General features: G+C 44.8%; 1 protein-coding gene across 2 annotated transcripts; it reads left to right on the forward strand.

The window, feature by feature from the left end:
* Positions 1 to 46,065: 46,065 nt before the first annotated feature.
* On the forward strand, positions 46,066 to 121,027 carry LOC147633227 (pantothenate kinase CAB1-like). 2 transcript variants are annotated; one of them, XM_086806242.1, is made up of 12 exons: positions 46,066 to 47,829; positions 47,940 to 48,021; positions 48,208 to 48,285; positions 48,433 to 48,497; positions 48,603 to 48,862; positions 84,357 to 84,442; positions 84,601 to 84,642; positions 119,462 to 119,535; positions 119,627 to 119,685; positions 119,806 to 119,973; positions 120,346 to 120,402; positions 120,524 to 121,027. In XM_086806242.1, exons 1-12 carry the CDS (start codon positions 47,043 to 47,045, stop codon positions 120,617 to 120,619), a joined length of 1,854 nt encoding a protein of 617 aa, XP_086662368.1. In that variant the 5' UTR covers positions 46,066 to 47,042; the 3' UTR covers positions 120,620 to 121,027. The 2 variants fall into 2 exon arrangements, with proteins under 2 accessions (XP_086662368.1, XP_086662367.1); XM_086806241.1 differs by having other exon boundaries at positions 46,072 to 47,829; positions 48,600 to 48,862.
* The last annotated feature ends 869 nt before the right edge of the window (positions 121,028 to 121,896 follow it).

Raw genomic sequence — 121,896 nt, forward strand, 5'->3', positions numbered from 1 at the left:
TGTGTACGATGGCACAATGTGACATGGGGATTTTCAACAAACAAGATGATAGCCAAAGTGTTAAAAAATCCAAAAACCATGAACATCAATTGAAATTCAATGATCCTCAATAATTAAAAAACTCATAATGATATAATCATCAACTAAGTACATCAAAATGTGAGCTAACCCAGCTACTCTGGGTTTAGCCACTAACTCAATAGATCAAGGCATAATGAAAATAAGCTACCCCAGCTAATCCAAGGTCAGAGTCACTCTGCCAATAAATCTAAGTACAATGTAAGTGAGCTAAGCCAACTAGTATGAGTTTAGTCACTATCAAGATAGAGATCTAGTCAATAACCCCCTCTCTAGCTCTCAAATGCTCTAGAATGGTCTCATGGTCATCCACTCGAAGCCTAAAACGGGAGCAAGATCTCTGTTTTTGGCTCTATACTCGATCAAGAGTGAACCTGGTAGCAACCACTAGATAATAGAACTAAAATGCCTCTAACTCCCACTTCCACTGTTGGAACTCAAGACTCCCCCCACGAAGTCCAATCTGCTAGTAGAACCGGCCTACCACAATCATGCTATGGGCATCAAAAGAAAATCCATAATCATCCACTGTATCCTGGTCAAGGATGCACTTTGGCCTAGTGTAACTCATCAGATAGGAATCTATTCCCTCGTTATTACCCTCACCGGAAATAACGGCAACCCTCCTGTTCTATCACGTCAACATAGTTGGCCATAACACAGGATTTGTGTGCTCATCGGACAACACTGGGGATGTGAAGGATTCTCGGGGGAGAGGACTATCTATATCCATACATGTGCCCATCCTCTCAGGGCACAATGTGACCAATCGCCATCCATACATGCTCCACAAAAGCATGCAAACCATGGTGTGTAAATCATGGGGACCGCCATGCACGTGCTCCTGATGGAATGTAAACCCAAGGTGCCAGGTACTATGTCACAATCATGGGGGCCTCTACGGTCAATCATGCCACCATCCACATGCAAAAAAAATCTCCTAACAATCCAAGCATCACGTTTGGGATAGGATGATGCTGCACTCCCACACAAATGTTGGGAGCACCACTCGACCATGTGGCATGCATCTTTGAACTGCTCAACATCCTGTCGCAATTGATGATGTCTTAGATCATGTTTCACACACATGCCCACACCATCATGCTCTCCCTTCTCGTGACTAGTCTCAAAGAATGACCAAATTACTAGGATACTAGACTACACATGCCACCTATAAACCCATAAAAACAAGTCTTAGTTATTGTTTTCTTTAAGATGTTTTGGATCATCCATTGTATCCTAGTCAAGGATGCACTTTGGCCTAGTGCAACTCATCAGATAGTAATCTATTCCCTTGCTATTACCCTCACCGGTAATAACGGTGAATACATCACCCTCCTGTAGCAGATCTACCAGGTCATTATAGTTGGCCATGCCACAAGATCTATGTGCTCATCGGACAACACTGGTGGGTGTGAAGGATGCTCGGGGGAGAGGACTGTCTATATCCATGCATCTTCCCATCCTCGACGCACAATGTGACCAATCGCCATCAATACATGCTCCACAAAAGCATGCAATCCGTGGTGTGTAAATCGTGGGGGCCGCCATGCACGTGCTCCTGATGGAATGTAAAACCAAGGTGCCAGGTATTGTGTCACAAGCATGGGGGCATCTATGGTCAATCATGCCACCATCCACATGCCAAAAAAACATTCTAACAATCTGAGCATCACGTTTGGGATAGGATGATGCTGCACTCCCACACAAATGTTGGGAGTACCACTCGACCACGTGGCACGCATCTCTAAACCGCTCAACATCCTATCACAATTGATGACGTCTCAAAGCACGTTTCACACACGCGCCCACACCATCATGCTCTCCCTTCTCGTGACCAGTCTCAAAGAATGACCAAATCACTAGGATACTAGACTGCACATGCCACCTATAAACCCATAAAAATAAGTCTTAGTTATTGTTTTCTTTAAGATATTCTAGTGAATTTAGATTAATTTTACGAATCTAAGAGAATATAAGTACTACATGTAGAGCTAATAGAACTGTCATGATGACTTGAACTGTGCACCACAGCCATCCGACTAAATCCATCGCTGGCCACATGTGACCCCACAATCTTGTAAAAAATCATCATGGAGTCAAAAACAATGTTGCACAAAATGTGCATCATGTGAACGATCATCACTGTTGGAATTAGGGTTGCAGGAATGCACACACAACTTCAAGAAGATAAGGAAGCTTGAGCACAACACAGTAGTGTATTATGAGTGCCAAAAATGAAAGATAACAAGCCCTAGAAGATAATGGGCGTATATACAATGCACGGGGGAAAAAACCTCCTAGTGAGGGAAAAAGTGCCCCGGCGGTCCTAAGTGTGTTCACACACATCACTACTATAATATGGTAACAAATCCCCCCTGGAGTGATGCGGTGAACAAGAGCTAGCACTCATGTATAGGGAAGTGTCTAGCTATGTGGACGAATCCACAAAAGGGAGTAAGCCCAAAGCTTTGCGAAAAGCTTCGAACTTCTCACGAGGCAGAGCCTTTGTGAAAAGGTCTGCAAGGTTATCCTGTGTTGGCACATAAGCCAAACTGATCTCTCCTGCAGAGAGTCTCTCCCTGACATAATGGTAGTGCACCTCAATGTGCTTCGTACGAGCATGGAACACTGGGTTCCGCGCAACTGCCAATGCGCTCTGACTGTCAGTGAAGATGGTGGTGGCAGATGGCTGCCCAACACCCAAATCAGCCATAAGGCGTCTGAGCCACACACACTCAACCGTAGCTGTGAAAGCTGCCCTGTACTCAGCTTCACAACTAGAAGTGGCCACAGTAGGCTGCTTCTTGCTCAACCATGATATGCATGAGCTTCCAAGCATGAAGCAAAAACCACTCGTGGACACGCGTGTGTCATAACAACCAGCCCAGTCAGAATCTGAAAAAACATGTAAATCTGGCGGCAATGATCCCCCCTTGGGATAAAACAACCCAAGATGCCGAGTATCACTCAAATAGCGAAAGATACGCTTCACTGCCTGCCAATGCTTAATGCCTGGGCTATGCATAAATCTGCTCACCTGTGAGACTGCAAACTGAATGTCTGGCCTCGTAATGCATACATAAATGAGGCAACCAACAGCTGTCTGATAGAGTGTGACATCAAAGTGATCTCCAGCATCATGAAGACTCAACTTCAAACCTGTCTCCATTGGAGTAGCAATAGGCTTGCAGTCTTCAAGGCCAAATCTCCGCAACAATGTTTCAATATACTTTGTCTGACACAAAGCAATACCTCCATCACACTGCTTAAATTGTATCCCCAAATAATGATGCAAATGCCCCAAATCTGACATCTCAAAAGAGGCATTCAAATCAGCCTTAAAATCAGCAATATGACTCTCATTTGGTCCTGTGAGCAGCATGTCATCGACATAGAGAGCAATGATTAGATGTACACCATCCACACGTTTAACATACAAAGTGCTTTCTGTTGGACTATTCTGAAACCCATGTGCAGTCAAATATGCATGTATTTTTTCATACCAAGCTCGTGGAGCTTGCTTTAAACCATATAAAGCCTTTTTTAACCTGCACACTTTGTTTTCCTGCCCTCTTTGAACAAAACCACGAGGCTGCGATACATACACCTCCTCATGCAAATCTCCATTTAAGAACGCAGTCTTTATGTCCAGCTGATGTACATTCCAACCATTATGAGCTGCTAATGCACAGATGCTACGAACAGTGGTCATACGACATGTGGGAGCAAAAGTCTCATCAAAATCAATGCCCTTCTCTTGAGCATAACCTTTTGCAACAAGCCTAGCCTTATGGCGATCCACTGTGCCATCAGGCTTACGCTTCAATTTGTATACCCACTTAGTGCCAATGGCCTTCTTGCCAGGGGGCAAGTCACATAAAGACCATGTACTATTCTTCATAATAGCATCGTATTCTGCTTGCATAGCAGCCATCCAATTTTCTGAACTTTGTGCCTCATCAAATGAAACAGGCTCACTTTCATCGCACATACTAGAAACAGCCAATGCATAACAATCTGACGCATAAGAGGCACCATGAGAGCCAGAACGAGTGCGACTAGACAAAGGGGCATCCAACTTGCTATCACGCAAAGTCTGCACCAGCCATCTAGGCATATTCCTAGAGCCCTCAATCTCTTGTCTCTCATCCTCAAGTGCATCATGCACATCTGCATCAGATATAGGCTGATCTGTGCCATCATTTAAAACCTGCATAGGCTGAAAAACTGCCTCATGAGGTATTGCACTTGACTGTGCACCACTGAAAAGAGGCAACAATGTATCATAGACATCACGTGAGCTGATATCTGTCTCCTTAGTACATGAAACCAAGGGCTGAACTGCATCTTCCACAAATACAACATCACGGCTAACCAAAATGCGCTTTGTCTGTGGATGATACAAACGATAGCCTTTGCTCTCAGCACTATATCCAACAAAAATACATTTGACAGCTTTGTCATCCAATTTTCTGCGATGTTGCACAGGCACTAATGCATATGCCAGGCAACCAAAAACACGTAAATGGCCAACAGATGGCTTGCGGCTATGCCAAGCCTCATATGGAGTGACAACCTGTAATGCTTTGGTGGGACACCTGTTTAGTACATAAGTGGCACACATGACAGCCTCAAGCCAAAAACCATGTGGTAGACTTTGACTCTTAACCATACATCTTGCCATTTCCATGAGAGACCTGTTTTTTCTCTCAGCCACACCATTTTGCTGTGGTGTATACGGCACTGTACATTGGTGTTTTATCCCACGCTCAGCCAGGAATGCATTAAATTCTGAAGACATATACTCCCCCCCTCGATCTGAACGAAGGGTGCCCATCTTACTTTCTGACACATTTTCAGCCATAACCAAAAACCGTTTGAAGCACAAAAACACTTCGGACTTTGCCTTCAAAGGATATACCCATGCATGCCTGGTAAAATCATCAATGAAAGTCACGAAGTAAAGGTAATTTCCAAATGATGGAGTTTGCATGGGACCACAAACATCACTGTGAACAAGCTGCAATCTGCGTTCAGCTCTCACTGATCCATCTTTGGGAAAGGAAGCACGCTGCATTTTACCCAATATGCAGCCCTCACAAACATGCTTGACAGGTGCCTCAAGCTTAGGCAAAGAAGACACCATTTCAGATTTCTGCAGGCGCAGCAAACTTGCAAAATTCAGATGACCAAAACGTGCATGCCACAGTTTTGCATTTGAAATAGCCTGCGTATCCATAATAGCACATGCTGAATCCTCTACACATTTGCCATCCATATTGAGCTTATACAGCCCTCGACATAGTGAACCAGATGCTACAATGATGTCACCACAAGAGAGATCATGAACAGTACATCTGTCATCCACAAATTTTACAACCAAACCTGTTTTGGCAAATGCGGAAACTGACAGCAGATTCTTTTTGATCCCTGGCACATACAATGCATCAAAAAGTGTAAAGGTGTTGCCATTTGCAACATTCAGCACAATCTGTCCAACTCCTTTAACGGGATAAGAGGAGTTATTGGCACAAGTGACAGTATTCCCTGTGGGAGCAGACTCAAGGAAAGTGAATAAACTGCGCTGCGAGGTAATATGCTTAGTGGCACCACTGTCAAAGTACCATACATCTGAATCTACTGCAGACATACATGTGTCATGCAAAGATGGGTCATAACTGCACTGCGCATTGAATGCCCATTCTGTATCTAGCACAACATTAGCAGATTCATTGTTAGAAGGAGAGGCATCTGCAACAGCCATACCAGCCTCTTTCTTCTTAGCCTCTTTCGCAGCCAGCTTAGGACACGCTTTGATGACATGATCATTTCCCTTACAGTACTTGCAAAATGTTTTCTGTTTGTCACCCTTCTTCTCATCTTTGTCTTCCTTCTTTGGTTGCGCAACATTTGCAGATTTCTGCTTACTAGAAGAAAAGCCAGCTTTACCTTTCCCGCTTCTCTGACCAGCAACGAAAGCTTGATCTGCGACACGCATAATATTCCTGTTTTGCCTTGACTGGTCTTCTTGCAGCAAAACAGAAACTAACTCCTCAAATGATAAGGCATTGGGATTGCCTTTCATCATCAAGCGAAGAGTGGAAGCAAAACCCTGATAAGAATCTGGTAGACCATTCAAAACAGTCTGCACAAGTGAACTGTCTGACAGGATTTCATCTGCAGAAATGAGCTGCTCTTTGAAATCCTTGATCTTTGTCAAAAAGCTATCCATAGAATCACCTTCGTTCATATGCTCACTCTCCAACTGTTTTTGGAGATAAGCAACACGAGCCTCATTTCTTGCCTGATACAATGTGGCAAGTACATCCCAAGCATCCTTAGAAGTCCTGCAGGAGCGAATATGTGGGATAATGGTACGTTTGACAGACAGCGCAATCAAGGCATGAGCCTGCGCATCTCTACCATCCCAACGAATCTGCTCTGCTGAAAGTGGTGGTTCTCGAACAGCTGCTACAGCACTTGTGCCTGCACCATCATCAACAGTACCTGTTTCTGATGTGTTTGCAGCATTCCCAGCCACAATAGGACGTGCATCAATACCCTGCACAATGTTCCATAACCCCTTTGCTACCAATACATGTCGCATCATATATGCCCACAATGGATAGTTGGTGCCATCCAACTTATCCTCAGCAGCCAACATGCGGAATACATCATTGTTGTCAGCCATGGCCAATGACTGTACTACTAGATGTAAATGCTGTCTGTAAGAGGTAAACCTGTATAAAACTGACCTGTGCTATGTAGCACAGCCCAAAACAGACGAATGGGCACCTGTCCCGCAGATTTTAATCTTGACAGAAAATCTGCACAGTAGGACGATTTTGCCTGCGCAGTACTTGGAATGCAAAAATGGAGGGCGAAATGACCTCAGATCAAAATTCTGAAATGATCGAGCCCTACGGGCTCACCCACGGCATATACTAACCTGCAGTCGCTCGTGAAACCTCGTCGCAATCGGAGGAGATGAAGCGGCAGGTGCTGGTGATGCTGCCCGGGAGGAGGAAGCCTGCTCTGATACCAATTGTTGGAATTAGGGTTGCAGGAATGCACACACAACTTCAAGAAGATAAGGAAGCTTGAGCACAACACAGTAGTGTATTATGAGTGCCAAAAATGAAAGATAACAAGCCCTAGAAGATAATGGGCGTATATACAATGCACGGGGGAAAAAACCTCCTAGTGAGGGAAAAAGTGCCCCGGCGGTCCTAAGTGTGTTCACACACATCACTACTATAATATGGTAACAATCACACTGATATAGAAATGATACTCTCTAATAATGACACGGGCCTTGGGGGTACTTGCTATCCCATCTACATGTGCCTCTACATGTCCATAGCTAATTTGTACCATAATAACTACCCATGAGGTAAGGAAGAGAGACGATTACGACACAATATAATAAATTAAGTAATATAGCTCAAACACGAAACAAATATTATGAAATATAACCATTACCTACTCCGAGAAGTAATACTCAAATTGTATCTCTTGAAAAGGTGTGAAGGTGTAATTCTCTGCAAAATCAACCGCAAAATCAACCACAAAGATGACCACACCAATAGGAAACTCTACTAGGTATGCTCGGAACTGACAATCCTGCCACTTGGCACAATGATTGTGCCATATATAGGGGTAGATCTACTCCTGTGAAGTGACAACGTGGTGTATGTTTGTCCACGAGCTGCAACTTCCTGGACTGCCCCACCACTCTAGAGCTGGTGTGTCACATACTCATAACATCGCCATAGGACTATCTCTTGGTCACTTGCATCAAGATCTACCATTTGTAGATGTGCAAGTGAACCACATGATGTGCTCTCCACACAAGAATTTATATGGAAATGGGCATCCTCCGTGCATGCACACAAAAGAGAGTGGATATAATCATGTGAGGACTATGAAGGCAACTCTCTATGCCCACTAAGAGAATGGAACACATCATAAAAAATTTGAAACTCAACATGGTAGTGAAACAACATGTGTCACGCTGTCGTGAGTACCTCACAAACCTAGGCTTACACTCCTCAAATGACTTTTGCCCAATTTTAAGGTCTAGATATAATGCCACAAACTAAGAATACAACTCTGTTTGGGTCATTTCAAGAAAGCAAGCACCATGCTCAATGTCATTCTCTTACGCAAAGATTTCTTGAAAACTGCTGAGACACTATAATTTTCCTCCCAAAAACTTTCTATCAAGGCTCTAGTGGTTTCATCTAGTAGGCAATCATGCCTAGCTACACGACCCCTACTCGCTTACAAAGCACCAACCTCATTGGTATCTTAACTTTTCCCTCTAATAGACCCAACTATAAGTGTGTGTGGTGATATGGAAAAGATGCGAGATGTGGCACTCACCTTACCCTTCATTTGGGAGCTACTATGGCTGCCACAATAGCCCATTGAGCAGCCAAAACATCCCAGAGTTTCTCTTCTTGTTAATTGTAGCACCAACATGCTAGCTCTCCTCTCTCTTCGACCTCTAATGTCAAAAAGTATAGCATTATATGGTAGTGATGTGTGTGAACATACTTAGGACTGTCGGGGCATTTTTTCCCTCACTAGGAGGTTTTTTCCCCCGTACGTATGTACACCCTCTTATCTACTCATTTTGGGGTGGTGTACTTATTTTTTTGTATCTAGCACACATTTGTTCATTCTGTTCTAGTGAGTTTGTGTGCTCTCAAGCTTCTCTATCTTGTGTGTGTGGATTGTTGAAACCCTAACCCTAATTCCAAGAATTGGTATCAGAGCTAGCTTCCTTCACTCTTGATCTAGTAGTCTGCCTCCCTCACGACCCTATTTTTCTGTCTTCGATTGAGATACCCTCTTGGGAGAAGAAGGTGTATACTGTAGTGTTCTGTATATGAAGTATACTACATTTTCGGGGTCCGCAGGTGGCATGATTCGGGCATGTTTTGGGCACCGCAAGGTTTCTGCAGACATTCTGGAAAGGTGTCATTTTGGATTGGTTCTGCTCGATTTTGGGTGTTTGGGCTGTGTAGCAGCAAAGATTTGGTGTGCAACAGCATCTACAATGTCTTTAACAACATCGACCATCATACTTTTGCCAGTAACACTCTATTCTCTACTCTGTGTTATTTTTCATACACTTTGCATGTGATTCAATAGTCAGTTAGCAGCCATCTAGGGTTGCATCCACTTGCAGTGTGTTGAAAGATTTTGCATTTGGTAGAAAATCATGACTGGCAATAGCCATCTAGGGTTGCATCCACCAGTGAATACTGAGTACTTGCAGTGTGTTGAAAGATTTTGCATTTGGTAGAAAATCATGACTGGCAATAGTGATATATTCAACATGTTGTCTACTCAGGATAAACTTGATGGGACTAACTACCCATTGTGGTCCTATATGATGAGGCATGTACTGGTTGCTAAAGGCCTTTGGAATGTGGTCAGTGGTGAAACTCATCCTGTTTCACAACTACCAATGCAACCAGGTGCTACAAGTACATCTGAAGTAGAATCTGATACAGATGTGGCTCCTCCACATACACCACCAGTACCTCCCACTGCTGGTCAAAGGAGATGGGATGGAAGAGATACGCAGGCACATGCATTGCCTGCACTTTCTGTGAAGCGAAGCATTATTCCTCATATTCATTCATGTAAGACTTCAAAACAGACATGGGATGCACTTGCTACATTATACCAAGTGCGCAATGAAGCACGTGTTACATATCTACGCAAACAATTGGAGTCTAAGCACATGAATGAGAGAGACTCAATGGATAGCTTCTTGACCAAGATCAAAGATTTTAAGGAGCAGCTTGCTAGTGTGGATGAGATATATCTTATAGTACATTGGTGCCCACAGTTCTCAATGCATTGCCAGATTCTTATCAGAGTTTTGTCTCTACCCTTAGACTCATGTGATGAAGGGAAATCCAAATGCCCTTACATTTGATGAGCTGGTTTCAGTACTCTTGCAAGAAGAGCAGTCTAGGCAAAACAGATCGAATATGCGAGTCGATGACCAAGATTTTGTTTTGCCAATCAGAAAGACAAAGGTAAAGCTTCTTTGCATGGTGGCTATAAGCCAAAATCAGAATCCTTAGGTGTAAGGATGCAGAGAAAGAAGGTGATAAGCCCAAAAAGAAGGGTAAGTGTCACCATTGCAGGAAACTAGGGCACTACATACATGAGTGCAAGAAAAGGCTAGAGAAGGAGAAAAAGAAAGAATCGAGCATGGCTGCGTGGCTGATGCATCTGCACCAAGTGCAGAGAAGAAGGAATCTGTAAGTTTTGCTCAAGATGATTGGGCATGAACTATACATTGCAGTTATGACCCTTCTATTCATGATGTATGCATGTCAGTGGGCAGAATCGGATGCTTGGTACTTTGACAGCGGTGCTACTAAGCACATTACTTCACAAAAAGGTTTGTTCTCATCTCTAGAATATGTCCCAAAGGCAGGAACTACCACATGTGCAAATGGTTCCTCATATCCTATCAAAGGAGTTGGTAGAGTTGTGCTCACTGCTGCAAATGGGGACGCATTTACTCTTTCAAAAGTTTTATATGTGCCAAGCATTAAGAAGAACTTGCTGTCAACCAATTTCAGCCTTAGCTGGTCAGGCTTGACAGTGAAATTTGTGGATGACAGATGTACAGTTCATGATATGAATGATAGTTATTCTATCATTGCCTTAGGTACCTTGTTTCATGGCCTATATAAGATGGATGTATTTGAGAAGTTGCAACATGATGCTTGCTCAGTCTCTCTACGACTAGTGCTATGAGTGATGCAAAATTATGGCATGCACGATTTGGCCATTTGAATTATGGCAGTTTGTTACGCCTTCAAAGGCATGATATGGTGTTTGAGTTGCCAACTCTTGAGACCCCTACTAGACATGTATGTGAGGGGTGTATTCTTGGTAAAATGCATCGGGCATCATTTCCAAAGGATGGACCTGTGAGAGTTGTTAAGAAATTATAGCTTATACATAGTGATGTATGTGGTCCTATAAGGACACCATCTATTGGGGGATATCCTACTTCGTCACTTTTATTGATGATTACTCCAGATATAGCTGGGTGTATCCATTAAAAAAGAAGTCAAAGGTTTTTATGTGCTTTAAGCACTTCATATCCATGGCTGAAAATGCATGTGAATGTAAAGTTGGCACCCTTCATTCAGATCGAGGGGGGGAGTATATGTCCAAGGAATTTCATGCATATATGACTGAAAAAGACATAAGGCATCAATGTACAATGCCATACACACCTCAGCAAAATGGTGTGGCTGAGAGGAAGAATAGGTCTCTCATGGAGATGGCACGATGTATGGTGAAAGCCTAAGATTTACCTCATGGTTTTTGGTTAGAGGCAACTATGTGCGCAAACTATGTGTTGAACAAACCCCCTACCAAGGCCTTGTAGTCTAAAACTCCTTATGAAGCTTGGCATGGCAAGAAGCCTTCTGTGGCTCATTTGCATATTTTTGGTTGTCTTGCTTATGCTCTTGTGCCTGAACAACAATGCAGTAAGCTTGATGATAAGGCAGTTAAATGCATATTTGTGGGATACAGTTCAAAAAGCAAGGGATATAGACTCTACCATCGGGCCTCAAAGCGGATTTTAGTAAGTAGAGATGTTGTTTTTGTCGGAAACTCAATTCAACCCATGCTTTTATGCAAAAAATAGCAAAATGTATGCTCACATGACATGTTTGCTTCGCTCCTACCTTTGTTTAATGGAGGGCAGCCATATGTATAGCAATTGAATGCTCAACCAAGTGCTGAAATTCAGCCTTTGCAGGTGCAAAATCAGCCTTTTAATTAGGCAATTATTGAGGATGTAGTGGATGAGGAGAGAGCAGCCATAGAAGATTCTAGGCGTATGCCAAAATGGCTTCTATGCAGACATTGAGGGATAGCAAGTTGGCAGCTCCTTTATCTAGCAGAACTCGTGCAGGTTCTCATCATGCAGAGATTCTTCTCATGTGGATCATGTTCTCATTTCAACTTTATGTAATGAGCCTGTTTCCTTTGAGGAAGCACAAGATGATGATCATTGGATGCATGCTATCCAGGATGAGTATAGCTCTATACTCAAAAATGACACCTGGTATTTGACAGATCTACCTCATGGCAAGAGGGCCATTGGTACTAAGTGGGTTTACAAGTTAAAACGCAAAGCAGATGGTAGCATTGATCGCTACAAGGCCAGACTTGTTTGCAAAGGGGTATGCCCAGCAAAAGGGCATTGATTATAATGAGACCTTTGCACCCACATCTCGTACGACTACTATTAGGTGTATTTGCAGTCATCATTTGAGATGTCAGATTTGGGGCCCTTGCATTATTATTTGGGGATTTAGTTTATGCACCACAATGATGGCATTGTTATGCTACAGCCTAAATATATACAGAAGCTATTGAAGAGGTTTAATCTTGAAAACTGTAAACCTGTGGCTACACCTATGGAGACAGGTACTCGACTTAAGTCTTCAAGATGCAGGAGACTCTTTTGATGCTAGTTTGTATCAGCAGGCTATTGGATCCCTTCTTTATGTATGTAACACGAGGTCAAATATATAGTATGCGGTCTCACAGTTGAGCAAATTTATGCATAGCCCAGGTACAAAGCATTGCTAGGCTTGTTAACAATCCAAAAATGGGATTGATCATGGTGAAAGACATAGATTAAGCAACATAATTAAGGTGGATTAAACCACACTAAGAACTCCATAAGAGAGAGAGAGAGAGAGAGAGAGAGAGAGAGAGAGATTGCACACTCAACAATAGCTCTATTGCACTCACACAATGAACCATACAATGATATAGGCTTTCTAGCCTTATCCCACTTTACACATCATCATCCATGTGGCACTCCCTTTTCCACTCTTTTGGTCAACACTCACACACCATACAATATTACATGTGGCATTCTTATCTTGCCACAATATCTTGCACCTTTAGGGTGCTTTCCCACATACACACAACACCACGATTACATCTTTCAACACCCTCTCTTAATCGAGGTGTTCCACAACTCACCCATCACCCATCAATGTAGCATTTCACAACCGCAATCGTTACCTCTCAACACTCCCCCTCAATGATACATTGGAGTGTCCATCAAACAAACATGTGTGCGTGTGTCTATCATCGTAACTCTCCTCGTTACGTTTGATTCCACAAGACCCTTTTTCTCAAAATCCAGACTTTCTTAATGAAAATCACGAATCTCGTATCTCGTAATCCACCCACAATGAATTTCTAACTTATTTTTTGGCGATTTCGGGTCTTAAGGAAAACTTCTCTAAATCAGCCCAATAGTCCATTCTGAAGAAATGGGAATGGTCACAAGGTTTTGCTTAATTTCTGATTCGAGAGATGGGCAAGCATCTTACTGGCCCACCATTCTCACGTGGTCATGGTCGTGGTCGTGGTCTAAACCATAAATTACTCGGATTTAATCCTAGCTTTGATTCCTAAGGATTTTTCTTCTATTTATCTGATAAATTAATGGTAATTTTCAATCGTAAAAGAAAAAAATTATGAAAATTTATTCTTTCGTGGTCACAATAGAATTATAAATAGTTCTATTCGAGAATGATGGAATTTTATAAAGATAACTCTTTTTTTAATAATCCATTTGTGAATATGCTTACATCATTTTATTGATTTATTCACATAGAAATATCTTGAAATATTATTTTCTCCATTTTGATCCTCAACATTAATATACCATAATTTTCTACATGAAATTATGGTGAAACCTTCTCTTTTAACATCGAAATTAATTTATGCATTTTCTAATTAAAGTACGATGAAAATTCCTCTTTTAAATAAATAAAAATACCCATATTTGAAATATGCCAAATTTTCCTCTTTTAATATTAAAAATGTTTATACCTAGAATATCGTGGGAATTCCTCTTTTTGCATCTAAATTTTTATGCATGTAAAAATAAATATAACAAAAATTCTTCTTTTCTCTATCTCTCCTATCTTGTCTAACCATGCTCTAACTGCATGTTTCAAGCCATACAAGGTTGTACACAACCTATAAATAAACTCTGGGTGTGCATGGTCCTCATATCTTAGTAGATGTACCATGTAGACCTCCTCCTGTAAATCACTATGTTAAAAAAATTAAATTAAATTCATTTGGTGTCACCATGTAAAAATTCATTTATGTTTCAAGCCATACAAGGCTTGACATGACACACAAACAAACTCCAAGTGTGCATGATCCTTATAACCTAATTCATTTGGTGTCACCATGTAAAAATTCATTTATGTTTCAAGCCATACAAGGCTTGACATGACACACAAACAAACTCCAAGTGTGCATGATCCTTATAACCTAATGGTGACACCATGTAGACCTCCTCTTGTAAATAACAATCATGTTAAAAACATTCTTTAAAGTAAAGGCCATCCCTTAGCTGGAGTCATAATAATGACTACTCTCACAGTCACCTCATAGTGAATTCCATAGGTCTGTGCATATATTCCATGTACCTGCTCATAGACCTATCTGAGTTCTACTTTACTTTATAGACCCACTTGTATCCAATTTCCCTCTTCTCCCCTTACACAAAGGCACCAACTCCCATGTCCTATTTGCATCCAAAGAAACTATCTCTTCATCCATGGCATCTTCACAGTGCTTATATCCTAATGTCTTCTCAAAATATTTGGGCTCTCTTATATTGATTTAATCATATAATGATGGGTTGTATACCCATCATATCTCAACTTGTCCATTGGATATCTAACCCTTGTAGATATGTGTATACATGGATCATGATGAGTTGTAAACCCATCATATCTCAACTTGTCCACTGGATATCTAACCCTCGTAAACCTGTGTACACATGGATCACTAAACATAAACACCAATAACACTAGCATGGCCCCAAATGATACACTAACTGGTTAGTATTTAATATGGAATTACCCATGACAACAACTATCAACATGGTGTAATGGTATTTAAGGCATTCCCAATCTACCATAGAAGGGTCTAGCTAACATCCCTCTTACTTAAGCTGGCAATTGTCCTCCATTGCATGTTTTCTTATATGAGAAGATGAGGTGTGGAAAAGTATCAAAACGTCGCTCAGTCATCCACTGAGTAACTTCTATAGGATGGTTCTTGAAGGTCAAAGGATACTTAGTGTAAGTGTTTCCTATACGTGTGGTAGTGTGTTGATGATCAATGATTGTGCAAGTTCAAGTGTTTCCTCTTGATCAACAATTAGAGGTGTCTCTTTATAAGTAGGATATGAAGGAAGTGGTCCTCTAAATGGTGAATGTGCCAGGTGTGTTGGCAGATCTTTTTGGTGATCCTAAATGGTCCATAGGACCTTGGTGCTAATTTCACTACTCGATTCTTCTCAACACTCTTGAGATGCCTCCTTTAGATTCTTAAGAGAACATAATCACCTTCTTTAAAAGATATGGCTTCATGTTTCTTGTTTATTTAAGATTTGTGTATAGCTTAGTGTACTTGCTGAAACATGCTCTCAAAATCTCAAGTAAACTCCTATCACAGCCTCTACTTTATGAGAAAGGTAAAAGGAAGGAATGGGTTTTCTATAAATAATCTTAAGTGGTGCATGGCCCATAGCTAAATGAGGTGTATTGTTGTAAGCAAATTGAAGAAGGTGATCTAGGTTGGGATTAAACATAGGCTCTAAAGTCTTACTATTCATAACTTTTGTTTTTCCATTAGACTCTAGATAAAATACCATCGTGAAATCCAACTTAGTGCCTACGTTCTCAAAGAGTGTACTCCAAAACTGACTACAAAAAAACTTGAAATAACGATAAGACACAATGACCTAGGGTAAGCCATGATGCACAAAGAGTTTCTTAATAATCAAGTGTGTGGCTTGTTGAGACGTCAATGTCTTTTTGCATAGAATAAAATAGACTTGTGTCATTATTATGAAGCCTATATGAAGTCCATTGATATATGCTCCCATTGTTCATTAGAAATGGGTAATGGCATCAATAGGCCTTAAATCTTGCCTTTGTAGCTCTTGATCTTTTGATAAGTCCTACACTTTTGGTAACAAATCTAGCTCCGCATGCTACTGCAAACGATACATATGCACACCCATACAATGTCTTAGTCAGCTCCATCATAATGCTCATTGCTTCTTATACATGTGCACTTTTTATCTTCTTGATGGGAAAGGTTTTTTTCCCAGGTGATCCCCTCTTAGGTGATGGTACTTGAGTATGCTAGAGCATTGTACTATCACTTCTCACATTTGATTATCCAGAAGAATTATTCTAGCTCTCTTGCTTTCATGTGTTTGTTAATCCCATTTTGGATTAACAAGCATGCTCCTCTAATTAAGAACATTAAGAAGTATCATGAAACAGCACTATAAAATTTGTACATTATGAGATATTGGCCACCCAAGGACATGAGAATTGAGCTTAAGGAAACAAGAGCTCAATACTCAAAGGATGAGAGATGAACTAAAGAAGATGGGAGGTTTAAACTTACTCCAATCACGGGGTAAGGAGCCGAAATTAGTCATGGGAAGAAGTGAGGGAGAAATTCCAAACTTAGAACCCATAAACGAAGAGCCCAAAGTTGAGGAAGGGTTTGTAACCCTAGAAGAAGAGGATAATCTACCAAGAATAGCAGTTAAAGTGGAGGACCATGTGTACACCAAAAAAGATATTGAGGAAATGATTAATCATCCTACGTTCCTACATGACATGGAACTCTTGATTCTGCAAAGGCGCACAAAGGCAACTATTGAGATGAACCACTCCAAGGTACAGTGGTGGGGAAGGGCCACCCCATGGACCAGAGATACCTAGAAGAGCCAACACACGAAGAGGACGAGGACTAGGAAGGGGGGGAGAAATTCCTCAAAGACCAAGGGTGGATCCAACCATTGATCTTAATGTAGCCACAAGGACAGATCTGTTAAATATGGGTGCAGAGATGGGTCGAGGAATGGTCAGGGAACTAGGCACTGCTCTAGAATCCCAACCCTCCTAGATAGATAAAGCCACATATCATTTCCAAACTCATCTAGAAATTCTCTAGGGATGGAGACCCTATCCAACATGTAGAGATTTTTGAATCCACATGCGAAACCTATGGACCTATCATTAGTGACATGACAATGATTCATGCTTTCTCACTGACCTTGAAAAGAAAAGCGCATGAGTGGTTCTAAACCCTCAAACCCGAGGATAAGGTTAACTTCACATGACTCAAGAATGTGTTTGTACCCAGCTTTGCCAGAAGTGCGAACGATGGAGCCCACCAGTGGCACAGCTACACAATATCAAACAAAAGGAAATTGAGTCAATGAGAGGCTATGTGTCTCGACTTAAGCACTTAAATTCAAGGTGCAAACTACGAGAGAGGTTAACTGACAGTTATTGCCTTGCTTCCAGAGAGGGGTTAGAGACCACAAGATGCACGATTATTTGGTACTAGCTTGACCAACCACTCTAGATGCATGTTGCAAACTGGCAATTGAATATGAAGATATTATGCAGGAATTGCCGCAATCGGAAGATGTCAGAATATCTTCGGCAACTATGACTTCTCATGTCTCGAGTCACCAAGAAATTGGAACTCAGAGTAAGCAAGTCGGAAACATGACTGTGGACAAGCTCAGTAATGCAATACTAGAGAAATAAAAGATAAAGGAGGGAAGAGAAACATCTGGGCATGGGCATAACCATCTTTACCCCCACAGGGAATTTGTGTGGTGTTCTATGTGCAGATTGAATCACACTACCACCGAATGTCCACAATTATGAGCAAGGCCAATACTCTATTGTGCACACTATGTAAAATTAGAAAATCATGACACTTCAATGTGTAGATATCCAAGATTCCAAAATGTTGCACAGCTACCAGCACCTAGAGCTCCATTGGCTTTACTAGCACCACCTAGATAGATATCTACTGCTACTACAGGACAACCCAACTCTTCTTATTTACCTAGGGGGATGTTTCGGTTACAAGACGCTTCACCTCTGCCACCACCAGTTCTACCACCACAGGCTAAAATCAACCAAGTATTGATTAAAGAGCCGTTAGAAGATGTTGATGTGGTACGTGAAGTAGAACTTAGCGGAGAGTAATATGAGGAAACTGCGGAGGTCATGCCTGAATTCTACATCCTACAGAATAACACGCAAGTACCTGTGTTTCAAACCACGGTACAGTGGAAGGGCAAGGACATGAACTCGAACATGAGGAGAGGATCGCTATGTTTTGGCTGCTCTGCGGAGAGCCGTATCGAATTGTATAGTGCCCAAACAAGAATATGGCTCATACGCACCAACCCCAACAAGTGACTGCTACACCCAATGACATGCCAGTACTACTCACTTGTACTAAATGTGGTATTGATCATTTGATCAAGGATTGTCCATACCACCGCGCAAGTGGTTCGACTTCCACTGCTAATCAGGCCACCATCCAAACCATTAGTGTGCAGCCTAGAAATATCACACCACTCAATGTCCTGACACGAGGCCAAGCCCAATTAGGGATCAAGGGGAAGAACCAAGCAGATTCGACCATTTCCAAAACTGGCCACCGCAGGAGAAGAGTGAAAAAAGTGGATAAGGGTGACACAAGGGTCACAATCCAAGATGGGTCCGAAGAAGATATGACTGACACCGGATCCACCCATTTGAGAGAAGAAGGGGATCAAAGGATCAACCAAAAAGAGCTGTACCTAGAGAAGCAAAAGGAGCAACCTTCAACTTTGAAAGGAGTCAGTGATGAGTATCCCAATGCCGATGAGGAGATAAGAAAGCTTGAAGACGCCAAGGCCTTAGTAGAAGAATGTCAACAGCTTCATAAAGCTAAGCTAAGGGCTAACCGAGTCAGGGATACAATGTATCCAAGAAACAAGACAACAAGGGAAAGGGAATTGGACGTACCTACTCCTATTCCAGAAGTAACAGATGAGGGATCTCAAGAAAACACGATGTCTAGAATTTTTGAGCAAAATGCGCTAGGTGAGTCTATCCATTCCTTCCCTATGGATGAATACAAGACACACACTTGGGAGGAACCCTCAATCACTAGAGAACCCAGAGATATCGGAAGTCTCACAGTTGTACTGTCCATGCCTGTACAAATGCCATTGGGGCAACTATTACACAATTCACCAACCCTATGGCAGACATAAAGGAATGGGTAGAAGGTGAACTAAATCCAGCTGAGACTATAGAGAAGGTTCTGCCACCTCTGGCGGTGACAGAAAGAACCTTAAGACACACAAGGAAAACCCGAGTCATAAATATACCAGTTAATCAATTGGGACGTTATTACGAAAGCGACGACACAAATGCTACAATCCCAATTCATCATGGCAGATACCAGGCAATGGCTATCTTGGATAGTGGGGCGGGGGTTAACATCATCACAAAGCATTGCTGAGAACTGGGGAAAACTCGATCTAAAAAGGGAAAAATCTAATCATTAAAATGGCTGACGTTACATCTTCACTCAAGACCCATTGGACTTTTGGAGAATGTGAAACTCAAACTCTTTACGTTTTGCTACCATCATACATTTGTGGTAATGGACTTCTTGCACCAACCTAACTCATATGACATAATGTTGGGGAGACCCTTCATGAGGGAATCCAAATTGGTGCATGATTAGGCATTAGATCATGTGTATGTGCATAGGGATTCACAAATTTTAAAAATAGATCTGAGAACATGGAAAGCACATCCCATGGAAGGGCAATTGTTTGGTAATGATTCAGTCACTCACCAACAGAGCGGACCGCATCTATACAAATATGCCAAACTATAGTGGAAAATTCCAAGGGAGAAGAAGAAATGGAAATGTATGCATCACTTCCTCCTTCGGACTTCAGTGAGAACTAGCAGTGAGAACTAGATGCATGTGCTAGCTACCATAGATGTGATGCAATCCAGGGGAACCCAATATGTGGAATTTGGAAATATCCCTACGATCTGTATGGTTAAGTGGCAAACCATTGATGAAGAATCAAAAGAGGAAGCCTCTAACATAGAAGGGACCATAACACAAGGCCGTAAAAACGCTCAATGCCTTAAAAGATAGAGAAAACAGAAACGATATATCGCCCGAAGAAATGCCCTATTATGAAGAAAACCCACGAACGCCCAGTGGCAAAGATACCTTGAAGTCCACTAAGATACATGATGAGCTTCTAAGGACTGGGCTGAGGAGTTGAGTAAGGTATCGCTGGAAGGAAGACACAAAGAGGTAGTCACCCTTCAAAAGCTAGAAACACCTAAGCTTACAAAAGTTGGGCGTCGAAAACACCATAAAGCTTTGGCAAAAGTTGAACGTGAGGCTAGAAAAATCATGGCTAAAATAAAAAGTGAGAATGAGGATAAACCAAACTTGCTCTCAGTGCCAGACTACTTCAAAACCTACACTGTTGAGACAAACGAAAAGTGGTCCCCGAGGACTGACGGCAACAAGGGTTAAGGAGGATGGACTATCCACATCATACGATGGCCTAGCGAAAGTCAAGGAAGATGTGGGACTAGGGGAGGAAGCCAGACCCGTATACATTGCTAAGAACTTGACTTCGGTTGGAGAAGATGAGCTTGTTGCCCTCCTTAAGGAATTTAAGGACTGTTTTGCCTAGAATTACAAGGAGATAAAGGGGGTACCACCTGAGGTAGTGTAGCATACGATTTCAATCATGGAAGGGTCAAGACCAACCAGGCAGACACCATACCAGATGAATCCTAAGTATGTGGCAATTATAAAGGAAGAAATAGACAAGCTCATTGCTATAGATTTCATCTATGAGATAGAACACATGGATTGGTTGTCACCAATCGTAATAGTGCCAAAAAAGAATGAAAAACTTAGGGTATGTGCTGATCTTAAACAGGTCAACGCAGCTAGTAGGAAAGACCATTATCCATTACCCTATACAGAACATGTTTTAGAGAGAGTGGTCGGTGAAGAAGCTTACAGCTTCTTGGATGGATTCTCCAGCTACAATCAGGTGTCCATAGCACCAGAAGACCAGCATAAGATAGCTTTCAATACAATGTGCGGGGGGACATTTGCATACAAGGTTATGCTCTTTGGTCTCACCAATGCCCTAGCAACATTCCAACGATTGATGTGCACAGTCTTTACTACCCTGCAGAAGTGGTTGGAGGTATTCGTTGATGATCTGTGTGCACACTCTCAATGGGTGAACCATCTAGCTTGCTTAAGGAAAGTGTTCGAGCGATGTCAATTATATCGTATATCCCTGAACCCTTTAAAGTGTCAATTTTGGGTCAAACATGGTGTGATATTAGGACACATTGTCTCAAAGAACGGAATATCCATGGATGATAGCAAGGTCAAGTTGATATTGGAGCTGCCACCTCCCACTAACTACAAAGGCGTGCAAAGATTTATGGGCCACGTAGGGTATTACCGCCGCTTCATAATTTTCTATGCTGAAATCGCCAGACCATTGTACAAGCTACTTATTATCTTTGAATGGACTGAGGAATGCCAGAAAGCATATGATCGACTGAAGCAAGCATTGGCTAGTGCACCAATTCTACAACCCCCCAATTGGGACCTCATATTTCATGTGCATATTGATGCATCAAACTTTGCTATTGGATGCATACTAGCCCAGCCTAGTGAGTTCAAATTGGACTATCCAGTCTACTTCACTAGTCATCAATTAAATGATGCAAAGGTAAACTACACCACCACATAGAGAGAAGGATTGGCCATGGTTTACGCTGTTAAGTAGTATCGACATTACCTATTGGCCAATGAATTCATATTCTTCGTGGATCATCAAGCCTTATTGTACTTAGTGAATAAGCATTGCACCATGGGAAGAATCACACGATGGTTGCTATTAAATGATGCAAAGGTAAACTACACCACCACAGAGAGAGAAGGATTAGCCATGGTTTACGCTGTCAAGTAGTATCGACATTACCTATTGGCCAATGAATTCATATTCTTCGTGGATAAGCATTGCACCATGGGAAGAATCACACGATGGTTGCTATTATTCTTCGTGGATCATCAAGCCTTATTGTACTTAGTGAATAAGCATTGCACCATGGGAAGAATCACACGATGGTTGTTTGCTATTATTGTTAGAATTTGACTTTAGAGTCATGGTACAAAAAGGAACACAGCATGTGTATGTCAAGAATTCCAAATGGGGAACCAGCCAACTGGTGTCAAAGATGATCACCCTGAAGCTTGTTTGTTCAAAGTGGACATAGTACCCGAATGGAACAAGGAGATATCGGATTATCTAGCTCATCGTTTTTCGCAGGAAATACCTTTGAACAAAGATAAAATGCGGTGGCTTATCAAGCTTGCTACACCTTATCAACTGATTGCGGGAGAACTATATAAGCTAGGTAAAGATAATGTGCTAAGAAGATGTGTGAGAGAAGATGAGTTCGTCAACATGATATTGGATGAAGCTCATTTAGGGATAGCAGGCAGGCATTTTGCTAGCAAGATCACGGCTCACAAGGTACTTCAAGCAAGATTATGATGGCCTACGTTTTTCGGAGATGCCATAGAATTTGTCAAAAGGTGCAAAGAATGTTAGTGTTTCGCTATCCCACAAAAAAGGGACAAGATGCCGCTCACCCCTATTATTGTAATTTGTAAGAAAACCCTTTGAAAAATGGGGAGTAGATTTTTTTGGACCTATTAGTGCCACTGCACACCCATCACAAGCCTAATATGTGATCGTGGCCACGAACTATTTCACCAAATGGGCAGAAGCCAGAGCCTCGAGCTGATGCATGAACAACAGCAAAATTCTTATATGAGCAGATTATCTCGAGGTTTGGCTACCCATTAGAATTAGTTAGTGATAGTGGCTCACATTTTATTATCATTTACTTATGGGATTCTTAGTGATCCATCGAAAATCATCACCTTATTATCAACAGGCTAATGTGGTCAAGCAGAGAGTACAAACAAAATTTTGTGTACTATCTTGACAAAAACCTTGGAAGCAAGTCGGATTGGGAACATAAGCTGACAGCAACCCTATGGGCATATCAAACATCCTTTCCATCTAACTTATGGTGTTGAGGCAGTAATGCCTATGGAATACCTAGTTTCAAGCCTAAGGATTGCAGTGCAAGAACATCTGACACAGAGAATGCATTAGCTGAAAGGCTAATTGACTTAGAGAAGCTTGATGAGACCAGGCTAATAGCATCGCATGGACTCATGGTCGAGAAACTACGCAGGAAGCATTGGTTCGACAAAATTTTGAAACAAAAAGAACTGAAATGGGAGACCTTGTCCTCATGTATGGTGTAGGAAGCACAAGGAAAAAGAAACTCAAATACAGAGGCCTAGGACCCTTTCAGGTGTCTGAGATCACACCTCAGGGGTCGGTTAGAATTGAGACAATTGATGGCATATAGATGGAGGGTTACGTCAATGGAAGCAAACTCAAAAAATATTATGGACCACTAACCCAAGAGATGCTCTCACAAGAACATCTGTTAAAACAACAAAAAAATCTTGCAAAGGAAAAAATCGAGCAAGCCTAAGAAGAGGCTAAGGCAAGGGAGGCCAAAGCTAAACAATTACTCCAGAAGAGGATGTTACACGTCAACATGGCTTCCTTAACTCTCTCAGACGAAGAGGAACTGAACATTGAGCCAGCACGACTCAAGGTGGAACTCTCTACAGCTGAAGACCATGCAATAAGCATTGCACCAATAGATACGGGATCAATTCATAATTTGATTTCATCTGAGACATGGGAAGCCTTAGAAAGACCACACCTTGAACCCACTGAGGCACAAGTACACAGTGTACACTTGATAACTACGAAAGCTAAGGAGTTTTTAAGTGTTAACATTTCCATCAAAAATAATTCCTCGATTGGGACAATGTTTGTCATGCCTGCAAGTTCCATGGAAGAGGAAATGATTCTAGGGAGATCCTGGATCTATGCCAGCAAATACAATATCCAATGAGAGAAGAGGACAACGTTGTTGAACGAGGGCGACAAGGTCATATCCATACCCTTATGTAGCCTGGCAAATAGAGGGAAACAGATCATGATTGACGAAAAAATGACACCAAATACAGTAACATCAACTCATAAAAGAGAACAAGCATCAGTCCTACAAAGCCTACACAAACGATACCCAAAGTCGCAGGGTACACAGAAGTGGGTGCCCAAGGTTCAACTCAAAAACCAACCCCACAAGAAGGAGAAGAAGAAGAATATGGGGACAATAAGAAAAATCCACAAAGAAGTCAAAATTCAGACCTGGCTTACACAAACAGATTGGCAAGACTCCAAGCATACCAATAGCCCACAAGGTTTCCATAACCAATGGGTTGGAAAAGACTTACTATGAGCACCAAGGCAATATGGCAATATGGGTACCCAAACCCCACTTAGTGGCCACCATCACAAGCAATTCCGATAACAAAGAAAAGAGTAGTAAAAGCATACAGCATCAACTCCCAACCAATTGGGGAACTACACCAACCTTGAGGAAGAAGATAACTCAAAAAAATGGGTTGGGAATTGCCAAAGCAATGTCAGTAACCACTTCGGTCACAAAACTGAACAGAGACCCTAAAGGTAGAAACAAAGAAGTTCAGCAAAGGGACACAGATAAGAGCCCCCAACCATAGGTTCCAGTAATAACATTGTTTAGTTAGGTGGAATGAAGAATCAAAAACTCGTACACGAAGCTAAAACACCTACAGTAACACTTACCCAAAACTGCCAAGGTGTCACCTTGGTTTTCATGGCAATAAAAAATGAAGGTATCCATTTGTTGCACAATGGGTACAAGGTAAACTGGGTATCATTCACTCATTACGTGCATGTTTGAATGACTGAGTATGAAGCAAAAAATGAAGGTATCATTTGTTGCACAATGGGTACAAGGTAAATTTTGTATCATTCACTTATTAGTAGGTGCATGTTTGAATGACTGAGCATGAAGGACTTATTAGGTGCATGTTTGAATGACTCAGCATGAAGGAAAAAATAGAAGGCATCAATCTTCCACATTCATAATCTAAAAAAGTTCATGCCATGAACTGATCAAAAAAATTTCACACCATGAAATGGTTCAAAACATTTCACACCATGAGCCAACCTTAAAAGTTCACGTCGTGAAATGGTCATTTCTCAAGGGCCAATCGAAAGATGCCACATGGCTTTCTTCATTAAGGCAGCCGCCCTATCCGATGGCTGTTTATAAAACCAAATTTTATCTCCTTTCTTGTCATTTCGCTTTGTGTGTCCATCACTCTCGCTTGAGCTCCCGCTATCGATCATCATGCATCGTCCTTCCCGAATTTTCCAGCTATAATCGACTGTCATCTATTAAGGTGGGAGCTTGGTCCATTTCTCATTTCCTTTTTTGTATTCTTTTTCCTTTTTTATTTTGATTTTGATGTTTAGAGATCAATATCTTCTCGATAAAAATTTTGTACATAAATAACACCCGATTCGATGGTTATTCTTCTGACCATTTCTTTGTGGTATCATCACTTGCATGCATCACAGTCTTTAATAACAAAAAAAAAATGGAAAGCTGATACAATAACAAAAATCTGCACTTTCACACTTGAGTGAAGTTTCACGGGACTACCATACCTGTACTTTCACGAAACCACTGTAGTCTCACAAAACCTCAGTTCACGTAACTATAGTCTCACGTAACTGTAGTCTCACGGAACCTCAACTCATGTAGCTATAGTCTCACACAAATCCACTTTTCATGAAACTACCTTTCACAAAACCACAGTTCACGTAATCGTAGTCTCACAGAACCTCAGTTCACGTAACTATAGTCTCACGAAACGTGATCTCACATAACCACATTTCACGGGACTTCAGTTCACGAAACCACTGTAGTCTCATGGAACCTGTAGTCTCACGAAACCACTGTAGTCTCACGGAACCTGGGTTCACGAAACCACTTTTCACGAAATCTCATCTCACAAAACCACCTTTCACGGGACAACTTCTCACGACCTGCATGTTCATGGAACTACTCAGACCCTGCACCTTCACGCCACAGCTTTCACCTATCAATTAACGCACCTCGTGATTACTCCTACACTAACACACTTCTCATTTCAACTAATCGGTTAACCATTAACCAAATTTTATTTTTTATTTTTAAAGAGAAAAGAGAAATGGTACCTACCCCACCAGTTGGGAGACTGATGTACTTTTCATGTACAGATGTCGGCCTCGAAATCAGAAACTGTAGAAACCCCAACTGCCCACTCAAGCTAACGCTACTACAAGCTCCCCACCCCAGTGCACACCACAGCCCAGAGTGCCTCCAAATTCTGGAAGAGGAAGAGATCAAGGTGAAGCTAGAGAAGGTAGCTTGGGGAGAATGGTGCAAATACTTCCAAGGAGCATTGACACAGAGCTCTGCGCGCCGAACACATAAAGAGCTGTGAAAAAGGCACCAAACGTGGCACTATCACAAACGCTGACGTCACTATAGAAATCATGGAAGAACTCATATGTGACACTCTACAGCTCCTAGCAAAACAGTCAAAGTCCATGCCCATGCATTTGACAAAATGCCTCTGGACGCAATGCTAAAGAAGAGTTCTTATAATTCCAATGGGACAGAGTACGAGAATATTCAGGATTAGGCTACAAAGAAATCCTACAAGGCCATGTCACTGATATAATGCACGTCAAGCCAGTGGATAGATACAACAGGGTTCTTTTAAACAGAATCGCTAAGGTAAATGAAGAGAAGGAGGAGGACTAGGCCTATTATATTCATAAAGAGATAGAGAACTATCTGAAGGCTCACCAGTCCAAAATTTGCAACCCATACGTGCTAACCCAAGTCCTTAATCATGTGGCGAAAGGCCTCTCTTAGAGCCCAAACCAACAGAGAAACTGTAACTGGCACTGCTGCCAGAGGAACCACCACTAATAGCTAAAGAAATGTAGGAGGGTCAAGCTGTCCTAGTGGAGACCCAGGCCATAATGAAGGAGATGAGGAAAGGGAGAAAGAAGAAGACAAAGAAGAAAATGCAGGGCATCATCCTTGACATAGCTACAGAATCATGACTGGAGGCACTATAAATCAGAAAGTACCAGGAAGCATTGACAGAGCAAGAAGCCACAATCAGACAGGCCCCTCAAGAGCAACAGCAGCAAGTTACTCCCCCGACGATCCTGGCACAGTTAATTTTCACCAACCTGTCTCCACTTAACGATTCAGCTTTGACAAACACACCGACTGTGATGGAGCCCAAACAAGTAGCATCAATTCGAGTAGAGGCTGAGGAAACACAAGGCATTGAGGTAGCAACGGCTCAAGAGCATGAACCAGCAACCCATACTGATACTAGCAAAAGACCACGAAGTGCAGAACCATCAAGCCTAAGCAAAAGAAGGCGTTTGGAAGATGAGGAAAGAATACCCCAGTTGGCCTCCCTACAAAACATCGACTATTAACAATTCATGCGAGAAACAATGGAGGGTCTGGATGAATTGTTAAACCTACCACATGTGGGACTAGAAGAAAGTGCAAGCACAAGTGCACCATGGGAGAAGGAGTAGAAAGTCTGGTGTTGCCACCTCCTCACAATACACATACTCCATGATCGTAAACCTGCCCTTTGGAAGCAAGTTAACAAGTCAAACACACGTGCGGACCTTAAAGGACCACTCGACGGTATAGCTGAGGCCACACATAGGGATGTCATAATGAAAAGCTTGAAGGCCACATAGGAGCAAGAGACCAGATATAAAGCACTGGACAAAAATAATATGGTCCTTAGCCAAACCATTAAACAAAGGATCAAGGAAAATACAGACCTCAAGGCAAAGTTAGAACATGCTAAAGAGAAACTTCAAAAGGAGGTCACCCACACCCATGAGCTCACAGCACTTCATGCCCACCAAGTACAAGATCTCCAGTACAATTCCAAGGCCAAATAAGAGGATCTGAATGACAGATCCAACAGCTATCCTCCAATCTAAAAGCAGTGGAGGACAAAGCCACTCACTTACAGCAAAAGAGAGAGAACATTCAAAAAAGGCACATGCAGAAAAAATAAGAACACTTAACGACACCATAAGTGCAAGTGAAGTCGAAATGCAAAGGATGGAATTGCCCACCAAGAAGCAATGGCACAACTTACACACAAGACAGTCAGAGGTTGGCTGTTGCCAAAAGGCTCCATAGAATTACTGAAGCTCAAGAAAGCGAAGCAACAGCCAAGCGTGCCCAAGAGGAAGCAACCTGAAGATTCGAGGAATTGGATGTTGCAAGGATGGTTCATGAAACTGCCATATCAAACCTCCTCAACAACAATGACTCTCGGCTACAAGAGTTAGAACACCAGTTGGCGATACAAGACAGAAGTCAGGAGCCAGAGCCTACAGATGACCCATGCCTACTCCTTCAGTGTGCCTCGAAGTTGGGTCAGTTGTTGCCAGTAACTCCTCGGGCCCCTCCTCAAACTCTCACTCTATTTTTGTCTACACTAACCCTCTCTCTTTACTTCAGTACGATATAAATCTATCTGAAGACCTAGGCCTAGGTGAACTAACCCTTATTAAGCAGAATACTGAATGCAATGATGACCCTACAATAATAATGGAAATTTTGCGGGGGGACATAGTCTTAACTAATCCATAAGATATCTTCTTTTACCCATTACATCCTATTGTGTTAAACCTTCGTAGTTGGTGTCAGGTACTCTTAAATTTTGAAATTCTAGACAACAGTGTCGAAAAATTAGACCTGTTTGTTCCAGATGACATTCCCAAGACACCGACCAACTATGAGGTGGTAGCACATAGCTATCAGTGGATTATAAGTCATGGGTGGCTCGAAGTTTATAATACTCACCAACATCTTAACTTATGTGAGTCTACCTTGTATCATCCTTTTGGAATTCTAAAGCTATACTCTAATATCTACAAACACTTAGAATCCATGTTATGTACATTACAATTTTGATGCCACCCATACTGAATATCCTACTATAAATCCTGAGGAAATCCTTGACTTACAAGAGTTTGTGAAATCTCACAAACCTAGCCACCCACCCCTTAGCATAGCTCATGTTGGTCAGGAAGAATCTTCGTCTTCATCTTCAATGTCCACTTACCCATTCTATTCTAATGTCGCTTAGTAAGCTCCTTAATCCCTATTCTAATGCACCACCTACTAACACATCTCAGGCTGACTGCGTATTCTCTACTTTCACTCCTCCGCAAATAGATTTTCCCACTAACCCTCTCACCCTCGAGGAGAAACTGGCACCTCACTTGTCTCCCCAATGGCAACCTTAAGAGGTATGCTATCCTATTCCCCCCCCCCCATGACAATATTAAAGCCTTCAATGACGACACAATTTTGGAATCATTGTCTGGTGTGGTGCAAAATATGAGGGCTTTGTTTGTGCTGGCAATCCTCTCTTAAAGCCCAAGTTGATGTTCAAGGTGCTCATGCAAGTAACTCCATTTGAGCCAACTCGATGGATTATGCCAGAAGCCTACTCCAAGGTCACACCAACAAAGCAGCATTATGTGACATACCCTCTACGAGCACCCGCCCTAATTTAGAAGAATTACTTCCCTTTGTTGGAGAAGGCACATTATGGGCAAATGTGGCAAAGCACACAAAATTGGCTAATCCCCAATTAGCTGACCTGCTGGAAATCATGATTGTCACCTTCATGATCAACTACTACTTCCGCAGGTGGAGAAAGGCTCACCTCGTACACACAAGAGGCGGCTATGCCACCATTTTCATGGATGCAAACTAGAAGATTTTGGAATATTGCGAGACTGGCAGAAAGAGTACTTAACAATTCCAGAGTACAGCCAAGTCTATATGTGCGCACCACCAACACAGCGCGGGTTGATCCATTGTACATACCACAATTAAGAGAAGATGGACTCCACTAGAGTTTCAGGAGGCCAAACGGTGCGACTCCCATGTCTGCTACAACTTTTCAATCTTCTTGCCTAGCAACCTTTCGAGACATACGGGAGCAAATGAAGCAAATGCTTACTTGGAAACAAGCATGGTGCCGTATTCTAGATCCATTGGCAAGTGTTAGATTGTTGAAATTGTTGGTGGTCTTGATTGACCAACCTAAGATTTTTGAAATGGTTGGTGGTCTTGATTGACCAACCTAAAGAGCCCTATGATGGCCATGATATTGAGCACCTATAGCTCGACATGAATCAAGGCCCATCTGATCTAGGCATGATGCTATATTACCATCGCCTAAGGTGTCTTTCAACTAACATGCATGTCACGTTCGAGGACATGGTGGACACAGGGTTCTCGCACTCCCACTCAGCGTACACTCAAGAAGCTTCAATCATGAAGGAATTTCTACCGACATGAGTTCGGTGACCAGGTCCTTAGACCTCGATAACAGCTTCTGAGGATAGAACCTACAGCAAGAAGGGGGGATGTTAATCCCATTTTGGATTAACAAGCATGCTCCTCCAATCGAGGACATTAATAAGTGCATGAAACGGCACTATAAAAGTTGTACATTATGAGATATTGGCCACCCAAGGCCTAGTTAAGTAAGTTTTAGGTGCTCAAGTGTGAATAAGGGCCAAATGTATATAAGGCATTTTCTTATAATGAAAAGACACAATGCCCTTTTGTGCTATATAGAGCTCTTCTTTGTGTCTTGAGAGAGACAACATTCTAGCATTGTGCCCTTCTATGCTTGTATGATTCATGCTTGTGTAGGAGAGTGAGAGAGAGTGATTGCCTTTATGCGACAGTGTGAGCGTATCTACGGTGACAGCATGGAGGTGGAGCTTGGAGGTTTGGAGCTTAACAAGTGAGCTTGGAGGCCTCAAGGGACTCAAGTTCAAATGCCCTACGATGGTATGATCTATTGCTCATCCTTTAGGTGAATGCATTGAGTTCCCTCTTGGAGGTGTGGTAGCCCATAAGAGTGTCTCAATATGTGCATGTATGCGTGTGAGCTTGGTCCCCCTCAATCCAACAATAGTATTAGAGTAGGTGTTGTGGCTTACAGCAGCAGCTAGTGGTTTTTACCTCCAATCTGTGTATGTGTATCTCCAAGCTCTCAATTGAAGCTTATAGATTTCACAACTTTGTAGGTGGTGGTGGTGTCCATAGCTTTCCTAGCTCCACACAGTTGACTTCAACAAGCTCCACAATCATAGACTTCACTCAGGTAGTAGTGATCATGTGAGAAGCACGCAATCGGCAAACTGTTACAGTCAGAGTAGCAAGTTGGCATAGGTAAAGCTCATACAGTCAGCTGCAGTCTCTACAACCAATTAGACACAAAGCATTAGTAAGCCGTGAAACTCATCTTTCATTATCTCAAAAGCACTCAGACATTAGATCTCTTCTATGGTAGAGCTCCTTATCTTCCTTACATGATTAGGCTAGTTGAAATGAGAGTGCCCACTAGTGGTGGCAACTATTTCATCCTTGGTGGATCATGTAAATACTGACTCAGTAAGAAACAACCTACTATGGCCACTTCTAGCTATGAGGCTCAGTATAGGAGTATTTAGCCACACTTAAATGTGTATGGCTCAGACATCTATTGGCTGATCTACGTGTGGGACAGCAGTCCTCCACTCTTATCAGAGCTAGCTTCCTTCACTCTTGATCTAGTAGTCTGCCTCCCTCACGACCCTATTTTTCTGTCTTCGATTGAGATACCCTCTTAGGAGAAGAAGGTGTATACTGTAGTGTTCTGTATATGAAGTATACTACATTTTCGGGGTCCGCAGGCGACGTGATTCGGGCGTGTTTTGGGCACCGCAAGGTTTCTGCAGACATTCTGGGAAAGGTGTCATTTTGGATTGGTTCTGCTCGATTTTGGGTGTTTGGGCTGTGTAGCGACAAAGATTGGTGTGCAACAGCATCTACAATGTCTTCAACAACATCGACCATCATACTTTTGCCAGTAACACTCTATTCTCTACTCTGTGTTATTTTTCATACACTTTGCATGTGATTCAGTAGTCAGTTAGCAGCCATCTAGGGTTGCAGTGTGTTGAAAGATTTTGCATTTGGTAGAAAATCATGACTGGCAATAGTGATGTATTCAACATGTTGTCTGCTCAGGATAAACTTGATGGGACTAACTACCCATTGTGGTCCTATATGATGAGGCATGTACTGGTTGCTAAAGGCCTTTGGAATGTGGTCAGTGGTGAAACTCATCCTGTTTCACAACTACCAATGCAACCAGGTGTTGCAGGTACATTTGAAGTAGAATCTGATACAGATGTGGCTCCTCCACATGCACCACCAGTACCTCCCACTGCTGGTCAAACGAGATGGGATGGAAGAGGTGCACAGGCACATGCATTGCCTGCACTTTCTGTGAAGCGAAGCATTATTCCTCATATTCATTCATGTAAGACTTCAAAACAGGCATGGGATGCACTTGAGACTTAATGGATAGCTTCTTGACCAAGATCAAAGATTTGGAGCAGCTTGCTAGTGTGGATGAGATATATCTTATAGTACATTGGTGCCCACAGTTCTCAATGCATTGCCAGATTCTTGTCAGAGTTTTACCTCTACCCTTAGACTCATGTGATGAAGGGAAATCCAAATGCCCTTACATTTGATGAGCTGGTTTCAGTACTCTTGCAAGAAGAGCAGTCTAGGCAAAACAGATCTAATATGCGAGTCCGTGACCAAGATTTTGTTTTGCCAATCAGAAAGACAAAGGTAAAGCTTCTTTGCATGGTGGCTATAAGCCAAAATCAGAATCCTCAGGTAAGGATGCAGAGAAAGAAGGTGCCTAAAAAGAAGGGTAAGTGTCACCATTGCAGGAAACTAGGGCACTACATACATGAGTGCAAGAAAAGGCTAGAGAAGGAGAATAAGAAAGAATCGGGCATGGCTGCGTGGCTGATGCATCTGCACCAAGTGCAGAGAAGAAGGAATCTGTAAGTTTTGCTCAAGATGATTGGGCATGAAGTGTACATTGCAGTTATGACCCTTCTGTTCATGATGTATGCATGTCAGTGAGGCAGAATCGAATGCTTGGTACTTTGACAGCGGTGCTACTAAGCACATTACTTCACAAAAAGGTTTGTTCTCATCTCTAGAATATGTCCCAAAGGCAGGAACTACCACATGTGCAAATGGTTCCTCATATCCTATCAAAGGAGTTGGTAGAGTTGTGCTCACTGCTGCAAATGGGGACGCATTTACTCTTTCAAAAGTTTTATATGTGCCAAGCATTAAGAAGAACTTGCTGTCAACCAATTTCAGCCTTAGCTGGTCAGGCTTGACAGTGAAATTTGTGGATGACAGATGTACAGTTCATGATATGAATGATAGTTATTCTATCATTGCCTTAGGTACCTTGTTTCATGGCCTATATAAGATGGATGTATTTGAGAAGTTGCAACATGATGCTTCAGTCTCTCTACGACTAGTGCTATGAGTGATGCAAAATTATGGCATGCACGATTTGGCCATTTGAATTATGGCAGTTTGTTACGCCTTCAAAGGCATGATATGGTGTTTGAGTTGCCAACTCTTGAGACCCCTACTAGACATGTATGTGAGGGGTGTATTCTTGGTAAAATGCATCGGGCATCATTTCCAAAGGATGGACCTATGAGAGTTGTTAAGAAATTATAGCTTATACATAATGATATATGTGGTCCTATAAGGACACCATCTATTGGGGGATATCTCTACTTCATCACTTTTATTGATGATTACTCCAGATATAGCTGGGTGTATCCATTAAAGCAGAAGTCAAAGGTTTTTATATGTGCTTTAAGCACTTCATATCCATGGCTGAAAATGCATGTGAATGTAAAGTTGGCACCCTTCATTCAGATCGAGGGAGGGAGTATATGTCCAAGGAATTTCATGCATATATGACTGAAAAAGGCATAAGGCATCAATGTACAATGCCATACACACCTCAGCAAAATGGTGTGGCTGAGAGGAAGAACAGGTCTCTCATGGAGATGGCACGATGTATGGTGAAAGCCTAAGATTTACCTCATGGTTTTTGGTTAGAGGCAACTATGTGCGCAAACTATGTGTTGAACAAACGCCCTACCAAGGCCTTGCAGTCTAAAACTCCTTATGAAGCTTGGCATGGCAAGAAGCCTTCTGTGGCTCATTTGCATATTTTTGGTTGTCTTGCTTATGCTCTTGTGCCTGAACAACAATGCAGTAAGCTTGGTGATAAGGCAGTTAAATGCATATTTGTAGGATACAGTTCAAAAAGCAAGGGATATAGACTCTACCATCGGGCCTCAAAGCGGATTTTAGTAAGTAGAGATGTTGTTTTTGTCGGAAACTCAGTTCAACCCATGCTTTTATGCAAAAAAACAGCAAAATGTATGCTCACATGACATGTTTGATTCGCTCCTACCTTTGTTTAATGGAGGGCAGCCATATGTATAGCAATTGAATGCTCAACCAAGTGCTGAAATTCAGCCTTTGCAGGTGCAAAATCAGCCTGCAAATCAGCCTTTTAATGAGGCAATTATTGAGGATGTAGTGGATGAGGAGAGAGCAGCCATAGAAGATTCTAGGCATATGCCAAAATGGCTTGTGTGCAGACATTGAGGGATAGCAAGTTGGCAGCTTCTTTACCTAGCAGAACTCGTGCAGGTTCTCATCATGCAGAGATTTTATGATCCAAATGATGTTCTCATTTCAACTTTATGTAATGAACCTGTTTCCTTTGAGGAAGCACAAGATGATGATCATTGGATGCATGCTATCCAGGATGAGTATAGCTCTATACTCAAGAATGACACCTGGTATTTGATAGATCTACCTCATGGCAAGAAGGCCATTGGTACTAAGTGGGTTTACAAGTTAAAACGCAAAGCAGATGGTAGCATTGATCGCTACAAGGCCAGACTTGTTTGCAAAGGGGTATGCCCAGCAAAAGGGCATTGATTATGATGAGACCTTTGCACCCACATCTCGTACGACTACCATTAGGTGTCTCATTGCTTTGGTAGCATATCATGGCTGGAATATACATCAGTTGGACATTAAGATTGTATTCTTGAATGGTGATTTACATGAGGAGGTGTATGTAACACAACTTCCTGGTTTTGATGTGAAAGGGGAAGAGTCTAAAGTATGCAAGTTAAAAAAGGCTCTTTATGGCTTTAAGCAGGCTCCTAGAGCATGGTATGAGAAGATTCATGCATACTTGGTTGCAAATGATTTTTGCAATAGTCCAACAGAGAGTACCCTCTATGTGAAGAGGAGTAAGGACATATTTTTAGTCATCATTCTATACGTTGATGACATGCTGCTCACATGGGACCCAATATAGATCAAATTTCAGCCTTTAAGGCAATCATCATTTGAGATGTCAGATTTGGGGCCCTTGCATTATTATTTGGGGATTCAGTTTATGCAGCACAATGATGGCATTGTTATGCTGCAGCCTAAATATATACAGAAGCTATTGAAGAGGTTTAATCTTGAAAACTATAAACCTGTGGTGGCTACACCTATGGAGACAGGTACTCGACTTAAGTCTTCAAGATGCAGGAGACTCTTTTGATGCTAGTTTGTATCAGCAGGCTATTGGATCCCTTCTTTATGTATGTAACACGAGGTCAAATATATAGTATGCGGTCTCACAGTTGAGCAAATTTATGCATAGCCCAGGTACAAAGCATTGCTAGGCTTGTTAACAATCCAAAAATGGGATTGATCATGGTGAAAGACATAGATTAAGCAACATAATTAAGGTGGATTAAACCACACTAAGAACTCCATAAGAGAGAGAGAGAGAGAGAGAGAGAGAGAGAGAGAGAGAGAGAGAGATTGCACACTCAACAATAGCTCTATTGCACTCACACAATGAACCATACAATGATATAGGCTTTCTAGCCTTATCCCACTTTACACATCATCATCCATGTGGCACTCCCTTTTCCACTCTTTTGGTCAACACTCACACACCATACAATATTACATGTGGCATTCTTATCTTGCCACGATATCTTGCACCTTTAGGGTGCTTTCCCACATACACACAACACCACGATTACATCTTTCAACACCCTCTCTTAATCGAGGTGTTCCACAACTCACCCATCACCCATCAATGTAGCATTTCACAACCGCAATCGCTACCTCTCAACACTCCCCCTCAATGATACATTGGAGTGTCCATCAAACAAACATGTGTGCGTGTGTCTATCATCTTAGACACCAAGTCCATTTTGAGCCGACTCGCTCACAGCGAAACCACTGAGTCCAATTTGAACATAGAAGTTCGGGTGCAAACCAACCCATGCGCATGCACCTCACATGTGCATCGCTCATGCACACATCACGCGACAACCATTTTGAGCTTCTAGGTGAGCTCGGGCAAGGCGATCCTTATACCATGGGTGATTACAAATTTTTTTTGTTTTGAGCACGCAGGCTCGTGGACAATTTTCCCATCATCAATTAAGAGTGAAAAAAAAACAATTTACAAAGCCTGTGTGTAATCAATTACAAAGTATATGCTTCTTAAAAAGCATGTGAACAAGAGCTTTACCAAAATAGACCCTTTGAGATTTCGAAAGGTTGTGGTGTGAATAAGATCTTAACTCTAAGGTTTTAAAAACCTTATCAAGAATATTTTTTTTTTAAAATGCACCTCTTGAATGCGATGTTGAAAATCTCTCTCCCGACTTAACTGCACCAATTCCTTTGCTACATGCCACATTCCATGCTGGTCTTGCTTGTCTTCAACATCGATGGTTACCCTGCTTCCTGCAGTCGCTGGAACCCACTTTGGTCATCTTCTTCTTCACCGTCTATAATACCTGTTATTCTCTGAGCTTTTATGGAAAGCTTACTCTGCTGCGGCTCATCCTGTTGCGTCCTTCTTTGGCTCCATTTCTCTATAGCTCATCTCTGCTGTCTCTGCAATCATCTCCTAGCTTGTTCTCTTTATGGAAGTTGTCTATGGCTGATTACAGCTCTTGGAAACTGTACTCTGAGTACTTCAGCTGCGCCTTTCGCTCGCACAACAGTAATAAGCGCCTTGGAGAAAATGCAACAGCCTCCTGAGAAGCTTTCTTGTCTGCTTTTTTTCTCAGCCATTCCAATTAGCGCATGTTCTTGGGCTGGCAAAATTGTCGCGTGCGCTATTACTATTGCAGTTCACATAGCCAAAGCTTTGAAGCTTTTATGGCAGTTTTTATCCTTCTTCTTTTTTTCATTTTCTTCCTTCTTGATGCTGCTACTGCAGCTTCCATGGCCTTTTTCTAGGACCTTGAACTTCCTTGCTGCTAGCTCACAAGGATTCTTCCTCTACCATGCCATACTGATGCTGCCTTCCTACAATGCTGCTACAAGGTCTCCAAACTAAGGTGCCATAGTAGCCATCAATATGGCCATTCTTGAGCTCCAAATTGCAGCTCTCCTTGCCACATTAAACTTTGCCTCCTTAACCTCTTGCATGAGGTTCACATTGACCACTAACATGGCGACAATGAGCTCCTAATTGAGCTCCACAACTGCTTGCCTCTTCCATCTTTGACAAGCAAGCTTTCCATGTGGTTTCTCTCACAAGGAAACCACTCCAAGGGTGCCTTCAACTAGATTTCTCGCAAGAAATCTTCAGGTGCCAAACATGTGAAAGCTATTTAGTGCTTCTACCATTGTTGCCCATCTTCCATGAGCAACTTTGTGAGCCATGCCCTTTCAACATGCTCCAACATGAGCTATAAATCAACCCATTATAGCTTGCCACCAAGTTGACAAGCTTGCACCTCTTACACTCTTTGCCCAAATGCAAAGAACCATGGGATCTTCTCATCCCACAAATCAGCAACCCTTCTTCCATGCTCAATAACAAAAACTTGAGGCAAAATCACACTTTTACCTTCACAAAACTTTGTTGGCAGCTTCTTGATGACAGAAATCTCCATCCCCAACTCCATTTGCATCTTCCCTTGATGCAAATCTTCTCTTTGTTGCAAAACTCCCTTTGCAACTCTCTTGGGCACCTTCTTTGATGTTTGATGAAGACTCCATAGTCTTCATAATACTGAAATCTTCATTTTCAGCTTCATAGGCAGCTTTGAACTCCTCTCTCAAATGCAAATAGAGAACAATAATAGAGTGTGCATAAATTTTTTTTAATGAACCATAATAACATGCTTAATCAAACAAACACACAAACAAGCTAATATACATAATAATCACCATGACCAAGAGCCCACCCAAGCTCTGATACCATGTTAACAATCCAAAAATGGGATTGATCATGGTGAAAGACATAGATTAAGCAACATAATTAAGGTGGATTAAACCACACTAAGAACTCCATGAGAGAGAGAGAGAGAGAGAGAGAGAGAGAGAGAGAGAGAGATTGCACACTCAACAATAGCTCTATTGCACTCACAATGAACTATACAATGATATACGCTTTCTAGCCTTATCCCACTTTACACATCATCATCCATGTGGCACTCCCTTTTCCACTCTTTTGGTCAACACTCACACACCATACAATATTACATGTGGCATTCTTATCTTGCCACAATATCTTGCACCTTTAGGGTGCTTTCCCACATACACACAACACCACAATTACATCTTTCAACACCCCCTCTTAATCAAGGTGTTCCACAACTCACCCATCACCCATCAATGTAGCATTGCACAACCGCAATCGCTACCTCTCAACAAGGCTGTCAAGCGGGTTTTTCGCTGTTTGCAGGGCACTCAGTATTTTGGATTGTTTTATCCAAAGGGGGGTGAGTCAAAGCTGCATGCTTTTAGTGATTCAGATTGGGCTGGATGTTATGACACACGAGTGTCCACTAGTGGGTTTTACTTTCACCTTGGTGATTCATGTATATCATGGCTCAGCAAGAAGTAGCCTATAGTGGCCACTTCCAGCTGCTGTGAAGCTGAGTACAAGGTAGCTTTTACAGCTACAGTTGAGTGTGTGTGGCTCAGAAGTCTTATGGTGGATTTGGATGTTGGACAGTCGTTTAGCACTACCATTTTCACTGACAGCGAGAGTGCATCAGCAATTGTTGCGAGGAACCCAGTGTTTCATGCTCGCACTAAGCACACTGAGGTGCATTACCACTATGTCAGGGAAAGACTCTCTGCAGCCAGCAGAGATCAGCTTGGTATATGTGCCTACACATGACAACATGGCAAATTTATTCACGAAGGCTCTTCCTCGTGAAAAGTTTGAAGCTTTTCGTAAAGCTTTGGGCTTACTGCCTTTTCAGGATTGATCGGCCATACCCTGTACATGTTCACATCATCACTCCAGGGGGGATTTGTAGCATTATATGGTAGTGACGTGTGTGAACACACTTAGGACCGTCAGGGCATTTTTTCCCTCATTAGGAGGTTTTTTCCCCCGTGCGTATGTACACTCTCTTATCTACTCATTTTGGGGTGTGTACTTATTTTTTTGTATTTGGCACACATTTGTTCATTCTATTCCAGTGAGTTTGTGTGCTCTCAAGCTTCTTTGCCTTGTGTGTGAGCATTGTTGAAACCCTAACCCTAATTCTAACAGAAAGCGCCCTGTAGCAGTTGGCCATGTTGGGCAGATCGATCAAAGCATCAAGCATGCACGCTTGTGATGAAGGCATGAGGTCTTTGAAATAGGATTGGAAGATTGCATGGGCATGACGATGTGCCCCTGACTTTGATAGTTCTTTCCTATCCACACTATGGGTGCCCAAAGGAGGGGGAGTGGGTTCTTGTGAAAGAGAAGGGGGCTCAGGAAGGGTTGGTTCATGTGGATTATCTAAACTAAGGGATAGTGGAGGAAAAGAGGGCGTAGGGAGAGGAAGTGGAAGAGGAGGGGCAAGGCTTGGATCATCCCAACGGAAGGTGTTGCTCGTTGACGTGCTTTCCACTCTTTCTTTCTCTCACGAGCTACCCTTTTCCTCTCCTCCTCTTGAACTTGGTGGATGGGGGGAAGTCTAGTCCTATCATGTTTCCGACTCCTATAACTTTGAGAACCCATTCTCAAAGAAGCTAAGAGAAAAAAAATTATAAAGGCTCAATGATAGGATATTACTAGAGATGTGTGTAGGATAGTACTAGAGATGTGTGTTTATATAGGAAAAACATGTTATCTACTTCAAATTTCATTGGATTTTCTATATATGATTGATTGGATAATTAAGATAAACATCAAGATAAAAAGAAAACTATTATCTACTTAAAATTTAATATTTATAAATTTAAATATTTATCATTACTAAATATAAAAATATATCTTTTATTTTATAATTATATAACTATATTTTCTGTCATAATACATTTTTTTATAATTTTATTCAAAGGCTTTTCCTACACATAAAATATTTTTAAGAAATATTATAAATTTTAAATTAAATAACATGAAATTTAAAAATAATATTATTTATCTAATTTTAAAAATATAATCCTTGAAAAATAGTGATTTTAAAATTTTTATATTAATAAGTTATATATTTTTTATTCTTTAAATTTTGATATTTTATTTCTCTTTTTTTGGAAAATTTTAAAAATATATTAAATTAACTTTTTCAAAAATATATTTTTGAAAAAAATAGAAAGGTGGGAAGGAGGTGCCACGTGTCACAGGCTTTTTATGCCACGTGGCATTTTCTTGACATGTGACATGTGACAATTCCATGTAAGAAGATGTGGCATTAAAGGATGATGAGGTGGGAAGTCAACTAGATTGATCATGTTGACATGGAGGGTGCAGGTGGCAAGGTGCTTATGTGGATGGATCCTCTCAAAGCTGATGTTGACATAAAGTGGCATGCACATATAACATTTGTGCCTACCCAAGCCTCACACATGGCATGATATCCAGGCTTTGGAGATTACCAAGCCTAGATTTCCAAACCTAACTAGGATTGGTTTTAGACTTGAAAAGGGGAGAGTAGACACAATATGGAAATTTTCACTTGGAAGGATTGAAAATGGACCTTCCCATACTCAAATTAAGCTATTTTTTTTAAAATAAATTCATGGTAACAAGTATATTGATCCCTAGAGTTTTTAGATCGAAAGATTCAATATTTAATTTAAATTACAATTGATTTAATGGGCCTCTAATAGTTATAACAAATTTTCCAAAGTAAATCTACAAAAATCCAACCGTTAGATTTGTAATTTTACCTTAGATGCACATTCTACTAATGTTTCCCAATCTAATCACCAGATCCATACAAATTGAGAATTTTAAATGGTAGTTGTGGTGGGAGGATAAAATAGTATGTTTTTTTAACAATTCTAATGTCTTTTAAATAATATAAAAAATAGTAGAACACATAAAAAATAACTTGATAAATCAAGTTAAGCTCTATGTTATGTGAATTTGTGATATGCAAAGTGGGAACATCATATGAGTAATAATGTAAAAGTTAGAGACAATTTACTCACATTTAGTGTACCTGTCCAAACCTCTGACAGGGCTTGTATACAATTTTGTTTTCTAAAGAAAAGGGGCTTTGCAATTATTGAATATTCAATCAGATTATAGTTTTAGTTGCCCAACTTTGCATATGATGTTTCATTAGAAGACCTTGAAGTGAAATTCCTTGGTTAACTAGGAGAGATTGGCTATTCTTCTTGAAAAAATGCATGTTTTCAGGCTAAACCCAAGGGCACCCACTAAACAAAACTAGATAACCTCATCTTTCAACCACCCCACTCTATCCTTGAAGTCTTAGGTTTCTATGTTTTTTCATGCCTATCAACCTATCTTACTTTTTTTTTTCTAATTTTCTCTAACTATTTTTAATGTATATCCCTCTTGTTTGACCCCTTGACTTTTGCTTCTATTGGTGGATATTGTACTTACTAGGATATGGAAGCACTAGTGCATAGACTTCTAATGACTTAAAGGGCTTTGTAGCCCCACCATCCTAAAACTGGTGTATTGGCCCCTTCTGCTTATTAGGTAGGTTACACGTAGCACGCCCAATCCCTTGCCCATGCCTCATGGATAGTTTTGTCCCAATATTAATCATCAAGATAAATATATTGGCCAGAATTTCTAGGTTTTCCAGCTACTACCTTTCTTGTCCTGAAAGGGGGAGTCTACCCAGTCCATCCTCATTTTCAACTGACATGCACTATAGCAGGGGATGAGTTTGTAACCAACCTTTATGAGATTTCAATCTCCCATTAATGGGCACTTTGATTTTTGTGCCCCTCCTAATAATTGCACAACTCCATTGGTATGCTCTATGAGTAGTTCCTTTGGTCCATTAACCTTTGAGGACCTCAATTACTTTTTATACTTTTGTGCCCCTCCAAATAATAGCACAACTCCATTGGTATGATCTATCAATAGTTCCTTTGGTCCTCCAACCTTTGAGGACATGATTTACTTTTGTACTCCCATTAGTGCATTGATATCCCCCATGGTAATTGTAATTGCTACAATTGCTCAGACCTAGAGGCACACAATAGGGAGACGTTGTTGGGTTGCGTATGCCACACGACTGTGTAGTTGTAATTGCTATTGGGAAAGCTTGTAGCAGCAGAGGAAAAGGTGCCATCGTCATTGCTTCACTGAGCCGCCTTAATCAGCTTGAAGTAGAGCTGTGTGGAGAAGATGGGTGTGCACGCCTGGACTGTTAAAGCAAAGAGAGACATATTGGGAGTAGCAACTGCATCTGTTGAAGTCACGGTCGTCCCACGAAGAAGAGGGCACAACCCCTTAAAAGCCTTGCTTTCTCCAAATTCAAATTCTACCCAAACCTCCTCGTCCCCTTCTCGAACCTCCAAATTCTTGCCACGTGGCAGCTTTGTGAAACTCTTCCTTAAGATAATATAGAGACATATGAAGTTGCTAGTTTGAACGAAATTAGGCTCTTGGCAAGACCCCATATTAAGTAGGGCTCCCTTATTTTAAGAAATGATTTTTCCTTATAAAACCCACATATAGTAGAGATTCGTAAACATAGATTTAATGGGTTCGATCTACTACTGCCTACATTGCATGGTGCTACCTTGTATCTCGTGAACCCGTAGGTGTGTGTATGTTTGTAAAAAGGGTATGCAGGGGATGTAATAAAAATCATTCAACTTCTTTATATTTTTAAAAAAAGGAAAACATAGATTTAAGAGTTTTCTTTATTTTGATTGGTTGAAAAATATGTTTTTTTAAGCACTTAACCCAAGAACCATAAGAAGGTGACTTTAACTCCATGTTAACATTCATGGTGGATCAAAGCCTAATAAATCCATATAATGATAATGAAATGAGTAAGATCATTGTAAACTTACTAAATAACAAAGAGAATCAAAGTCAAATCATTGACGAAGTACCAAGTGTAACCATTTATAGATCCAAGACATGCTTTACACTCCATGGTACACCTCATTTGTCTATTACTCTCCATGAGAGAACTTTAACATCATCCATGATCTCATAGGTCTCTACACCTTTTCACAAATTACATCGACCATGTACAAATAGCCTTTATCCCAAATGAACCATTCAACACACACAACTTAGCCAAGGAAGGCCTTTTCAACAATTACATTAACCATGTATAAATAGCCTTTGTCCCAAGTCAACCATTCAGCACAACACAACTAAACCAATGACCACATGGTTCATGCTAAAGACACGACATGCCACATCAACACAAATGTTTTTATAGTGTCTACTCTTACCTTACTCAACCCTTTTGCTTTGTATGCACATCTTTGACACATCTCATAGTACTAGTGAGTCTTTCCTTCAATCTTCTCACCTTATTGTATGGTTTGTCCAATCCTCAATTTCAATCCACTTTGCAAATAATCATAATATTTTTTTACCAACAAATGGTGGAAGCGATAAAAAGAGATAGATATATAGATAGCTAGATGGACACATACACAAAGAGAGAGAGAGAGAGAGAGAGAGAGATCCTTATTATGTTGCAACAAAAGTTGTGAATTTTTTTTTTATGAAAGTAGGTTTGGATATGTTTCATATATTATGAAACTTTTGTATACGCTTTGGTGATTGGTTTCAAAATCTTTGCGAGCATTTTGTCTACACTTGGTTTTATGTATTTTGTGTTTTGTTGCATTTTATATAAACAAGACACAATTGTCCATTTTTTAAAATTTTAGTCTTTTAAAAACTAAAAGAGCATAGAATCAAGGATTTTTTTAAATGTTAGTCTTTAAAAACTAAAGAGCATAGAATCAAGGATTGGGTTAGTAATACACAATTGTTCATTTTCTAAAATGTTAAGTCTTTAAAATTAAAAGAGATAGAATCAAGGATAGGGTTATTGTTGATACATAAACGACAGCAATCATTATCTCTCATATAGGCAAGCCATTACCTTCAAGAAAAACTTTAGGTTTGAGAAGGACGAGAGAAGGTTTAAATGGAATTGTAAATTGAACAATTTCTTTTTTGAAACTAAGTAGTCTTTGGAGCTTATGATTATGAATTGCTTTTCAATGTCAACATTTAGTCTATCCATTATTCAGACACACTACAACTTAGATGGAATTAGAATCTTGGTCTCAACATAGAGGTGAAAGCTCAAAACACAAAGCCCATAAGTAGAAGTTTTCAACCCCATTGGAAAAAAAAATGTAAGTTTTAAGAACAAACAAATTCAATTGTCAAATACAAAGTTTGTGCAATCTCTTATGTCAAACAAAATAATATTTGGAACTTATGATTGTGACTTTTCCACAATATAGATGTTTAGTCTACTTTGAAAAACTATACTTTAGAATGGATTGGATTGTTGAGCTCAATATAGCAAGCAAAAGATCATAAACTCATTGAGATGCTAAAGTTGGGGCAAAGCCCATGGGCGCATGAGTTCTTAACCCCATAGAGGTCTCCAACAATTTAGATACGACTTTTCAACTCCTAAAAGTTTGGAATGTGCTTGCTCTTATGTTATGCTCATTTATCATTCTCTTCCATTTAATTAAAATTTGAATACTTTCTACATGACTTACCGTAGCCATGTGTTGCTCCCCCCTAGTTCACAGAGTGTTAACCATCACATTCACTATCATGTTGAGAGGAGCCAACACTAAGTGGCCATCACATGGACACACATAGATAGATAAAGGATCAAGAGTCCATGTGCATATTCGTTGGTGTTATTTGGTCATGTGAAGGGTAAATTATCGGTGAGCGCCTTGGACAAACTTGCACAAGTCAAACCACACACTATGTATGCACACAAGATATCACTAGACTATGGGATGTTTAAAGACACTACTCTTGTTCAAGACCATCACATCATCTAGCAATTATTGGAAGTTACGTATGACCTAATAAAGAATGTGTTAGTGCAAATGGTGGAAGAAGGTTGTGGGTGAGGGGTTGGTAAGCAAGTCTATCATTATAAGCAAATCTATCATCATAATCATTTTTCACACCTATTGGCCTTTTTCGTGTGTGTAAGAAAACCATGGGCCATGGAGTTAGTAAACTTGGACGAGAAATGTTATCAATCAATTGATGAGCCCCTCGCCCTTCATTTCATGTGTACCCACCACACTGTAGCCGGTTTTTACATGTCTAATGAGCTCACCACACCACACCAAAACTTATATAAGGATAACGCAAGCAATTGTATCGACATATTATGTATTCACATGAGCAAGGATATCACTAGAGTTTGTGCTAATTCGGAGGCTCCACCTCATGGCACACACATGCAAAATATTATCCCCCTAAAGACAATCTTGCCCATACATGGACTACTCCCTTTCCCATCATTTTTAAAGGCAATGGAAAACGATCGCCTCCCCCCCACACACAGCCAAAAAAACGAGTTCGCGAGTTCGAACCCTGTTGTACTACACCCCTAAGGCGTCTCCCAAAAAGACTTAGATCCTCGCCCAAAAAAAAACCCCAAAAAATAATAATGAAGAGAACACCAAAAGGGACACCACCCCACCTCGCCCAAAAAAGACCCAAAAATAAATAATAGGAACACCCACTCAACAAAATCCACGGAAAAAGCTTTGAAAGGATCACAGCCGTCGAAAGGCATTTCTGCCATGGTAAAAGGCTAGGGTAGTACGTGAAGGTGATCTTCAATTTCCCAACATATGCCTTTGTGGAGCCACGCAAAGAGCTCTCTCAATGTCAACAACAAAAAGAAAAAGAATCATGGCTTTCTCTTTGTTGGGGCGATCATGCAGAGCTTGATAAATTTTATCGGCAGTTGTCAGCAGAATTAGCAAGGTCTGTTTACTCCCTTAAATTAATTAAACTCCTCTCTAAAGCTGTTTTCTCCAATGATTATATATACACAGTGATCTGACAAGAGCCCTCTTTCGAGCTCTCGATTCGACACTCTTTTAAGTGGGGGGTTTTGGCAAAGCATTGCTTGCTTTTTATGAGACACAGACTCCTTTCCTGGCAATCCATACACACAGGGTTTTGGGTCTGTTTAATGCCACACACCTTGTGGGTTACCTTTGCATGATCTGCCCAAACTTGTTGAGGTCATAGAGTCAAGATTTGTAACCAAACCCACCCCCCCAACCCCCCTCAACCCACTGCCGCTTGATTCAATTTGTGCAAGGTTTAGGCAGTCCTCAAGCAACCTTAGAATCTCCTTTCTTCTTTGTGCAAGGTCCTGAAGTGGTTGAAAATTGTCCATTTGAAGGACTTTAAAGCCCTAAAAGCATATTGGGAGGGCACTTTGTTATTTTTTCTCACCTTTCTTGGATAATTATCCGCATGGAAGGTGCCCCAGTCTCAAATTTTAAGGTTGGGCTGAAGAAGCTTCGTGCAGCTTGATTTGTATAAATATCAAGAGTGGGTTGGCTATATTGTCATGTCAGCCTGACAGTCATTGTATTGGGTGAGATTTTATTGTTGCCTCCATCATCATCGATTGAACACATGATGAAGACACTTAACATGTGCACTATGCTCTGCTTTAGCTGAAGAGCCTCCATATGCTTTGCCATCCTATTCTAGATTTCTGCCAAGGCACAATGAGTATTCCCACGAAGACGTCGCTAACCCCTCTGACCATACCAGACACTAATCCGGACAAAGAGTCAGTCCGTGAAGCCTCTTCTGGGGCCAAATCACTTCACCAGTGCGCCCCGTTGAAAGCAGATTGTCTCCTATCACCTGTGGATCCCGCAAGATGGAAAGGCGCATCTTCTCGTGCACGATTTGGGCTCGACATTGGTGGTACACTTTGCAAAGTAGTTTATTTTGAACCATTTGACAACTTTGACTCAGGTACACCCTTAAGCAGAGGTATTGACTCATCCACGTCAGACTTGTGCTCAAGAGTGATTGAAATTGATAAAGCACAGGGTAGGAAAGACATGCTTTTCAGTGAGCCAGAATGTGGAAAAAACTTTCTAGAGAAGCCGTTTGGTTCAGAGGATTGTTGCTACCAAGCTGGACAAAATTTGCCGGACTTCCACGAGGTTAGTGAGGAGTTTGGAGAACAAACTTCTTGCATGACGTCATTTAATGGGTCATGGAATGGGGAAAGCAATGAGCAAGATTGTGTCAGTAACGGTAATGAAGAGAGAAGGTTTCTCAGTACCGGCCAGTGTAGTAAGCAACTTTCAGGAAGAGAGGAAGCTTACGACGGGAAGTTGGATGATAATGGAGATTATATTTCCAATGCCAAAAACTTCAATCAGGTTTGCAAGATATGGATTTCGAGCCATGATCCCGTTCTCCTGCCGGGTCGGGGCACGCTTTACTTCAAGTGTTTTGGTATGTCATTATAGTCATTCAAAGATGGCTACTTTAAGCTTTTTATTTTTATCAGCTTCCTCAGACTTGGAACATAGTAATGTGATTGCCTGTCTCTGCGACTCTTGCAGAAACTTGGAGGATGGAGGAATTTTTATTTCTAACAAAAGAGCACTCTCTGGTCACAGGTAGAAGGGCCCTTGGAGCAACCGGGTATGAAGGCTATATTATGCATTTTATGCTTTTTTTTTCAAGTATTGTGTGTGTAGATACATTCAAAACCCCCCAACACCCCCCCTCCCCCCCCGCCCTGGCCTTGTGGCACCTTCCCCCCCAACACGCACGCATGCGTGCACCATTTAGAATCTCAAGTTGCCATCAAGGATTGTGACTATGCAGGGGGGGTGCAAGAAAGTTTGGTCATCAATTTCTTGAGATTGCTGGTTTGCAGCTGAACCGTGCCGATGAGCTTAAAAGGTTGGTAGCTCTATGTAGCAGGAGAACATTTTGACATCCTAAGCGTGCACTTTCTTCATTGCGTAGTTCTCAATACTGCAGTCTGATACCATTTTTCATATATTCATATAATTATGCCATTGGCTTATTGGAGTGTTTTTTTGGAAGCTTGGTACGAGGCATTGATTTTCTCATGAAACATGCTCAGCATGAAAGCTTCGAATATCCAAAAGGTCTCCAGTACAAGTTAATTTTGAGGTTTTCAAGAGACTGTGGATCAATTTCTGAGACATTTTTTTTTCTTCTGAAAGTGGTTTTTCTAATTAAAAATTTAGCAGGTTCTTTCCAAGGAGGAGTGATTCAAAGACCTTTCAGATTGTCTGAAGACAGCAGTAATGATAGCGGTGAAAACCTTCCAAAGGAAGAGAGTTTACTTTCTGTTTATCAGCTTGATAAACACACACCTGCATCGGAACAGACTGGTAATACTATGCAAGAACTGGACAGATCAAATATGGGAGCGATAGTTCTACCCAGGGGTCCTAGTGAAAGTGGTGGATGGCATGAAGGCGGTCAGACATTGTACCCATATCTTGTTGTAAGTGAACATTGATATATTTTGATAGCATGCAACTTGCTAACTTTTTTTGGTGATGCCCATGGTATGTGCATGTAATATGATATATTTAATTCAAGTGCAAAATTACTTTCACATTAGCCATACCTTATGAGTTGGAAGATAAACTTGTTTGTCAGAATCTAAATTCATCCTGTTAGTTGTATGTAAACTGTAGTTCCGTGATGCATATGAAATGTTCACAAAAAAGGGCATTTGGAAAATTTCCCCCAATTTCTTTGGTCATGGAGTTGGCTGACCAGGCCCACCGGCAGTAAGGAGTGGGAAAGCTATAAATTTCCTTCCCAGGCTGTTAGAATTTTTCAAAGTACTCTTTAACACTTTGCAGGTACACAGTACAATTTATCCTAATTCTTCTTGATTGATTCAATTGCATAATTCCCCAAATTCTCAAATCCAGAGGGCTTTCTGCTTTATTCACTTCCCATCCATGAACCAGCCTTGCACGACAGCTGATCCTCAAGACCCCCTTTTGGAATCCCCACTATTAGGGCTTCTATTATGTGCTTGACTGAGTCTCCCCTTGTCCAGTCGTTGCCTTCTGGCCAATTTTCTTTCCAAGGTTAAACTCCTTTGGGCCTTCACCTATTAACACCTCAATTAATGCATTCCTCTTCACATTGACTAGATAAAACAGGACCCAGGGACACACATCGAACCAATCAGTGACGAATTCCAACAAAACCACTGGGACCACAACTTGATCACATCAGGGCAGCTATGGGCACTGGTGGAACCTGAACAATTTATGGGCATTTTATGTATGTACATATGTACATATTTTATATATGTATATACATACATGTTAGAAGTCATCTCCTGTCCAGTTTTATACACCAGGGCCTTTGTTGTGGGTGTGCCCGTCCTTATGAGGTGTTTTATCATTTTTCCCCACTCTCCGCATTTTTCCCCTATTTTTCCCATATTTTCTGTGGCTTGGGAGGCAGTCTAGTAGTTGCAGGAGGACCCTGAGCCTGGCCGACTGCATCTGTGACATGGCCGACTGCAGTGCATGAGTCGTGGGACTCTTCTGGTGCTGGCCGACCCATTCAGATGCTGGCCGACTGTGATTATCCAGTCGTGGAGGTTCCTGTGTCCAGTCGGCTGCCCTACAGCAGGCCGACTGCTGAACTGAATCCAGCGCAATGCCTGATGGTCAGTGCGGACCTCGAAGTCACGGCCATACAGGAAATGTTTCCAATGTTTCAAGGCCTGTATAACTGCTAGGAGTTCACGATCATAGACTGAGTAGTTCTTTTCGGCGGGCAGTAACTTACGAGACATGTAAGCTACCGGATGACCATTCTGTTGCAATACACCTCCAATTGCGATGTTACTCGCATCGGTGATCACCTGAAATGGTTCGTCCCACGAGGCAAGGGCTAAACAAGGCGCTTCTGACAAAGCCACCTTGAGGTTCAAGAATGCCTCCAACGCTCGTGGAGTCATTCGAATCTTTTGCCTCCTTGTTTTCACTCCCTTTAGCAGATCGGTGAGGTCTGCCGAGAGGTCAGAAAACTTGTCAGTGTGGGTGGAATATGCCTGGCATATACCCACAAATGATCTAATGTCATAAGCGGTCTGAGGTACTTCCGAGTTAACAATCTCGGCCACTTTAGCCGGATCAAGTCGTATGCCTTCGGCACTGATTATATATCCCAAGTAATGTACCTGGAACAGATAAAATTCTGACTTCTTTTCATTGACATAGAGCTCGTTGCTTTCCAGCAACTTAAGGACTTTCTCCACATCAATGTCATGCTGCTCAACTGTAGCTGAAAATATGAGTATGTCGTCCAGAAATATGAACACACACACTCCAATCAACTCTCGGAAAATACGCATCATCATGCGGTTAAATGTAGCTGGGGCGTTCGTCAAACTAGTGGGCCCGTTCTGTACGGAAAGCTGTCTTGGGGATGTCCCCCTCAACAATCCGAACCTGGTGGTACCCACTCTTTAAATCCAATTTAGAGAACACCTTAGCTCCATTCAGCCTCTCGAGAATATAGTCAATTCGAGGCATCGGGAATCGGCTCTTGATAGTCAGCTTGTTGAGTGCACGATAATCGACACACAACCGAGAAGACCCATCTTTCTTCTTGACAAATAAGATCGGTGCTGCAAATGGCGACACGCTGGGGCGGATGAAGCCAGCTTGCAACAATTCTTGGAGTTGGCGGTCCAACTCCGATTCCATTGCCTTAGAAAGGCGATACGGAAACTTGCTCGGGGGTACCGAGCCTGGGAGGAGGTCAATCTTGTGATCCTCCGGTCTAGACGGGGGAAGCTGGCAAGGGAGACTGTCCCGAAGAAAAATCTTCTGGAACTTTTCATGGAGAACCGAGTACTTCTCGGAAGCACTGGCCACCGTCTGGGCTGTCTGGATGTAAATCATCGCACACTGTGCGCCTTTCCTGACTGCTTGCTTAGCCTGCAAGTGGCTTATGAGCGGAAAGTTTGGAATACCTGGCTCACACTTAATGGTCACCGGGGTGTTTGACACATTCCGATCAATCTGGAACGTGTGCTTGTCCCACTTGACATCAGGAAGAAACTTGTGAAACCACTGGATACCCAAAATTATGTCTGCTCCTACAAGAGGGGCAACCATAAAGTCACGCACAAACTCTATGCCCTGAATGACTAACTTAGCACCGAGAGCTTCATACTTGACGCTCGTTGTCATACCTGTGCTAAAACCCTCAACCTGTTTGTCCACCGGAGTCAGCTCGAAACGGGCACGCCTAGCGGCCTCTTCCGTGATCACATTCTCCGTGCTGCCGCGCTGTCAAACAAGACGACGACTCTCTGGCCACCTATGTAGCCAAAGGACTTGAGCAATTCGTTGCGCTCATACTCCTGGTCATGGGCGCCCTTCTGCTTATCTTCGAGCTCCCGGCTAATAATTGCTCCAACTGAAGCACCGGGGGTTGAAGAACTAGGGGTAGCCGCTGGGGTCTGTGTGGGAGCTGTGCTCACCACGGAAGCTGTGGAGGCGGCGGCGGCCTTTGGAGGCTTCTTCGGACAATCCCGAGAAGTATGTCCTTTTGTGTGACAAAAGTAACATCTACCCTCCTTCCTGTACTGAGAAAGCTCCTCAGCACTCAACTTGCCACCTGTCTTGCCTGCCTCCGCTTTCTGGTCTGGAGTAAGCTTAGACGCATTGTTCGAGTTCTTGGAGCCAGAGGCTCCCGGGCTCTGTCCTGGGGAAGACCCCGTCTGGTTTTGGCTTTTGCCCCCCGAGGCGTTAGCCTTGGGAGAAGCCGGCTGGGAAGTCTTGGGCTTGCCACCATTGTGTTTCATTTCTGCACTCTGCGCAAGCGAGAGTGCGTCCTCAAAGGTGGCTGGCCTAAACATACGCACCTCCCATTGGATTTGCGTGTCCAAGCCATACAAAAACTGCCCTTTCTTGTCTGCATCAGATAAGCCTAATTGTAGACACAAGGTCGAAATTCTATTGGCAAACTGAAGGACTGGTTGCGCATTCTGACGCGCACCCCTGAACTCGTCTTCGAGTTGCTCAAGGTAGTGGGGCGGTAAAAACCGTTGCTTAAGGTCACGGACGAACTCGTCCCACCCATAAGCTGCCATACCTGATCTGGTGTGGGCATGAGCCCACTGAGTCCACCAAGGAATGGCCTCACCTTCCAAGTACCAACTGGCTAAGATCACTTTGTCAATATCTGATTTCCTAACTGCGGCAAAGTAAGCTTCAAATTGATGTAACCATGAATACAGAGTAGTGGGATCGAGTTTACAATTATACTTACTGAAATTCATTTTCTCGGGAAAATGATTCGAGGGCGCTGCCGGTGTCAATCTGGCGCCAAAGCTCTGAGGTAACGCTCGTGTTCCACTCGTCGCATGGCGTCGTCTTCGCGTTGTCGAATCTCCAATGCGCGCATCTGCATCTCAAGCAAGGAGCTTGGCTGCGGCTGTGACCCTGCGAGAGGGTCCCTGTGACGAGGATCTGGTATCTGGGATACGGAAGGAGAGGGAGGAGGAGATGGAAAACGCGACGCTGGAGAGTGAGAACGCTCCTCCAGAGCCAAAATCCGCGCCTTCTGCTCATCCAACTTGGTTGTCTGGTCTGCGATTGCTCGCATCATCTGTTGGAACATGTCTTGTACACTCAAGCCGGGTGCCCTAGCTGGGCTGCCTGGTGCACTCTGGTCCCATGGTTCTGGTTCTCTCTCGTCGCCGAAGTTCGCCATAGCGGGAAAATGCAGTTCCTTTCCGGAACGCAATCTGACCATCCACTATCTGTGTGGGAGACTTCCGGAGGCTTCCGGAGGCTAAAAACCAACCGTCCTTCGAGGGACAGGAGTCACTCCGAAAGGGGTAGTCCACCGGCGTCTAAAAACCAACCACACGAGCGAAAAAATTTTCTGGTTTTCTTTGCTGAATCTTTGTCCTTGAAGTGAGCTCTGATACCACTGTAATATGCGGAAGCTTCGGAGAAGGATCGGTACTTCAAAACTCAGAAAACAGCACTCTTTTCGCGACGGAATTAACGCACAAACTGAAGACGATGTGCAGAAAAATAGAGAGAGAAGGGGGAGATGGAGAGGACACAGTATTGGGTCCCAATTACCCTCTGTAGGGCCCCCACCACGGATGGTGTGTTTGCTTTATTAGAATGATGTAAATCTGAAAACAAATACAAAGCACTTGACCTTTTCTTGGCTGGAAAACCTGCCCTTGACCTTCAGTCCTTCACCCCTTTGCTTTAGCAATGTTCTTGGCTGTCCTGGCCCTTGTTTGCTTGGAGCTCTTGGTGAATTATGAGATGAGTGAAATGATTTATGTCTTGGGTATTTATACCCTCTACTATATGCAGTCGGCTGGCTTCAGGGAGCTCCACGACTGTGTCTTGTTAATAAAGTGCTTGCACACTTATAATTAATGCTTTCACACTATGCCAAATACTGTCCAGCCTGCGCATATGTTCTGGGACAGCATCTTGACTGCTGGGCACCATGCGCATGGGTGTGGGACTGCCCCCCACACCTGGCCGACTGGCTGGGTAGGGTTTCTAACCCTGTCGGCTGCCTGTCCAGCAGCCCTAGGGCTGGCCGACAGCCCTTCCAGCCCAAGCCATGGCTGGTGGGCACAATGTGGGCCCTCCTGGCCCCTTGGGGGTGGTTCTACACCTCCCCCATGCCCATTCTACAAGTGCAAGTGCAAATCCTCACACTGGGGTAGCCCTATGGCTGGCCCCATCTCTACATGCAAATCTACATGCCTACAGAGGCCTGGCATCCAGTTGCAAACCAGATACACAGAACATCTGACATCATTCCAGAGGGAGACTCACAGCGCGGACTGGCACTGCTTCATGTGCAGGCCAGTGCACACCTGACCTTGGACTCATGTGCAGGACAATGCACACCTGACCTCGGACGACTGAGATGGATCCCTGGTTGACTCGTCCCGGACTGGGCTCACATGGGACCAGTTCACCATCCCAGGTCCTGCACCTTCTGTACAGAAATGTCTACGTGGCATCCAAGTGCGGGATGCACGTGACACCTTGCTTCTTCTCAGAGGTGGCCCATGTACCAGATGGATGTAAAATCTGCGTTCCTTAATGGTGACCTGCAAGAGGAGGTGTACGTTGAGCAGCCTCCAGGCTTTATTGTTCCAGGATCGGAAGGGATGGTTTACAGGTTACGTAAGGCCTTGTATGGTCTTAAGCAGGCTCCCAGGGCTTGGAATCGGAAGATTGATTCCTTCTTTATTTGGACTGGATTTCAGAGATCGGTTGCAGATCCGAACCTGTATCTCTTTCGGGAACGCGGCATGGTCACACTTATCATCCTTTATGTGGATGATCTCATTCTCACCGGCGGTCATGTGGAGCACATTGGAGTGACGAAGGCTGCCTTGTCAAAGGAGTTTGAGATGACCGACTTAGGCTTACTCCACTTCTTTTTGGGATTGGAGATCTGGCAGACCCAGAGGGGGTTTTTTTGTCCCTCAGCAGCGGTATGTTCATGAGTTGCTTGAGGCCTTTGGGATGGAGAACTGCAAGCCTATTACTTCGCCGATGGACCCGAACACAGAGTTAACCGTTACAGATCCTTGTGAGCCAGTTGATGCCTCGCAGTACCGGAAGTTGGTTGGTTCATTGATCTGGTTGCTGAACACCAGATTGGACTTGAGCTTCTCCGTGGGGCTGTTGAGCTCTTTTATGCAGACACCATTGAAGTCTCATTGGGACATAGGATTGCGGATCTTGCGGTATCTGCAGAGTACGAAGGATCTGGGACTCTTTTACACATGAGGGAATGGAGTCAAGCTCCAAGGTTGGAGTGACTCAGATTGGGGAGGAGATCCAGACACGAGGAGATCTACTTCAGGATACACTTTTACCCTCGGCTCAGGAGCAGTTTCTTGGAGCAGCAAGAGGCAGCCAACTATTGCCCTTTCTTCGACAGAGGCAGAGTATCAGGCTGCTTGTGGTGCTGCTTGTGAGGTTGTATGGCTGCGGAGGCTGCTAGGTGAGATTGGGTTTCCACAGAGGGAGCCCACAATCATCCAGTGCGATAACCAGAGTTGTATAGCTATTGCTCGGAACCCGGTCTTCCATGCCCGGACCAAGCATATAGAGATACAGTATCACTTTGTACGTGAGAAGATCTTGGCGGGTGACATCTTGCTACTTTATTGTTCGACGGAGGACAATGCGGCGGACCTCTTCACGAAGTCTCTACCTCAGGCTACGCTCAGGCGGCACTCCAGCTCCCTTGGGTTGGTTTCACAGCCAGGAGCTGAGAGGGGGTGTTAGAAGTCATCTCCTGTCTATTTGTATACACCAGGGCCTTTGTTGTGGGTGTGCCCGCCCTTATGAGGTGTCTTATCATTTTTCCACACTCCCCGTATTTTTTCCCTATTTTTTTCCATTTTTCCTAGTGGTGGGAGGGTTGCCAGATGATGCTAGGAGCACCACAGTGCTGGCCGACTAGATCTTCATCAGTCGTGGGCTTCAGGGCTGCTTGCCGACTGGTTTTCATCAGTCGTGGGCATCTGTATGCTGGCCGACTGCATTTATGCAGTCGTGGGACTTTTTCTTCAGTCGTGGGCACTCTTGCTGCTGGCCGACTGCCCTCTATGAGATGTATATATAGCCCCTCAGCCCCTACCACTTTCTCATTCAGTTTTTCCGGGATCTTGTGTATAGAGAAGAGTTTACACACCTATCTCTCTGTGTTTCTTGTGCTGTTTATTTTCTGTAGTCTACTTGCTCTTGTCTACCCAAGTTTGGTTATCATTTCCGCTGCATATTCTGACACCCGTCTCCTTCACGCCCCCCGCTCCCCCCTTCCTGCCCGCCCCCGCCCCCCTGCCCGCCCCCGCCCCCGCCCCCGCCCCCTGCCCACCCCCGCCCCCCGTCTCGCGCTTTTCCCGCCCCCATTCGCTCCCCGCTGCCCCCTTTTTTCCGCCTCTGTCTTCCACCCTTCCCCCCCTCTGTCTTCTTCTCTATCTTCCGCCCCTCCCCCCTTTTTTGTCTTCCGCCCTTCCCCCTCCTCCCCTCCCCGCTCCGCTTTTTCGTGCAGCTTGGTTCTTGCAGGACCCTCCGTCTTCGCTTCGTCCTCGACTCAGCTTCAGACTCCGATGGAGGTCCCTCCCGCCTCACCTCAGAGGGACTCTTCTGCAGCCCCCTCGCCCGCCCCTGAGGATACCCCCATCAGGCTTTCTCTTTCGCTAGAAGAGGAAGCGAGCCTCGCCGCAGAGGTGGAACGCCTCCAGGCACACTCCACCATTTGCCGTATAGTTGGCACTCGCCCCAGCAGAGGCGAGATCCGGGATCTTCTCCAGGCCCGCCTTCTTGCAGATGTGGGCAAGATCCTGGACGTCCAGTTATTGGGCCGCGGACACTACCAGATTGAGTTCGAGACAGCCCAGAGCGTGGCCCAGGCCCTAGCCATGAGTCCCCTTGACATCAGGGGCGCTCGGGCCTTCTTCAGACATTGGCAGCATGGTTTCGACCCAGCAGGGGCCGAGCAGGGAGAGCGCCTATTCCATGTCACAGTTTGCTTTCCTGGACTTCGCCACGAGCACCTTCCGCTCCTCTCTAGGATAGGATCATTGGTGGGCTCGGTGCTTGAGACTGGTCCCATAGCAGCTTCAGTGGTGGCTAGAGCAGCTGGCCTTCCTTCGGTCAGAGTTTTGGTTCCCGACATCTCCTCCCTTCCGAAGGTCATTCAGTTACCTAGGATAGGGGGGGGGGGGGGATGGATCGATCAAAGAGTGGAGCTTTCGGGGCACCCGAACTAGTGTTTTATATGCACGCAGGTCGGCCACCTGGCCAAGGCCCTCGCAGGAGACCCTGACCTTCATCGCAGCAGCAGACCTCCGATGGCCCGCCCACAGATGCGGCTCGGCAGGCAGCCTCTGAGACACCTGCTTAGCCCACAGAGACCTCTGATTGGCAGCCTGGACAGGAGCGCCGTAGAGGGAGACAGCCACAGCAGCATGCCCAGAGACCAACGCAGCAGCAGACACAGCCTCAGCATCATTGGGTTCCAGTGAGGAACAGCTTTGCTCCCTTCCAGGGGGAGACCCCAGCGCAGACTGAGGATCAGGAGATGCCAGCACCCCCCCCTCCCCCGTCCCCCCCTCCCGCCTCGCTTCCACGCTCGTCTCCTCTCGTTCCCGCTCCCGCATTTCCAGTGTCTCCTTCCCCCCCCCCTTCTCCCCCCCCCTCCTCCCCCTCCGCTCGCCTCAGCTCCCCGGGAGGCACTGGCAGTACCCTGGCGCTCACCTGCAGTCCGGCGGGCACTGAGCACCGACCTTGCTCGTGCACCGCAGAGGAGACCTACCATGCCGATTCGTGCTTCATGGATATCCTCTATCCGCAGTCGGCTGAGTAGTCTCGACACTAGATAGCGCTCGGAGGCTTTCGACTACTCCTTTACACGCCTTTTTGGAGCGGAGGGTCCCCATGAGCCAGCACCCATCAGAGTTCATGTGGTGATACCTCCGGCCCGAGGGGAGGAGGCACTTGATTCAGCGGTGGCCTTCTCCTTGCCTCTTTGCGGCACTAGCGACCGGGAGTGGACTATGGATCTCGCTCTTAGTATTTTGCGGACACAGGCAGTTGAGTTTTCTCACCATGTGAGCGATTTGGAGATGACAGACGTGATAGGCCGACTCTGGGAGTTGGCACATTTCTTTGATACCCGGAGTGCGGATGCCTCCGAGAATCGACATTTGGTGGTTTGCATAGTGGTAGATCGAGACCCTGGCTATGTATGCATACATGAGGTTTCTCTCTCCGAGCGGGAGGCAGTCGCTATGGGACACAGCCACTGGCGCTTGGTCCGAGACTCTTGCAGCACACCGGATGGACAGATTCGTAGCCGCTCGCATGGGGATTACTCTCCATCCAAGCCGCTTGAGAAGGCCCGCCGTATGGCTGAGACAGCCTCCACCTCAGCACGTCATCCATGAGGATCATCTGATGGAGCGTGGTGGCTCCGTTGGCATTCTCGCTGGCACCTCTTTTTCCGACCATGCGCCAGTTATTTTGACACTTGAGGAGAGGACACGGGAGACCAGCTTGCAGTTGAGGATCCCAGAGAGGATACTTACAGACCCCGGTCTTTTTGAGGACATTGAGAGGATATGGCATGATAGCCAGAGCTTTGGCCTGGATGGAGCAGGCCAGTGTGCCCAGGGACTCATCGAGCTCAGCTCTTTTTTGCACGCCACAGCCTTGACACGACTGGGAGAGACACAAGAGCGGGAGCGTTGCTTGAGACGTAGCCTTGCTTCGCTCCAGCGTCTTCAGGAGCAGCTGCCTACATGGGAGTGGGTGGCGTCCCAGCTGAGCCAGGCACGCCAGGAGGTTAGAGAGGCAGAGGAGTAGAGACACGAGTTCTACTATCATCGCCAGGCCCCTCAGGGGACGTAGCTTGGTGATAGACTGACTGGGGAGTTTTTTGAGATCACCGGACCCCGCCATGCTCGAGCAGGAGTACGCGAGCTCAGGAGGCAGGACGGATCGTTAGCCACTGAGCCCGGGGAGATTAGAGCTATTGCCACTGAGTTCTATAGAGACTTGCTTTCAGCGGAGCCAGCCCCACGGAGGCACGTGATGCTTGCAGACAGAGTGTGTGGGCCCATGTGCAGAGGAGGGTCACAGATCGTATGCGCACAGTTTTGGGTAAGCCCTTTGAGAGGATGAGCTTGTTGAGGCTTCGAGGGTCCTTCCGCGTCATAGTTGCCCTGGGGAGAACGGATTGACGCCTGCCTTTTTTATGCGCTATTGGGACCTTTTGGGGCCAGGTCTCCGCGGGGGTTTTCAGTATGTTTTGGACACTGGGGTGATGCCACAGAGTTTTTCAGAGGGCTTGATCTTTCTTATCCCCAAGGGAGAGGGAGCGTCAGATGATATTTGGCATTGGAGGCCTATTACGATCCTCAATACTGTCTACAAGGTCCTAGCAAAGGCCTTGAGTTTGAGGATCCAGCCCTTCCTTGGGGATTTGATTCATGCTACCCAGACAGGATTCGTCAAGGAGCGCAGTATCCTGGACAACATTTTCACCTTCTGGGAGGCGACGGCCCGAGCTAGATTTCTCGGTGAGGACTTGGTTGTTATGCTTCTCGATTTTGAGAAGGCATACGATAGAGTCGATTGGGGTTTTCTAGAGGGCACTATGCTTCGCCTGGGTTTTGAGTTCGAGGAGTGGCGGCTCTATATTCCACAACTCGTAGCCAGGTGTTGATGGCATGAGGACGGGGGCCGAGTTTTGAGTTGACCAGATCAGTCCATCAGGGATGCCCTCTTGCCCTGTTCCTTTTTCTTTTCTTTGCAGAGGCTATGAGCATGTATCTGACAGTAGAGGAGGTTAGATTGAGAGGACTCCAGCTTCCAGTCCGGGGTGAGGACCTGCTCGATTCTGAGTTTGCTGATGACACGGGATTGTTTTTGCATGGCCAGGAGGCCAATCTACAGAGGGCAGAGTAGTCGCTACAGGTTTTTGGTGTGGCTTCGGGAGCATTGATCAATTGGCGCAAGACAGTGGCTTTTTGGATCAGTAGCGCTCCCGCTCCGGCATGGAGCCCAGACCCGGGTTTTAGATGGATTCCTCCTGGCACAGCAGTGCGGTATCTGGGATGCCAGATTGGACTTGATTTGTCACCTGAGCAGCAGATCGCCCCGCTTCTTCTGAGCATTCGGAAGAAGCTTTTATATTGGAGTACAGCTCGGCTATCCTTGGTTGGGAGGGTGGTGGTGACAAATCAGGTGCTTTTAGCGACTATGTGGTATATCACGTCTTGCTGGATTTTCTCGAGCTCTTGCATCAGCCAGGTACAAAGGCGTGTAGGAACTTTCTTTGGTCTGGACAGGATGGTCAGCCGGCCCGGGCTAAGGTTGCTTGGGCAGTTATTACTCTTCCGTTGGCCCAGGGGGGCTTGGGCATTATAGATCCAGCTGATCAGAGTAGAGCCTTGTTGGGGAAGCTTATTGTTTGGGGGCTGCTTCCAGGCGATGAGCCTTGGAAGGAGCTTCTTTTTCAGCGACGACTGCAGGCTAGAGCTCCCCCAGCAGGGGGGACTTGGGCACCAGAGATTCGGTGGATCTTCACAGAGATGAGGACAGGCCTCAGTAGAGGATGGGAGGACAGATTTGCCTTGAGTATCCTGCGAGCTTGGGAGTTGTTGAGACCGGGGCTTTCTCAGAGACCTCCCACTTGTGATGAGGAGCAGGCCAGACAGCTGCTCATCTGGAGCCCCGCGGTACGCACAGAGCAGGGTCATATGCTGGGTTCTCGGCCTCGTCTAGCCTGGGGACCTTTGGCGGCAGGCCCAGCACGCAGTTTTGGAGATTGGCAGGCCTTTTGCAGTCTCCCGGAGGAGATCCAGGCGGAGAGGCTGAGTCACTTCAGAGGGGGGCTGATTATGAGGGATGACATTCAGGAGGCACTCACTGAGGAGTGGTTCACGCCTTTCGAGCTAGCGGCCCCACGGTGGATGGGTGCCTTTACACAGTTGGGAGATCCTGATTGCTGTCAGAGCTTGCACTGAGGATGGTAGATACCTCTACTATGAGATACACGATGAGGGCAGACTTCAGAGAGTGGAGGCGGAGTCGCCTTTGGTTGGAGAGTGCATCTTTCAGAGGATATGGGTAGTGGCCACCGCTTCTCGGAAGTGGCATATTGATCCAGACCCTGCAGATGTGGACTCTGATTGGCGCATATGGGCATACGCTGCGCGCCCCTTGGCCCGGCTCCAGTGGGACCCTGGCGAGTACGAGTGGCATGATCCTTATGCGTCCCTCGAGGCCACAGAGATCACCTTTTTTTAGTACACTGTTCGGTTGGGGAGGCATATTTTGACTGCGAGGAGGATGGTCTCTCCAGCTGCATCGGAGCATTGGCGGCTACAGGGACTCTCACAGGAGTTCTTGGAGGATTTTTGGACCAGGCTCTGGGCTAGCAGACAGGCACGCAGGATCTCGGCTTTCCAGTGGTGGTTGGTTGCAGTTGGCACCTGGCTTGTCTACAGTGGCCTTCCGCCGGCCTGCGTCCGATGCGGCCACCCATTGGAGACACAGAGACATTGCCTATGGGACTGTCCACAAGCGCAGCAGACATGGCTGAGGATGTTGCGCGTTTTGGCCCCCCTCTCTCCAGAGGGCATGTATACGTGGGGAGCCGCTGCTTGGTCGACTTCGTCAGGGCCAGCTCTAGGATACGAGACGGAGCAGGACAGCCAGGCCATCGGATTCATTGGGGGCCAGCCTAGCCTTGTTCCTTCACCGGATTTCTCGACAGCCGGCTGGACACAGGAGAGGGATTTACGATGGGAGCTCCTCAGCAGCCTCACCATATGGTTCACTTGGAGAGCCCGTTGTTTCAGGGCCTTTTGAGGGGAGACTGGAGCCACCAGCAGAGACTGTTCAGGCTATCTGGTCGGAGTTGATTCACACCCTGCGAGGACAGTATGACCGCAGTCGGGGTGACTCGGATCGAGTGATCTTGCGGCGCCAGGCCTTCCACACCACTTGGCGCAGCGGCCCTTTCTATACTCTACACGCAGGTACCCCCCGCTGGCACTACAGACCACCTGGTTGGATTTTCCCCCCTCCTATTGTATGATATAGCCTCTCAGTTATTTGTACTTTTATTTGTACTTTTCTGCATCTAGGGAGAGTCTCCCTAGCTGCCTTGATTGGATCTCTGCTCTACCTTCTTATGAGTAGGAGTGGGGTTTTGTAGCCCAATGGGCTTTTTTATAACTAATGAAAGGATCTTTTCTGGGAAAAAAGAAAAAGAAAAAGAAATATGAAAACATAATCATCAAACCAGAGTTTGTCGGAGATGGTTTTTGTAGTCGTAGCCGCCTTCCAACAGACCTCATCAGTTCTTGGAGTGATGCAAGCCTTTCCCTGGTGTTCCGGGTCCACACATTGGTCTGGTGTGCCCGTACTAGCACAACCTACAGTTCCCTTTGATGAAGAACATGCATAGTAGTGTTGTACAACCGCACCAGAAAGGTCTTCCCAGGCAATAAATGATGCTTTGGCCTAACAGCTCGTGTCCAGCCCTACAGCAAGTCAACCAGCATCATAGCCAAGTAAATGTCCACATGTGTGATACGAAAACTGTACAGTCGGTATAGAAGATCCCTTGTGTGAATATATGCTCTTGTGTGTGTGTGTGTGTGTGTGTGTGTGTGGAGTGCGTGTGTGAGAGCATATCTTGATGCAGAGTTCTACACCCACTATTGGGCATTGATGACGTTAGTGGGGATGTCGTAGTATCTAGTCCATACTATGCATAATGGATTTGATAGTTATATGGATTTGTGGGTTGACTACTATGAGTATATAACATGTACGTTCCTAAAAGGTGAATTTGGGCATGTTCCTAGATTCATCTAGGTATATACATAGAAGATGCGTTGGTTGCTGTATGACTGTATGACCAGTTGCAAACTGCCTTGGCTGCTGTATGACTGTATGAACAGCTTCAAACTGCCGACCAGCAGCCTGTAGAGGACATCCAGCAGGAGGTGATGCACGTGTAGTAAATGGTAATCAGCCGACGAGTAGCTTGTAGCAAAAATGATCAGCCGACCAGCAGCCTGTGTAGAGAATCAATCAGCAGTACATGTAGCACCGGTAGTAGAGATGGTTCAGCAGTATCTAGTGTAGCAAAGGCGATTAATAGCACACGTAGAGGTCGACCTGTGTATGGAGAGCCGGCTAAAAACCATCGCTTCTTTTCAGTCGCCTCCCTCCCCTTTCGAAAATTCCCTCGTGCATCCCTTCGTTGAGTATTTCCACCAACCTCCCAACATGTGGATGGTCACCACGTATAGGTGAAATGCCCTCTCCACATGCCTTGGTGGTGTGGGCCACCGGGTTGGCCTCGGGCACATTTTATTAAATGCCCACTCAGTTACTCCAAATGTGAACCTGCAAACGTTATAACATTACAAAGAAATTTTAATAAAAATAACAAAGGTTTTGAGCATACTTACCTCTTGTTCACAGGCCACAAAACATGTTAGAATACAAGGCATTCGCACAGTTCACGGGTAGGCGTCCCAGGCACGTGAACTCGACATTCATAGTAGGCAAACACACGAATACAGGTCACGTGAAAACAATGTCATGCATGCGAACATGTATGCATGTGCACTTGATGTCTGGACAAATCTCCTGCTCAGGGCTGCCTCCCAAGCCCCAGAAAAAATGGGAAAAATAGGGGAAAAATGTGGGGAGTGAGGAAGAATGATAAAACACCTCATAAGGGCGGGCACACCCACAACAAAGGCCCTGGTGTATAAAACTAGACAGGAGATGACTTCTAGCAGGTTTATCCTCCAAGGGTGATGTGAGAGTGCCAGACTCATTTCTCAGGAATGAAGACCAAGACGGTGTTCAAAGTCAGGGCAGGAATGGATTGTGGACTAGATGGAACAGATGCATAGATCTTCGTTTGAGACAGAGTGGTGGGAGAACAGGCCGGGTTTTCAAAGAAAAAGGGTTGCCAAAGATGGATGATGACAGAGGGACTTCAGGAAAGGATTGGGATGATGACAATCATCCAAGAGCAGGTTGGATTCCCGTCATCAAGTTTAGCAGAGGGGGATGTCATGTGCATGATCAATGCCATGGACAAACTTGAGACGCTGATCCAGAAAAGGCAGCCAGATAAAGACTTTGAAGAACCAGAAGTGGAGCACAAGAGGACAAAGGTGGATTTAGAGCAAGGCCTGGAGGGGCTTCTAGACCATGCGTTAGGAGCCAAATTAGGGGGGTCGGCTGAACCAGCATTGGTCGGCTGAAACGGAGGAAGGTTGCAGCCGGTGCATCTTAATCAAGGGAATATTCTGGTCGGGCAGCGCTGAAAAGGAAGTTGTGGACTGTGGACTGGCCGACCAACAGTCGGCCAGTTGGCCAAGCTTGGAGAGGTCCTATAAAAAGGGACCATGTGTAAGGCATTCAACCCTCTAGGGATTTGGGTCACTAGGAGTCCCATAGGGGGACAGTTTGGGGTGTTAATCACCTTTTATTCAAGGCAACCTAGGGCTGTGTGTAAGAGTTCCTTTTTGTACTATAGCAGTATACTGAATTTCCAGCATATCTCTCTCTCTCTCTACTCTCTCTCTATATCTGCGTTTGCATCAGCATGTTGCCAAGAGTGTTTAGGGCTGAAAGAAGACTCTCAGAGCATCCGCGTGTTATAAACTGGTCCAACCTCTTTATGAATTGTCCACCCGAACTTTAATGAAGTGTGGAACTGCAATGCAGAAAAATTTACGATTTATTCATAAAATGAGCAACATAGAGTAAAGTAGTATACTTACCACCTGTCTACATCCCAGAAGCGAGGACAAAAGACAGTTTCACTTGCACGATTCCAGGGTGTCCAGCAGAAGGGGCATCGTGACACTCCTTAAGAATCTTGGACCTAATGTCCAGGATCTGTGGTACACAAATTTTGTCATTACGGAATAGTAAACCATTCCGAATCATCCACTGGCCTCCTGCAGCCTGAATAGTAGACTGCTCAGTCATCGAGTCTTGGTCAATCAATGAGCTCCCGTCCTGGATCTTCTGCCAAAATGGACCAAAATAACTATCAGTCCTGCAAAGCTCTCTCAATGATTGAAATAAGTTAGTAGAAATCTCGGTGAACGACAAAGTATTCACCTCTCTAATCCGACTAAGCGCATCTGCAATACTATTCATGGACCCTTTCCGATAACGGATCTCAAAATCAAAATCTTGCATTAACTCTGCCCAATGAGCTTTCTTGCCTCTCAAATCATCCGCATCACACACATACTTGATTGACTGATGATCAGTCAATACCACAAACTTGGAGCCATATAAATAATGTCTCCAAACCTTGAGAGCATGAATCACAGCATAAAGCTCCTTCTCAAGGGTTGGCCAACGAGATTGAGTGTCGTCTAGCTTTTTACTTTCAAAAGCAACCGGTCTACCATCTTGAAATAAAGCAGTCCCAATAGCATAGTCACTGGCATCAGTTTCAAGAACATAAGGCCGACTAGGATCAGGCAATGCTAAGATAGGTGCTTCCTTGACTTTATCTTTCAAAAGTCTGAAGGCCATATCCAAATCGTTATTTCGAGTGATAGGCTGATTTGACTTACGTCCACGACCTTTCAATAAGTCGGTCATCGGTAGTGTGAGCTGAGAGTACTCCCGTATAGATTTCCGAAGAAAAACAACAAAACCGAGAAAAGAACGAAGTTGTTTCACTGTTCGCGGTATAGGCCAGTCCGAAACCTTCTGAACTCGGTCATAGTCAATGCTCAATCCATCTCGAGTGATCTTGTGTCCCAAGTAAATGATGTCGGTCATAAAGAACTCACATTTACTTAACTGAGCATATAGTCGATTCTGTCTTAAAATAGATAAGACAATCGTGAGGTGTCTGACATGATCCTCAAGAGTACGACTATATATCAAAATATCATCCATGAATACCACCACAAATTTCCCCAAATGTTCACAAAAAAGATCGTTCATCATTTGCCGGAAAGTGGCTGGAGCATTGGTTAACCCAAAAGGTAATATGAGAAACTCGTAATGGCCATACCTAGTCCAAAGGCGGTTCTTTCGACATGCCTTTCATGAATACGTATCTGGTGATAGCCAGTACGTAAATCTATCTTCGTGAAATATTTCGCTCCTGCTAACCGGTCAATCAGGTCATCTGATCTAGGGAGAGGATAACGGTTCTTAATGGTCAGCTTGTTCAATCTCTTGTAATCTATACACATTCTCCAAGTATTGTCCTTCTTTCTCCTAAGCAACACAGGTGCACCCCAAGGTGATTTACTTGGACGGATCTGGCCCATCCTCAAATAATCTTCGAGTTGTTTAGCCAACTCATCTTCCTCAGCTTGGCTCATCCTATAAGGTGGAATACTCACTGGATGAGCACCAGGGATCAAGTCAATACGATGATCTACTGCCCGTTCAGGTGGTAAACCCGATGTTAGTTCCTTAGGAAATACATCTTGAAACGAATCAAGTATCTTCTGTAATTCTTTGCTTTCAAACACACTTAATTCATTCACATCCATGGAAGGGATGAGAAAAGAAGAAAGTGGAATCAATACACAATGGAAAGTGGTATACAAAGAAGAATCCATTATATTTCCAAAATCAATTGTATTTACAAGAGGTCCCTGAGAGGGATGAATACAATCACCTAAAATACTATACTGGGTGTTCTTATGCTGAAAAGAAAAAATATGACTAGACCAATCTATCTGGACTTCAAGAGTCTTAAACCACTCAATCCCTAATAACAAATCTACATTTTCCAGATGCATTACATAGCATTCCAGAGTATCTTTGTAGTCCTGAATCTGGATTGGAAGCATCTCCACCTTGCGATTCCAAACTTGCCTTCCCGTAGGTAGGCGTACCTCATAGGTATGGTCGCTGAGTGTCGTATCAAGACTCAATTTCTGCACAAGTTTGTAGTTAACAAAGTTATGCGAACTGCCAGGGTCTAAAAGAATGTGAATTTTATGGCCATTCACTTCTCCATAAACTCGGAGAAGATCATGCAAGCCAAATACTTTAGAATTGAACAGACAATCAGAACAAGTACTAGGACGAGAAAGTACAGTAATTGACGTACCTGTCAAAGACAACTGGTTAGCTGCCTTTGGCTTGGATCCTGCGTTCGTCTTGGTACCCTTTTGCTTTGGGCACTCGTTACGCATGTGTCCTTTTTCTTCGCAGATAAAAAAACGTCCGCGGTCATTTATGTCTCACACATGTTCCTACCTAACATGCCAGCATATAGCACAGCTGGCACACAGTGAACCATATTCCTTCACAAGTAGCAATGGCTGCACCCCTGTATTCAGCCTCTGTACTAGATAAAGCAATTGTAGGTTGCTTCTTGCTACTCCAACTCACCACGGCACTTCTAAGTGTAAAGGCATAACCACTAGTAGACCTCCTGTCATATGAGCTACCTGCCCAATCAGCATCTGTGTAGCCATGTATATCCAAGCCTTTACCACTCTCATAAAGAAGACCATAATGTGCAGTGGTCTTTACATATCACATAATGCGTCTCACTGCATCCAAATGAGGTTTTCTGGGGCTCTGTATAAATTGGCTTACTAGCCCCACCGCATAACTCAAATCCGGGCGTGTGATAGTCATGTAAATGAGACTACCAACCATCTTTCTGTACATAGATGGATCATCCAACTTCTCACCAAAATCAGCCCGCAACTTCACATTCTGCTCCAAAGGTGTACTCATTGGCTTACACCCTGTCATCCCATATTTTGCCAATATATCCAATGCATATTGGCATTGGACTAACCATGTACCTGCATGGTCTTTGATCACTTCAATTCCAAGAAAGTATCTCAATTCACCCAACTCTTTCATGTCCGTGTCCACGATCTCCTTGGTGCGCTGCTTTTGCTCGCCCCCGAACGGTTCCGGAGTAATGTTGGGGCCTAAAGCAGAAGCCAAGGTATCCATACCCGAGAAAGTAGAGAGGGTAGTGGTCAATATAGCAATGGAGTTCTGCAAAGCTTGCATCTGGGCTGCGATTTGTGCCTGATGTTCCGTCGAAGAAGCTTCGAGAGCTACTTTGAACTCTTGGAAATCAGATTTTGACACAAAATTGTCAAAAAGATCGGCATCGTTACCTTCCGTAGCCGGCAAGCCTTCGCGTTCCACAAGAGGTTCCAACTCTGATTCTTGGGTCGACATCGTGAAGAGGGTAAGTGGAGAGAAAATTCGGTCTTTGCACAATAAAAGTGAGAGGGAACTTGAGAGCTTGAGAGCTTGAAAACTTGAGAGATGTGTGGCAAGAAGCCCACTTAAGGGGTTTATAAAGATAGCCCCAAAAGCCAAAAAATCTCCAAAAGCTAGGCTTAGCTTTTGCTTTTGTTTTGTGTGTTTTTTTTTTCTTGAATATATATATATATATGGATATATATATTCTAAGTTCTTAAAAAACATAAACACTTTTAAACCTTGGAGGAGGGTTCTTTTAAAACTTTTAAAAAAAATTTAAACTCAAAAAAGAGAAAGCCCATAAAAAAAAACGCGTGCTTTCACCTTTTTTTTTCCCTCCAGGATTAACGCTGGTGATTGAAGCTGCCGGCGCATGCTTTCATTCCGGCGGATGCTGTCGTCAGCTGATGTGCTGCCGTTGTCGATTGCTGCCGGTGCACGCCTTACTGCCGGCGCCTGAATGCGTCGCACGCGTAGCCGTCGGCCGGTGCTGCATGTAGGCCAGCCGCGTTAGCCTGGGCGCTTGCGCTAGGTTGGTCGCCTAGCTGCATAGGCCAAGGCGCCTACGTGGGCCTGGTTGCCTGGCTGCCTGGCTTGGCAGGCTTGGCCGCCTAACTTGGCAGGCCTGGCCGCCTGGCTACACAGGCACATGCGCTTGCCTGCTAGCCGCCGATAGCCAACCAGCGTCTCCCGCCAGCGCACAAACCTGCCCGCTTATAAGCGATCCAGCACTTCTCTCGCTCTCGCTCTCTCTCTCTCTCTCTCTCTCGTTCAACGAAAAAACATCGTGCTTTTCTGTCTTCTGCTTCTCACCCGACTTGCTCATGCATATGACTGCACAAACGACTCTCTTCTTTGCCAAGCAAAAGACCCTTCTAAGACTACCATCTCCCATCAACATGGGTCTCTTTGATGAAGAAAAAACACATACTATCCTGAAAACAGCAGTATGTACAGAAAAAACAGCAAGCTTTTCAACACATACCTTTCTTCGACCTCTTCTTCTCTACCTACCGACTTGCTTGTTCACGAGGTATGCTCTGATACCACTGTCAAATCCCCATGGATCTCCTCGTGATCGATCTTGGTTCGAAACTCGAAACCTGCAAACAAACGAACAAACAAACAAGGGGGTGCAGGCCTGACTCACCTCCCAACCATGACAGCCGTGGGCGAGTCCACAGTCTTGGCTGTCCTCCCCACCGAGCCACGAGCTGAACTAACTAGGTTGACGTACCGACCAATCTCCTCCTCGTGACGTCCCACACCGCCACGAAGCTGCCCACGCGGGCCTTGAGATTGCTGCCGGCCTCGGCTGCGTAAAGCAAGTGCACGTCTGCACTAGATCCAGGCTCCAAGACCATAGAGCTCTCACAAACTCGCGAGACTCTCTATAATACAATAACTAACCTTGGCCACCCTTTTATAGGCTCTTGGCCGGTCATCGGGCGTCCACACTTGGGCGCCCACCCGTCCATACTTGGGTGCCCGCCCGTTAGTATATCCCTAACTCAGCTCGTCAATCAGCCTGCCTAGTTCCAAGCTTCCCCAAGCCTCGAAACTAGTCTTGCGTGCGTGTAGCTCACGGTAGATACACACTGTGCACATGACAAACCTCCTGGGAGTTCTTCCCGATTTTGTGCTCCTTGCCTTGGCTTTGAATCCGTGTACTTTCTTGTACCTTGGACCTGTACACCTTCATATGAGACTGATTCAGTGTTTAGCTTTGCTGAGCCTGATGCTCTGATACCAATGTAACACGCGGATGCTCTGAGAGTCTTCTTTCGGCCCTAAACACTCTTGGCAACATGTTGATGCAAACGCAGATATAGAGAGAGAGTAGAGAGAGAGAGAGATGGTGGAAATTCGGTATATTGCTATAGTACAAAAAGGAACTCTTACACACAGCCCTAGGCTGCCTTGAATAAAAGGTGATTAACACCCCAAACTGTCCCCCTATGGGACTCCTAGTGACCCAAACCCCTAGAGGGTTGAATGCCTTAACAATGAGCACATGGTCCCTTTTTATAGGACCTCTCCAAGCTGGGCCAATTGGCCGACTGCTGGTTGGCCAGTCCACAGTCCACAACTTCCTTTTCAGTGCTGCCCGACTAGAATATTCCCTTGATTAAGATGCGCCGGCTGTAGCCTTCCTCCGTTTCAGCCGACCAATGCTGGTTCAGCCGACCCCCCGGATCTGGCTTCTAAGGCATGGTCTAGAAGCCCCTCCAGGCCTTGCTCTAAATCCACCTTTGTCCTCTTGTGCTCCACTTTTGGTTCTTCAAAGTCTTTATCTGGCTGCCTTTTCTGGATCAGCGTCTGAAGTTTGTCCATGGCATTGATCATGCACATGACACAGTTTCCACTCCCGGTCGGCCAAGCACATATTTAGGCGTCCTTTTCTGCATGCTATGAGCTTTGGGCAGCCTTGCACATGTCAAGAGGAGGGATGGTTTGGATGGGTGGCCCAATAGGCACCCTCCACTCATCCTCTACATCTTGGAAAAGCTCATCTTTCCTCTCTCTTCTCTCTCTAGAAGTAGGTGCCAACCATATGGAGGCTTCTCTTTTCATTTTTGGACACACACTTATGGGAAAGCTGATTTTCTTCTTTTTCATGATTTCCATAGCCATGAAAGCTTGAGAAATTTTGTCTTCTACTTATATAGTCTCCATAGGATCACCAATTTGCAAAATTCCTCTTCTATTCATGAATATGGAGCCTCCTAAGTATTCTATCGTCTCCAAATTTTCGGTAAACCCTAATTTACAAAAACCCTAATTCTGTCAAAGATCCTAATTTTAGAAATCCTAATTCTGTGGCAACCATAGTACATCTATAGTCCTCTGCTTTGGGCATCTTTTGCACCCAAAAGGCTCAATTTTGGAGTCCAAATACCTGTTGAAAACCTTAATTTATAGAAATCCTAATTTCAGGCGGAAGTGGAAATGGACCCCTGGAAGCGTGGACATCAATCATACGATGATTGTACTCGAAGGCAAGAAGCAGAATTGTAGTAAGAGCTCATTTAAGCTCTCTTTCACTTACTCAAGATCCGAATACTAGTCATTATGGTCCTATGTCTCGGTCTTGGCACACACAATGTTTGTGTATGGATGCCAATGGAGCATGGTTGCATTTGATTAGCTATGAGGGATCGATGAGTGAGACTGTGAAATCAAATGGAAGCAATCAACCGCAACAACAACCATGTTTGCAATGTTGTTTTCATTTGCATGAATGCCTATGGACAGTTTGGCATGTGAATGCCCATGAAGCTTGTAATAGGAACCTTGATAATAAAATCTATTACAAGGGGGGTTGGCCCTTTCGGGCCCTAATACAGTGTGTAAGTGATTTCAATTTTCAGCTTTTTTAAGCTTCATTTTGTGGTGCCATTTTCAACTTGTTTAATTGTGTTGATTGCTAAGTGTAAGGCAAGATTGTGCTCAATCTCGAACAGGGGAGTCTCATGACCCCCCCTTAGGAAAAGCTTTATTCCACAAAGTATTTCTTTGGTACAAGTACGAGAGTGCCATGCACCAGATTTCCAACACATGCATGAAAACAATGACAAACAACAAGTGTTAGCTTATCCAAGCCACACTGAAAGGAAAAGCAACACTGATAAACTGTCCTTTGCTGGAGTGCCTTCAAGAAAAAGAAATCTTCTCTTCCTTCCTCTTGTGTAGCCTTTAACAACCCAAATCCCCTTCCCTTCTTGGAAAGTCCTCTATGGATATCCTGACCATTGTGCTCAACTTTAGAATCTCTCTGAATAAAGTTCGCTTTCAACTTGAATCTTGGACTATTTTCATTCTTGGACTAGCTTCTGGAGGAGCAAGTCGGTCTGGCTTGAATGGCTGACCTAGTTGTATAGGCTCTAAGAACTCTTCAGCATAGAATTTGCTTGCAATTAATGTTTTGTCTAGATGGGGCCATATAGTGTCCAACCCTTATGTAACCCATATATGTTGGAAAACATATCATCTCGAGATGGTCTATGTCACAAATAGGGGAGAACGCTCGGAACAACAATAATAGACCAGACCAACACTTCAAATACCGGAGACAGAGCATGATAACACAGCGGAAGAACCATAAATAATACAATAAGACCGCATTGAGCCGGAACGGCCGGTCCCCTGTAGGAACTTCTTTATTCAGAGAGAAGCTTTTACAAGATACCAAGGTGCGGGTGCATACAACACCGGATTTTCCACAAAGCATCAGTACAAATCTCTTGCCTGGATATCTATCCAAAACCAAGAGAAAACACAGCACCAAAGGCCATCCAAAAACTGTCTCAAAACAATCCCAAAAATCAGACCATAAACTGTCCATAAAACAGCCTGGTATGGAGCCCAATACAGCCCCGAGTTCCGTGCCAAATCAGCCCCAAAATAGAGCCATAAACCAGCCCCAAAAGATCTCGCAAAACTGTCCCAGATTCCTCCAAAACAGCCCCTGATTTTCACACGTGTGAACCTGTACGGCTGCTGCACCAATATACTGCTGCTGTGCCAACTGTACAGCCAGCGTAGAGGCTACTGTGCCAACTGTACAGCCAGCGTAGAGAGAGAAGGAGAGTGCTGTATGGCTGTACGGCCAGTTTGCTGCGGAGAGAGAAGGTGATGTACGGCTGCTGACCAGCATAGAAAGAGAGAGGGAGACTGCACAAGGCTGAAGGTGGATGCGCATACTCAAAAGAGGAGAGAAACCCCAACAGGGATGCGCATGGCAAAAAGAGAAGCTCCCAACTCCTTTTAATCAAGTCGACTAGCTGAAACCAGCCTCTGGTAGAAACCAAAGTGTGGTAGGCTAGCAGTCACCCAAACACAGTTGTAATCCAGCAAATAAGACAGGGAGCTAGAGTGCTCCTACACAAAAAGAACAGCGACACCTGTTGGCCCCAAAGCTTGGCACCCCTTTCGGTATTTCTTTATTCAAATTCAATGGAAGTGTTTAACTGAATACATCATGGCCATTCATGGCTTATACATATGCATGTCCAACCTGCTAGTCCTCTGGACCTCTCAGCATAGAGGTTTTACATAGCCCTGTGCCCCAAAACACCACACTGTTATTCACCTCTAATCAGCCAAGGAAATGCATCCACGAGGCCTTGATTATGCATCCAATTGGCCCATGCACATAGCCAAAATCACAGCCATACCTCAGCTCGTAGACTCTTCCAAATCAGTCCAAAAACTTGCCTTGTTTCCACCCTCCGAATTGCCAAACCCTTCCACAAAGGGCCAGAGGAGCACCTCCGAAACAGTCTCGAACTAGTGGAAAGAGGGACACGGTTGTGCACGTTCTGCATTCCCTCCTGCTAGCAAAGAGAGAAAGAAAGAAAGATATATTAACGTCTACGAGAGGCCAAAGTCGGCCTATGAGACAAAAAATAATACAACTGTGTTCTTCCCCCAAAGAGAGATAAGAGAGAAAAACAAAGATTGGTCGTCCCCATGTGTGCACCTCTACTTCCCCTACTGTCTGCCTCCTTCAAAGAGAAAAAGAGGGCAAGAGAAAACTCTGTTAAGTCGTGCATCTTCTGCCCTGCAGCCTTCCAGCTGCTGCAGCCCGATTTTCCCCAAGAGTAAGCCTTTTCCAAAAAGGCCACCACTCTCTAAAAAGAGATTTATTTGTTTTAAAGGTTTTTAACCCTTTTTTCTCACTTGTGATTTTAATAAAACCTTAGTCCCCTCCACACATGGGGTTGTTTTAATAAAACCCTTGTCCCTAGGATTACCTTGATCCTAAGTATGAACATTCAACATATGTCTTGCATACCGACCACCATGCCCACACATATGCTTGACAAATTCATAGGGTCGTGACATACCTCCCTCTTGAAAAATGGCAAGCGTCCTCGATTGCATTCTGGTGATACAACAAGACATCCAAAGCGGAACCACATTGATAATGAAGGCTGCCCAATACGGTAAGATATCAGCCATGTGAAAAGTACAATATGGTAAGATCAGCGTCCCAATCTCTCTGAGCCATGCATATGTAGCAACATTCATTGCAAGCCAATGGTGTAGTAATAGTCCAAGTTGTATACCCCACTATGAACCATACATAACCACAACATCCAATGTGACCAGTACACATATATCATAGAAGTCCCATAAGTAGATGTACTGTCAGCTGTCAGTAGCTTCAGGTGAGACAGAAGCTGCACCAAGCGACCTCTAGATGACATCTGAGCCTGTCTGTATCAAGGGAGCGGAGGTGCTACCCCCCTCTTGAGCATCAGGCAATGCTCTAGACCTATGCTTTGCTGAACCTGAATGAGCCGTAGCAAGAGTCAGCTCCAACTCAAAGGCATCAAGATAAAGCTACAAAACCTGTGGTGAATCTGCCAAGTCACCCTCGCATCCATCGGTGAATAGTTCTTGAACTTCACAGGATAGCGACGGGAAACTTTACCTCATACCTTTCTTTTCTTATGTGCCAGTATCTGCTTGGGAATAAGAACCTCATGAAGTTCCTCCACTTCCGGTGAGCCTCATCTGATACATCCTCAGGCACATCCCCTTGGAAAGGTCTAAGTAGACTCACATGAAATGCATTGTGAATCCTCTAGTAATTTGGTAGCTTCAAACGATAGGCCACCTCACCGATCTTTTCCAATACCTGAAAAGGTCCATAGTAGTGCATGCTCAATTTAGGGAATAAGCGCTCTTTACTCTTCATCTTCTTGAGCCTAGCTTTCTCAATTCACAAAAAACCCTAGTCACCCAATGCAAACTGTAGTGCACGCCTATGAGGGTCTGCTGCCTTCTTTTGCTTTTGTTGAGTTCTTTGGAGTGCCAACTTAACTCTCCTATAAGCTTGTTCCATGTTCTCCACATACTAGTCAGCCTAAAAGATCTTATCCTTTGTGTGCAAAATGGGTGGTACCTTCTTTCCTCCTTCCACAATCTCAAAAGGCACCTTGCCCGTCGAGGTATGGATGGTGTTGTTATAAGAGAACTCCACCAAAGGAAGATACTTTTTCCATTGTTGCCTGTGCTCTGACACATAGCACCTGAGAAGATCTAACACTATGGAATTAGCCTCTACCGACTGCCCATCTGTCTGTGGATGAAACGATGATGAAAACTTGAGAGTTGTACCCATGTTGTCAAACAACCCTCTCCAAAATAAACTTGTCATCCGTGGATCACGGTCATTAATGATAGACGAAGGCATGCCATGATACTTGAAGATGTTCGCCATGAACAACTTTACCATGTGATCAACTTTGATCTTCTTACGCATGGGAATGAAATGAGCCTGCTTACTGAACCTGCATATGATAGTCTAAATGGCATCATTCCCTGCTTGTGTCCTCGGAAGATCAAATATAATATCCATGGCAATGCTCTCCCAGGACCCATGGTCTATTTGGAATAGGTAAAGGCTGAAGTAACCCTGGTGTCTTTTGACGGTCAAACTTCACCTTCTGATATACGATGGATTGGCTAACAAAAGCATCAACATCTCTTTTCACGGTCGGCCAATAAAAGAAAGCCTCAACTGCCTTTACCGTGGTCTCTATGCCCCTATGACGTGCATACGGTGGAGCATGACTTTCAATCATAACCTTGAGTCGTAACCGGCTGGTAACACACAGTTTACCATGCATCAACAAGAAGTCATCCCTTAGAGTATAATGATCATGCCGTTGACCCTCAGACATCTGATCATAGACCCTGCCAAAATCCTCATCCTGGACATATTGCTCTTTCATCTCATCAAGCTCATGATGATAAGCAAGTGAAATTGCTGAGACCTATGACTTGCGTGACAAAGCATTTGCCACAACATTCTTTTTGCCTTCCACATGTACGATCTGGAAGTGGAACATAGACAAAAAGTTGGCCCATCTCATATGCTTCTCAGAAAGCTTAGTTTGCGTGAACTCATATAGCCCAAAGGTGGTCCGAAATGTTGTCTCATGCACATCCTCGGGTCTAATACGTATCTGATGATACTCGCTTTTCAAGTCTATCCGACTAAAGACTGTGGAGCTCTGTAAGCGGTCCAATATGTCATCGATCCTCGGAATAGGGAATCGATTGTGGATGCTGTTCTTGTTTAGCGCCCTGTAATCTATACACATGCGCCAAGAGCCATCTTTCTTTTGTACTAAGAGCACATGTGAGCGAAAGGGTGATGAGCCTGGTTGAATCAACCCCTTTTTCAACAACTCCTGTACCTGGCTCATAATTTCCTCTTGTTGGGCTACACTAACACGGTATGGCGGTCTATTTGGTGGGGTACTCCCCGGAATAAGATCAATAGCATGATCTTTTGGCCTTTCCGGAGGAAGTTCTCCTGGCAATGACTCGGAAAAGCAATCTTGGTACTCACGTAGGAAATCAGTCATGTCTTTATCTAACATAGACAAATTAGATTGAGATTCATCATCTTTTACATCCTTAACAAAAACCAAGTACGCGAAAGATGCTTTTTCATTCCTGATGAAATGGCCGAAGCCGATACAATAGGAAGAGATTCCCCTTTAAGCTTTACATCCAAAATGTGCTCTTTCCCTCTATGAGTCAAAGTAATTTTCCTGTTGTACGTATCCACCACCGCATGTACTCTATGACACCATGGCATACCCAGCAAAACATCACCCCTATCAAGTGGCATGATATAGAATTCCTCACTTTCCACATAACCTTGCACATGAAGCCTGAGCTTCCCAATAATAGGGGTAATGGGTTCTGCATACCCAAGACAAGCCATATTAGCCTCATACAAAGGCCCCATCTCATCTGCACGGATCCCCAATCTGCCAGCCAAATCTAGTGAGATAAAGTTGGCTCTAGCACTTGTGTCAAAGAAAATCAAAGCATTCTGATCTCTAACTTTGGTATACAGAAGGTTGGTTCTGTTGGGAAGAATGCCTCGAAAGGTCCCAAACAAGGGAAGAAGCAACAGGAAGACATTGGTAACATCTCACGCCGCTTCCCTGTAGACACTGTTGCATCCCGAGATGCATGCCCTGACTTCTCAGTTTTCTTGCCAGTGCTTTTGTTGCCCTTAAATCCAGTTGAAACCCTAGTGAGTAACGCATTTGCCGTCATGGCATTCTCTATCATCTGCGACATTTGTTACTCGGGTCTTAATGCAATAGTCACGCACTTCCTTGGGCAACCCGCAACAATACTTCTTAACCTGCTCAAAAAGTGGCACTGCACGATAAGAAGTAATTGGGAGTAGAGCTTTCCAAAACTTCTTGTTGTAATCCTCAAGATTCTCACATTTCGATGCATCCAACTTATGCCATGCTGTCATTACATCCACCTCAAATGTAGATGTGAGCCACATGGAAGAGAACACCTGATTAAACTGTACCCAAGTAGATGGTGCTATGCCCTGCAAAAGAAGAGTAACTGCAATGCATTGCCCTTGAGAAAAGTTTCAGCTTTTCTCACTTTCGAGGATTCCGTGTAATTTCCACCAGAAAAAGCAACATCAAACTGCTGTAAAAAGGTAAGAGCCTTGAGCCTGTCTTTGGCTCCACTGAATGTGTCAAATTTCACTGCAGCTCCCCCTTCCTTATAATCCTTCGCCTTACCAGCATCCAAATGATACAAATTACGCATGGCAGTCAAGTCGCCATGTGAGGCCACGGAAACAGCAGCCACATATGGCCTCCTGGACAAGGCATCTGCCCCGCTACATTCTTCTTTCCTGGAGTGTGTACAATCTGAAAATGAAACTTGGAAAGGAAATTCGCCATTCTCATTTGCTTCTCCGAGAGCTTTGTTTGAGATAGAAAGTACCTGAAACTTTGGTGATCGGTTTTGACTATAAATTCAGCCCCAAGAAGATAATGTTTCCATATTTTAAAGGCATGAATAACAGCCAAGAGCTCTTTTTCATAAATGTCCATATGGGTCTCTGCAACATGCAATCTACGGCTTTCATAGGCCACTTCATGACCCTCTTGATTTAGGACAGTCCCTATGCAATTCCCACAAGCATCACATTCCACCGTGAATGGCTTTTGTAAGTCCGGAATGATCAATACAGACCTACATATGATAGCATCTTTGAGTTGGTAGAAAGCATCCTGCTCATCCTGGGTCCATTTGAAAGTGGGTTTCTTCTTTGTAAGCTCATGTAACGACGAGGCAATCTTGGCAAAATGCCTTATGAACCTTCTATATTATGAGTATAATCCAAGAAAACTACGGACCTCATGCACATTATGTAACTCTGGCCAATTCCGAATGGTTTCGACCTTAGCAGGATCCATTCTCACACCCTCCTTGGATACAATGTGCCCGAAATATTGTATCTCTGAGAAACAGAACTCACTCTTCTTGGCATTATGAAGAGTTTATGCTTTCGCAACTCTTCAAACAATGTGGCCAAATGAATCCTATGCTCTTGCTCATTCTTGGAGAAAATCAAGATGTCATCAAAGAATACACATGTGAATTTACGATGGACATGGTTAAATGTTGCCGGGGCATTGGTAAGGCCAAAAGGCATCACCAAAAACTCATACAACCCAAGATCTGTCCTAAATGCGGTCTTATGGACATCCTGGGGCACCACACGAATCTAGTGATAACCACTCTTCAAATCAATGTGGCTAAAACAAGCCGAACCATCAAGTTTATCCAAGATGTCATGTATGCGCGGAATCGGAAACCAATTCTTGATGGTGAGCTTGTTTAGAACTCAATAATCCACGCACATGCGGAATGATCCGTCTTTCTTTTGCACAAGAAGCACGGGAGAGCAAAAAGGTGAGGAGCTGGGTTGGACCAAACTGTAAACGGAAGGGGCAACTGAACACGGAAAATCTAATAAATCATGAAATCTGAAAATACACATAAGCATGCAAGATAAAACAAGAGGACAAATCTGCACAGTACACCACACTAGGGGCCAGAAGATGGGCTGACCCCCCCCCCCCCCCCTTCATGGTTAGATTACCAAAAAGGAGTCTGCTTCCAATACAACTTTGCGGGTGGCTAGGGTTCACCACTGGCTGCACCTGTTTCTTCCAATACAATATGAAAACAAGAAAACATCACATGAACTGAATTTGCTGACAATTCTCAGCACAAGTGAGCATTCCTGGCATCAAGCACATGCAGGACAACTATGGACAGCCCATAGCACTCCCACATCAGCCCGAGACAACTCAACATCATCATCTTCTTCCTGTCTGGCTCATATAGCAAGTCGACCAGCCCTCAAAGGCTGTTTTCAGCAGTCAACCAGCACTCAGTAGCCACAGAAGAAAGTGACCAGCAGTTGTATACAAGCCTGCTAACCTCCGGTCGGAAGGAAAACTGTCTAGAAGCCCACGACCAGCTCTTCCTCTCTGTTTTTAACCTCTGTCCAGCCGCTGTTCAAGCTGTAAAATCAGCCGGCCAGCAGTGGAGAACATGCAGAAGGAGTCGGCTAGCTTCTCCCATGCATCCGGTGAACTTCAGTCGCAATGGATGGCTGTAGAAACTTGCCAACAGGTTGAAAACCAGCCGACCAGCCCTCATGCACCCTGAAAAGCATGCCCCCCCCTCCCAATCTGGAGCTTTTTCAATAATAGAGGCTTCCCCGCTGAAAATAGCCCACACGTGTGCTTTTCTAGTCCAGAAAGGAGGCGCCTACATGAAGGAGGTCCAAATAATGTCCGTTGCCTAGTTTTTGGCTGCCACGTGTATTAAATAAGTCCTGCTCAATGTGTACTCACTTATAAGTTGTCTGGTCACTTATAAGTGAGTGTGAACCTACACCAATAATTATTAACATGTGAACTCATAAAGCTGTAAATTGAGTTTTTGGGAATACTTACCACGTGCAAAACACATGTAGACCACCTGTCAGTCCCAAACAGGTGTGCACATTCACGTCTGTAGGGTGCCCAGGTGTCCCCGGTCCCATGGACAACACAAGCAAAAATCTCAGGCATTGTCCAGGTGTGTTAGAAACCAAAGTACGGTAGACTAGCAGTCACCCAATCGAATTGTAGTCCAGCCAATAAACAAATAAATAGGAGCTAGAGTGCTCCAACACAAGAGAGAGAACGACACCTGTTGGCCCCAAAGCATGGTGCCCCTTTTGGTATTTCTTTATTCAATTTCAATGGAAAAGTTTTAAATGATTACAACATGGCCATTCATGGCTCGTATGTTTGCAAGTCCAATTTGCCAATCCTCTGGACCTCTTAGCATAGAGGTTTCACACAGCTTTGTGTCCCGAGAACACCACATTGTTACCTCCTCTAATATGCTAAGTCAGTACATCCATGAGGCCTTGAATATGCATCTGACTGAACCATGCACATAGCCACAAACTCATCCATGAAAACAGTCCACAAAACTCTTCCAAATCAGTCCACAATCTTGTCCTGTTTCCACCCTCTGAACTGCCGAACCCTTCCTCTCACAAAGGGCCAGAGAGAACCACTCTGGAATAGTCACGAGCTAGTGAAAAGAGAGACTCCATAAGACACCTCCTGCAGTCCCACTTGCTCACAAAGAGAGAGAGAGAAACTTACAGTCTTTGTCGCTTTTCACAAGAGAGAAAAGACACGAGGAAAAGCCCCGTACTATCCTGCCCTCTTGTCTTGCAGCCGGGAGAGAGAGAACCTGTGAGGGAACCTGCTGTCCAGCCTTGTGTTCCCCTCTTGGGCATTGATCAGATGCTAGAGAAAATCAAGGAGATATTGAAAGAATACATAGACGGCAACGACGAGTACGAGGAGATTCGGGAACTTGCACAAGAGCGTGGGAAATGCTTCATTCTCCTCTTCATGCGACAGCTTTTGTCCTCAACCCAATGTGGTTTATGAAGCGACCATACAAGGACAAGGATGTGATGAAAGGGTGGAGAAAGACGTTGGATAGGGTGGGCAAAGATGAAGATGAGAAGACAGAGTACAAAGCACAATTGTCACAGTACATTGGACTACAGGGGGATTTTGCAGAGTCTTTAGCTTTAGCGGACATGCAAAAACTTTCTCCTATTGCATGGTGGGAGAACTATGGTACAGATACTCCTATGTTACAGAGATTGGCTATTCGTGTCTTATCTCAAGTATCTAGCGCTTCAGTATGTGAGAGAAATTGGTCCACCTATGGCTTCATACATTCCATGAAGCGGAACCGGCTAGGTCATACGAAGGCAGATGACTTGGTCTATGTGCACAGTAATCTTAGGCTCATATCACGGAAAGAGCCCTCTTATTCTTTAGGTCCATGCCAGGCATGGAATGTATTAGAGGAGGATTCTATATATGAGTGTTTTGAGGATCAGTTTGAAGATGAAGGTGTACTTCCCATGTAAACAATTTCTATCTTGTAGAATGATTGATTAATGAAATTCAGCCATGATGGTCTTCCATTGTTCTGCTTTGTTTTTCATCTTTTAATGGTGCTTACGGGTCAATAATTGAATTTGTACATGTACTTTAATTTTTTTGTAAAAAGATATATTTGTACTTTTGTTTTTTTACCTTAAACTTGAGCCTACCCCCGACGTTTCCTAGTAATTGAGTTTGGCGTTTCCAAACGTTTCCTGGGTCTTGCCGTTTCCTACCAAGAAACGTTTCCTGCAAACCAGAGTCGTACAACCCGCCTGCAGCCCTTCCATAAAGCCAGCTATATCCAGCAACGCAGACCCTTGTAGCTGTGTTTTCTAGGCCTGAAATCAGCGCTGCTCGCCTACAGTCCTTCCAAAAGCAAGAGATAGAAAGAGAGAGGCATGTACTCCAAAAGTAGAGTAGCCCCCCCCATAAATAGCCTAGGGGCTACTTAAAGTTTTAAAACCTTCTCAAAGGTTATAAAACCTTTTAAGTTTTACATGTATGTCATGTCAGGCTCCACATGCCACACATGAACATTAGAAAAATAGAAGCTGTAAGGAATTTTGTGACACAAACCCTTCTCCAAAAGCTCATTAACCTGCGTCATGATTTCGTCTCGGGTGGCAATCACACGATATGTGGGTTTGTTAGGAGGGGAACTACTTGGCACAAGATCTAAGCGATGATCCTCAAGTCTCTCAGGAGGTAGCTCTCCTAGCAATGCATCAGCAAAACATCTATATGCATTAAGAAAATTCAGCCTATCTTGAGTCAATACATCCACATTCACATTACTTTGTTCAATCTTATCACAAACAAAAACCAAGTACGCGGAAAGACTCTTTTTGATTGCCTTATTAATCTGGATGTGTGATACAACTGGGATGGAATCCCCCTCTTTGCCAACATCAATGACATGCATGCGGCCTCTGCAAAAAAATGATCTTGTTTGTTTTGTACTCTTTGCAGGGCCGATGATGCCATGGCTTACCGAGCAGTATATCACATCCATTCAAAGGAGCAATCAAGAACTGCTCATGATCTAGATAACCCTGTATATGTATGCGCAACTTCCCAATAAGAGGAGTAACGTGCACCTCTTTGCCAACAAAGGTGGCCTTTGCCTCAATCTAGGGTCCCATGTCCCCAATCTCTATGCCCAAGGCGGGTGCCATTTGTGTAGAGATGAAGTTATTTGTTACACAATCATCAAACATAAACAAGGCAGGCTGATCTTTGATTTCCCCCCAAGCTTTGCATACCACCCTCGCTTTGCCATCATGCTCAGTGCTACCTTGCACATCGACCTTAGGTTGCTTGTCCTCTGGCTTTTGCTTGCGGGTTGGGCATTGCCTAAACATGTGCTTTTTGCTACCACATGAAAAGCATTTTCAATCTTTTGCATATTACTCCCTTTGCTCGGGAGTCAAGCCAAACTTGTTCTTCTTTGTCCCATTGTCTTTAGATGAGGTATTTTCAGCTTTACCTCCCTTTTGGGCTTCCCAAAAGTTCTTTTTAGGTGGCTGTTCACCTTTTTGCAGGTTTGGGACAACCCTCTCTTTGCCCTTGGAAACCCCATTATCTTGCTTAATTTTAAGCACTAATTGTTCCGTAGCAAGAGCAGATGCTATGAGCTGCTGAAGGGTGTGTTTAGGGTGCAATTCAATGTCCGAACGGTAGGCTGGTTGCAACCCGGAGTGAAACTTCCTTTTCTTCTCATCTTTGGAAAGATGCATAAAGGGAGTAACCTCAAGCAAGACCTTCCAAAACTTGTTCACATATTGTTGCACGCACACTCTCATTGTCTTTCTGCTCAAGTCTATCCCACTTCCGTGTGAGAGTTTGCAGGCAAAAACTGGGCATAAAACCTGTCCTTGAACTCTTTCCAAGTGCAAATGGGATCTTTGGTGGTCTTTTCGGTGATCCACCAATCTGTGGCTGTCCCCTTCAAGAACATGCTTGCATGGCAGACTGTAGATTTCTCGGTGAAGTCCTCATCACTGAAAGCAATGTCAAATTGTGCCACAAATGCTAGCACCTTAGATGCATCATATTCCCCATGAAAGGCATCAAACTTGACAGACTTATCACCTGCCTAAAGGGGGGGCTGATCAGGAATGTAATATAATGAGTGGGCATATGTGTGCCAAATATGTGGGTCAATGATGGGTGTAGGTGGGTGGCGTTCCCGTATCTGGCACCAAGCCTCCTCAGAATTACCGCTTAAAAATAGTAAGGGACTGCTCATGAATCATCCATGATAGCATGCCAATATTGCTGTACTTCATGTGAACGTTTTTAAGGACGAGTAAGGGACTGGTATAATCTCTGAGCTTGTTGTCGGGCCGAGGTTTGTTGGCCCGTAGCTGCTTCTCGTAAATGACGGGCACGTGTCGTGCAGCACTCGTCATCATAGGATAAGTTAATATCATATGGATCACTTATGATCCTTGGATCCATCTAAAAATCTTGTATCGTACTATGACAATATAAGGGACTTGCAACCACACATTTGTTAGCCATTTCATGCATGAAATAATGAGCATTTAATAATCTAATCAATGTCCAAGCTAGAGGGTAGCTCAAGGGGCCAACTTAAGGGGCTAGCTATTTATACTTAAACCATGTTTGCATAATATCTATGGTTAACCACAGTAAATAAACGTGAGTAAACGATTACTTGAGATTGTGAATAACATCATTACATTTTAAAAAACAATATCATTACTAAGTAGTAAATATCAAGCTTGTTACACGACTTGTAACAATGAGACTTTGCTTGTGTGTATCAATTGGCTTCATGCTGCTGTGCATAACTAGGAGCTCTTCATGATGATAGGTGAATATTGGTTCTGGTGTAAGCATCTTGCTGGTAGAATCACCTGAGCAGTTCAAGCGAGTGGGTGGTACAAGTCTAGGTGGAAGGTATCTTCATGCAGCATGCCATGGATTATTCAAGTGTTTACAGTGTCTCTTTCATTTCAAGCTTGGAATTTGTTGACATGGGACTGATCTAAGAGTTTCACCAGGCTTTTTGACAAAAGTGGTTGTGACAATTCTCTTTTATTTGACCTTTACTGCAGTACATTCTTTGGGCTGGCATCTGTTTTGACAGGCTGCATGAGGTTAGTGCACTCATGTAATGTCTGATGCTGCTTTATTTTAAGGTTCTGAATAGTGTTGATGTGATGTGGACCTTATTATTACGTTCTCCAACATGAATGAACGTGCTCAAAAAGCAATAACATGTACCTATCCAGCTTGCAGTTGTTAACATTTTTAGAAATCAAAGCACCCTTTTCCTTTTGTGCCACATATTTTAGAGCTGTATAACAAGTGCTAGCATCCAGCTTGCAGTTGTTAACATTTTTAGAAATCAAAGCACCCTTTTCCTTTTGTGCCACATATTTTAGAGCTGTATAACAAGTGCTAGCACTTGCTATAGAAAGATTATGCTGCATTTTTCATGCTTAGAATAATTTTAGGGCATCATCTCTCATACATAAACTTCAGATTCAGGAGCAATTGGATATGTCTGGCAGGCTTCAGTGGTGTGATAAAGCCAGGTCCTAGAAAAGCGCTCCATATATTACTGCTGGTCGAATTGAGGAGTTTACCACGAACTTGGCTTGAAAGTGCTCCTGGAAGCATTGGCTCTCTAACGTAGCAAAATAACTATACCCTTTGCAAAGGTGACCCTACACAGCTCTCTTCATGGTAAACCGTGGCCCAGAAAGAACCATGTGTAAGAATCAACCACATTCAGGGTCCCCCCTTTGTAAGTTCCACTCTTGGAAGTATGAAAAATCATAACCTTGGAAATTGGCATTACCAAGGTTGAGCCTCTGCTGTTTCTGGTTATAAAAAGGGGCAAGAGCCCATTAAATGCTTATTAATGTCCGGGGAGGGTCACGATGACCAATGAGACCAAAGTGGTACAGAATGTTTACAATCTATAAAAAATGGAGGATCCCTTTAGCATCTCTAGAGCTATTATAACATATAGATTAGGTGAAGTTGTGAATGTTACATGGCTATACTTGGGTGAATTTTCTCTCTTTGCTCCGCTTGGAGAGTTGTGCATTTGCTCTCTGTCACGCAATGGGGCTAAAAACATGCCTGAGAATCTTGGGGGTTCCTCTTTGTGTCTAAGGAAAGTGTTGTCTATGGAACATGTTGTCTATGATTTCCCCTTTGGGCTCCTTGCAGTCTCCAATTGGTGGATGTGGTCGTGAAGATCTTGGGTTTGTGGGTTTTGGTTTAGGGGCGTTAAAGGAAGCTAGTTGTCTGGAGGTTGTGATGAGGAGAGCAGTGATGGTCTCTTGAGTCATGCTCTTGTTGAGTGCCCCATGTCGCCTTGGCACATGGCTCTCTAACATAGTGCTGGCCAGTACACACACACACAATATTTCAAAGAAAACCTCAAACACACACACACACTCTCTCCAAAAGATGGGATGCAATATGCAATACAAAAAAGGCAGTGTGTGGAGCACAGAAGGACATGTAAAAGAATTCTCCCTAAGCTATTTTTGTGGAGAATCAAGTTTGGCCTAATCTACCCATTTCAAGGTTCAATCCACAAGGGGAATGCTTTCTTGTGCAATATCATATAGATGGGTTGCATAATTCTCCCATATGAGAGGTATGTGATGGGTGTAAGTGGTCTCTTTTCCTCAAGGATACACCACACATCCAAGCTGTTTGGACTCAGAAAGGACGGTATCATTCCTCTTGGCACATAGCCAAGAATGCTCGCTTCTTCCTATAGGTAAGGTGGTGGAAGGATCTCTGCATTTGGTGTGCGAAGATCCTGCCACAAGCCCATTTCTGTAAGAGGTGAAGCCACGTGGCTTTGCACTCATCATAATTCCATCCGTTCCGAGGCTGTGAGCCAGATCTGTGTGCTGATTGACTACCTTCTACTTGCATTTTCTGAACTGAATCATCATCACCATGGCTGCGTTTTTTATGCTGCCGCTGCCATCATCACCAACATCATGGCTGCATTTTGATGCTGTTGCCGCCGCCATCACCAACATCATGGCTGTGTTTTGATGCTTCCCTGCCTGCTCTGCTGTGATCCAGCATCTGTGCCGCGTATTTCATTCTCTACCAGCCATTGTCCAGTGGAGCCTTGTCCACAATTTCCACATGTGCACAGTTTGTACCTGCAGCCTGCCATCACCACCGTAAACCATCGCTGTCCATCTCCGTCAAGCATCCAATGTCTCCGTCGTCACACACATCAGTTCATCTGTGCCACGTCAGTGCCCAGGCATTTGCAGAAATTTGGGGATTCTACATATTGAAAAATTGAAGTTTTGCAACTTGCAAATTTGGGGCTTTTCTCAAATATGGAGAAATCCATGCAATTGGAGATCTAGCAACTGCAAATTCTTGGGGCTTTTTTAAAATTAAGCCTCTTGCATCAATGAAAATTTGGGGTTTTTCCTCGACAGTGCAAGTATAGGTCCTCAGCCGTGGCCCCTGAGCCTAAAACAATAACCCAAGTGTCCATCACTTGGCAACGATGTCGGAAGAAGATCTTCATCAACATTGCACCAGCGTGGGAGTTTTTCAAATTTCCAAAATCATTTTCTAGTTCTTTGTGTATGAGTCAAGGGTTCTCTGCTCAGGATGTCCCCTAAAATTTGAATAGTTTTGGGTTTCTTTTTGTAATGCTCCATCATTCCCTCTTTACCTTGCTTAGCAAGGGGGGTTTGCTTTGGTATGCTGATATAGGCTGTTTTTGTTTCCCGAGGCAAGATCTGACCTCTGAGTCTTTCACCAAGACCATGCTTGTTAAGCCTCTAAGCCATGCTTGTTGAGCCTCTGAGCCTTTTGAGCCATGCTTGCTGGCCTCTGAGCCATGCTTACTAGTGTGTGAGTTTGAATGGGGAACGTGTCTTGTTTCCTTGCTAGTGGTGGAGTATAGGGACTATTGAAGGCTATCTAGACATTACCTCCATCACTTCGAAGGGGGGTATTGGGATTTCAGAGTTAGTTACTGTGAACACCCTCTAGAGGTGTGAACAACCATTATTAAGATCTAGGTCAAAAGATGAGGCTTGATGCCTATAAAAGCATGTACTTGGGAGGTTCTTACAATAGGAAAATTATTTGAGTTGTGCAACATCTCTCTCTCTTTCTCTCTCTCTCTCTCTTCACCATTGTCATGAATTGAACTTCATCTCTCTCCTTGAACTGTTCTCTCTTCACCATTGTCATGATATCAGTTTACACATGAGACAGTTGGGGTTTATCGAGATGCAGTATCTGATGGCTTGTTCGCTTTAGACCCGCATAACCCTCTGGACGAGATCACGAGAGGATTGGCAGGTGTACTACATGCAGCCGCCTCATATGCGTTTCCCTGCATTATTATCCCTTCCACCCACCCCCGCAGCACTGCCCCACAGAATAGTTGGTATGATGATGAGTGTCGTGAGACACGAGCACAGCTACAGCGTGAGATTGCCATTGGGTCTCACACGCATAGACAGGCTAGGATGATCTTTCGGCGCCTTGTGCGGAGGAAGAAACGAACCTATCTGGCTAAGCTAGAGGAGGAGATCTACCAACTCTTCCTGGGGAAGGACAGCAAGAGGGCATGGAAGATGTTTCAGGAGAGACAGCCTGGTACTCCAATTACTGCACCTGAGGCATGTCATACTTATGCTAGAGAGCTATATGATACACCAGGACAGCCCCCCACCCCCCCTCCACTGGGAGCTAGACCGGCTAGTAGCACCTTTTTTACTATGCGGATGGTGCTAGATGCGACAGACAGGTTACAGAATGGAAAGGCACAGGATCATGATGGGCTAGTTGGAGAGCACTTCTCATATGCACGAGACACTTTGGCTCCGCTCATCGTACATGTGTTTAATCGTGACATTTGTGAGGGTTTCCCGACAAGCTGGACAGAGCATATCATTGTACCACTCTTTAAGAGTGGGGACCCCATGGTACCAGGCAACTACAGGATGATCATGATTGGTCATTACTTGGCCAAATTATATGGCTCTATATTGGAGTCGGAGCTGAGCCGATGGGCAGAGAGGCATGGTCATCGAGCACATGGACAGGCTAGCTTTAGGAGAGGATTTACTACCTTGGATCACATACTGACACTTCGGGCACTTATTGAAGAGGGCAGGGCACAGAAGAGAAGGATATACTGCTGCTTTGTGGACTTTCGCAAAGCCTTCGATACCGTACCACGTGCTAGGCTTATGCACAGATTGCATGACATTGAGGTACCCGAGGATATGTAGTGGGGGATATATGCTTTGTATGAGTCTCTGATAGGCAGAGTCCGAGCTCCAGGCGGACTATGTGATAGGGTGACCAGCACGATAGGGGTGAAGCAGGGATGCCCGCTATCGTCCACCCTCTTTGGACTGTACATTGATGCGGTCTCTGATTATGTAGACAGATTGGGAGGCCCAGGGGCATGCCTGGCAGGGGTATTGATACCCATCTTGTTATATGATGATGATATTGTTCTAATCTTAAACTCTCCGGAGGGATTACAGAGACACTTCGATGCATTACAGGCTTTCTATGCGGATAGAGATCTAACAGTGAACCTTGGGAAAACCAAGGTTATGGTGTTTAACACCACACAGGCATGGGTGACGAGATCAGAGCCTCAGTTCACTTTCCGAGGGGAGTCGGTAGAGTACGTTAGGTCATATGTCTACTTGGGAGTTACTTTCACAGGACCGCGTTTCTCCCTGAAGGAGGCAGCAATAGCTAGATTAGCTCGAGGGCATGCAGCCTTGGGGGCACTTGAGAGGCAGTGTGCACACATACAGTTTCAGGAGCCACGCACCAAATTGTGGCTATTTGATACGCTTGTCACACCGACCCTCCTGTACGGAGCTCCAATTTGGGGACCCAGTATACATCACAGATCTCAGAGAAGGACAGATGAGGGATGGAGGCAAATGGAGAGACCACTGATTATGATGATTGCCCGCATGATTCGGAGCAAATCATCAGTACCACATGAGATTGTTTGGGCTGAGCTGGGCAGTAGTAACCGAGGCCCTATCCCAGGCAGTTACCTTTTTACAACGGCTATGGGAGCTCCCTCAGCAGAGGTACTCCCGATTGGCATTGACCTCATCCATACAGTTGGCAGAGGATGGAGATACTCATTGTTGGTACGCTCAGATGAGATCATGGTTTGACCTACATGGTTTGCGGATAGAGGCACTACCACCCTTTCAGTACAGTGTGGATTGTCCATTTTTGGATCTCACCCGCTCTGAGAAAAACGTCGTGATCAGGATGGATATCATCAGAGTGGACACAGAGAGGACATGGACTAGCCCCCTTGAGCCCTTGGGCACGAAAATGGCTCATTACAAGAGCCATTTTCTACACCTCTCACCGGATGATTTTATCACCCGCCCGACATACATGGATGTACACCTATCACATGGGATATGTTGTGCCATTGGACAGATCCGGACCTCATCACACCAGCTGTGGATTGAGACAGGGCGATATGTGCATCAGATCTTGGATGACCGCATTTGTTAGCTATGCTACCAGGAGGTAGAGACAGAGGAACACTACAGATGTACAATCTATTATGAGATCTGAGGGAGATATCACTGCCTCTTCCGAGAGGGTTATGGGCCGTTACGTAGGGTCATGGAGTTTGAGGATCAGAGATGCTTGGGATTGTTTCTACTTGAGTTCAGGAGACACAGAAAGACCCTCTTGGCAGACAGGAGGCCGAGCCATGATGTACCTAGACAGAGGACCCTGACAGATTTCTCGGCACCAGCACCAGCAACCCAGCCCACACACCTCCTGATACCTCCTCCATTGGGCCATCAGGGCACCGACCACACTCCATGGAGTCACCACTGATAGAGCAGTTATCTTATGTTGTGCTTAACGGCCACGCCCACCAGGATCCCGACCACGGCATCCTCACCATCGCCAGATCAGAGCCATTATTGCTCGGCATCGGAGGCGCCTACCTCGCTTCTAGGACCTCTCCATTCTAGATAGTCCCATGGCAGAGATACTTGATCTAAGGAGAGGGCAACACTTCAATTGATCAGCATACATGGATCTACTTGATATACATTTTTCAGTATTTTCCGGTATTTTCTACTCAGTATCATCTCGGAGTCTTACAGTTCTGTTCTTATAACTGTAGGACAATCAGTTTATTGTACTTTTTAGTCTCATTTAGTTGTTCTCTTTGATGAGACACCAACTTCAGATGTACTCTCAGTTTTGGTCTCATAGGCCACTATGGCCTCTTAGAGACGTTAATATATCATTTCATTTCTCCGTCACTCACATCATGGAAATCTTCCACCCTCCATGGCTTGAGCTTTAGACCCTATGGATACCAACAGATCTCTTGCTGTGAGAGATCAAAAAATAGAGAATCTAGGTTGTATTTGAAGGAAGGAAGGTGGTCCATCCGGAGGCAGTGCACCCATCAAACCAATTAACCGAGAGTACCACGATTTGCGATGTTTATGCCGATGTAACTGCATCAATGACTGAAGGGCTAATCTCAAGAAAGAAAGATGTTAACGGCTACCAAAGATTTGAAGGGTTTGGGAGCCTAAAAAGATGGTACATGTGATCCATGAGTAAACTGGATGTCAAGACAACATGAAAACCGAAAAAACTAGCTGTTGAAAGATGCGCAACAAAAGAGCCTCATGTGTTTGAGTTCATAATGTGTCGTCCTCCTCATGGTCCATGTATGTTGCCTTGATGTCCACTACCTATGGAGTGCCTCTTTGTTTTGGGGGGGGGGGAGAGAGAGAGAGAGAGAGAGAGAGAGAGAGAGAGAGAGATTAACGTGTTCAAATGACCCAGTGGTTTATGAGACCAAAAAGTTTGTATAACGTAACCATGATGAATATTGAACCATGGGAAAGAAAAGAACCGTGTTAAACTATCATACCAACAGTTCTAGGGCATGTAACCGCAGAGTGGTTTGGCGGTAGACCGCCATGTGCATATGAAAGATGTGTGGAATATGGTGGTGAGTTGTGATGTGAGGGTGGGTAGGGGGACACATCATGGAGTTGGTAGTAGATGTGGTTGGAGTAAACAGGGTCAAGCTTGTGATCAAAATGGACCTGGGTGTAATGTGAGATGGGACGCGTGTTTTGGAGGTAAGTGTGAAAGAGAGGAAGGCATGGTTAGCGTCAGAGGGGGGTGGCGGGATGGAGAAGTTGAGGAGAAGGTGTGCCAGAGCTGGAGACCCTATTATGTAGTCCACAGTGCTAGTACCTCCTGAGTGGGGGAAGGAGGTGAGGGTGTCGAAGGAGGGCCATCGGGACATCCCGTGCAACTCCCAGCTCTAAGAGGTGTATGCATGGTCAACTTCAAAGGGGGTTGGCGGGATGGAGAAGTTGGGAAGAAGGTGAGCCAAAGTCAGAGATCCCATTAGGTAGTCCACGGTGCTGGTACCTCTTGAGTGAGGGAAGGAGGTGAGGGCCTCGAAGGAGGGCCATCAGAACATCCCATTATAGATAAAAAGACCATGTACAGCTCCCAGCTTTGAGAAATATCTCCCATACACCATGACCTCCTCACAGTCTTGTCATGATCTCTGTAGCCCCGTGTCAGTGATGTAAAGCATTGATTTTTATGCATAAATAGATGCATAAAAGATTTTTTTAATAAAAGTGTTACTTTCATCAAAATTAATTTCTATAAGAAGAGAGCAGACTTGAAGATATGGACAGCTTGATGTAGCCTCCAAATTAATTTCTATAAGAAGAGAGCAGACTTGAAGATATGGACAGCTTGATGCAGCCTTGTAATTGAAACCATTTGGTCCATCTCCATTTCTGGAGCCACTTCTATGGGACTGACACTCCATAGAGCGGCCAGATTTGTGCCATGTTCACATGGGACCAGGCCAGTGTCCCAAGTGAAAGGGCCAGTCTTTTGGTGTCACATGGACGGGAGCCAGATAGTGCCACCCGTGTGTGACCAATGCTGTGTCACATGGAGCAAGATGCCTTTTTGCAACTCAAGAAAGCTATCATATGTGGACCCGTCTTGATTGTTCCCGACTTGCAAAAGCCATTCACGGTGGAATGTGATGCATGTGGGAATTGTATAGGGGCTGTCCTAAATCAAGAAGGTCATGCAGTTGCATATGAGAGCTGTCGATTGCATGATGCCGAGCTTCATATGGACATCTATGAAAAAGAGCTCTTGGCTGTAATTCATGCCTTAAAGATATGGAAGCATTATCTTCTTGGGGCTGAATTTGTAGTCAAGCCAAATTATCAAAGCTTGAGATATTTTCTATCTCAAACAAAGCTCTTGGAGAAGCAGATGAGAATGGCAAACTTTCTTTTCATGTTTCATTTTCAGATTGTACACACTCCGGGAAAGAAGAATATAGTGGCAGATGCATTGTCTAGGAGGCTTTATGTGGTTGCAGTTTGAGTGGCCTCTCATGGGGACTTATCTGCCATGCGAGATTTGTATCGTTTGGATGTTGATTTTTGCCATATATGGACTAATTTGATGACTGGTCACTAACATGCCTCTTATGTGATCAAAGAGGGTTATCTTATGAAGGATAACTGCTTATATGTGGTGAAGGATATGCGTCCAAAGGTTATGGAGGAATGTCACGCTCCACCTTATGCTGGTCATAGCGGTATCATGCCTACTACATGCATGATTGAGAGATATTTCTTTTGGCCAAGCATGCGTAAAGACATTGAGGCATATGTACGCGCATGTATTACTTGCCAAAAGGTGAAATTTGATAGGCATAAGTGTGACCGCTCCCTACAGGAGGCCTACAGATCGGAAGACAATATACACATATTTAGAACACTTAATTTAACTGATATTAAACAATGGAAACAACATCAGCAACACAAATACTGGAAATACTGAAAATACACATGACACCAGTACTGGGGCCGGAAAGGGCCGGCCCCTCCCTCAATACATTTTGTATTTCTTGGAGTATTCATATGTACAAGTGTCACGGGCCGGATAGGCCAGATTTCTCCAGCAGGGAGTGAATACAACCAAACAAACTGGTTCAAGTCGATGAAGATGTGTTGGTCGAAGTAGCCTCAAATCATAGGCTCATTCCCACCTTCATTGGGTGCACACCTACCTTTCACTGGTCTTCCAAGACTGTTCACAAACAGGCACGCCCGTACTAACACAGGCAAAGTGGTACATCACGGAGGGAACATTTCCCGGTTCTCCCACGTAAGCTTTGCACCCGGTTTTTCCCCTAGGTTTTTACTAACCTTCACTGGCCCTCTGAACCTGAGGGCACGGTTAGCACGCGCACACAGGGGAAACAAGGTGGTTCCAAACGTAATGAACGATACGTACAGTACGTTTGGAATACGTGCTAAAAAGATTCCAAACGTAGTGAACGTTGTCTCCCGATATATATACTTAATACTTATAAACTTCTGAAATATGAAGTTTGAAGATTCATCAATGAACATTAAAGCACTTACTAATACTATACAACCTTTAATTTCAATTTTGACAAGCCACCCATATTTCATAGGTTATCCATGTACCTACCTCATTGGATGTCCTAAATTCTTCCATTCTCATGGACAACACAATTTCATTACCGACCGCCATATCAACCAACCTCAAAACACATCAAACACCAATTCTCTATCTCAAACCATGTGTAAGAGTTGAGGAAAGTAGACAAAAAAATGTCAAAGAAAGCATTGTGTTGGAGTCTTCTCCAAAAGAAGCTTCTACACGAGCTCACATTTTTTCCAATGCTCATGCATTTCACCTACAATATCAAGGACTTTGTATGTAATAGACATATAGGCATTGTTCTTTCACTAACCTATGTTGAACCTCGTCACCAATACATTTCTAAATGGGGGAACTGTGGCGAACACAAGCCTAGCCCAAGGTATAACCCATCGCCATGAGAATGATAAGAATACTCAATTCTTGTTTAGGACTTCAATTGAGGGCAATCCCATGTAGACTAACACAACTTACAACTTAGTAACTTACAAGTCACAAGTGACAATGGCAATGCAAATATCAATAATCAAATAAAATAATTAAACAATGAACATAAATGAAAATGAGACGGATCATGGATAAATGATAAATCTGAAATCATAAGATTGCAGACACATGTCATACAATGATACATGAATGATGATTCCTAGAGGCTAGTCACCCAAAAAAAAACTAGTAACTATAAACTATAGTAGCAACTAGCTACTCATAAACCAGATGAGGACTCTGAAGAAACATCTCCATCCGTAAACATGTTGCCATCCGAGTCATAGTCAGGCTCTCTGACCACCGGCACTGCAGGAATGGTGTCACTCGTATCTATGGGCTCCTCATATAAGGGATCATCATCATCATTATCATGTGCAAGAGACTCGTGCTGTTGAGCTATCTGAGCACGGCCTCGTCCTCGACCTCGCTCACCACGACGGCACCGATCACCTGGACTGACTCTGAAGAAACATCTCCATCCGTAAACATGTTGCCATCCGAGTCATAGTCAGGCTCTCTGACCACCGGCACTGCAGGAATGGTGTCACTCGTATCTATGGGCTCCTCGTATAAGGGATCATCATCATCATTATCATGTGCAAGAGACTCGTGCTGCTGAGCTATCTGAGCACGGCCTCATCCTCGACCTCGCTCACCACGACGGCACCGATGACCTGGACTGCTAGTAGAAGCTCCATGAGCATCAGCATCTAGAATACTCATAGCTCGTGATCGAGCACGTGTAACCCTCCGATCTATGCTCTCAAGCTCTCTGTGGAGCTCTCAGTATATCTCCTCCTGCTCGTCTCGCAACTAGTCCTCCCGAAGCTGAGCCTCCGCATCAGTAGTATGAGCAAGGACCCTATCGAAGATAAAGGGATCCACCTGCCACATGTGACATGGCATATAACACGTATCAAGAGTCGATACACGTGAGGTTACACATGAAGTTTATTATTTAATAATAAACATTTCGAGCTAGCAAGTAATTTACCTCCTTCACACCAGTGGCTGTCTTGAGTGTGCGCAAAAGACGGAGGTTGGATTGACAAAACACCAACCTCTCTACTTGCTGAGTACTCAAGCGATTACGGATCTTTGTGTGCACAACAGAGTATGCACTCCAATTACAGCACGTACCATAAATCATATTGCATAATAGATATTAGATATACCTGGTAGGAGTGATAGTCGGCGAGGTGACTAATGACACCATCTCTCTCAGCCAATGAAAATGATGATAGAGGAGCCCCAATGTAGAGCCTCCATGTCACTGAATCGGATGAAGATTTACATGGGTTTGAGGAGCTTTGCTAAGCCCTCAATATCAAACCAAAAGGACTCATCCAACACTTTGCGTTGGATGTATCGAGTGGGCTCGCTGGTCGAATCACGCATCTCCCTCCATGCCGGTGATACCACTGAGGCTCAAAGTGCATCCTGTACCTCATGTAGCCTGCTAAGCACAAGATACATATAGGCAAATAGGGTCTTGGATGGCCGCACCATGTCCAAGTGTGAGTGGGATCGGAAGATAGATAATGCCTGGTGTTTCTTTGTCACCAATTGGCCGACCATTTGGTCCATCTCCAGTTTTTGCGTCTCGTTCACTTGAGGCCAGGCTGGTGTCTCGTGTGAAGAGGCCAGTATTTTGCTGACATGGACAGGAGCCAGACTGGTGCCACCCGTGTGTTAGCAGGATGGTGTCGTATGGATGGGAGCCAGACCAGTGCCACCCGTGTATGACCTGGACTGTGCTCGACCCATGGGATTGTCACGCCATGGAAGAGCCAGTATTCGTGCCGTGTTTTGCCTATGGGACTGTCACACCATAGGGAGACTCGTGCCTGGAACTGTGTCTTACCTATGGGACTGTCACTCCATAGGAAGACCAGGTTTTTATGTTTTTATGTCATGCCAGTTTTGTGCCGACAGATATTTTGTACTTGTTCCATGAACGGGAGATATGTCCATGTTACTATTTGCACATGCACACATATTTTGCATGTTTAAAACTGTTTTCGCATGACATGTATTTGTGTGTTTGCCTGCTTGACGTGTTACTTACTGAGCGGGGACGCCTGCCAGTGAGTCGTGAAGTCTGCTCTGTATTCTGACGAGTTTTAGTGCATGTGAACAGGTGGTACGTATGTTGCACATGTAGTTTTTAATATTTTATTCTAACCTTTTAATTTATAAGGTTAGGTGTTCACATTTATTTAAAAGTGGCACCCACTTAGGGGCCAAGGTGGGGAGCCCCACTTTAAGTGAGTGTGGGGGTGGGCATGGGCACCTACCCAAACTCCCCCACCCACATGCAAGCGTGGAGTAAACTCCACATTAATTTTATTAAAAAAGGCTTCCTTCATGAAGCGTAGAGGATCAATCGCTTCCATCCTTCAAGCGATTATTCACCAACTTGCGCCTTCTCTCCCTCAGGCAACTGTTTTTCCATACACAACAGGCTGCGCTTGTTCTCTCCCAGGCGGCTGAAGTTTGATGCGCATGATCCTCTGGTGGGCTGTGCGTACCATCTGCAGCAAGAATCTGCAGCAAGACTGCTGCGCATGCTGTTTTTCCCACTAAGCATGTTACCTCTCCCACAGGCGCATGCTTTTACCTTTACCATAAGCGACTGCTTCTAAGGCTGCTGGCTGCCCTATCCTCTGCACTACAGGCTGCAGCCAAAGCACCTCCCCATGCTTCTTTACAGGCGACAGTATACCCTCTGGCTGCGCATGTTTCTCCACTAGCAACTGTATACTCTGCTGCTGGTTGCGCCTGCTCTACTACAGGCAGCTGTATCTCCAGCCAGCGCTGACTGCAGGTGGCTGCTTTCACCTCCCATACAGGCGGCTGCTTCTACTTCATACAGGCGGCAGCAGAACGTGCAGAACATCAGCGTGCTGCCTCTGGTGGCTGCAAATCCACACGTGTTGCACCCGTCTTCCAGCAAGTATTGCCCCACTTTCTATAGGCGGCTGCCTCTTCAAACCAGTCGGTTCCTCTGCAGCCAGGCATCTCTTCCTTTGTAAGTGTTAAATCTCCTAAGGATGCCTCTCAATTTTGTACTTTGAAAGAGGTTGCCCATCTTCTACACGGGCGACTACAAGAGGAATACACCTCTCCTGGGTGGCTACATCTTCTACACGAATACTACGGGTATTGGTCGACAATCTGCAATCTACAAGTAAGTGAATTTCAGATTTCAATAAAGTATTTAATGTTTAAATCTGATAAGGGATTCATCCCGCTCGGCCAACACCCGTTCGGTGCCGGGTTGTCCAAGCTATATTGGCGAACCTCGGTCCAAAGGTGCTGAGATCGGGAGAGCCAGGCGTTAGTACGAGAGCGCCTGTTTGTGCGTGGTCTCGGAACACCAGTGAGGCGCTCTCCGCGGAGTCCAGTGAAAGCACAGGACCGTAGAGACTGGACCACACTAGTGGTCCTTCTGCTTCGAGCTTCTACATCAAGTTTCGACTTCGAGCATATTTGTTTGGTACTGTTTTCATATGTACATGGACATTATCTGGTTCTTGGAACCCATGGAGCATTGTACTCCCAATAAATATATCATATATTGAGGGGGGGGTCGGCCCGTTCCGGCCCCAGTGCTGGTGTCCATCTTTCCATTTCATTTCATTTAAATTTCAAGTTGTATTAAGTTGTCCATTTCAAATTTGTGGTTTTAAAGTTGTGCTATTAAGCGTGTGGGTGTCCAACGGAGTCTTTCCCACTTGACGGGATCGGTTTCATTGGTATCAGAGCACGGTTGTTTCCCTCTTTCTAGTGGGAAAACGAACCTGTGTACTGGACATTCCGCTTTTAGCAAACTTAAAACACAATGGACAGCCAAGGCAACCCTTTGGAAGTGCCAAATTCGAGGGGTCCATCTAGTGCCTCTCGTGGGTCTGATGCCCTGCGAGGAAGACACAAGCCCCTTGAAAGGGTTATTGATAGTGAATCAAAGGGTCAACTGTCTCCAGGAAAGACAGTTATGCTTGAACAAGAGCCTGATGCTATGAGGGCTGAAATGGAACATATGAGAAAACTTTTGCAGGCTCAAGAGCAAGAGTTAAAGTTCTTGCATGAAGATCCACATCTGCAAAGTGCTATTGAAGCCAGGAAGGCTGATGCTATGGTTGATATAACTTTTGAATCAATGGCTCGTGAAGTGGGCAAGAAACCAAGGGAGTTGGCACTTGCCTATCTCCTTCGCAAAGGTGATATCAAAGAGGGGGATGACGGAGAGCTGAAATTCAGAAATCCACCTCGTTTGAAGCATGGAGATCCCGCATCCCAAAGGCTGAAATCTTTTATGCAAAAGGAAGAGGTGACTGTCACCTCTCGACATGCATCCTCTCCACAAGGCACTAAGCCTAATAGATATATGTATGCCAGTGCTCATGGAGGGCATGAAAGTCACATGCATGCAAGACATGTATCTCATGGTGACAGGTCTGCTTCCAGAAAAATTTTGCCTTCTGAGTTGTCTCATGGAGAGACAATGCCATATGCAGGTAAGTCACATGCATCTGAGTTTCGAGTTCGTGGAGCACATGCCACCGTGCCCCATGAAGCTTCTATGACGGCCCATGGAGCCCATGCAGATAGGGCTACCCCGTTGGATAAGGGGAAAAGAAAAAGAGAAGACCATGAGCCTCATGCCCGGAAGCTCAAGGAATTCAAAGCAGGTGACAAATCTGTTAAATTTGATGCTTTTCATGGTGAACATGATGCTTCTAAGGTGTTAGCATTTGTGGCACAGTTCGACATTGCTTTTAGCGATGAGGATTTCATAGAAGAGTCAAAGGTGCGCCATGCTAGCATGTTTTTGAAAGGGACTGCTGCTCATTGGTGGATCACTGAAAAGATCACCAAGGATCCCATTTCTACTTGGAAGGAATTCAAAGATAGATTTTATGCTCAGTTCTTGCCACCCAATGCAGAGCAAACTCTCACTCAAAAGTGGGACAGGTTGGAGCAAAAAGATAATGAGAGTGTGCAACAGTATGTTAACAAATTCTGGAAAGTGTTGCTGGAAGTGACTCCCTTCATGCAAATCACTGAGGATGAAAGAAAGAGGAAGTTTTGTTCTGGACTGCAACCAGCTTATAGATCGGGTATTGAATTGCACCCGAAACATACGTTGCAACAACTCACAGCTTCTGCTCTTGCCACGGAGCAATTGGTGCTCAAGATCAAGCAGGATCAAGGAGGTTCAAAGGGGAAGGACAAGGCTGTCCCAAATCAGCAAAAGGGTGGACAGCCACCTAAAAAGAACTTCCGGGAGCCATACAAGGGTGGTAAAGCTGAAAATAACACATCTAAAGAACAGGGCCCAAGAAAGAACAAATTCGGATTAACCCCGGAGCAACGAGAGCAATATGCCAAGGATGGAAAATGCTTTTCTTGTGGTAGCAAGGACCACATGTTTCGGCAATGCCCAGATCGCAAATCAAAGCACGAGGATAAGCACACCAAAGCTAATGTACATGCAGTTCCTGATGTGCAAGGACATACAGGTCATGATGCAAAAGAGCGTATGGTTTGCAAGGCTTGGGGGCAAATCAAGGATCAGCCCGCACTCTTCATGTTTGATGACTGTGCAACTGACAATTTCATCTCTATGCAAATGGCAGCTGCATTGGGTATTGAGGTCGAGCATATGGGACCTCAGATTGAAGCCGAAGCTGCATTTATTGGTAAAGAGGTGCAGGTTACCCCTTTGATAGGGAAGTTGCGTATCCATATCCAGGGCTACCTTGACAATGAGCATTTTCTAGTTGCTCCACTGAATGGATGTGATGTATTGTTGGGCAAGCCGTGGCACCATAGGCTTGAGCCCCGCAAAGATTACAAGTCCAATATGATTTCTTTTATGCATAAAGGCCGCATGCATTTTATTGATGCTGGCAAAGAAGGGGATTCCATCCCACTCGTATCACACATCCAAATTAATAAAGCAATGAAAAAGAGTCTTTCTGCGTACTTGTTTTTTGTGCGTGATAGTCTTGTGCCAAATCATCAAAATATGGATGCTATGTCTAATGATAGGCTGAATTTTCTTAATGCATTCAACGACTGTTTTGCTGACTCGTTGCCAGGTGAATTACCTCCCCAAAGGCCCGAAGATCATCGTATAGATCTTGTGCCAGGTAGTTCTCCTCCTAACAAACCCGCATACCTAGTGAGTGCTGCACAACAAGAAGAAATCATGAAGCAGGTAAACGAGCTTTTAGAGAAAGGTTTGGTTCAGCCCAGTTCCTCACCTTACTGCTCTCCTGTGCTTCTTGTTCAAAAGAAGGACGGATCATTCCGTATGTGTGTGGACTAGAGCTTTGAACAAGCTTACCATCAAGAACAGATTCCCAATCCCGCGAATTGATGATATCTTGGATAAGCTTGATGGCTCGGCTTGCTTTAGCAGACTTGATTTGAAGAGTGGTTATCACCAGATACGCGTGGTGCCACAAGATGTCCATAAGACTGCATTTAGGACAGCCTTCGGATTATATGAATTCTTGGTAATGCCTTTTGGTCTCACCAATGCTCCTGCTACTTTTAATCGTATGATGGATAGGATATTCCGACCCCATCGCAAGTTCACAGGAGTCTTCTTTGATGATATCTTGGTTTTCTCCAAGAATGAGCAGGAACACAGAACTCATTTGGTCACAGTGTTCGAAGAGTTGCGGAAGCATAAACTTTTCGTCAATGCCAAGAAAAGTGAGTTTTTCCTTTCAGAGATTCATTATTTGGGTCATATTGTATCCAAAGATGGAGTTACGATGGATCCTGCAAAGATCGAGACTATTCGGAATTGGCCCGAATTGCAAAACGTACATCAAGTACGTAGTTTTTTGGGATTATGTTCGTATTACAGGCGTTTCGTAAGGCATTTCGCCATGATTGCCACTCCTCTACATGATCTCACGAAGAAGAAAACTGCTTTCAAATGGACTTCAAAGGAACAGGATGCTTTCTTGCAGCTCAAGCATGCGATCATATGTGGTCCAGTATTACTTGCACAAGTCATTCGTGGTTGAATGTGATGCTTGTGGTGATTGCATAGGAGCTGTCCTAAATCAAGAAGGGCATGCAGTTGCATACGAGAGCCGTCGTTTGCATGATGTTGAGCTTCATATGGATATCTATGAGAAAGAGCTCTTGGCTGTAATTCACGCCTTAAAGATTTGGAAACATTACCTTCTTGGGGCTGAATTTGTAGTCAAGACAGATCATCAAAGCTTGAGATACTTTCTATCTCAAACCAAGCTTTCAGAGAAGCAGATGAGAATGGCAAACTTTCTTTCCATGTTTCATTTTCAGATTGTGCATACCCCAGGAAAGAAAAATGTGGTGGCCGATGCACTATCTAGGAGGCCTTATGTTGCTGCAGTCTCAGTGGCCTCTCATGGAGACCTATCTGCTATGAGAGATTTGTATCATTTGGATGCTGATTTTTGCCATATATGGATTGATTTAATGGCTGGTTATTCACATGCCTCTTATGTTATCAACGAGGGTTATCTCATGAAGGATAATTGCCTATGTGTGGTGAAGGATTTGCGTCCAAAGGTTATGGACGAATGTCACGCTCCACCATATGCTGGTCATAGAGGTATTATGCCTACTACACGCATGATTCAGAGGTATTTCTTTTGGCCGAGCATGCGTAAAGACATTGAGGCTTATGTGCGTGCATGTATCACTTGCCAAAAGGTGAAATTTGATAGGCAAAAGCCTCCAGGTTTGCTTCAGCCATTGCCTATTCTCTCGCAACCTTGGGAAAGTATCACGATGGATTTTATTATGGATTTGCCTAGATCCCAGCATGGGAATGATGCTATTTGGACTATTGTGGACAGGTTTAGCAAGCAAGCTCATTTCTTGCCCGTCAAGAAAACCATCAAAGCTGATCATATGGTAAAGCTTTTTCTTGCTAATATTTTCAAGCATCATGGTATGCCTAAATCCATTGTTGGGGATAGAGATCCCAGGACTACAAGCCTATTTTGGAGGGCTTTGTTTGATAATATGGGTACTAAGCTTGAGTTTTCATTAGCTTATCATCCCCAAACGGATGGCCAAAGTGAAGCTGCAAATTCAGCCGTATTGGATTTGTTGAAATGTTATGTGGCAGATCAAAAGAGTGCATGGGAGAAGTATCTTCCACTTGTTGAGTTTGCCTACAACAATACGATCCATGCTTCCACAGGCAAGACTCCATTTGAGATTATTTATGGCAGAGTGGTCTTGCCACCCATCCTTCGTACAAAGGATGAGATTTTTGCAGCTGATGAATATGTTCGTGACTTGGATGTTGCCTTTGGTCAGGTGCGGACAGCCATTGCAAGATCTCAGGATAAGCATAAAATGGTTGCTGACAAGCATAGAAGGGACATGGAAGTCAAAGAAGGTGATTGGGTATTGCTAAAATTTGAGAAGGCTAGGCTTCGGAAGAGGCCAGGACGAGAAGGGTCATATCCTAAGCTTTCTCCTCGCTATTATGGACCCTTCAAGGTGATTCACAAGATCAATGAAGTGTCCTACAGGCTTGCTTTACCTAGTCATTGGAAGATTCACAATGCTTTTCATGTGAGTCTATTTCGGAAATATGTGGGGCCAGATCCTGATGAGCCTGTCACAGAAGATCCGCGAGAAATTGAAGAGCTTGAGGAGATCCTCCAGCCAGAACGAGAAAGCTACCTGCAGGAAAGCTTTCCAGGAGATACCTTGTGAAGTTTAAGAATTATTTGCCTATTAATGCCAAATGGGTAAATGAGGATTATTTTGCAGATTATCCGCAATTGTTGCAGGCATATCTTGAGGCTTTTCAGTTGAGGTCAACTCTTTAGAAGCCCGGGGGGATGTCCCCAATTGGCCGACCATTTGGTCCATCTCCAGTTTTTGCGTCTCGTTCACTTGAGGCCAGGCCGGTGTCTCGTGTGAAGAGGCCAGTATTTTGCTGACATGGACGGGAGCCAGACTGGTGCCACCCGTGTGTTAGCAGGATGGTGTCGTATGGATGGGAGCCAGACCAGTGCCACCCGTGTATGACCTGGACTGTGCTCGACCCATGGGATTGTCACGCCATGGAAGAGCCAGTATTCGTGCCGTGTTTTGCCTATGGGACTGTCACACCATAGGGAGACTCGTGCCTGGAACTGTGTCTTACCTATGGGACTGTCACTCCATAGGAAGACCAGGTTTTTATGTTTTTATGTCGTGCCAGTTTTGTGCCGACAGATATTTTGTACTTGTTCCATGAACGAGAGATATGTCCATGTTACTATTTGCACATGCACACATATTTTGCATGTTTAAAACTGTTTTCGCATGACATGTATTTGTGTGTTTGCCTGCTTGACGTGTTACTTACTGAGCGGGGACGCCTGCCAGTGAGTCGTGAAGTCTGCTCTGTATTCTGACGAGTTTTAGTGCATGTGAACAGGTGGTAAGTATGTTGCACATGTAGTTTTTAATATTTTATTCTAACCTTTTAATTTATAAGGTTAGGTGTTCACATTTATTTAAAAGTGGCACCCACTTAGGGGCCAAGGTGGGGAGCCCCACTTTAAGTGAGTGTGGGGGTGGGCATGGGCACCTACCCAAACTCCCCCACCCACATGCAAGCGTGGAGTAAACTCCACATTAATTTTATTAAAAAAGGCTTCCTCCATGAAGCGTAGAGGATCAATCGCTTCCATCCTTCAAGCGATTATTCACCAACTTGCGCCTTCTCTCCCTCAGGCGACTGTTTTTCCATACACAACAGGCTGCGCTTGTTCTCTCCCAGGCGGCTGAAGTTTGATGCGCATGATCCTCTGGTGGGCTGTGCGTACCATCTGCAGCAAGACTGCTGCGCATGCTGTTTTTCCCACTAAGCATGTTACCTCTCCCACAGGCGCATGCTTTTACCTTTACCATAAGCGACTGCTTCTAAGGCTGCTGGCTGCCCTATCCTCTGCACTACAGGCTGCAGCCAAAGCACCTCCCCATGCTTCTTTACAGGCGACAGTATACCCTCTGGCTGCGCATGTTTCTCCACTAGCAACTGTATACTCTGCTGCTGGTTGCGCCTGCTCTACTACAGGTAGCTGTATCTCCAGCCAGCGCTGACTGCAGGTGGCTGCTTTCACCTCCCATACAGGCGGCTGCTTCTACTTCATACAAGCGGCAGCAGAACGTGCAGAACATCAGCGTGCTGCCTCTGGTGGCTGCAAATCCACACGTGTTGCACCCGTCTTCCAGCAAGTATTGCCCCACTTTCTATAGGCGGCTGCCTCTTCAAACCAGTCGGTTCCTCTGCAGCCAGGCATCTCTTCCTTTGTAAGTGTTAAATCTCCTAAGGATGCCTCTCAATTTTGTACTTTGAAAGAGGTTGCCCATCTTCTACACGGGCGACTACAAGAGGAATACACCTCTCCTGGGTGGCTACATCTTCTACACGAATACTACGGGTATTGGTCGACAATCTGCAATCTACAAGTAAGTGAATTTCAGATTTCAATAAAGTATTTAATGTTTAAATCTGATAAGGGATTCATCCCGCTCGGCCAACACCCGTTCGGTGCCGGGTTGTCCAAGCTATATTGGCGAACCTCGGTCCAAAGGTGCTGAGATCGGGAGAGCCAGGCGTTAGTACGAGAGCGCCTGTTTGTGCGTGGTCTCGGAACACCAGTGAGGCGCTCTCCGCGGAGTCCAGTGAAAGCACAGGACCGTAGAGACTGGACCACACTAGTGGTCCTTCTGCTTCGAGCTTCTACATCAAGTTTCGACTTCGAGCATATTTGTTTGGTACTGTTTTCATATGTACATGGACATTATCTGGTTCTTGGAACCCATGGAGCATTGTACTCCCAATAAATATATCATATATTGAGGGGGGGGTCGGCCCGTTCCGGCCCCAGTGCTGGTGTCCATCTTTCCATTTCATTTCATTTAAATTTCAAGTTGTATTAAGTTGTCCATTTCAAATTTGTGGTTTTAAAGTTGTGCTATTAAGCGTGTGGGTGTCCAACGGAGTCTTTCCCACTTGACGGGATCGGTTTCATTCTTCCTGAAGAAGGTAGTGATGCGTACGGCCTCATCCACCACCGGCTTCACCTATCGAAGCTTCCCTATGTCCTTCATCATGAGGTCCAAGCAGTGTGCAGCACATGGAGTCCACACAATGGATGGGAACTCTGCCTCAATCATCTCTCCCATGCTCTTGCAGTTGGACACATTGTCCGTAATGACCTGCACCACATTCTCTGGGCCAATATCAATAATAGCCCGCTTGATGTGCTGGAAGATGAATGCTGCAGTGATCCTCTCCTTTGCCTTGTGTGCATCCACTGCACGCAAGAAATATGTGCCCATGCAACTAGAAACAAGGATGTTGATGATAGCACATCACTCCATCCATCTGAAATGATACCACAACCATGCTTCTTCCAAGATGATCTTATTGGCTCTAGTGCATTCTCTATGCGCTGTTTCTCATCCTCTAGCATGGTTGTCCGCATCTTCTGGTAGTCTTATCCATTCTAGTTCTCACATGGACCTACATCAGAGATGGCTTTAATCATTCTCTTCCACTGATCTGTGCGAAGGACATTGAAAGAGATATTGCACTCAATGAGAGTGCGCTCTATCTCTATCTCTGCCTTCCGCTGCCTCTCCTTCACCCATTTGGATTGGTTCAATGTACCACGTAGAGTGGTCTGATGGTGTCGTCCTGCACTACCACTTGCTGCAATATTCTCCACATGAGACTGTCCATCATCTACTCTAGCCCTCTTTCGGCTAGGACCTACACTTGAACCTGAACCTGAACCTGAACCTGTGGATGGCCCTTCCACTGAGCCTGACTGGGACATCTGTCCACCCACATATGAGCATGCTGGCCCCCCAACAGCTGATGGGCCCATATGCGCAGGTGTATCTAGCTGCTCATCCTCAATGATGACTCTATTATCCCTACCAAGATGTGATCCGATGAAGATCCGTGGGTTCTCCCGCCGAATCTCATCAACCGCCTCCTGTGGTGCATTTGCACATGGTCCAATGCCGCCTCCCGTACCTTGGCCAACATGATAAATAACACGAGTGGATGTGCTAGTAAATATTCCTCCACAATATTTGCACTTCGACACGCGCGTGTTGGAGCGACCGACACCTGGGGTGTTGGGTGTGCCTTGAATGATGTTGTGCCTTGCCCATACGAAACTCGGTGCACGAGGCATCTATGGCATATGCACAAAAAGCAATCAAGAAAATGGAGAAATGTCAAGACAAGTCACGACTCGAGAGTTTTAAAATATATTTCAAAATTCAAGCACAATACGAATAAAATTTCAGCCTGTGTGTAAGGGTCCGAGGAGTTGCAGGAGAGACTCAGAGCCTTGTGGAGGAGAGAGAGAGAGAGTCTAGAGAGAGAGAGAGAGAAAGAAAGAAAGATATATTAACGTCTACGAGGGGCCAAAGTCGGCCTATGAGACAAAAAATAATACAACTGTGTTCTTCCGGTCATCGGAAGAAAAGGAAAAGAAAGAAAAGAAAAAGTGTGCATGTGTCTGGATACAACTGTGAATCATCATGGATCGGTGGAGCCCATATACAAACAGTATAAAGGGGGGTGGGGATGTGGATGGAGTGCTAAGGCAAGATGCATCTCTATATGCTGAAGGGGTAGTACAAGCATGCTATGCAGATCTATGTCTAACTCCATCCAGTGCCATAAGAGGGATATAAGATATCATACATCGCCGATGTTGAGGCTATGAGTGGCGTGAACATGTACCCTGAGTCTGAATGAAAGCGAGCTAGCCTCTCCTGTGTCTCCATCTGGTGTCTCATCCGGATAGCTGCTATCTCTCGGTGACGGAGTCGGGGTGCTCTGTGTCCAGTCTGTCTAGGTCTCCTCCTGGCTCTCAATTCCTCTGCTCTCTGTGCGGTCACCCCACGTGGTACATCAGCTGGCACTGGCCTAGCTCTCTGGAAGAAATCTGTGAGCTGGAACTATCTCCCACCCCTAGTGGGAGTGGGTGTCTGGAGGAGTCTCTCTCGAGAACTATGAAGCTCTAGTAGTAGTCTACCAAGCTGTCGCTGGTCCGAGGCCTTCATCAACTGATGTAGTGAAGGTGCTCCTCAAACAATCTTGCATAACTATCTTTGACCCCCTGGTGGGCTCTACATCTACATACAAAGTGATCCTCAGTCTCCACCTCTTCGCGGCACAATCTGCATATCCGCTCGGCTCTGGGAACCCGTGCCGCTCTCCCAGCCTCTATCTCTAGCTAATGTGATGAGACTCGTAGCTGTCCAATAGCAACGCGAGAGCTGTGTGGCATGTATCCATCCATATACCGCGGTCGCTGTATAAACCCATCCCCTGAGATGCTCATAAAGTGGTCTCTGTAATACAGCATCTTCGGTGGTAGTGGGCTTTTTGGTGCTATCCATGTCTCCTGTATGTAGCGCTGCCATATGTCCTGTCTCATCACTCTGTTCCTCTCATTGAGAGAGAGGTAACCCCGTGGAGCAGACTGATCATACGGAAAAGGTGGCAACCGCTCAATGTCTATCCCATGATGTGACAACCATTGTAGCATCTGTGCATACCAAGATCCAGTGTGTCCAGCCTCGGCCAGGCTGTCTGGATGCCTCAAAAGCTCGGCGGGATAATCTCTCCGTGGGCATCTCCCTCATCCTGTATATAAAGGAGATCTTCTGGAACAATGCCTCCACTGCCGTAGGTGGTGCAGCAAACTCAGCTCGAACAATGTTGTGCGGGACGGATGGTTTGCTGTGTATCATCCTTGAGAGCATCAAGATCTGTGGTCTCTCCAGCTATACCCATGTGGAGGCTGCAAGCCCTAGTGCCCAAACCGCTGCTGCATACATCAAGGCTGGTGTCACTAATGTATCAAAGAGCCACCCCTTCGTGCGGGGTTCCTGAAAATGTGCTTGATGACACTGACGCTCAAGGCCAACAAGAGCTGCATACCCCCGGGTCACTCTGTCTCGGACTGCCTGAGCCATGGAGAAGCGTCCAGCTGAGCTAGTAAATGTGATGCCAAGGTAAACATAAGAGCTCACCACCTCGACCCGCCCTCCTGCTAATGTGAGAGTAAGTGTGGCTCCTGATTGCGGGTGAGGTGTGGAAGATCATAACCTTGGTTTTCCCAAGGTTCACTGTGAGACACTGGTGTGTGCAGAAGTCATCAAGAGCCACAAGGTGTCTTTGAAGCCCAACCTGCGTGTTGGATACCAAGACGATGTCATCAGCATAAAGCATAACATGGACAGTAATACCTGATAGCTCAACCCCAAAGCCTCCTCCCTGTGTGATGTAATCGACCACCTCATCAATACAGAGCCCAAAGAGCGTGGGGGAGAGCGGGCACCCGTGCTTCACACCAATGGTGCTAGCAACTGTGTCGGACAAGCCTCCTGGGCATCGGACTCTCCCAAAGACCTGCTCATATAGCTTGTATATGCCCCACATCATGTCTGAGGGTATGCCTCGTGTCTGTAGTCGCCAAAAGAGGTGCTCTCTGGGCACAGTATCAAATGCCTTGCGGAAATCCACAAAGCAACAATAGAGCCGTTGCCTCCGTGCCCTGATCAATCAGGCATCTCAATGTAAAAATGTGGTCGATGGTCGAGAAGGCTCGTCAGAAGCGTGCCTGGCCTGCTGCTCTCAATCCCCCATCCTCTGCATGAGTGCTCAGCTCTGCCTCCAAAACTGCCCCGTATAGTTTGGCCAATATATGGCCAATCATGATGGTCTTGTAGTTCCCGGGGTCTAGTACATCTCCCGCTTTATGGATCGGCACAATAGTGTGCATCGTCCACTCAGCCGGAACCCCCTTTGACAGAGCTCTGTTGAAGAGATGAGCAAGAAATGGTGCCAATGTATCAATAGCATAGATGAGATGCTCTCCCTGTAATCCTGTATGATCCGTCGCCCGTCCATGTTGGAGTTGGCATATGGCCCTCCTAACCATAGGTGGGGTGAAGAAGGTGGAGACTGTGGAGCATGGCTCTATGGGCTGTGGTATAGGGGGCTGTGCAGGCACATCATAGAGTCTCTCTGCATATGTATGCCAGGTCTGAGGATCGGTAATAGGTGTGGGAGGACGGGGCTCTCCGAGTCTCCTCCAAGCAGCAACAGCATCTTTGCTCATGAGCATGTGATATGTGTCCCAGTACTAAGCCTCCTCATAAGCTCGCCGCTTACGGCGGGTGAGAGTATGCATCCTCCTGCCTGCCTATCTCTGGGTGATCTCCCCGCGAGCCCTCTGCACTCGGAGACTGCGGTAAAGGTTTCTGCACTCATCATCATACCATCAGTTCTGGGGCATGCTCCCAGATGTAGGTGGCTGTCCTGTCTGTATGTGGTATGGGAAACTCCTCACGGCTGCGGAGTGCAATACATGTGAGAGCTGGGAGGTGAGCATAGCCATGGGTGCCGATGGGTCTAAGGCAAATAGCTGATCATGAACATGATAGTCATACACATCGGCTAGGTCCTGAGTGAAGTGGAAAATAGTGCGTGGTGGCTGTATGATGGGTGGGTGGGTCTCGAGTAAGCTCCTGAAAGTGAGGGATAGATATGTATGATCCGCCCCAATGGGGCATGGTGGTACGGTAAAGTGAGACACCATATCTGCTGCCTCCCGGCCCCCGGGATCCCATCACATAGTCCACTGTACTGCTGCCACCCCCCACTGGAAAGCAAGTCAACCCACCTGAATCTGGCCACTGAGTTATTCCCGTTATAAATAGCGAGATGGTGTCGGGCCCCAAGCTCCAGCAAATGTTGCCTATATCCAGTGCTGTCAGCTCCTCCGTCAGCGGAGATCCGAGTGGTCCCTGTATCCTCTGTAGCTAGCGGCTCTAGTCTCAAGGGATCCTCAAAGTCATAGATCTCGCACTGTCTGCTCTGAGTCCGTGCATTGAAGTCCCCCATCAAGAAGACTTCTCCCAATGTCGAATAGTGTAAGATCTCCTCAGATAAGACAGAGTATGGAGACTCACTAGCCTCTCCTCCACCTGGCTCCTTGGTGGTGGCAAACCGCGACCCCTTCGGAGGAAAGTAGCAAAGGGCGTTATAAATCCATCTGGTCTCCGAGAGGCGTAAGCTAATCCACATGTATCTCGCCTCCGAGTCTCGTGCTACGACTCGAACATGCTCATGTAACCCATGTCTGAAAAGCACTGCAATACCTCCTGAACCTCGGGAGGTGGCCTGTCTCATCCCCTGTCGGTGAGCTGACTCCCACTGATAACCCTCAACCCGTGGTAAGCCCCTCTCCGGGCTCTCATGTGTCTCTGTCATCAAGATGAGTCGAGAGAGAGAGAGAGAGAGAGAGAGAGAGAGAGCCTTGTAGGAGAGAGAAAGAAAGAAAGAAAGAAAGATTTTATTAACGTCTTCCAAAAGACCGAACTCGGCCTATGAGACAAATCGGAGTATCCTCTGTCATCCCAACAAAGAGAGAGAGAGAGAGAGAGAGAGAGAGAGAGAGAGAGAGAGAGAGAGAGAGAGAGAGAGAGAGAGAGAGAGAGAGAGAGAGAGAGAGAGTTGCGGGAGAGAGAGAGAGGAGAGAAAGAAAGAAAGAAAGAAAGCTGTATTAACGTCTACTAGAGGCCGAACTCGACCTATGAGACAAATCAATGTACAACTGTCAATGTCTTCTGGAAGTCCAGGAAAAAAAAGGACAAAATGAACATGAAATAAACTATGAAAGTACTGAGCTAGTGGGGGGGTGTGATGGATGGAGCACTACTGCTAGAGGCTCAATATGCAACCTATATGCGTAGGGTATACAAGAATGCAATGTAGATCTGTCTAGCTCCAACCAGTACCATAATGGGGGTGTAATATGTGATACGTAGGTGATGGCGAGGCAAAAATACCTCGGAGCATGATCTTTGGATGTGAGTGTAAGTGAGCTAGCCGCTCCTGGATATGGTGCTGATGTCGAGCTCGTATCTCTGTGATCTCCCTCTGATATAGTCTGGGAGTCTGGTAGCCTGGTGCTCTCGGTCTCCGTCTGGCTCAAAGGTCCGCAGCGCGCTGAAGTGTAACCCCCTCCTGTGTCAGGGTAGGCACTGAGATAGATCTCTAGAAGAAATCAGTGAGCTGGAGCTGTCGCCCACCTCTCCCTGTGGTATGAGTCCGTAGTAGTGTCTCTATGTGGCGCTGTGTCTCTAGCAAGAACTGGCCAGATCTGCGCTGGTCTGTGGACTCCATGATCTGGCGGAGTGAGGGATGTCCACTGAAGATGGTGGTGTATCTCTCTCTAATGACACTATATGCTCTGCATCTGCATACATAATGTTCCTCACTCTCAACCTCCTCCTGGCATAGTCTACATATCCTCTCTGCTCTGGGGATCCGTGCTGCCCTACTTGCCTCAATCTCAAGCTGGTGTGATGACACTCTGAGCTGGCCAATCACCACTCGGGCACTGGGAGGCATTTACACATCCATGTATCTAGGTCTCTGTACGAATCCATCCGCTGAGATATGCATAAACTGATCTCTATAGTCTAGAGAGAGAGAGAGAGAGAGAGAGAGAGAGAGAGAGAGAGAGAGAGAGAGAGAGAGAGAGAGAGAGAGAGAGAGAAAGTGGCGGGGAGAGAGAGAGAGAGTGGTTGCTGGCGGGGAGAGAAGGAAAGAAAGAAAGAAAGATATATTAAGTGTCTGCTAAAGACCCAATGGGCCTATGAGACCAAAGTGGTACAATAATGTCCATGGCATATCTCATCATGGAGGAATGGAAAATAAAACAGAATGAAAACATAAATATAGCTATCTCACTGGGGTGATACAAAACTGTCCATGGAAACTCGTCATGGAAAACTAAGAACATAAAAACATGGGAGCAACATCAGCTCCGAGTAGATGGTATACCACTCTCCAAAAATTCAAGCATGGGGTTGACGAGTATGGCCGAGAGGTCTCCCTCAGCTATGTCACGTGGAAAGGTAGCTCGATGGCGGTGGAGCATGTCCTGGATCTGGAGTTGATGAGGTGATCGTGGCCAACGGGGGGGTCGAGGGCATCGGGCACGCTGGAGTGTAGAGGCTCGGTCCGAGGTAACTCCTCTCGGGCGAGTTAGGTCAAGAGCAGCTCGTGGAGGGTCCACAAGATCCACTGTGTCAGTTTCCTCCACCTCCTGTGTCCAGAAGAAACCGGTTGCGAGGGAGGGGGCGGGGTGGCCGGGGCCTGTGTCTCAAGGAGGTGTCCCTGTGTCTACAGAGCTCAAGCAGGAAGAGGACCAAGCAACGCTGGTCTTGGAAGTCAATGATCCTGGAGAGTGGACCGAATCCCTCACGAAATAGACAGTGAAACTTCTCGCAGATCTCATAGTATATTGGGCAGCGGCATATGTAATGCTCCTTCGTCTCAACCTCTGTGTGGCATAGTCGGCATATCCTCTCCTCTCTGGGTGTCCGTACGAGCTTCCCGGCTCTGAAGATGCGCTCAGCTCTACCTGTCTCCACTCTCTGAGGCGGTGGGAAGAAACCCGTATCTGGCCCATCGCAATCTGCATGGCATGGGACATGTGAACACTCAAGTAGCCCGGCTGCTGGATGAATCCATCCTCAGTGAGTGTGAGGAAGTGGTCTCTGTAAAAGTGCATTCTCGTGGGGAGCTCCGGGGGTGTGATCCATGTGCAATGTGTGTAGAGGCGAAGAAGATCTGACCGGATAACCCGGTTGGTATCCTCGTGAGACAGCCGGAAAGAAGGGGAGTCCAAACTGTACTGAAGGGGGGGTAGGCGGTCCATGCAGAGCCTGTATACTGAGAACCAAGTGGAAACCAGTGCATACCATACTCCAAAGTGCCCCTCAAGTGTTAGCTGTTTGGAGGACTCCAGGGCAGGCCTCGGGTACCTGTGGGGATCCATGTGACTGATGCGATGAAGGTACGTGACTGTTTGGAAGAGTTTCTCCACTACCATCGGGGCTGCAGCAAACTCTGCCTGGATAATCTGGTGTGGGACTGATGGTTTGCTGCGGATCATACGGGAGAACATCATGACCTGGGGCCTCTCAACTCGCTGCCAATCCTCATCGGATAAATCTGGCCCCCTGAAAGCTGCTCCATACATCAAGGCTGGTGTGACGAGGGTGTCAAAAAGCCAGCCCTTTGTCCTGGTCTCCTGGAAATGTGCCTGGAAGCACTGCCGCTCAAGTAAGCTCAAGGCTGCATATCCCCGCGTCACTCTGGCATGTGCTGCGGGAAGCATGGTAAAGCGTGGGCCACTGAAAGTGACACCAAGGTAGACATAGGATGAGACAATCTCCACAGGATCCCTTCTATATGTGAAGCTCAGTCTAGATGTGACGGGGCGGGAGGTATTGAAGACCATTACCTTCGTTTTACCAAGGTTAACAGAGGAGTGCAAAAGCCATGTAAGGCATCCAACTGTCTCTAAAGCCCTTCGGCTGAGTCTGAGAGGAGGACGATGTCATCTGCATAAAGTAGTATGGGGATCAATATGCCTGCCAGTGTGGGACCAGCCCCGCCTAATCCATCAATGAAGCTTGAGATCTCGTCAATGTAGAGGCCGAAAAGAGTGGGTGATAGAGGGCAACCCTGTTTCACCCCAATGGTGCTGGAAATCTCTTGTGATGTACCTCCTAGGGCTCTCACTCGTCCGGTGACGGACTCATAGAGTGCGATGATGCTCCAAACCATGTCAGATGGGACTCCAATCTCTTGTAGATGGTGTAAGAGGCGGGCTCAGGGTACAGTATCAAAAGCTTTGTGGAAATCCACAAAGCAACAGTAAATCCTCTGGTGTCGTGCTCTACCCTCCTCGATGATGGCACGGAGGGTGAAGATGTGGTCAAGGGTAGAGTAGCTCCTCCGAAAGCCAGCCTGTCCTGAGGTTCTGCATCCCTGGCTCTCTGCAAATGAACTGAGCTCCGCCTCTAGCACTGATCCATAGAGCTTGACCAATGTGTGGCCAATCATGATCGTCCTGTAGTTATTAGGATCAAGTGGATCTCCGGAGAACATTATATACCCATGAGCATAACAATGTGTACTAGACCATTTCTCTTGGCTACCTAAGGCTTTGCATGTATCCATCCCTTTCACCACATTACTCAATTGATACCTATTTCTTTTCTCTTTCCTTAGCATATTTTTCCTTGCAAATATGCTTTCTAGAGATTCATTTGTATATAAATGCACCAAATTGCATAGAAAATTGTTGCAGACTACGTCTATAAGAACGCTAATTTCAAAGAAACTAGACGTGCTTATAGACACGTTTATAGATGCCAGTATAGATGCAACCGTCTAAGCTTGAGTTTTCATCAGCTTATCACCCCCAAACGGATGGCCAAAGTGAAGCTGCAAATTTAGCCGTGTTGGATTTGTTGAAGTGTTATGTGGCAGATCAAAAGACTGTGTGGGAGAAGTATCTTTCACTTGTAGAGTTTGCATACAACAACACAGTTCATGCCTCCACGAGAAAGGCCCCGTTTGAGATTATTTATGGTAGAGTGGTTTTGCCACCCATCCTTCGTACTAAGTATGAGATTTTTACAGCTGATGAGTATGTGCGTGACTTGGATGTAGCCTTTGCTCAGGGCCAGTCCATGATACTGATGAACAATTCATAGTTCTGTAACCGCATATGCGGAATATTCTAGCGTCCCATACCACTAGAATACTCCCCATATGAGATCCTTATGTAGGCGACAATTCTAGCATTCCATACTGCTAGAAGCCTCCAGTACACAAGACCAAAACCATAAACCATTCATCAAAACCATAGAGAAGCCTTTTCCAAAATCCACTGCATCCCAAATAAAGGGAGCCAGAAACATACTCCATCCAATCAAAAGGAGCCAAAGATAACCATATAGATACGCCAAACCATCATATATGTATAAATCCTCGAACAGAGATATACCGGAAATATAATCCATAGTCCTCAGATATATCCATATGAAAAACCATATAAACCAAGCTTTTTCAACCATAATGTTTACCTGAAACAATTCAAGGCAAACAAACAACACACAATTCTCCTTGTACAAGCATACAAGGGTTAAGTGCCCAAAAACACTTCCAACAAATTTCAAAAAGCAGCAACTTTGCAAAACTAAAAGTATACTTAGCTTTTCTTTGCCAGGTTCGTCATGCAACCAAAGATCTTGTCAACATACGCATAAGATATCTTGAGAGATGGCTCCATATAGCTTGCCTGTAAGCTTGATTTATAATCCACAATAATCCATATGAAAGAAGTGCTGAACACGGGCACATAAAACCAACTCCATATTCTGAGGATAAAATATGTGAATCCATAAATCCTTAGACCAAGCTATCTACTGCTCATGCTCCCATAAGCTCAATAGCCAAACTGTTGGTCAGTGTAGTCCCCACTTCTGATCTCCTCTCTTTCCCATTGTTGGAAGGAAGCCTCTTGCTTCCGAGAAAGCCTTTGCTCTGATACCACTGTCACAAATAGCGAGAACCCGGTACGACAATAATAATAGACCAACACTTCATATACCAAACACAGAGCATGATAACACAACGGAAGAACCATAAACAATACAATAACACCGCACTGAGCCGGAATGGCCGGCCCCCCGTAAGAACTTCTTTATAGATAGAGAAGCTTTTACAAGATACCAAGGTGCGGGTGCACACAACACCGGATTTTCGACAAAGCCTCAGCACAAATCTTGCACACGTAAACTATCTCGTGCCAAGATACAAACGCAGCACCAAAGTCCATAACATGTAGAGCATGTGGATATTGCAGGTGACTTCTTCTGTGGAAGAGAACCCCCTGTTGCCAGTTGAAGCCCAAAACTCCATTTACTCCTTTGATGATGGATGTCATTCTTCCCAGAGAACTCATGGGTAAAACCTGTATGCGTTGCAGATGGAAAATGTTAGACTGATTGCTAGGATGACTATTATGCTGATGGAAGCCCTATGCAACCCTATATGCTGTGCAAGAATGCAGATGGATGGGTTACTGATGCATGCCTAAGGGGAAAACCCTAAGGATGGCCTGCAAGATCTTGAGAACTAGGTTTAACTTAGCGGAAGCGACTAACATGCTGACTTACTGAATGACACTTATGGAATAAAAATGATCCAAGGCTGGTTACCTCGTAACACTCTGATACCAATGTGACATGCAGGGGATAGATCTCTGCTGAATATCATCCTCAAAATGAGAGAGATATGCTGAATGCTAATGATGATGTCTCCAATGTTGAGGTCCACCCTTGGATGCCGGCTTTCCTCTATGTAGGAGGTAGGAAATGAATTGAATGTTGATTATGCTGAATCTACTGCTGATCTGCTGACTCCCAATGCTCCCAAGGAAGGAAAACGCTGAGAAGAGAAGATATGATGCTGACTGTATGCTGAACTGTATCCTCTTGTCTCCTAGGAAGGAAAACGCTGAGAAGATCCAGATATCTAATGCTGAAATGATGCGCTTCTATTTATATGGTGAGCTGCTGCTGGTTGGGTACTGGACCCCTCACGACTGCAACAAATGCCTAAAACAGGCTGTTGGCTGCCATTAACTTCTGTCGGCTGGTCACAACAGCCCCGACCTGAAACATTGAATGCTCTAAATGCTGCTATATACCTTGTAATTGCTGTTGGTGCTGTACAAGCCCCAAACACGTGCTTATGCTGTGATTAATACTTGGATTAATGCTTAAATGTCCTACTTAATGCTTATGGATGCTAAGATATGCCATGTCACTGGTACACCTGATGGGTGTGCACGTGACAAGTGGGACTTGCGGAACCCCCGTCTTGGTGTTAAAGTCCCCGAGCAGGACTTCCCCCAGCTGTGAGAACTCCATAATATCCCCATATAATGGTAAGTATGGTGACTGGCCATGCCGTGCGGCGTAAGGGGAGTGGTGCAGTGCAAAATAACACACAACAATGTGGATGACTGTGACCGCTAAGCTGTAGCCGCACCCAAAGATACTGTGCATCCTTGTCCTTCTGAACGATGCTGAGACTCTATCAGAGATGGGATCTAAAAAGGACAGCTACCCCTCCTGAGCCACGTACTCATCTTGATGTGCGGGTCTTGCCTCTGAAAGCTGACTCCCACTCATACCCGGCTATGTATGGCAAGCCCCTCTGAGGGCTCTGATGAGTCTCTGTATAGATAACGACATCCTTGCCTGTGAGAATCTCGCTCAAATCTCCTGGATTCGACCACAGGGTGCCATTGTAGTTCCATACTGCTAATCTCAAGTGTTTGGTCTCATAGACCCCATGTCTCTATTTGGGATGGCGCTTAGTGATAATGACCCTACCATCTTTGTAGATCGCCCACTTGTCCGCTCTACGGGCCTCATGAACTGTCACCATTGCCTCACGCCTGTGTGCCACCTGTGTTGGGGTGAGATCATCCCCATGTACACCTGTGTGCCCTTGAGGGCAGCCCGTCTGTCTAAGAAACCGTGTCTGCTAGTGGCATCAGGGAATCTGATGATTAGGGGCCACTCTCGTGTCATATCCTTGCCTGCCTTCCATGTATCTGCAAGGGGGGGAGGGGCGGGGGGTGGCGATACTGTCCACTCCTATCATTTGGCAAAGCGTCATGGCTTCGGCCTTGGGGGAAGCCCCCACCGGTAGCCTCCGCACTCACACATGGAGGGCCCTATCCTTCCTACGTTTCTCCTCCTCCAGAGTCTCATGTATGATGCTCTGTGGGGGTTTGTGCTTCACCACCTCCACCCAATCTTTCTTGGTGGTTTGCAGTTCTTCCAGCAACTTATCACTCACAGCCTTCAGCTGCTCCAAGTCCATTCCAAGTCCCTCCTGACTATTCAGTTCCCCTTCCTCCACTGTATGGTCCTTGACAATAGCCGTTAGGTCTTCCATTTCTGCCCGGAGTTCCCCTATCACTGGGGCAGCCTCTGGCATTTCCTGTTGTTGCATCTGGGTCTCTTTCAACACCTCCTCCTCCTGGCAGTTCACATTTGCTGCCAATTCTTCATCTTGTTATTCTTGCCCTGTATCTCCTTGCGGAGGCCTTCCAACTGTTTTTCATGTTGGTTTAGGACCCTGTCCAGCACCTTCTCCAGCTCCTGTAGGTTCATCCTGGCTATTTCCCCTAGTTGCTGCCTTGGGGGCCTGAGCAGGGTGGGTGTGATAACGGAGGCAGAGGGCATGTCCGCAGCGCGGACAGCAAAGATGGCGGACAGTAGCACAGCTGGGCACACGCAGCATGGACAGCACATATGGCGAACAGCAGCGAGGCAGAGGGCGAACACCTAGCACTTGTTGCCCATCGCTAAGCGCGCCCCTTGCTGCCACTTGTGCCTGCCCATTGCGCTGCTGTTGGTGTCGCACGTACCCAGCTACGCTATGCCAGCAGTGCGAAGCGCGAGCAGGGCAAGGTGCACAGGTTCACGCCAGAAGAAATTTTTATTAATGTCTTCAAAAGACCACTTGGGTCTATGAGATGAAAACAGAAAAATAAAACACTGGAAGGACTACTAGCTACAAATACAAGTAGCATCCTCAAGAGTACAATAGCATGATGACCTAAGGTCCAAGGAACATCAAGCTAGGGTGGCTGGTGGAGAGGTCTCATCCTCCTCCTCAGGAACTGTGTAAAGGGCATCAATGTCCACATGTCCTGTGTGGGCATCGCCGGAGCATCTCCTGGACTTGGAGGCTGACGGGCGGAGTGCCCATGTGGCCCAGTAGGTCTTGGGCGCCTAGCTTGCTGCATCAAGGGGAGAGAGAGAGAGATGATGATGATGATGATGATGTTTTATCGTCCACAGGAGGCCGAGAGAGAGAGAGAGAGAGAGAGAGTTCCTACTAGTTTCTTTTAATCTCATGCTTTTTATAAGTACTTCTCTGATTTGTAGCTTCAAGGAGGCTATAGACCTTGCAGCAGAAGGTGATTCTACAGAGATCGACATGCTTGTAGGTGATATCTATGGTAAGTGATTAATTCCTATTATATTTTTTATTTAAGCTACACGGTATGTAAGTAGTTCCTTTTCAGCTATAAGATTGTTGCAAATGATTAGGGGGTGATTATTCTGAAATGGGTCTTGCTGCAACAACGGTTGCAAGTTCCTTTGGCAAGGTAACTTCATACACTTATCCATTTTGATGATTGTTTCATGCTTTTTAAAAGCGTGCTAGAGTACATCGTTACGATGCATGGAGGATCTTATTGCTTCTTCTTTTTTGAGTTGAGGTGTAGCTTGTGCAACCAGCAAGAAGGGCTGCAGCCTTGAAAACCCCCCAGCACCTAGCCAAAGCAGCTTTGCTTATGATCACCAATAATATTGGGTCCCTTGCTAAGCTGCATGCACAGGCTACGGGTGTAGAGCATGTCCTATTCACTGGCAGTTTTATGCATGGCAACAAGGTAACTTACACTACATCATTTGTTTTCTTTGCTTTGTGTTATTTGGAACAAGTGGAATCACTTATTCACTTAATTTGTAAGCCTGGATAATTTCCAATCTTGAGAAGGATGGAGTGTGCACGCGCGCACACACGTAGGCGCATGTTTGCTTTGATGTTGTATTTTCATGCACTGTCAAGTGCTTCAAGCGAAACTAGCATCCCCATTAATGAGGGTAGTAAAACCACCATAGCTTTTGTTCCTGTCGGTGGATGTATCAGCTTCAAAAATTCTGGAGGTCTTGAGGCTTCTATTGTGTGCATCATGTGAACTAAATGCTCCTTTGAGCAATGATAACTTTTGCGTTTGGTTTTGCATTTTGAGGTGTATCAGTTGGCAATGCGGCTATTGGCTGTAGCCATGGAGTTCTGGTCAAAAGGGCAAATCAAGGTGTGATCTTTTTGCAAAGTCTTAATGATTTGTTATGTCCATCTTCTCTCAACATAAACTGATTATATGCTACATCTAGTAGGGATCTTCGCACTACAAGTAACCTTCTTGTTTTGGGTAGGCTATTTTCTTGCGACATGAGGGCCATGCAGGAGCCATGGGAGCATTGCTAAGTGCCTTGGATCCCACGAATCCAACGGATGCCTTGTTAGCTTGATGAAAAGGATTCTTAATACAGTTGCTTGCATGCTAGCTCATGCAGATGGAACCACAGATTAAAATAATACAAGGCTCCCATGAGATCCCAAAGGCCCTGATTATACACCTTTCTCGAATTGTGATGGTGTACTGCGGAAGGTTCGGGACAAGTTTCTTCTGCAGTTTGGAATCAGAAGATGGATAAACAGCGGGAAGAGCTTATTATGGGACTAATAAAGCAATTCCAAAGACCAATCAGTTTGTATGAGTAGTGTACATGTCATAAATTTTTCAATTAGACACCATGTATTCTCCTGCTATTATGCTAAATCCCATACAAATCACAGTATGAGATATCCAGGAGAACTCTATGCATTCAAATCTTGATGTTTTTGCTGTAATAATGGGAGCCTTTGCCCTTTTTACATCTTTTTCTTTAAATCCTGTGCATGCTTGTAAATGTCTCCATTGTCTGTGTGAACCCATGTGTGCATTGTCGCACACATTCAAAGACTTTTTTATGTAAAAAGAAACCAAGAATTAAATCTCTCCATTGCACAGAAATCTCTCCATTGTGCATGTATGCATGTGGATGTGTGCGCATGCAAGAGGATGAGTGGGTGTCCCTCGATGAAGGTTGGGCATGAGGCCATGGATGTGTGTTTTTTAAAGCTATTTTCTCCCCTCTAACCGTATGGTGTATTGAATGTAGCTATCTTTTCATTGGGAGGGTTGATAATTACTCCAAAAGTAGTTCTGACCACAAGAAAAGGAACAAAAAATAGTGTTGCTTACAAGCTGCGTCTTTTTTGTCCTTTTGGTCTCATTCATTTGGAATTCATGCAATAAAAAAAACAAAAGACGTAGACTACTCAAAGATGGTTTGGGGTGAGGTGTGCGCTAAGTGTGTGGCTTAAGTTCACTCCGAGCGCCACTTATGCCCACTTTAGAATCTTATTTCTCAATACTATAAGTAGCGAACAACACCACTAATGTGCTTGCTTGGTCTATGTTGTAAGCATAATGCACTGTGGGAGGTTTGTCTGATTGCATAGTAATTGTAGTTTTAAATAATAGTTGTGAGCTGGGAGCTATGGAAAAGTAGAGTTGAAGGTAGAGGAACAATAGCCTAGTGGTAGAACGTTGAAGTGGACGTGAGTGAATTGCACACGTTCGCACACACGCCACATGCGCGTGTGCACGCACACACACCTCCCCCCTTCTCACACCATAAGGTTATGTGTGATATGGAACGAACCACTCAATAATTTATAAATAGTGGAGTTGATGGTAATA

This window comes from Cibotium barometz, chromosome 12 (assembly GCF_041138505.1).
Source record: "Cibotium barometz isolate CiBa-2024 chromosome 12, ASM4113850v1, whole genome shotgun sequence".
Classification (NCBI taxonomy): Eukaryota; Viridiplantae; Streptophyta; class Polypodiopsida; order Cyatheales; family Cibotiaceae; genus Cibotium; species Cibotium barometz.

What these genes read in the sequence shown, in the direction of transcription:
- LOC147633227 (XM_086806241.1), top strand. Translation starts at nt 47,043, where the DNA reads ATGCTTTGCCATCCTATTCTAGATTTCTGCCAAGGCACAATGAGTATT. An exon ending in CATTGTACCCATATCTTGTT is followed by an intron (nt 48,863 to 84,356) that starts GTAAGTGAACAT and finishes TCATGATGATAG; the next exon opens with GTGAATATTGGTTCTGGTGT. An exon ending in GTTTTATGCATGGCAACAAG is followed by an intron (nt 119,974 to 120,345) that starts GTAACTTACACT and finishes GAGGTGTATCAG; the next exon opens with TTGGCAATGCGGCTATTGGC.